Source organism: Budorcas taxicolor, chromosome 11 (genome assembly GCF_023091745.1).
Source record: "Budorcas taxicolor isolate Tak-1 chromosome 11, Takin1.1, whole genome shotgun sequence".
NCBI lineage: Eukaryota > Metazoa > Chordata > Mammalia > Artiodactyla > Bovidae > Budorcas > Budorcas taxicolor.
The window spans coordinates 11,160,791-11,289,336 of NC_068920.1; the positions used below are offsets into that span (position 1 = coordinate 11,160,791).

At 51.7% G+C, this 128,546-nt stretch overlaps 2 protein-coding genes across 2 annotated transcripts; one reads left to right on the forward strand and one right to left on the reverse strand.

Annotated features, from left to right (window-relative positions):
* Positions 1-12,597: 12,597 nt before the first annotated feature.
* PPP1R3G (protein phosphatase 1 regulatory subunit 3G) lies at positions 12,598-19,333 on the forward strand. The gene has a single exon (XM_052648042.1). It carries the CDS (start codon positions 12,598-12,600, stop codon positions 13,633-13,635), a length of 1,038 nt encoding a protein of 345 aa, XP_052504002.1. The 3' UTR covers positions 13,636-19,333.
* A 5,140-nt stretch (positions 19,334-24,473) lies between these two features.
* Positions 24,474-112,077, reverse strand: LYRM4 (LYR motif containing 4). The gene is made up of 3 exons (XM_052647993.1): positions 111,909-112,077; positions 89,202-89,322; positions 24,474-26,035 (listed from the first exon to the last, which is right to left on the reverse strand). The coding sequence occupies exons 1-3, from the start codon at positions 111,992-111,994 to the stop codon at positions 25,967-25,969; spliced, it is 276 nt and encodes a 91-aa protein (XP_052503953.1). The 5' UTR covers positions 111,995-112,077; the 3' UTR covers positions 24,474-25,966.
* Between the last annotated feature and the right edge of the window lie 16,469 nt (positions 112,078-128,546).

A 128,546-nucleotide genomic window follows, 5' to 3' on the forward strand; every position in this document is an offset into this window, starting at 1 on the left:
ACAGCACACCAGGCCTCCCTGTCCATCACCAACTCCCGGAGTTCACTCAGACTCATGTCCATCGAGTTGGTGATGCCATCCAGCCATCTCATCCTCTGTCGTCCCCTTCTCCTCCTGCCCCCAATCCCTCCTAGCATCAGGGTCTTTTCCAATGAGTCAGTTCTTCGAATCAGGTGGCCAAAGTTTATTGGAGTTTCAGTTTCAGCATCAGTCCTTCCAATGAATATTCAAGACTGATTTCCTTTAGGATGGACTAGTTGGATCTCCTTGCAGCCCAAAGGACTCTCAAGAGTCTTCTCCAACACCACAGTTCAAAAGCATCAATTCTTCGGCACTCAGCTTTCTTCACAGTCCAACTCTCATATCCATACATGACCACTGGAAAAACCATAGCCTTGACTAGATGGACCTTTGTTGGCAAAGTAATATCTCTGCTTTTCAATATACTATCTAGGTTGGTCATAACTTTCCTTCCAAGGAGCAAGCGTCTTCCAACTTCATGGCTGCAGTCACCATCTGCAGTGATTTTGGAGACCAAAAAAAGAAAGTCCGACACTGTTTCCATTGTTTCCCCATCTATTTCCCAGGAAGTGATGGGACCAGATGCCATGATCTTAGTTTTCTGAATGTTGAGCTTTAAGCCAACTTTTTGACTCTCCTCTTTCACTTTCATCAAGAGGCTTTTAAATTCCTCTTCACTTTCTGCCATAAGGGTGGTGTCATCTGCATATCTGAGGTTATTGATATTTCTCCCAGAAATCTTGATTCCAGCTTGTACTTCTTCCAGCCCAGTGTTTCTCATGATGTACTCTGCATGGAAGTTAAATAAGCAGGGTGACAATATACAGCACTCTATCAGATCTAGTCCCTTAAATCTATTTGCTCACTTCCACTGTATAATCATAAGGGATCTGAAAGTATCTCCTGCCATATCAATCAACAAGAAATGCCACAGCCGTCAGGGATTTCTGGCCTCCAGCTGTGAATGAGGGCCCCCAAACTGCGATCCAGCAGCTGCTGCTGCCCCCACCCCCACTGTCAGGAGATTCCTGAGGAGCACGAAGGCGCAGGAGGCCACATCTGCCCATCCTTAAGGTGGACAGGAAGCAGGATTTGGCCCCAGGTAGCCGAGGTGCATGAGGTTCTGTGAGCCCAGAGGCTTGCATCATCCCATACACAGGACACTAAATTCCTTAATTTGATACCTGATCATTGATGTTCAGACTGCCTGCTCCTTTTGTTGCAAGCTTGTATACTCCCCCGACTCCCCCTCCCGCCTCCTTGGAGCAGTTTTCTCAGAGATATTGAGATGCCCTCTCTTGGGCTTGGAGTCCTCAACAGTCCCACCAACTAACTCTCTCCTTTTGGGTTGTGACTATATTTTTTTAGTCAACCAGTTTGAATAAAACCATGGAAAGAAAACCGGAATTTGAGGACAAATTGACTGAATCCAACTCTTTTCATGGGCAGAAGGGGAAACGGAGGCCAAGGCAACTCAAGCCCTCGCTGCTCCCAGCGGGAGCCAGGAAGCTGCTCCCACCCATGTGGGGGCCCAGTGCACCCCAGCATCCCAGGACGGACGCCTGGGGCCAGGCTGGGCAGTCAGCCCAGTGAGGAACTCTGAGGCCGGAGAAAGAAAGATAATTCTAGGTCGTGTCCGACTCTTGCCACCCCACGGACTGTGGCCCGCCAGGCTCCTCTGTCCATGGGATTCTCCAGGCAAGAATACTGCAGTGGGTTGCCATTCCCTTCTCCCAGGGATCTTCCCGACCCAGGTATCAAACCCAAGTCTCCAGCATGGCAGGCAGATTCTTTACCAACTGAGCCACCCAGAAAGCCCACGGGAAGCCGCCAGAGGCAGGAGACGGAGCAGTTAAAAGACAATGGACAAACGCTCTAGAGACAGGCCGGCGCAAGCGTCCTGTCCGAGGCGGTAACAGACGGGGCTGCCCGGCGGGGCCCCGGGGGGCACAGGGACCGAGACGACGCTCTCGCTGAGGACTGGCCCGCAGGCGCGGGCAGGAAGTGCCACCCCCGGACCGGAAGTGCCGCCCCGGACCGGAAGTGCCGCCCCGGACCGGAAGTGCCGCCCCGGACCGGAAGTGCCGCCCCGGACCGGAAGTGCCGCCCCGGACCGGAAGTGCCGCCCCGGACCGTGAGCGCGCAGCGGCCACGTGACCGGGCTCTCAGGGAAGCTGGGGGCGGGGTCCCAGGAGTGAAGTCGACGGAGAAGGAACAGAGGCGAGCCGCAGGACAGAGCGCCCGGAGGGGCTCCGCGGCCCGGCCGGGGAGCAGCAGCGCTGCCGGGTCGGCTGCCACTTTTCAAGCCAGTTAAGGAGCTGCGCTGCCGCCGGGAGGGAGCCTGTCTGTCTCTGCTGAGTCCGGGCTCAGACCGGAACCTCTGGGGACAGGACTGAAGGCTCTGATCCATGCCCTGAGAGTTAAAAACAAAAAGTAGCAGGCTGCTACAACTGCGATTTTGGACCAGCGCGGGGTGTGGGTGCGGGGAGCCGCGCTGTTTCCGCGGCAGCACGCTCTTCTTTCCCTTTGCGTTGCCTCCCGCACGAGGCCCCCTGTCCCGAAGTTATCCATCGGCCCACCCGTCTGCCAGAAGTAAGTGACACTGGGCGTGACGTTGCTGCTTTCCAAAACAGAGAAGCCCAGATCCCTCTGGCTGAGGGCCCTGGTTCCCCTTCGTAAGCCTGAAACGGTCTTTTGACAGTTAAGTCTTAAGTCTGTAGGATAAAGCAGAGAACTGAGCCACGCCACCCCTGCTGGTGCTTCTGCCATCCAGAGACCAAACCGCGGTCTGCTAGCTGTTGACTTTCCGTCCAGTTTGTTTGGCATCATGAAGATGTTTGCTCAGAAAACAGAACCCACTTTCCTTGGAGCCTGAGATCGGACAGGAGGTCAGGAAGGAGAGGAAATCTGAGCATTCCATGCCAGCCTTCTCTCCTCCCGCAACTTGAAAGCCAGGGATACTTTGTCCGCTTTTCTGTACAAACTGGGTAGCAGCCAGTTTGTCGCTGGATAGAGTTTATGAAAACACACATCTCAATTCAATGTAGTCTTTATAAACATGGGTCCCCAGGTGGCCTGGCATGGTGTCCCCTTCCAAGAAGTAAGAGCCCAACATTAAAGTACTTAAAACTCAACATCCAGAAAACTAAGATCCTGGCATCCGGTCCCATCACCTTGTGGCAAGAGATGGAGAAAAAGTGGAAACTGGCAGATTTTATTTTCTTGGGCTCCAAAATCAATGCGGACAGTGGCTACAGCCACAAAAGTAAAAGACGCTTACTCCTCGGAAGAAAAGCTACAACAAAGCTAGACAGAATATTAAAAAGCAGAGACGTCATTCTGCTGACAAAGGTCCGTCTCGTCAAGGCTGTGGTTTTTCCAGTAGTCATATATGGATGTGAGTGTTGGACCATAAAGAAGGCTGAGCACCGAAGAATGGATGCTTTTGAGCTGTGGTATTGAAGAAGACTCTTGAGAGTCCCTTGGACAGCAAGGAGATCCAACCAGTCAATCCTAAAGGAAAATAACCCTGAATATTCACTGGAAGCACTGATGCTGAAGCTCCAATACTTTGGCCACCTGATGTGAACAGCCAGCTCATTGGAAAAGACTCTGATGCTGGGAAAGATTGAAGACAGGAGGAGAAGGGGGTGACAGAAGACGAGATGGTTGGGTGGCATCACTGACTCAGTGGACATGAGTTTGAGCAAACTCTGGGAGTTACTGAGGACCAGGGAAGTGTAGAATGCTGCGGTCCAGGGGCTGCAGAGTCAGACACGACTGGGCGACTGAACACCACCACCGTAAAAGCAGGATTGAAAGCAGTCCAAACTGGGAGGAAAATTTAAAGGGGATTTTTTTTCCTTAAAACCCAGGAAGACATCTATGAGAAGCTGTATTTCTTCATCTCTCTCGCCCTGCAGCCGCCACAGCCTGTATCACAGCCTGCAGAGTGGCGGTCCCGGTGGCACTCGGTCAGTGAACCCCACGCTCTGACACAGGCGTGCACTGCTCTGCTTCAGCAACCGTCATCCCCCAGTGATTTCAGCGGTGAGGTCTAACCTCGGCTCAAGGAACCCGTTGTCTACCTGCCTCTTGTGTCCATCAGAGGATACGCAGATAAACTGTGGCATAAACACACATTGGAATATTACGCAGCCTTTAAAAGGAAGGATATTCTGACATGGCTACAGCGTGGATGAACGTTGAAGATGTTATGCTGAGTGAAATAAGCCCGTCATAGCATGACTCCACTTACATGAAGCGCCTAGATTCATCGGATTCATGGACGCAGAAAGTAGAATGGCTGTTGTCAGGGGCTGGGGAGCGGGCAGAAAGAGGAGTGACTTTTCGTGAATGAAGAGTTTCAGTTTGGGAAGATGGAAGGAGTCCAGCTGGTGACGGTGCCCGACACTGTGGGTGTTCTTGATGCCACTGAGCTGCAGGCTTTAAAGAGGCTAAGATGGCAAGTTCATCCATAGAAGTATTCTTTTACCATCAATTTCTTAAAGAAAAAAATTTGGACATGTATAAGATATCCAGTATTCTTGGGCTTCCCTGGTAGCTCAGCTGGTAAAGAATCTGCCTGTAGTGCGGGAGACCTGGGTTTGATCCCTGCGTTGGGAAGATCCCCTGGAGAAAGGAGAGGCAACCCACTCCAGTATTCTGGCCTGGGGAATTCCATGGACTGTATAGTCCATGGGGTCACAAAGAGTTGGACATGACTGAGTGCCTTTCACTTTCAAAATGTTGTAAACCATTGCTCTCTCAATACAATTTTTTTAAACAACAACAACAAAGTAATAAAATTATAAAGGAAGAAACTGGTGGCTGAAAACCACACTTTATGACCATTTCTTATACCTGTCAAGTTTGGTTGATTTCAGCTCCTATCACAGCAGCGTTCCCTACCGCCCCAGCACTTGGCCCCCAGCACTGCCCCCGGGCAGGCAGGCTCTGAGAACTGGCTACAGGCAGCCTGCAGGAGCCAGGGGCCAGGGGAGGCAAGAAGGACCCCGCCCTCCATGAACAGGGCTCTGTGCTCTGATCAGCAGACCCAGAGAAAGCGAAAGCGAAACTCAATCATGTCCGACTCTTTGCGACCCCATGGACCATACAGTCCATGGAATTCTGCAGTCCAGAATATGGCACAGGTAGCCTTTCCCTTTTCCAGGGGATCTTCCCAACCCAGGGATTGAACCCAGGTCTCCCTCATTACAGGCAGATTCTTTACCAGCTGAGCCATAGGGAAGCCCGCAGACCCAGAGACAGTCAGCATTTTTGCAACCTTCACCACCCTTGTTACATACCCTGCCTCTTCCAGCAGAAACAACTTCCGGAAAATTTAACGAGCTGGTGCCTGGGACTGCCTTCGTGGTCCAGTGCCTAAGACTCAATGCAAGGAGCCAGGGTTTGATCCCTGGTTAGGGAACTAGGTTATACTTTACCTACCTGATGCGAATAGCTGACTTGTTGGAAAAGACCCTGATAACTGGGAAAGAGTGAAGGCAGGAGAAAAAGAGGGTGACAGAGGATGAGATGGTTGGATGGCATCACCAACTCAGTGGACACGAACTTGGGCAAACTCCGGGAGATGGTGAAAGACGGGAAGCCTGGTGTGTTGCAGTCCACGGGGTCTCGAAGAGTCAGACAAAACTTGGCGGCTGAACAACTATAACCAAAGATTAACAACTGAAGAGTCTGCATGCAGCTACTGAAGGTCCCAGCTGCGCCAGTGAAGACGGGAGATCTTGAGTGTAGCAGCTACGACCCGGTGCACCCAAATACATTTTTAAAAAATCTTAAGAAAAAGAACTGGTGCTTGTTTTTAGATTCTGTTTTTTTCCCTCCTTTAAGTTTTTCTTTTTCCCCTTTTGAGAGTCAGACATTATAGGAGTAAAACATTCAAAAGAAACCATATATATAAAGAAATCAGAAAGTCACATACCTTGGCAAGGGTGCAGGCTCAGAAGAGGCCTGAGTAGACCTTAAGTTTACCCCTCTGGTTGACTTCCAGCACAGAAATGCCCTACAGGGATAATTAAAAAGATTTTTTTAAACCATTGTTAATAATTGAAGTACAGTTGATTTACAATGCTGTATTAGTTTCAGATGTACAGCAAAATGACTCAGATCTATCTATTCTTTTTCAGACTCTTTTCCGTTATAGATTATTTCTGTTGAATGTAGTTCCCTGAGCTATTGTTCATCTGTTTTATACCCAGTGGCCCCCACATGTGACATCAGACATGGGCTGTTTGGGAAATTTGGATTTACTGAGAAATGCAGATCCCCCAAACCTGGCCTGGCCGTCTGTCATCAGCCGCTACCGAAAGTCCCGTCTACTGCACCGCTGGTCCCGTCAGAGAAGCCTGGCAGTGCTGGGGAGCTGTTGGTCCCACGGCAGACGCAGGCATTTCAAATCATCATTTTTCCTTCAAAGTTCAGATTTCAGGATTGGCAGTGCATTCTTCCAGTTGCTTCCCTTGAAGTCGGAGATTTGCTTCAGTAATTTTAAAGAAAATGTCTATTCCGCACCCGAATGTGAATGTCCGTGGTTTATTCATCATTCCTTTAAGTAGAAATGATGTTTCATAAAAAAAAAAAAAAAAAAGCTTCTGGCTCAGCTCACAACAATCTCCTGGGTGCCCTTCCCCAGAGCAGTAATCGCACGTCAGGAGTAGAAGGCCTTTCTGTGTGTGGCCCATTTTGTCACATAGGATATTAAGGTCAGGGACTCAGTGTTGAGACTTAATAGTATAATTTTTAATGGTTTATCCAGGATATGCTTAAATGACGTGGGCACGGTTTCACTCACCACTGCTTCTGTACAGTGCAGATGTCTGCAAAGTGGAAAAGGCAAGTGATGTCTTAATTTTGCTCTGAAGATAGTTTTGACATAATATCCCAGGAGCCGAACGCTCAGTGACCCTGCTGTCCAGCCCGCGGTAACTGAGAGCCTGGCATGTGCTTTAACCCAAAGGGGCAGCTCCAGCCTCCCTGTTTACCCTCTGTCCCAACCTTGGCACCAAAGAGGTCGGTGGGGGAGACCCAGGAGTGTTGCCTGACGCCCTCCTTGTCTCCGTTCAGAGGTTTTGGGGGACTCGCGCCCCTACATCAGGCTCCTGCCTGACGCCCTCCTTGTCTCCGTTCAGAGGTTCCGGGGGACTCGCGCCCCCACATCAGGCTCCAATGCAGTCATGACTCCTTTCCGAAAACTAGTCATTTACTTACTTGGCTGCACCACGTCTTAGCTGCAGCACGAGGGATCTAGTTCCCTGACCCGGGGTCAAGCACGGGATCCCTGCACTGGAGCGTGGAGTCTTAGCCGCTGGGCCACCAGGGAAGCCCCACGACTCCTCTACTGTCGTTCCGGGTCTGCCCCGGAGTTCATGCCCCTGAAGAGTCCGACCAGGCTCTATGCTTGGAGAGCGGATGAGGCTGGAATCCAGGGAGAAGGCTGGAGTCCAGGGAGAAGCCTGGAGCCACACTTTTCTTGGCTCTGAGGGGTCACCACTGGAAACAGGTCCTGCATGAATGGCCTCGGATGCTGCCAGCTCTCTGCCCAGACCCACAGCTCGCAACCCTCTGTGGGGATGCAGTCTAAGGACCCCGCCTTTAGTTTACACCCTACACTCAGCGCTGTTCCCCCAGCCCAGCCCCGGGGCCAGGGAGAGCTGGCCTGGGCAAGGTCCTGCTCCCAGCCTGGCCTCCCTCTGGTCTCGCCTTTTTCTGTTTCTGGGCCTTGCCGGGGCTCTGAGTAGCTCAGCTTCCAGGAATCCCTGGGTGGGGGACTCATGGGCACCCCAGGTCCAAGTTGTGACCCTGAGCTGTCTGCCTCCAGCTGTTACCTCTTCTTCTCTCTATCTCAGTCTGTTACTGTTATCATTCTTTTCTTAAAAAATATATATATTTATTTATTAACTGTGCTGGGTCTTCTATGCTCAGTTCAGTTCAGTCGCATCCGACTCTTTGCGACCCCATGGACTGCAGTACGCCAGGCCTCCCTGTCCATCACCAGCTCCTGGAGTTTACTCAAACTCATGTCCATTGAATCAGTGACGCCATCCGATCATCTCATCCTCTGTTGTCCCCTTCTCCTCCTGCCCTCAATCTTTCCCAGCATCAGGGTCTTTTCCAATGAGTCAGTGCTTCTCAACAGATGACCAAAGTGTTGGAGTCTCAGCTTCAGCATCAGTTCTTCCAGTGAATACTCAGGACTGATTTCCAGCCCACAGTTCAAAAGCATCGGTGCTTCTATGCTGCAGGGCCTTTTTCTCGTTGTGGCCAGTGGTGGTTACTCTCTAGTTGCCGCGTGCAGGCTTCTCATTCCAGCGGCTTCTCTTGCTGTGGAGCATGGGCTCTAGGGCTGGGGGGCTGCAGCCGTTGTGGCCCGAGAGCACAGGCTCAGTAGTTGGGGCACACGAGATTAGCTGCTCCGCGGCACATGGGATCTTCCCAGATCGGGGATCACACCCATGTCTCTTCCATCAGCAGGCGAATTCCTTACTGCCTGAGCGACCCGGGAAGCCGCCGGGGAGGTCCTGTGATTACTCTCGTTTGATCGTGTTATGCTTAGATTTACAGTTCCGTGTCTCCGCACTATTTGAATGTATCAAATTGCTTCAATGTCTGCTGTCTGTTTTCCCTTTTTTCTACTTTAATTTCTTTTAGGTTTATTCACAGTAAAAATTCCTGCTCCCGCCTTGTTTTCCTTGACTTTCCATTAACTGTTTTTCACTGGGAAAGTAACAACACCCCGTGACAGAGGTAGGACCCGACAAGAGGGGAGGGCTTCCCTTGTGGCTCAGTTGGTAAAGAATCTGTCTGCAGTGCAGGAGACCCGGGTTTGATCCCTGGGTCGGGAAGATCCCCTGGAGAAGGAAATGGCAACACACTCTGATATGAAGGTTTAAAATTTGTGTGAACTAATATGTTCATGCTTGGCTATGGGAATGTCACAGGAATGAATTGACTTTCACACATTTAACATCTCAGTAGAAGTCTACATTGATCACAGTGTAAGCAGATGCCCTAAGCCTCATTCTTCCCTTTGAAAAAGATCCCAGTCCCCATCTTCCGCTTTGCTCTGGGCGTGGGCGCCTACCTCCCAACCCCGGACCTTTGGTCTTCCTCTGTTGACAAGCAGGTGTTTGCCCTGTGGTGCTGCTGTCTCTTGGCCCACACATGGGGGAGGTCCACACCGGACTCCGGGACGTCAGAGTCCGGAGGGAGGAGAGGAAAGGTAAACAGCTTCTGCAGCAGAAACATGAGGCCAGGCCACGTGGCTGGAGGCCCGCGCCTGGGCTCAGAAACTCAGGCCAGCCCATGCCTCCCAGCCCCTCACCCCACACGGCCCGGTCCACTGTTGACTGTCCTGACTTCACAGGGCAGCGAGCATCGATCCCCAAGGAATGCAAACTTGGGAGTACAACAGTCTGCTCCCGGGAGGAAGACGCACCTCAAACCACCCGTGGGTGTCTCCCCAGGTCACCGGCAGGATGTTGTGTGGGCTCCCTTCTCCGGTGCTGCCGCCTTTTCCAGGCCTGTGCCCGGGGCCGATGCATGATGTCTACACTGCCTGTCTCCAGAGTTTGGGCCCCACATTATACAATCTCATTGGAGACGGGATGTTGGGACTGAGAGAAAGTGGGGGGTGGGAGGGAGAGGAGAGAACTAAACAGTCAACTTGTCTAAGGAGCCTCTCCTACGTGCTGCTGCTGCCGCCAAGTCGCTTCAGCTGTGTCCGACTCTGCGTGACCCCACAGACGGCAGCCACCAGGCTCCCCCGTCCCTGGGACTCTCCAGGCAAGAGCACTATGTGCAGAGCTTTGTATCTCCTATCGTTTAGTCAGTCTGCTGCTGCTAAGTCGCTTCAGTCGTGTCCGACTCTGTGCGACCCCATAGACGGCAGCCCGCCAGGCTCCCCCATCCCTGGGATTCTCCAGGCAAGAACACTGGAGTGGGTTGCCATTTCCTTCTCCAATGCAGGAAAGTGAAAAGTGAAAGTGAAGTCGCTCAGTCGTGTCCAACTCTTAGTGACCCCATGGACTGCAGCCCACCAGGCTCCGCCATCCATGGGATTTTCCAGGCAAGAGTACTGGAGTGGGGTGCCATTGCATTTGGGATTTCCCAGGCAAGAATATTGGAGTGGATTGCCATTTCCTTCTCCAGGGGATCTTCCTGGCCCAGGGATTGAACTTGCGTCTCCTGTGCTGGCAGGTAGATTCTTTGCCACTGAGCCACCAGGGAAGCCCATACTTCCCACAGGCATCATTACAGGGACGCTGCACACTTTATTCACGTGTGTGTTGTTTCTCTCCCATCCTGACGCTAGAATGTGAGCTCCCAGGAGGCAGAGACTTGCATTTTGTTGACTGCTGTGTTCCAGGTACCTAGGAGTGTCTGGCACGGAGCAGGCATGCAATGAACGTACGGTGAATGAATGAAGGAACACATTGTGTAACAGAAAGCAGTTGCTGTGCGCCGAGGCCGGGGGCGTCCTGCACGGTGTGCCGCAGGGCCCGCCTCTTCACGCGGGTGGGCACCTGGTGCCGAGGCCGTGGGCTTCCTGCAAAGCATGCCGCAGGGTTTGCCTCTTCAAGTGGGTGGGCACATGGCACACTTTACAGGTGAGACCACAGCCCAGAGAGGCCACAGGACCTGCAGAGAAGGCGGCACTGAAATTCAAACTCGGCGATCTTGTCTCCTCAGTCTTCAGTTCAGACCACGCCTCCGATTCTACACCCGGGAAAGTAAGAAAGACCAATTAGACCCAGTCCCTGCTCTGCAAGCAGAGATGTGCTAACTGGAGATAAAACTTGGAAACAAGTCAGAACGATGCGGCTGAAACGTTCCTCCCAGCGGCCCTCCTGTTAACCCCACTCCCCTCCCTCACGGGGGGTCCCTGGCCTTCCTAATGGGGTTGGAGCCGCCTTCTTCTATATCTACTTCCTGGACTTTTTGGTTAACCCTGGCCTCCCATATACCAGAGCATCCCACGTTCCCACCAAAGAGTGGGACAGGACAGCTGGACCAGCCCACAGGCCCTGACAGCCAGGCCTCCTTCAGTTCCACCTTCCTCCAGTCCCACCCTGGGAGGGGGTGGGGTGCTAGTGGGGGTGGGAGGTGGTCGGGGCGTCGGGGGGAAAGGGCTGATGAAGCAGGAGCCCAGGAGGGTCTCCACAGCCTCAAAGTCTCTGAGAAGTCTATCTGATCTTTAAGACAGTTTGCAGATTTCATATTTCACTCCCTCGCATGTCAGCGTTTAGTGGTGGTGGTGGTGAAGTCGCTAAGTCATGTCCAACTGTTGAGATCCGTGGACTGTAGCCCGCCAGGCTCCTCTGTCCATGGGATTCTCCAGGCAAGAATACTGGAGTGGGTTGCCATTTCCTTCTCCAGGGGGAATCTTCCTGACCGAGAATTCAAACCCGTCTCCTGGATTGCAGACAGATGATTTACCAACTGAGCTATGAGGGAAGCCCTATGTCAGCGTTTAGGTAAAGGTAAAAACAATGATCTTCCCCAAATCTTGTCTTTGTTCCAACAGGTAGACGCGCCAGGTATGTCTGGGGCCTCTTGTAAGTCCCCAGGTTGACAGGCAATCAAGGCGTTCCACGCTAGCGTGGGAGGCCACGAAGGAGCTCGCGCATGTTCCTGCGAGAAATACTTTGCGGCCCCACCCCGGGCCTACAGACTGAACCCTAGGGTGGGGCCCAGTCCTGAGCTTGCACACCCGGGCCAGGTGACAGACGCGAGCGACGCTCGAGAAACTCCGACCTGCAGGCAGCCAACGTCAGCCTTAAAAAGGAAACAAAGCGAAACCAACCAGAAGCCGCTTTGGGCAGCGCCCCCAGCACCCCTCCCCGCGGCGGGCCCCGCTCCAGGAGGCCGGGCCGCGACCCAGGTCCCCCCGCTCCGGCCCGAGCGCGGCGGGCGGGCAGAGGGGCGGGGCGGGACGTGCGCCCGGGCCCCGGGCGAATGGCCTCCGGAGGCGCTCGGAAGCGGCCCCCGCCCGGGCCCCGGCCCCGCGCAGTCTCCGGCCCGGACCTGGTCCGGGTCCGCCGGCGCCCGTGGGGCGGTCGCACCGGGCCGGGCCCGCTTCCGAGCGCCTGGAACTTGGGGAGGAAGGAGAAGCCGATCCGCGAGGCCCGCCGCCGCCCCGCTGCGAGTTTTCCGCAGTTTTGCGCCTCCTCGGCGGGCGCGACGGCGCACGGGAGACCGCGCCGCGACCCTCGGGAGGGCGGACCCGTCCAGACCCGCGGGGTCGACCTCGCGGTGAGAAGGACGACCGAGCTGAGCGCGCGCTCACTCCCGAGCTCGGGGGGGCAGGACTGGGTGAGCCGGGGAGCCCCGGGACCCCGCCCGCCCGGACTCCGCGGCCCGCCGGCCGGCCCCAGTCCCTGCGGCCGCGCCCGGCCCGCGCCCTGCTCCCACCCCGCCCCGGGCAGCGCGGCCAAACCCCCGAGCCTCCCGACTGGAACTGCCTTTTCCTCCCGGACCGAGGCGGGCGCTGCGCTCTCTGTGCACCTCCCCAGGCGTCAAGCGTCCCGAGGACAAGTCCCGGGCCAGGGCGTCATGGAGCCCCGGGGGGTGCTGCTAGGTGCGGAGGCGCCGGGACCCGCGCCCTCGGAAGAGCCCCGGGCCGCCGGGGAGCCGCCCGCCGCGGGAGCGCCCCTCACGGAGGGCGGCTGCGTGGCGGCGGCCCCGGACCCCGACGCCGAGCGCGGGTCCTCGCAGGAGCCGGCCACCCCGCGGGAGCAGGAGGCGCGGCTGGAGGGCCGCCGCCGCGCGCGCTCCTTCTCGCTGCCCACCGACACGATCCTGCAGGCGGCCCAGTTCCTGCGGCAGCGCCAGCCGCCTGCCCCGGGGCCGGAGGGCGGCGAGGCGGCCGAGGACGCGCCGCTAGGTCAGGGCGACTGCTGCGCCAAGTGCAAGAAGCGGGTGCAGTTCGCGGACGCGCTGGGGCTGAGCCTGGCCCGCGTGAAGCACTTCAGCGGGGCCGAGGAGCCGCAGGTGCCCCCCGCCGTGCTCTCCCGCCTGCGCAGCTTCCCGGCGCGCGCCGAGGACCTGGAGGGGCTCCCCGGCCTGCTGGCCGCGGTGGTGGCCGCGGGCCCCCGCGCGCCGCCGCCGCCCCGGCTGCAGCCCCTCTTCGAGCTGCCGGGGCCGAGCGCCGCGGCCGCGCGCCTGCGGAGACAGCGCGTGTGCTTGGAACGCGTGCAGTGCGCGGCGCCCGGCGGCGCGGAGGTGACCGGCTCGGGCCGGGTGCTGGGCTGCCCCGGGCCGCGCACCGTGGCCGTGCGCTACACTTTCACCGAGTGGCGCTCCTTCCTGGACGTGCCGGCCGAGCTGCGGCCCGAGCCGGGGAAGCCCCTGCCGCCGGACGCGCCGTCGGGGGAGCCCGGGGACGGCGAGGAGGAGCCCGACGCCGAGCGCTTCCACTTCGCGCTGTCCCTGCCCCCGGGCCTGCTGCCCACGGAGGGGGAGGACGCGGATGCGCCGGGCCTCGCCGTCCACTTCGCCATCTGCTACCGCTGCGCCCAGGGCGAGTACTGGGACAACAATGCGGGGGCCAACTACACGCTGCGCTCGGGGCGCCCGGCAGACGCGCTCTGAGCCCGCGGGGCTGCGCTGAAGGCGCGTGACGCCCAGGCAGCCGGGCACCGTCCCCCCGGGGAGAGGGAGGCCCTCAGTGAAAGCTCCTTGGCACCCAGACAGATCCTGCCAGCAAGCACTGAGCCCGGGCCAACCGCCCTGCCTTCCCAGCCTCTTTGGCGTTTGGAATTCTAGCCCCGCATCGAATGGGAAGAAGTCCTGAAGATTCCGAGCAGGGACATTCCTCCACGAATAAGACTCTTGAGCGAGGCTGCAAACCCTTGGAATCTGTTTTTAACTGTGGACGCCCCTTCAGCTCTCAGGGAGAGGTGGAAGCATCGCGCCAAGGGCTGGCATGGATAGCGGGTCCCCAGGAGCCTCCGCGTCGTTGCTGCCTTTTCTCTTAATCGGGATCTGGGGAGTGTTTGCGCTTGCATACAGATATCCTTTTGAAAATTTAAGGCCTCATGCATGGCTGCTCCCTGATATTTCAGCTCCCGGCAGTTTGGGAGGCCTTGGCAGTCGGGCCATCTTCAGCGGATGCTGCTGCACTTTAAGCAAACCGCAGTGTTTTAAATTTTCCTTGTTCCATCCCTCCTCTCTGATGTGGTAAGGGCCTAGATTTTCCATAGTGGGTTAGAGTGTTCTTAAAAACGTTTTGTATAAGTCGTTCTTTCCTCAGGCAGAAGAAGATGCTTGGTGAGTTGAAATGCCAGAGTGATCCTCAGGCCTTGGCTGTGAGCCGTCAGAGCCGGTCCCTGGCCTCCAGCTCCAGCAGGCAAAACACATGGTTGCTGCTGGACTTCTGGGCCATCAGCAGTCAGAGGAGCTGGACTCTCGATGGCCGGACTCCGCAGCAGGAGATGAGGGAAGGAAAGAGTCTTCTGTGCCTCTTGGAGCCACAGTGTGGAGTGGTGACTTGAAGGATGAAGCCTGCCCACCAAGAAGATCCTGCTCTGAACCCACTGGGCACCTTGCACAGGCTACGACTATGGGCACCAGTCTGGTTGGTGGTCTTCATTCACTGCTGATGGCCGTGGATGCCAGGATAAGGTGGCCATGCACGACCAGGGCCGGTGAGCCTCCTGAGGACTCGACTTCTTCAGATATCCGTCATCCCTTGGTAATCGGTCTGTCTTTGGTTTTCACAAGTTCGGGCACCTGGCTGGTATGGTCAGCTCCGTTTTGCAATGTTAATCTTCAGGGAGCGGCGGTTTCACTGCCACTTTCTAAGAACCAGGGTAGGCAACCTACAGCCCATGGGCCAGATGCAGCCTGAAGGTTGTTCTTGTAGGTCCTGAGAGCTAAGAATGTCTTTTCCATTTTTAAACAGTTGGAAGAATTCAAAAGAAGAATACTGTTTTTGTGACACATAAGAAGCGTACAGAATTCAAATGTCAGTGCCTGTCAGTACAGGTTTGTAGGAACACAGCCATGCATGTTCATGTACATGTTACCCGCTTCATCTTCCTGCCACAAGTGCAGAGATGAGTAGCTGCAAGAGACCTCATGGCAAGCTCTGCAATAGTTACTGTCTGGCCCTTTAGAGAAAGTCTGCCAACCCCTGCTCTAGAGAAGTAGTTTTTTTTTTTGTTTGTTTGTTTTTTTTTAAACTATATGTTGAGAGTTACACTTAACAAAGCAGTTAAAATTTTAGTAAAAATTTGTCGCTTGACATAAACCTCCTTTGGGTAAAGGCAAAACTGGTCGCATTACTCTGGGTAATCTTGATTACAATAAACGCTAAGACACTGAATAAGTATCTTAGTGCACTGATAGGAATGAGCACAATTATTCCTGTACTGGGGAGGGGACTCCATATGCTGCTTCTAAGAAATAGCAGAGGGACTTCCCTCCCTGGTGGCCCAGTGATTAAGAATGTAGGGAATGAGGGTTTGATCCCTGGCTGAGGAACTAAGATCCCCTATGCTGCAGGGAAAAAAAAAAGGAGAAAAAAAGAAATAATAGAAAGTCAAGACAGCTAAACTATGGCACTTCTCAGAATTAACATCAAGCTACAAAAACCTGCCAGATATTTTCATGCCTCAAAATGGGATGTCTCAAGCTATAGAAATATTTAGTTTGAAGTCTGGTTTGTAAAATATCCTTTTTGACTATGGCCGTGTTTGCCAAAGGTAACTGACCATGGAAAAAAAATTTAAATACTGATTTATGAGTGGAAAGCCATCAGAAGTTAATGAACTACGATTTACAGCTGGAGTAAAGCGGACCTAAAAAAATGGTCATGTGGATGACCTCATTCACATGTGCTTATAAAAAAAACTTCATAATGATAAAGTGGCCCAGCGGGTGTGGCTGGGGACACCGGGCAGCTCTGTGAGGGCGGCGGACCATGGCTCGGGGGCCGTCCTGCAGCAGGGGCGGTGGCAGTGGCCACCCAGCATCCAGCTGCAGGGCTGGGGGGCCTTCTCCCGACAGGTGTGCCGTGCGTTCCCCACCTGGCCATGCCCCCGCCTGCCGCACCCCTCCTGCCCTGACCAGGCGAGGGCTTCCTGGGAGATGCTGTGGGTTTGAGCCACGCAGAGCTGGCTGCTTGTCTAATTTCGGGAGGCTTGTTTTGGAGTCCTGGCGTATCATTTTATGAGTTCCCACGTTTCTGCTCTCTGGCACAGCGGTGTTTATGTGTTTCAGTCTGCTCGGCTTCCTCATTCCCTCACTCAGCTGCTTGTTTCTGAGGAGCGTGTGGCTTGGAGCCACGTAGGGTATTGTGACCTGAGTCGTGTGTACTTTGTCAGGAGTGCAAGGAACAGCCTTCGGGAAGAAATGGGAGGTTCTGCTCTTGTGCGACATCACGGTACTGGTGTGCGTTTCTGGCTCACGTCATGGGACACGGGTTTGTAGGTTAAAAGGGGTCACCGTGCGTGCTGTAGCTTAGCAGGCAGCCCTGACAAACAGTGGGCTGTTTGCAGTCCAGCTTTGCCCGGCCAGCCCCTGTGACGCCAGGCCTGGACGGTCTGCCAGCATGGGGGAGGAGGTGTGCTTTGCGCAGTCACAGAGGCAAGGGGCTGAGCAGAATCTGGGTCCAGCCCAGTGACCCTCCTTTCCTCCTGCAGGGCCATCCTGGCCTTACTGTCAGTAAGCGGGCCGGTGCCTGAAGCCCCTTCGGGAGAGGCCGACCCTGCTTCTCCTCGGGATTCGTGATGGATGGACACACTCCCCCAGGTGGCCTGCTGTGTCTCCTCCTCGTCCAGGCTCCCTTCTGCTGATCAGCGGACTGTCAGGACGCAGCACTTTGTGGTCCTTTCAGCCTCCCAGGCTGGTGGCTGGACAGCTAAACAGTGTAACTTTAGGCTCGCCAGGACTGAAAGCCCTTTGACTCTGATGTAGTATTTGCATCCTGGAGAGTTAGTTCTTTGGCTTCACCCTCTGTGAACAGACACATTTTTGGTAAAGAAAGAAATGAGTCACCTTTTGGCTGCAGGGAGATTTCTGAGATGGCGAAGATCAAGGACTCGCTGTTAAGGTGTGACAGTGAGACGTACTTGGTGAATCTAACAGAGGAGCGGAAGTCTACGAAGTCAGGAGTTCAGAGCCATTTCAACCTGGAAATCTTTAGATACACAAACATCTCTGGGAAAGCAAAGATGCTGTAGAGACACTGCCAGACATTTTGGAGAAATCAGACTTGTTAATTACCCATCCCACTGGTATTGTTGGCACTGCTCAGGTTCTCTGAAACGTGTTAAGCCATTGCTCAAGGAGAACCAGCAGCCTCCTAATGTGTCCAGAAATGGGAAACTCAGTCTGAAACTCTGAATGGAGTAAAGAGTGAAAGCAGGTGTTTGGTGAACTGAGCTTGAAACGTTTAACCTCCAGGTGGAAGAATACCTGCGCAGTCCTGCAGAAGGCCTTTCTAGAAACAGCTACACATGTTCTGTTGAGAAAACACCCACCTGAGCATGTGAGAAGTTCATGGTGGGGGGAAATTCATGGTCCTTAAAGGGGCCGCCTGGAAGGGCTCTAAGATGTTTGTGGGTACAGCGCCTCCAGGGACAGCTCTGGGAGAACGCCTGACATCAGGAGGCTGTTTGGATGCAGCTGAATCGGCGTTTTTCATACCCGAAGTGGGAGAAACAGGTGACTGTCTCTTGTAGGACGTTAGGTTTTGTCTGATTTTTACATTACATAAAAAGAAATGTGCATTTACATTCAGAACCACTTTAAATGGCTTAGAGAATTCCATTTTGTATGTCCTTTTCAGCCTGGTTGAGGAGAATATGTTCTTTCGGAAAAAACAAAACCAGCCCACATTTAGATCTGGGATTCCCTTGCTTATTTTCCCATCCCAGAACGTCTGAACCAGAGGTGCTTCTGTTAATGGCATTTGAGGCTTTGCTGGGTTTTTTTGTCATCTTTAATGACTTTCTGGGAACGTCCCTGGTGGTCCAGCTGCTCAGACCCTGCGCTCCCAATGTAGGGCTAGGGTTTGATCCCTGGCCGGGGAACTAGAGCTCACGTGCCACGACTAAGGATCCTGAGTCTCTCAGCTAAGACGTGGCCAAATCCATAAATAAATAAAAGATTAACAACAACAAGAAAACGGAATTTCTGCACTGATGCAACTGCCCTGAAAGACTAGTTTTTCTTGCCGGGGAAACACCTTCAGAATGGGCTGCGACGTCTTGGGTTCTGAGGCTGGGGGCTGCCCAGCCCTGCATGGCCCGCCGACCTGGAGCCAGGAGCCGGTGCCAGGGAGAGGATGTGCCACGTGGGGCCTGGGCCCGAGGGTGGCGGGACCTCCCTGCCCCGAGACCCTGGGCTGGGCAGGGTGGGCCGCAGGCTGCCGTGAAGACCAGGGCAGGGCTCTGGGGGCCCTGACCCGACAGCGTGCAGGCGGCTCAGGAGACCCCAGGGATGAGTCTGTTAAGCCAAGGGTTTCTAAAGCCATCGGCGCCAATCTCTGTAGGACAGACACCTGTGACCCGTTACTTGTACGTGACCGCGGAGGCCGGGGATGGTCCGGTAGCACGACCCGGCTCCAGCGCGGGGGCTCCCTTGTGTGAGCGATGGTCTGACTTCAGCCCAGTGTGGTTGAATCCGTGGCCACCTCAATGTCACCAAATACCCATATCGTTCCTTCAGGGTCTGAAAATGCAACACGGCTCACCCCAGGGTGTCTGGAAGCCCTGAGCTCTCGAGGGAGGCTGCTCCGGACAGCTCTGGCTCACAGAGGGGTGGGGGCAGGTCTCAGGGTCCAAGACGACCGTGGCCGCGTGTGTGTGGGGGGCACACAGAGCCTGCCCTCCCAAGTCAGAACTGTGGGGGCCCGAGCGGTCCGTGTCGCCCACCCTCCCAGACAGGATATTTTAACGTGCTTGTGAGGAATTCTGCACAGTCCCTGCTAATAATGTGAGAGAAAGTAACCTCATTAACCTTCCTTTTGACATGTGCCTGAGAAATGTGCCTGGTGGGATATCTGGCTGGAGAAACAGGTTTCTGTGAATGTGATTCTGACACTGTTTAAACTCAGAACTACTGTAGTCCGAACCCAGCCCCTGTGTTTCTCCTCGATTTTTAAAAGGATGATTATATCTTTGTGGTTTGAAAATTCTTTTCAGTTCTAAGGAATTTGGAGGAAGTGTTCTGGGAGCTTCTCTGCTGTTATGGTGATATTTCTGTATGTGCTACACTGGAAAAAAGTGCTGAACCCAAAGTCCTAATTTGAATAAAGAATGTGAAGTGATTTGGGACCGTGAAAGCTGTCACTGAGTCTGAACGTTTTCGGGGCTCACCACTGCGGCGGGGGGCTCTGGACTGAGTGGGTCGAGGCCGCGGATGCCGTGGACATCCTGCAGAACACACACAGGCCCCCAGCGCGGGGGCCCGAGACCTCAGCGCGAGGCTGGGGAACCCGAGTCAGTAGTAGTGTCCGAGCATCCATTCCCCGGTTCTGCCAGTGAGCCAGGGTTACAGGAGATACTATCGCTGGGGCAGGTTATGAGACGTGAACCCGGGAATTCTCTGCTTTTTCTGCAAATACTTGTGAGTTTCAAACCATTTCAGATAAAAAGTTAATAACAATGCTGAACTTTTTTTTTTTAAAGAAAGAAAACCTGCTCCTGAGCAGCGTGTGAAGCATTGCCAGGCGCAGTGCTAGCAGAGAGGTGCGCCGGGCTGCCTGTAGGTGGCCTGACGTGGGAACGACACACCCGCTCCAGGTGAGCCTGGCCGGCCGTGGACACAGCTCGGCCTCACCGTCCCTGTGCTCTTGAACATGTCCCTTCCCTAGAGAGCGTGAGTTTTCACATCTGCCAAGCAGGGGCAGGATTCTTGCCTAACTACACGGTTGTGAGCTTGAAGGGAGGCTCTCTGTGGCGTGTCAAGCATGCACTATTTTTTTAAAAAACCTTTCGGCCACTCTGCATGTGGGATCTTAGTTCTCCGACCAGGGACTGATCTCACGCCCCCTGCAGTGGAAACGTGGAGTCTTGACCCCTGGACCGCCAGTAAGTCGTGTCTGACTCTTTGTGACCCCATGGACTGTAGCCCCCAGGCTCCTCTGTCCGTGGGATTCTCCAGGTAGCAACACTGGAGCAGGGTGCCATTTCCTGCTCCAGGGGGGTCTTCCTGACCCAGGCATCGAACCGGGGTCTCTCATGTCTCCTGCACTGGCAGGTGGGTTCTTTGCCAATGAGCCCCTTGTGAAGCCCAGGAAGTTGCTGAAGAGCCAGGACATCCTGCCCCGTCTCCGCTCCCACTCACGGGGTGCCTGCCTTCCGATACGCCCTCCACCTCCTGACCTGAGTCTTCAACCCCCCCAGGCTATTCCAGCCCCAGGATCTCTGCGCGCTCCCGCTGCCCAGCCCGCTTTCTTGCTCGCGCCCCGGCCAGCACTGGCTGGTTTTCTGATTGTTCTCCAGGTGTCTAGCGGGGCTCCCCAGCCGTGAAGCCAGACTCTCGGGGACGGGGACCCCTGGCTGGTGTCAGCCCCCGCGTGCCTCAACCCCAAACTGAGCGCTCTGCCGAGTACATTCAGAACTTTCTTTTGAACCTGCTGCAAAGATGTGTGAGGGGACAGTTACTGCTGGTGAGCAAGAGGCTCACCTTTTCTTTCTCAGCTGGGTTCACATTCTCCTTGAGGAATCACAGAAGAGCAGAAGCCAGGGAGGAAAAGTGCTCAGCTTGGAAGAAGCCGGAAACACACTGGTTGGCTCAGACTCTGAACTGCTGGCTGGGAGGAATCCGAGGGGCCACGGCCTCCCCCATGGGTTACTTCTCTGTGCCTCTGCAGGAGCCCAGCTGGCTTCACTGCCCAGTCCACCCCAAATCCATATTCTTGTGGGCCACGGGCTGGGCTGAGTGCTCTGGCTGGCCCCAAACAGCACCAGAGTTCCACACGAAGCTGGGGATGGATGCTGAAGATTTCTGGCTGATTGTGCCAAAAACTAGCGTTCAGGGAATTCCTGGTGGTCCAGCGGTTGGGACTCAGTGTTCTCCTGCCAGGGCGCGGGTTCAGCCCTGGTTGGGAAACTAGGACGCTGCAAGCCACGAGGTATAGCCAAAGAAGCGAAAGCGAGACTAGCGAATGGCCGGCCTGCAGGATGGTTTCTTTCCTTTTGATTTAGCTGGGATTGCAGGCTTTTAAAGCTAGAAAGGTCACTAGGAGTCTGGTCAGCCCTGGGACCCTGGAACATGAAGGTGACATTCATGAGCTGAACATGAAATTAGACCCGAGTCTTTAGCTGTCCGCCTCAGGGGCTGGACTTTTCCCCACCATTTGCATTCCTCCCACCACACCATAGTCCTGTCTTCCAATTTTTTTTTTTTTTTTTTTAAGAAATGCTTTATTTATTTCTGAGATCTGGGCTATTGATACATCATTTTCCCTCTCTGAACAAGTCTCTGTCTTTAGAGTCCCACGAGGAAGTGAAAGGCTGTGTTTTTAGAAGTAAAAATACATGCTAAAATCTGCCAAGTTAATAATCCCAAATAAGCTCCATGGTTGAAGTGTGAGTGGAAGATGAGGCTCTTAGCATTAATGGTGGATCCTCGATCGTGTGTCCCACACGTGCTTCATAATCACAAAGCTGCACCTAAATGGAAAGTACTCCTTCCATGGAATGACAAATTCATTTTTCTAAGACCCTGTACAAATCTAAAAAAAAAGAAATAGAGTCACCATCCTATACACTTGAAACCAACACAACATTTAAAGTCCACAGTACTTCAATAAATAAATTTTTTTAATGCAAAAAAAAAATTTACTCCTTTAAAAACTTAGAACCAGTTATGTTGTTATTAAACTGTCTCCATGTTCAAGATAGACGTAGTCACCCTGAGTTCACTCAGTAACTGAAGGGAAGTTCTACTGAAATACTTTCACAATGTTTAACTTGACATTTAGGAGGGGCTCCCAGTAACTCTCTGGCTGATGAGAGGAAAAGGTTTCTCCTCTTTCCTGCTGAGCCATGACCCCCGGAAGTGCAGCTCCTCAGGGAGGGGCTGCCCGCACGTCGATGCCTGACGCGGCCCTCGGGCGGGCGCAGGGACGCTGGGTCAGAGAGCAAGTGTGATCCCAGCTCCACTGGAGTCAACCGTTGCTCGTGGTCCAACTTCAAGACGAGACACCAGCTTTGTCTGCTGGCGGTGTTAGCATCAGCGGTCCTCCCAGAGTCATCTCGGAGGGCTCTGCTCTGGGTTCTCGGAGGGTCTTTGGACTTAAAGCTTTGCCTTTGAGCATCTCCTGAGCAAGAATATCTGTCTTACTCCCCATGTGGATCTCGACAGGAGAAGCCATTTTCATGAAAGCTTCCCTGCAGGTCCAAGGGCTGCAGACAGACTGAGAAGCGAGATCCTCTGTTCTCAGGGGTGAGGTGAGCCCTGCCCGTAGACTCAGGGCAAACGGCCAGAGAAAAAGCCTGCCTTCTTTACCAACGTCGAGTTTGCCCAGATCTGCTGTAACAGAGATGCACCCCGGGGTCTGCGGCGCGCACGCCCTCCCGGGCTGCTCCCTTGTTCCTAGGACCAGGCACCAGCGAGGGACCTGCCTTCGTCCACTGATCTCCCCGGCTGTGTCCCTGCCCACGACCCACGCGCTGCTTCTTGTGGCTTCTGCGTCTCGCAGGGGCCACTATCGCGGGGCTGCTGCAGATTAACAGGCGGAACGGTTAAAACGTGGTCCCTGCGGCTGTCTTCGGTCGAGTTTGGATTCTGGGTTCTGACCGTGTTCATCAAGGCGCGTCGTGTCTGCGGCTGGGGGTGTCCAGGAGACGCCCCTCCCAGCGCAGCCCAGGGAACCTGCTCCCTGGTGTGGGGACTGCATGCTTGTCGTCCCCCTGGAGGGCGGGGGGCACGCCAGTCCCCTTGGTGAGGCTGCGGGTGGAGGGAGATGGAGGGGACTCGCTTGGTGGCAGAGTCTCTGTGGACAGGGCTCACCTCACCCGAGAACAAACAGGATCTTCTCGTTTCAGTTGCTAAGTGAATTCAGCAGGAGGGGAAGGGCGGGGCGAGGCTCTGGAGGTTTCCTTAATGGAGTGGAGTGACGTCCGAGCTGACATCTGTTGGCCGGCACCCTGGTCCTACGCAGTTGTTTCTGAGTGATCAAATCCCTGCCCGGGCAGAGGGGAGCGGGCCCTGGCGCCACACATCCAGGCTGACGCTGCCCCGGGACAGCCAGCTGGGGCGGTGGGGAGGTTTGCCTCCCACCACGCCACCATCTGCAGAGTGGTGCTCTCACACTGTGGACCTACGACATGCAAAGATCTGGGTTTACAGGGGGAACAGACCCGGGGCTGGGCAGGGATGGGTCTCATGGGCACACAGGGGCCAGAGCATCCTGGAACAGTCAGTCAGGGCCAGAGGCACAAACGCATGTCGGGACCATCTGAACGCAGGGTCACACACCATCTACCATCCGCAGACGAGGCAGGCAGACACGGTCTTCCCCAGGGTGGGAGAACTCCCGTGACTGTGAGAATTAAAGTACGCGGGGAGTGGTGCGGCGGCACGTCAGCGACAGTCACCACCTGTGGCTACTTATACGAGCCTGCTGTAAACCCAAACCTGTGAGTGATAAAATCACTTAGTACTGCAGATGGAGGGGGGTGATAAGCAAGAAAAAAACCGGTGTCCGGGTCCCTCAGAAACTTCCGAAGAAGTAGGTTAGTAATTCCTTCTTTTCCTGTTTTGAACTGATGTGTTTTCAAGGATAAATGCACATGAATATTGTTTCTACCTTCAGCGAACTCAAAGGGCAGTTTCCTGAACTGGCTAAACATTAAAAAGACCAGAAGAAATTTAAAATTTATAAATTATTGTTGGTGATTTGAACTATGGTTCCTCTGATTTAGAAAAGGCAGAGGAGCCAGAGATCAAATTGTCAACATCTGCTGGATTATAGAAAATGCAAGGGAATTCCAAAAAGCCATCTACTTCTGCTTCATTGACTACACTAAAGCCTTTGACTGTGTGGATCACAACAAACTGGAAAATTCTTATAGAGATGGGAATACCAGACCACCTCACCTGTCTCCTGAGAAGAATATATGCAGGTCAAGAAGCAACAGTTAGAACTGGACATGGAACAACAGACTGGTTCCGAATAGGAAAAGGAGTACGTTAAGGCTGTATATTGTCACCCTGCTTATTTAACTTCTATGCAGAGTACATCATGAGAAATGCTGGGCTGGATGAAGCACGAGCTGGAATCAAGATTGCCGGGAGAAATATCAATAACCTCAGATATGCAGATGACACCACCCTTATGGCAGAAAGTGAAGAGGAACTAAAAAGCCTCTTGATGAAAGTGAAAGAGGAGAGTGAAAAAGCTGGCTTAAAACTCTTCAAAAAACAAACATCACGGCATCAGGTCCCATCACTTCATGGCAAACAGATGGGGAAACAGTGGAAACAGTGTCAGACTTTATTTTCTTGGGCTCCAAAATGACTGCAGATGGTGACTGCAGCCATGAAATTAAAAGACGCTTGCTCCTTGAAGAAAAGCTATGACCAAACTAGACAGCATATTAAAAAGCAGAGACATTACTTTGCTGACAAAAGTCAGTTCACTCAAAGCTATGGTTTTTCCAGTGGTCACGTACGGATGTGAGAGCTGGACAATATCGAAGGCTGAGTGCCAGAGAACTGATGCTTCTCAACTGTGGTGCTGGAGAAGGCTCTTGAGAGTTCCTTGAACAGCAGGGAGATCAAACCAGTCAGTCCTAAAGGAAATCCACCCTGAATATTCACTGCAAGAACTGATGCTGAAGCTGGAACTCCAATACTTTGGCCACCTGATGTGAAGGACTGACTCACTGGAAAAGACCCTGATGCTGGGAAAGACTGAAGGCAGGAGAAGGGGATGACAGAGGATGAGATGGTTGGATGGCATCACCGACTCAATGGACTTGAGTTTGGGTAAACTACAGGAGCTGGTGATGGACAGGGAGCCTGGCGGGCTGCAGTCCACGGGCTGCAGAGTTGGACACGACAGCGACTGAACAAATAAGTAACTATGCCTCATCTGTCACTTATCAAGTCAGAATATGAAGTGCTGAGAAACTTCTTTTCAAAAACTCCCAGTCTCTCCAAGTGACTCTGACTCAGTGAGTGAGCTTTGGGACGCACGTTTCAGTGTACACTGGGGTCCCCTGGGGTGTGTCAGACTGAAGATTCTGATTCAAATCAGGTTGGGGTGTGGCTTGAGATTCCGTGTTTCTAGCAAGCTCCCTAGTGGGGCAGATGACAGTCATCCTGAGGCCACCCTGGGCAGCGGGTTGTAGGACCGTCCCCAGGTGAGCAGCCACACACAGGGAACCTCTGTTGTCACGCTGGGCCTGGGTCTCAGTGGTAGGATGCACCCTGCTCCCCTCCGTCCCTGCATCTCTCCCAGTGTGTGGACTTGCCTTTGCAAAGGGGACACTCAGCTCAGGGCTGGACCCTCCCTGCCAGGCCCCCCACCGCCCTCTGCAGGCCCATCACCAGCAGGAACCAAAAGCGCGTTAGCCACGAAGACACGCGAGTCTGGTAGAGGGCCAGGGAGACGCTTTCGTTTACTGTCAAGGACCCAGAAGCGCGTCTGGAAATGCTCTGTACAGGCGCGGCGGAGCCGCAGGCGGGGCGGGGCGGGGCGGGGCGGGACACGGCCTTCCCTCGAGGCACTCTAGCTCTTCCTGCTGGCGCTTGAACCGGGGACAGCCAGCGCCAGCCGGTCTCTGTCACCAAAGCTGTGCAAGAGGGGACACTCCGCTCAGTTCATCAGTTCCTGGAGGGCGGGCAGAGTGAGGCTATTTGAAGCTGACGCGGAGGCCCCTCGAGGCCTGCTGGGGGCCCCACGGCAAGCAGGACGGTGCTGCCGGTGGTCCACGCTGCTGCTGGAGGCCGGTCCCGGCTCCTAGGCCCGGGGCTTCTCTCGATTCTCAATGACAAGCTTGTCGGTCGAATACATTTGGCCAATGTGCACCTGGAGGCAAAGAGAAGACAAAGATCAGGAACTCGGGCTCTGTCAGCTGTGAAAACTCAGGAAGAGCGTCTCCAGGGTGTCGGTGCAGGCGTGCGTCGTTCTGGAGACCGTGCTGCGGGCAGAGTGCCGTCATGGCTTTGCTTCGGCTGCGTCCTGGCACCGTACCCCGCCCCACCAGTTCCCCCGCTTTGGGGACAGTGCGAAGTTCCCATTCACGCCTGCTCGCCCCTGGACAGCCCCAGAGGCGGGCTATCCTGAGCCAGTGAGACCCGGGCCGCCTCACGCACGGTGACTCTGCACCCACAGGACTTCCGGCCCTTAGGACCGGTTCTTCTGTCAGGATGGAGTTTTACCGTAAAGCGTGCGTGAGCCTTGTCCACACCGGCAAAGCCTGGCTCTGCACGCACCTGTCTCACTGTCCACCTCCATCCTCTGGTCTCAGCACCCTCATCTGCAAGAGAGCCCTGGCGGCTCCCAGCAGACCTTCACAGTCCTCTGCTTTGGACCCACAGCACCGTTGGTGCCTACAGGGTGTGAGTGCCCTGGGCCAGTCACACGTGTGCTGCAGTGTGGGCAGGGTAACGGGCTTCCTGCCACCTCCCGAGGGGCCAGCTCTGCCTCCTAACGTGCCCCCGGCCGGCAGCAGCCAGAGGGATGCTGGGAAGCCTGCTGTCCCACCCAGTAGCCCACCTGGGCCACCTTCAAGGGCATGTGTCCATCCAGGTCTCCCTGGGAGCCCCTCAAAGGCAGGGCATGTGACCCAGGCATGCTGTGGCCCTGGGGCCCTCAGTCCTTCGACCACTGACGAGAGGATGAGTGCAGGAAGCGGAGATCAGAGGGCTTAGCCGCAGAGATGATTTAGGGGCGTTTGTTGAGGGAAAGCCCCCACGAGCCCTGGAGGAGGTGTGAAGGGCAACCCAGTCCCAGCCAAGACACAGATGAGCAGCAGGCACCTCCTGTACCAGGACTGTGCTCAGGGGAGACTGAGACTGATCCTGCTCTCAGGAAGCTCAGAGTCCGGGAGGGGAGATAGACAAGGAGGGAGGTAACTGCGACCTGATGGCTGGAGCATCTGCAGTCATTCTGGCACTAGGAGGTAAGTCTGCTTCATCACACTGAAGATGAGAGCCAGGAAGCAGAAGCCTGGGGTTTTCATGACTGTGGAGCCACCAGCCAACTTAACTAGCTTACTGCCAACTTTTCTTTTACGTGAGAGAAAAATAAATCTCTATATTTTTAAATGTGTTATTTGGGTTTCTTGTTATACACAACTAAACCAAATCCTAACTGATACGAATGCGTATTGTGACTTTTAAATTGTAGACTATATGATGACTGATAAAAAAAGGTCACTGCAAAGAAGAAGGTGTGCCTAGCATAAGTGGAAACAATATTACTACCCCCCGGGGAAGTGCCGTTAATGGGCAGTCTGAAATTTTCTGAAGTCTAAAGGAAGCCACAGGGAGGCTTAGAGAGATCTCCTTCTGTCCCACAATACTAGCTTCAGAGAATGCGGCTGTTCATATTCTAGCATTTTCTGTCTATTCTTTTTATTCACTTAGACATTTAAAATGTATGCATATATATTCAAACAGAATATTTAAATTTGGAATAACAGCTTTTTAAAACTTAACTTTATATCCTTATGTCATGAAATAGTCTTGAAAGGATATTTTAATACTGGACAAAGCTGCATTGTGAAGAGGCATAAATTATTTAATCATTCTCATATGATGAATGTTTGTGGAGTTTTTGCACAGTCTTGGGGTTACCATTCTCATGTATAAACCTTTTATAGTATCTCTGATTTTTCTTGTAAAAGGTTTCTAAAAGTGGGATTATTGCGTAAACAGGTATGAATATTTTTATGGCTCTTGATGGAGCCTGCAGAAAAGTGCACATCTGCTTGAGAACTGACCCCATGGACGGTCTAACAGTTTAGCAGAACAAACTCGTCCTTCCAGCTGGCTCACGGTGGACAGTGTGTGTGCCCACGGCCCCTTTCCCCAGCCTGGCCCTCCTAACAGACGCCCCATCAGACAGTTCATGCAGTTCTTGTTTCTCAGAGCCAGCATCCACAGGGCTAGGTGCTGTCGCAAGAAATGCAGCCATGTGAGGTGACCTGGTCCCGCTCAGGGCCAAGAAGGGCTCCAGAGAAGAGGGCAGAGCCAGGAACCAGGGGGCGCTCCAGAGTTCAGACTTGAGGAATGCTGCTCGGGTGAAGCAGGGGACGTGCTGGCCGGCGCCCACTGCACTCCCCATCCTTCGGCCCCAGGGGGACACTGGAGGCAGACCGTCTGCCAGCCAGCGGCCCCGAGTCCCCGGGGTGCGTGGGGAAGCTCTGCAAGGCGAAAGCCACCCGGTGGCGGGTCGGCACCCGCAGCTGCTGGAAGTGCTGCCGGAGGGGCTTCACCAAGCTCTCTTGGAAGCGGGCAGAACCCAGGATTCTGTCAGCGTGAGAGCTGGCCCCTCCCCAGGGTGGTGACCGCAGGAGCCAGGCAAACCGCCAGAGAGAAGCCCCTCAGTGGTCACGCTGCCGCCCCTCGGGCCTGCATGCAGGCCCCAGGCCAGGCCAGGCCAGGCCGAGACAGCGCAAGAATCAGCCACGAGGTGAGGTGACCTGCGGCTGAAGCCCCAGGGCCGTGCTGGGGCCAGCAGGTTCCGGGCTGCACCTTTGCCCCCACCCTGGGGAACGCTGTCCACACGCGTTCTTTACAGTCAGGCTGCTCTGTGCTCTGCCATCCCTGCTGCTGCTGCTGAGTCGCTTCAGCCGTGTCCGACTCTGCGCCCCCATAGACGGCGGCCCGCCAGGCTCCCCCGTCCCTGGGATTCTCCAGGCAAGAGCACTGGAGTGGGTTTCCATTGCCTTCTCCAATGCATGAAAGTGAAAAGTGAAAGTGAAGTCGCTCAGTTGGGTCCGACTCTTCGCAACCCCATGGACTGCAGCCCACCAGGCTCCTCCATCCATGGGATTTTCCAGGCAGGAGTACTGGAGTGGGGGTGCCATTGCCTTTTCCGAAAGAGCTGCTTTAGACAAACATAAAAAGGTCAGAGAAAAAGACAAGTACTGAGTTAGGTGACGGCTGGCTTCTGGAGGCCTGCTGCCGGGCTGTGCTCTGCAGGGTGCTGCTCTGAGCCTCACTGGACAAGGACCGCACAGGGCGCGGTCACGCGCTGCTCCGCTTGGTTGCGAGTCCCTGACTGTGGGTTTGGGGTGCGGGGTGGCGACACCTGAGATGGCCACACTAACAGACTCACAACGTCCAGAGTGACAAACACAGTGGATCCAGAGCGTAACCCAGAGGGGTGCCCGGCACGGCGGAAGGCTTGGGCTGTGAGGGTGCCCACCTCCTGGCTGGCCGGCCCAGTGTGGGTGTGATTGGCTGGGTGCTGAGAAGGCGGGAGTGAGCAGGTGCCCCCAGAGAAAAGGATGAGCACCCACCCTCTCCACCCCCCACCCCGGGCACTGCCCCCGAGACCCAGCACCCCGGGACAGTCTCTCCAACCCCCCCCAACACCCAGCAGCTCCTGAGTGGATGCCATGCCTGGGGGCAGGTGCCCACCTTGCTTCACGTGAGAAATGGTGGCCGCAGCAGACACAGAAGGAGGAGAAATGAGCATGCCCACGTCCCTACAGTCCGCCTCTCACACTCAGCACCCCTGGTTCAGGACACACATCCCTCTGTCCTTCTTTTCAGCAGCGGCCTGTGCCCCTTAGAGCCCGCCAGCACTGCTGTGTGAGACACAGGGACGTGGGGACCGGCCGTCAGCCACGGCTGCAACTTCCCAGGGCCAGGACCCTCCTGAAAAACCCTGGGGTGGATGTACCCTGGCACACCTGATTAATGGGGCTCCCTTCTCTCTTCCCCACCCCGAAGCCAGGCTGAAAAGAACACAGCAGTGGACACCGGGAGACCACCTGACTGATGGCACAGACCTTTGAACCCCCCGCGAGGGGGGTGCTGCCGAACACTCTGCTGTTTGGGGGCGCCGGCATCAGGAAGCCCTACCTGTGCCTACGCCACCGCGAAGAGCACCCAGCTGCTGGACCACAAGCTGCAGATGCCCACTGGCGCTGAGCAAGGCCGGGACACCGGCTCTCCTCCCCGGGGCTGGCCTGCACTTGCCCCAGAGCAGGACAGCTGCAGCAGCGGGTGACGCGGTGCCCAGGCCAGATCGCCTGGCTCAGCCTGCACTGGAGGACAGGCAGCTGCTGGCAGCTCTGTCGCATGACCCTGAGGGGAGGGACCCTGCCCCTCTGTCACCTCCGGAACTACAGCCATGCAGGGCAGACTAATGACCAGACCCGAACCCCAGAAAGACGACAGAGAAAACAACAACACAGCTAAGGAGTCAATCCAGGGATCATGTGTGGATGCGAGAGCCAGACCACAAAGAAGCTGAGCACTGAAGAACTGATGCTTTTGAACTGTGGTGCTGGAGAAGACTCTTGGGAGTCCCTTGGACTGCAAGGGGATCCAACCAGTCCATCCTAAAGGAGATCAGTCCTGAATATTCACTGGAAGGACTGATGTTGAAGCTGAAACTCCAATACTTTGGCCACCTGATGCAAAGAGCTGACTCACTGGAAAAGACTCTGATGCTGGGAAAGACTGAAGGCGGGAGGAGAAGGGGACAAAAGAGGATGAGATGGCTGGATGGCAACAGCAACTCGAGGGACATGAGTTTGAGTAAACTCCGGGAGTTGGTGATGGACAGGGTAGCCTGGTGTACAGCAGTCCACGGGGTCACAAAGAGTCAGATACGACTGAGCGACTGAAAGGAACTGAACTGAAAGGAACCTAGGAGCCAGACAGAAGGAACCTGACCCGAACGTCTGCCTGTAACAACGCTGCTGGCAGCAGCCAATGGCAGGCAGTGCGGTCGGAGCGCTTAGACTCGGGGAAACAGGGATGTACTCATGAAATGTGCGCATGCGTGGGGACGGGGTCCATCCCCGGGTCGGGAAGGTCCCCTGGAGCAGAAAATGGCAACCCACTCCAGTATTCTTGCCTAGGAAATCCCATGGACAGAGGAGCCTGGCGGGCTACAGTCCACGGGATTGCAAACAATCAGACATGACTGAGTGACTGAACACACAGGGAGATGGGATGTCCTGATGGAGATCCAGACATCCTTTTTCAAATAACAGTGAAAAGTGTAAGCATCTAAGTTTCTGCATCCGGCCACAGAAGACAGTCACCAAAGATACGGAAGAGTAGAACAGAGTTCCCAGACCAACAAAGATGGAGAGGTGAAGGAGAGAAAGCAAACTGTGATAAGTAACAGGAGGAGACGACAGGAACAAAGCCAGCCATGCCATCCCCTGTATGAAACGTGGCAGGACCACCAGGGGCAGATAACAAGACTCCGAAAGCATAAGTGTCTGATAAAGACTGGAAATCGGGGGATGAATTAGGACACATAAGGCACACTGGGTGGGGGAGGTGTGGAATACCAGTTTATATTAACCTTAGACCAGGTAAAGTTGAGTCTGAAAAACACTATATTGAATAGTGAGCAACATGTACGAAAAAGCTGTAGCAGGCGTAAACCTGCAGGCACTGGATAAAGACCACGGCTGAGCACATAAAGCGGAAACTATTAGAAATGAAAGGAGAAATGCATAAAAGCAAGGTTACAGTGGGAAATTCTGATATCATTCCTCCAAGACAAAATAGAGCCAGACATGCAAGGACTTGGCCAAAGAAAATCTTGAAGTCTCCCATTTTTCAGGTTAATTTACTCTTGATTAGACTTTTGATTTAGTTGCTAGAGTTGCCCTTCACTTTCTCTTAAAGCATATCCTCAATGTGCAGTCATTAAAGATGACATTGTAGAAGAATATTTAATGGCCTGGAGAATACAATTTAGGTGGAAAAAAAACAGCACAATACAAATCATAACTGAGAGGCGACCATCACATGTCCTGGCTTCACAACTCTTGCCCGAACTCACAGCTTTTTTTTCACACAGTCCTGGGCCTCCAGGGGGCAGGCCAGGAATGACCAGCAGGTGGGGGATTCTGACCTGGTTTCACCCCAAGGTTTCCATAACTGTGGCTTTCAGGATACCCCCAGGGTGAGGACAGGGCCGTTTCTGCATCTCACCCCGACCCTCCTCTGTGACCTCCGGCCCCTGCTTCACCTGCTGAGCAATCCATAACTAGGAAAGTCACATTTACTGGGCAGGTACCAGGCTGAGTGGCTTAATTGCTTAGCTTCTCCCTTTTGTTGTTACTGTTCAGTCATTCAGTTGTGTCCGACTCTTTGCGACCCCATGGACTGCAGTATGCCAGGTCTCCCTGTCCTTCACTATCTCCTGGAGTTTGTTCAAACTCACGTCCATTCAGTCAGTGATGCCATCCAACCATCTCATCCTCTGTTGTCCCCTTCTCCTCCTGCCTTCAATCTTTCCCAGCATCAGGGTCTTTTCCAGTGAGTCAGCTCTTCGCATCAGGTAGCCAAATTATTGGAGCTTCAGCTTCACCATCAGTCCTTACAATGAATATTCAGGTCTGATCTCCTTTAGGATAGACTGGTTGGATCTCCTTGCAGTCCAAGGGAGTCTCAAGAGTCTTCTCCAACACCAGTTCAAAAGTATCAATTCTTTGGCGCTCAACCTTCTTTATAGTCCAACTCTCACATCTATACATGACTACTGGAAGAACCATAGCTCTGGCTAGATGGACCCTTGTTGGCAACGTGACGTCTCTGCTTTTTAATATGCTGTCGAGGGTTTTCATAGCTTTCCTTCCAAGGATAAACCATCTTTTACATTTCATTAAAAATGTCTTTTTAGTTTCTCCTTTAATTTTTACAAATATCCTATCACTACATGATACATACATCTTATGGATGAATAAAAGGAATCAGAAGAATTTAGTGACCTGCCTACACTTTCACAACTGGTACACGAATTATGGAGCTGACATAGGCCAACCCAGCCAGGTCTTCTGACTCCAAACCTATGGCCTTTCCAAATATATATATATCCATAACAGCACCTCGCTACTTTATCAGAGCTAAGTAAGCCTCTCCAGGGTCAGGGAATGGAGGGAGGAGACGGCCAGCTCCTGGCCTGGAAAGGTGAGGAGAGGGGATCTGGGAAGACCAAACTCCATCATCTTTGTACTCCAGCACAAATCCTCTGAAAGTGCTTCTGTCCCTTGTAATTAGCATTTTAAGCAGAAGCCCCATGTTATTCAAACAGAAGCGCCTTTGGCCCCTCAGGCCAGGCTGCAGAGGCTGGGGCAGGTGGGGAGAGCTCACCGCTGGCATTGGTGACAGTCACGTGCTGTACCCAACACTGGCACCATCCAGCCCGGGACCTGGTCACCCCCTCAACCCCCATCAAAGGAGACCTCTCACCCCCAACAATCCGCCCCCGGCCCACCCCCAGCCCCACGCATTTACTCCTGTCTCTCCAGGCCTCCTATCTTGAATTATCTCCTAAAGACGGAACCGTACAGCGTGTGGCTCTTTCACCGGCTCTTTCACCGGCGTGATGTTCTCAAGGCACGGTCAGGAACTCGCAGATCTCAAGGCTGATTTCTGCTGCACGCACACGTCCTAGTGTGTCCAGCCCTTTGCTTCACTTCTAAGGATACTTGGGCTGTCTGGACCTCTGGCTGTTGTGAACAGTGCTGCTATGAACATTTTTGCACAAGCTTCTGTTTAAATAACTGCTTCAGTTCTTCTGGAGTGGAAGTGCTGGGGGATGAGGTGACTTTTTGTATAACTTCATCTAGAAACCACCCGACTATCTCTGCACATGCCAGAGTTTCTTTTAAATTTCCCAGGTGAGTCTAGCGTCTAGCCAAGCCTAAGTACTCGGCTGGTTAAGATCCAACTATCAACTTTTATATACGATAAATGACAAAATAAAGAGGCAACCAGCAAAACCCAAGACATGAGAACTTACTTCTTTAGCAAATGACGAGGAAAAACAAGAGTGTGCGGGGGAAGATATGGGCAAACCCACAGTTAAAAGACATATCATCCAAAACCTTATTTGGATCCTAAGTCAAACATACAGAGTTAGGAAAATTATATTTGTGAGATAATCTGAAAATTTAAACACTGTGTATTTGATAGAGAAGGAAATGGTAACCCACTGCAGTATTCTTACCTGGAGAATCCCAGGGACAGAGGAGCCTGGTGGGCTACAGTCCATGGGGTCACACAGAGTTGGACATGACTGAGCAACTGAACACACATACTTGATGATATTAAGAAATTATTGTTGCTGCTGCTGCTGCTGCTAAGTTGCTTCAGTCGAGTCCGACTCTGTGCGACCCCATAGACAAAAGCCCACGAGGCTCCTCTGTCTCTGGGATTCTCCAGGCAAGAACACTGGAGTGGGTTGCCATTTCCTTCTCCAATGCATGAAAGTGAAAAGTGAAAGTGAAGTCGCTCAGCCGTGTCCGACTCTTAGCGACCCCATGGACTGCAGCCCACCAGGCTTCTCCGTCCATGGGATTTTCCAGGCAAGAGTGCTGGAGTGGGGGGCCATGGCCTTCTCTGGAAATTATTGTTAGTATGTTCATTATAATAATGGTATTGTAGTTATGTTTCACAAAATAGTCTATATTCCCAAGTGCGTACTAAAATAGTTTCACATAAAGCATACATTCTCTCAAGTCACCGAGGTGGGCATATGCGCAGAGTGCCGCTGGCCCCGAACGTGCAGGTGCGAGGGGCGGGGGCGGGCGACGGGCACTTGGAGCTCGCTGTGCTGCTCTCTCTGCTGCTTGTGCTTGCCCCTACTTCCCACAAGACAGAGTGAATAATAAGTTGGTGTAGGTTTCATACTCACGAACGTCAGTATGGAGGTTCAAAAAAAATTAGGACTTCTATCTGATCCAGCATTCCCATTTCTGGGTTTATGCCCAAGGGAAATGAGACCAGTCCCTTGAAAGATTGCTGCACGCCCACAGTCAGTGCCAGGATATAGAAGCAACCAGTGTCTGCTGAAAGACGAATGGGCAAAAGAGAATACTGTGTGTGCGCGCGCATGCATGTACCTACAAAGCAATATTGCTCATCCATAAAAAGAAGAAAATCCCTCCATCTGTGAAAACGTGAGTGGACCCGCAGGACACTGGGCTGGGCCGGACGTGAAAGCCAACACTGAGGATCTCACGTGTGTGTGGAGATAAAAAGAAAGAAGCCAAACTCAGAGCGTGCTAGGATGAGCGGCGTTTACCAGATTGGGAGGGGACACGGATACTGATCAAAAGGCACAGACTCCAACTGATAAGATTAGGCCGGTGTGGAGACCTAAGGGTGGCCATCTAATGGCGACTTCAGTTCATGAGGATGCTCTGCACACCTGCAATCTGCTAAGAGCAAATTGCAGTGTTCTCACCACACACACAGAAGGGGACTGTTTGCGGGTGGGATTTTAGTCAGGTCGGCTGTGAAAATCATCTCAGAGTGCATGTGGGTATGAAAACATCATGCCATACACTTAAATATACACCACTTTTATTTGCAAATCAAACCGTAATAAGGCTAAAGGGACACAAGGAACAAAAAAATCGCAGCCATTGCGAAGTAACACTGGTTGCAGATGGAAGCAGATGTCTGTCTGTTCAAGGATCCTCTTCTCTGCTCCTCACTGCCCTCTCCGAGCTAACTGCCTCCCGGGACTGTGAGCTGCGTGCCCGTCAACCACGTGTGCTTTCCAGGCATCGGAATCACCTCTCTAGGTGGGGTCCACTCGTCAAAGACAGGACTTGCTGTTAAGTTTTCCTGCTGACTCCATTCAAAAAAGCTTCCCGGCTCTAGAATTTGAAACAAACCCAATACTTTCTTTTTTTTACAGTGGTAAAATATGCACAAAATAAATATGCCATTTGAGCCATTTTTAAACGTAAAGTTCTGCGGCATTAAATACGTTCACATTTTTGTGTAGCCATCGCCATCATCCATCTTAACTTTTTCAAATTCCGTGGTTGCTAGAGATAAAGCCTGAGAATTTAACCCCCAAAGAAGAGTAGTATTAACGTTCATCGAATGCCTTACTAAGCTCCAGGCACTTACACTGGGCACTTAATACCCAGAACTGGACCTCCCACCTTGTTAACACTCCTGGGCAACAGGTGTGAAAGTCTCTGCTACTGCAGGGTGAGAGGACAGAGGTCTGGGGTGGCGGGAGCTGGGGGGAGGCCGCTCTTAATGGTGCAGCTGCCGAGCTGAGAGCTCTGACTCATCCGGGCTCCTGGCCCCAGCCCGAGGTCTGGGGAGAAGCAAAGTCCAACCCACCCCATCAGCAAGACTCTATAAACAGGGCTACCGCATCACAGCTACAGCTTGGATCAACGAGACACTTCCAAGTAAGGCTACAGAAACCAAGTTCAATTCACAGCACAGGTCACGCTGTATTTACAGAAACCACAGCCAGAGCTGGCGGCTGAGGAGTGTTATGTAAAAGTGAACGTTTGATTTTAAAACTGTACCTCTTTAGCGGTTTTTTCATACTTTTGATGTAATGATGTTTAATATTACACATTTTAAAAAAATAAAGTTTAAAATTTGACAAAATTTTAAAAATTTGTGGGGGGAGGGGAATTTATAAACATATGACATGTACGTCCAAACCACACAAGCTTCAGTCTTGCAGGACACCTGCCTGAAGTTTCCTGAGCTCAGCACCCCAGGGCAGCAAGGCTCCAGGCTGTTCCGGGTATTCAGAGCTGGTGGCTGAGGCCCTTCGTGGACCGTGGACTTGGCTCTAGAACAGCCCCTGGTGTGTCAACTGGCTTTGTACCTGTGGGCACGTGAGGCCTGGGGCTTCCTTGCTTCTTAGGTTCTTATTCAGCCAATAAGAGCCTGTAAAAATCTAACATGGTGTACTTAAAAACAGTTTAGATGGTAAGCTTTGTAATGTGTATCTTACCCGAGTTTTATTTCCAACGTCCCAGTTTTTGCATCGAGTTTTCATATCTGAAAAATCTATACTGTATATAAAGTAACTGACCATTTTCCACATTTGTGGGATTGAAAACAAGACTGCCCAGGGCCCAGGCCCTTTGCAGGAACCGGAGAGACGGGGGATAGGGGGCTGCGACCCAGGGTCCACGCGGCTCCACATTTTCTATTAATGTTCTACCCAACGCGCCACTCTCCCTTCCACAGGTTAACGGTTAAAGGGAAACCCCCCTGCCCATGTGAAACATGGCTTTCCCTCCATGACCTCACCGTTCTTCAAAGAGATAATGTTAACCGACAGCATCTTTCGGGGCTCACAGTCACGCCCGACGTCAAGAGCCAGGGACGCCGCAGCGACTCAGCCTGGAAAAAGTACGCGGTCACGGCCCTGTGCCTTCGCGCCTCACTGCCGTGCATCCCGCGTCCAACAGCTGCTGTATCCCTGCCCAAGACCTAATCACCGCACGGCTGCCCGTATCCCTGCCCGAGCCTGGATCACCGCGCAGCTGCCCGTATCCCTGCCCCAGCCTGGATCACCGCGTGGCTGCCCCGGCGGTCTTCGCCATCCAGCGCTCCGGGAGGCTTCGAGGAGCTGAGACGCCCCGTGTACTGTCTCAGGGCACGGGAGACCTCGCCGGTGCCCCTGCAGGTCCAGAAGGCCCGCGGGGAGGCTGAGGCAGCACATGAGACCGTCAAGCGCTCCGAGACCCCAGGGCCGTGCTGCAGCTCTCCTGCGCGGTGCTGGCTGCTGCGCGTCACTCAGGACGCAGGGGCCATCCTGGACTGCGGTCCAACACCGACCCGGTAACCTTCACCTCTGACTTAGGGGAGGAAGCGACTCCTGCGGGGCGAGGGGCCTCCGCCCGGGGTCACGGGAGTCCGTGACTTGTGGGCGGGTGTCACTGCTGAGACACTGACCCTTCCTGTTTCTTGGCGGTAATATGCTGGTGAGCGTGATGGGCGGTGAGACAGACCGCAGCGGTCACAGGACGCTGTGCTTCCAGGGACTCCTGAGCACTGAGGCCTCGGCCCGGTGCAAAGCCAAGCGAAGACACAGGCTCTGTCGTCTCTGCTCCGTCCCCACAGAGGTCTAAAGGTGCTGCAGTCCCTCCTGCAACTCTCAAACACGTGTCACCCCAGGAAACCCCGTGCCCGAGGGTGTGAGTACGGAGGCCCAGGAGAAGCAGCGAGACCCGGCAGTGTAATAACACGTTTCGGCAGCAGATGGCGACAGAGGACTTCGCGAGTGCTCGGGCAGCCGTTCTGAAAGGCTGGGAGGCAGCTTTTAACGGCTATTGTTTAAGTGATTTATGTGTTTGCATTCTGCTCAACCTTATATATGCATTGCTGAATAAAACATTCACAGTGTATTTTCCACCGGCAGCTGAGCTCCAATTCCAAGCTTCTGAATCCAAATTCCCAAGCCCCTGACAGCAGATTGTTTTCTCCAGAAGAACCATTCCAGTCCCACAAGAAGAAACGCTTGGGCCGGGGGGCAGAGGTCTGGTGTGACAGCCTCACCGGAGTGGCTGACCACGTGTGTGCTGGGGGCTCCCCGTCCAGGCCCCCTGCCCTCCGCTGGGTCCCCTGCCTCCCCCATCCCTTGGTGTCCGCTTAGGCGCATGAACCGATGTGTGGGGAGGAGACGGCGGTCTTGGCCCGCCTCGGGCAAGGAGGGCAGAGCAGCTTGTGTGTAAGAAATGTGTCAGGTTTACAAGAAGGAAGAAATTCTCACACAGGGAATCAGATTTCCCCCCTGTCCTTCCCAGAGACCCCCTGCCCCAGCCCAGGCATCAGCAGCCTGGCGGGGAGGCCCAGGGGCGGAAGCGGCCCTCGTGAGGTGGGCGGCGGGCAGTGCCACCTGCCGGGTCGAGCCCAGGTGGGGCTGTCTGGGCCGCGGTGGTCGCCAGCCCAGCACGGCAGCTGCCCTGTGAGGCAGGCCCTTCCCGCCCAGCCTCAAGCCGCAGCCCCCACCAGCCTTTGCCTCTATTTGAAGAGTAAAGGACATCCACTCGTGATAAGTGGAAACAAGATGATTCTTTTTCTAGGAGAGGAGAAGGAAGCTCGTAGAGATTAGGCGGGGAGCTCAGCCGCCCGCGGCCAGTCTGTCCTGGGCTCTGCGCTGTGACGGCGAGGGCTCGGGCAGGGCTCCTCTGCCACAGACGGGCCCTCCTGCCCGCAGAGGAACAGGCTCAGGAGAGCGGTACGACCCGCGTCACCGTGGGGCGCGGGGCACAGGCGAGGTGGCTGCCGAGGAGCAGAAACGCACGAACACTCCCCCCCTCACCCCTCTTGGTGCACGCTGGTGGGAAACGGCATCAGATCTCGGGAGGCGCGCAGCTGGCACCAGCCTGGCGCGCGGCCGCGGCGAGGGCTTCGTCACCGAGGCTGCGAGTCCCTCCTGGGCCCCCGAGCCGCGTGCTGGCTCCTTAAATGCCCTCCGGCTCTCCCGGCTCCTCCCATTCCTGCCACCACCACCCCCAGCCCTGTGTGGACCAGGCCTCCGACCCGGACACGACGCCGCCCCCGTCAGCGCTCGCACACAAGCGCCTCGGCCCTCGGCAGACGGCGCCGCGTGCGCCCTTCCCGACGCGCACGTTCCCGGTGCGCCTGCGCGCACGCGCGCCTCGCCACCCGCTGCCCACGCTGGCCTCCTGCAGAGGGTTCGGGGCTCGCGCCGGGGGAGCGCCGCACCTGTCTGCCGCCAGCCCGAGGGCCCCGCCGTCTGTGAGCAGCGTCCGAGGAGGAGCGCGACTGCGCGGAGTGCTGAGGGCCCTGCTCAAGCCCATCCCTGCGGGGACTCGACCTTGCGGGGAACCAAGATCAGGCCTGTGTGTTTTCCTGCAGCTCAGGTCCTCCCCCTGAGACAGGCACCACCACCCTCATTCAGCCGTGAGGAAGAAGCAGAGCTGTGAGATGCCGTGATTATCTGAGGCCGCCGAGCTGGTAAAAGCGGCAAGGAGGAGTAAGTAAGTGATCACTTAGCATGACCGATGGGTAGCACCTGGAACACAAGATAAACGCAGGGTCCTGGACGCAGGTACACACCCCCTTGGGCTGAAAAACCAGGAAGACTAATTGGTTATGGAAAGAGAACGTCTCACATTCGCCAAAAGGGGCTTTCCTCGTGGCCCAGTGGTAAAGAATCTGCCTGCAACGCAGGAGACTTGGGTTCGATCCCTGGATTGGGAAGATCCCCTGGAGGAGGGCATGGCTACCCACTCCAGTATTCTTGCCCGAAGAATCCCATGGACAGAGGAGCCTGGTGGGCTCCAGTCCATGGGGTCACACACAGTCGGACACGACCGAACGGTTGAGGAAAACAAGAAGCTTTACCCAGTGAGGAGACAGATACACATGAACTCATGTGCACACAGGTGTGTACACACACACACTCTTTACAGCAAACAAATCAACTTTCCCAACAATAATTATTGAAAATGACAGCCTCTTACTTAAAATCATTTTCCATTTATATGGAAGATATAATTAAATCTAATTAAATCTGCTAATTAAATCTGTAAGTGTAAAGATGACCTCATCTATATTGTATTTCCAACTTTAAAATATGAGTCTTGGATTTTTTTTTTCTGGAGCTTAAGTTTAATTTTTAAATCATCTAGAAAAGATCCTTTAACAAAATTTCATTTTTTTGACATGATGCTTATTTGGTACAACAAAACTCTGCTTTAAACTTGAAACTTTGTATTAACTGTTACACTTTTAAGGGTGGCAGGATGACACAATATTTCAGATAAGCCATTTGTTCAGTTGCTAAGTCCTGTGCGGACATTACTGTGACCCCTATGGTCTCCAGCCCTCCAGGCTCCTCTGTCCATGGAATTTTCCAGGCAAGAGTACTGGAGTGGGCTGCCATTTCCTTCTCCAGGGGATCTTCCTGACCCAGATAAACCACTGGGTGAGCAGTGGTTTGCCAGTTTAGCTTCCTGTTAGATGTACAGTCCTGAGTGCTTCGTAACAACTCAGTGAAATTTCATTAATATGTACAATATCAGGGAAACAGGTACTAATGTGCTTATATGAAGCAATATTATGGGCATGTATTAAGCAAGGATAATAAAGTGAGGACCTGAAAGAAACCACACTCACAAAGACACACTTGACCACGAGCTTTCCTACGAGAGGCCCTGCAGTCCAAGACCCGGACGAGCAGCAGCTGACCGCCCGGCTCGCTAGTCCTCCCAGGTCCCTGGATGCAGGCACCAGGGGTGGTGTGGGGTTCATTACCGCAGACGCGGAGACAGAGGCCAGGGAGGGACGGTGTGGTTGAGCGAGGCCACACAGCCAGTCACAGCAGCTCTCTTAGATGCTGGGTTTCAGAGCCGCAGCTGGGTCCTTACTGCTTTTCTGGACATTCTCCAAGTGCCCTTCATCGGAGCAGGGAGGAGAGAACCAGAAACTGCAAGGCTCACCTCAGCTGCCGGATTTGCCTGATCTCTTTGGGTACTGGCTATCTCAGGGATCAGCAGGTGCGCTGAGGGTGGTGGGAAAAGCAATCTAAAAATCTTGGTATGTCTCATGGGAATAAACACAGCCCCGAAGGCTTCCACTGCTGTGGAGATCAGGGCATCAGAGGGCTTCCTGGATCTCAGAATACAACTGGTGAGTGGTCAGAGCTCAAATAAGCTCCCTCCTGTCCCCTAAGCTATGACTAGATGAGTGAGACTACGAGATGAGCGAAAATTTGGAGTCAATGTTCCCCTAAAATTAAACACAAACATTTGTAAATGTAAAAACCTGATAAATCATATATGTGCAATGTGAGTGTCTGCAGGTGTGCAAACACACACACGCACACGTGCCATATGAGCCATTTCAAGGATAGGTCATCTTATGAGCTCATCACGGTACTAAGTTGGTCGTTCCTGTAAATGATTTCCTACAAGTAAAACATCCATCACTTAAAAGCATGTCAATAACTCTAGGATACCTGTGAACAAGCCAGCCAGCCTTCATGCACAGAAGCCTCCCCGAGCCCTTGCTGACTCTCAGCCGCTAGCCCTTCTCGTGGCTGGGGCAGGCCGGGCACTGAGAGCCAGGCCTGGGCCACAGCTGTCTGCCCCACCGTGTGTGTGGACACGCCAGCACCTCTGGAGAAGACTCCCAGTTGTGGGTGACTCGAAAGCTGTGTGTGATGTCAACAGACATTGGAAAAGCACGGACTTTGAAATCACAAAAAGTTGTTTCTAAATCCTGGCTCGGGACTGCAGCTGCACAACCTCTGAGCCCTTATTTATAAAATGGGACATGAATGCTGACCTCACAGGGTGAGTCCCTAGGGCACACTCAGAGACCAATTAAATACAAGTTTATCTTCCCTTGTCCTTCTTAATTCCGCTGTCCCGTTCACTTCCTCTGAGAATTACCTGTGCGCTATTTCCGCCTCCTGGATGGAGGGCTGCTGCAGGAGGGCAGGCCTTTGGGTAGCACGTGGCTGGGGTCCCTGTGGCGGCTAGACCAGCCCTGCACACAGAGGGTGACAGACACATGCTGACTGAGTGAATGACCATATGACTTTAATGCTCTTGCCAATGAAATAAGTCACGAACTCAACCTCACTTTATAGACGAGGCCGCCAAAAGCCAGAGAAAGTGAGTGACTTGCCTGAGGTCAACATGCAAGTCAACAGACCTACACACTCAGCTCTGAGCTCCTCCGGAGACGCCAGAAGTATTTCTTCGGATGTCAGCCACCCAAATAACTAATGCTGCTCGGGGAATCATCCACAGGAAATGAACAACTTGTAATCTGACGATGCATCTGTAGTGAGCATTGCTGTGCCAGGTGTGACTGACTAAACAAGGGAGTGGGGCTGGTTTTTAACATCCTTCATCCTTCTAATCTATTACAGAAAAAAAGTACATCCCACGGGATCTTCTTTGGTTAAAAAGAAATACAAAAAGGCACAAAAGGAAAACCCTGTTAACTCCAAAAGAGAAAACAGAGAGCTTGCCCTTCAGAAGATCCCTGATGGAAACACTTAACTGTACCAATTAACCCTGAAAACACCCTCTATACAGCCACAGGAAACACTCTGATTCTAAATCACTGGCTCTTCCTTCAATTCTGCACAGATTGCCTGATAAATCTGATCATAGATGGTGTGCTGAATTTTTGCCTGAGTCATAGAATAATCAGGGGGAAAAAATCCCAGAAGTCTTTGAGCCACAATTTGAACCGCTGTCCGTCTGGAAGTTCTGCTGAATGTCCACACCCCCATCAAGTATCAGAAATCCTCATCACACTCCATATGTTCAATCTAACAAGTTCATAAAACATTAGCCTATTAAGTTAACACAGAAGTGCAACTGAGCAGTTAGACGGCAGAAGGAATGTCATACAACGCCTGCAGACGGCGGGTAGGTAAGGGAGGATTTTAATACATTCCAACACCTGCCTCCCTAGTCCCCAAGCCCTGGCTGGGATGGGAAGGGAGGTTACAAAGGGCGTGGGTTAGAGAGAGTCGAGTGGAGGACCTGAGACCACGCGGCATGTACAGGAAACGTCAGGAAACAACTCCAGCGCCTCACTCTACAGGCTGAAAAATCTCATTCACAACTGCAGTAACAACCCGAACTGCATACTGAGTGTCCGGCAAGGGGGCTTCACAGTGCAGGTCCCGTCACTCCAGGGCTGGGAACCTTTACAATGTCACTCTCAGAGGATGGCTGGAAGCAAGAAGAGGGATCCAGAAAGCCTTTTCCGATCAGAATCAGAGGACCCTGCATTGCCGGCCGCTAGACCGATTGCTGATAACGCTGGAGGAACACATGACAGGTTTTCGGACTCTGTCTTCACGAGGCTTTTAATTTCTCAGCTACCAGGAACACACACACGGAACAAATGATCGATGCTGATAAATCCTGTCATTTTTCAACAGCTGAGTCTACAGAGGTGTGTCTGTGTTTGGGGCGGGGGGCGGGGGAGGTGGGAAGACACGCACACATCTATCACATAGTGAGCTTACACCAGGATGTCTTACAACCTTCCAGGAAACGGGGATTCTAATGCTGGCTCTGCCATTACCTGCTGTTCAGTGTTAGGTCTGTTTTCTCAGCAGCGAAGGGTGAGTAAGCCTCTCCTAGCCACTCCGACGTTAAGATGATAGTACCTGCATTGTTCAGTCGCTCAGTTGTGTCTTTGACTCTTTGCAACCCCGTGGACTGCAGCAAGCAAGGCTTCCCTGTCCTTCACTATCTCCTGGAGTTTGCTCAAACTCATGTCCATTGAGTTAGTGATGCCATCCAACCATCTCATTCTCTGTTGCCCACTTCTCCTTCTGCCCTCAATCTTTCCCAGCATCAGGGTCTTGTCCAGTGAGTTGGCTCTTCGCATCAGGTGGCCAAAGTATTGGAACTTCAGCATCAGTCCTTCCAGTGAATATTCAGGGTTGACTTACCTTTAAGATCGACTGGTTTGTTCTTGCTGTCTGAGGGACTCTCAAGAGTCTTCTCCCGCACTACAGCTTGAAAGCATTAATTTTTGGCGCTCAGCCTTCTTTATAGTTCAATTCTCATATCCATACAGGTCTACTGGAAAAACCACAGCTCGGACTATACAGACCTTGCTGGCGAAGTGATGCCACTGGTTTTTAATATGCCGTCGAGGTTTGCGTGAGGTGGGGGCAGCTGGAAGGCTGGAGGGCAGTAAGCAGGGGCCCTGGGTCTGGTGCGGCCCTCCAGCTGGCTGCACTCCAGGCCCCTCACACGCCCCCTGAGGAACAAGCCCCAGTGGGCCCTGTGGCTGAGAGGATGGGGCCGAGGGCAAGGTCTCAGAGGCCTCTGGAAGCAGGCTAGGCAGGTCAGACGCTCTCCGCAGGCGAACGTGGGGGTTACAGCCTCGGTCCCTCAACACTGAGCTCTGCAGAACTATCATCTGTCTTGGGCAGTGTCTGCCAAAACCGGAGGCGAAGGCAGACAACGAATAACCCTTCTCGTGCCCACAAAAACAGGTGCGCAGCCACTGGCCCTGAAGGCGAAGGCTGTCCTCTCAGGACGAGGCCCCGACCTGGTTTCTGGCAAGGCTGGCGAGGCCCTGGAGCAGGGGGAGGCCGGGGGAGCAGCCGGGACCCCACGCCTCTGTGGGGCAAGCGGCAGGGACTCTGCCCGTAAGGATGGGATGTCCGAATGGAAGAGATCCAGCGACTGTTTGAATAGGGACTCCAGTGAGCCTCAGGGAGGCAGAAAAATCACGCGGCGGGCAGTGAGGAGGTCGGGAGGGGACCGGCGGGTGCTCGTGGCCCAGAGATGTCGTCTCCCCAGGTGTCCTCAGGATAAACCTCCACCGCCCCCGTCCACTCCATGCCATGGCACCTCGTCCCATCTGTTTTCTGCAGACAGGAAGGGCTCCACGTAGGAGACATCTGGGTCCCCTCAGGAAGAGCACTCAGGCCTGCTGGGGGTGCCTGCGCGTCCCCACACAGCCAGCTCAGTGGCAGGGGCCTCCCGCACAGGACGCACCACGGAGCTGTTACAGCCGGCACCTCCCGCCCAGCCTGATTCCACCTTTTCCAGAGAAAGAAAAAAAAGCACCTTTTCTGCATTTTGAATTCTACCTGATGAGTAACTGCTAAAGGAATGCCCAATCCACCTTCTAGAGCTCTCCCCTTATACTCAGATAAATAGCACAGAGTTGTAGGTTCAGAGGTTTCCAACCCTTACAAAACAGAGAACGCATTCCTGCGTGCTCTTAAAATCATATGGATATTCCCTCACTTATATACCGATATTGAATGAAAGCCTGCAATATGGGAAAGCACCTTCCCATGAATCTTCAAGAATAAACTAGTATGGCAAAAGTTACCATTTTATTTTATGACTGATAATTTCCCTTTAAAAACATTTAGGGGAATAAGGACTTGGGTATCTGCTGAGGACTAAGACGCAGAGCTCTGATAATCGGTGCGTTATTACCAGGCTCAGGCTGCCGCTTCCTTCACTCGCCAAAGTACAGACACAGCAACAATTTCTCACACGATTAGACACTCACAGCCAGTTAACATGATTAAGTGTTCTTGGTGGGAGCTCTGCAAACAGGAAGCAAGTAAATGGTGTCTATAGTGTTTTTTTTTAAGAATACTGAGATTTTATATTTACAAGAGTCTGCTTTAACTAAAGAAGAAATCCTGCAGGTTCCTGTAAAATAGAAATAACACAGCTAAATTCCCAGAGGTGGTGTTTAGCAGTGAGATTTGCTTTTCATTTCACCTGGCTTAATCATGAAACCGTGAGGGAGAGCTCCTGTTCACCCCAAGATCAACATATTAATCCATTTAAAGAAATGCCACAGGAGGTTGTTCCCACTTTTCTTCAGGCGACAAGATTTCGTTTGTTCTTATTTAAAACTGAAGGCCTCTCTCCAGCTTAACGGTGCCTGAGCAGAGTAGGGTCACGGCTGGATTTAAATCAGGCTCGTAAGCAAAGCCACTGGTGAGAGGGGCCGCCGCTGCCGTGGCTCCTGGTGGAAAGCGGTGCGGGTCCCTGAAGAGGGGAGCCGCCCTGAACCCCAAGTAAGCAGCAACACGGAGCATGCCCCACTCCGTTTATTCCTGGGGAAGACTCAGAGAAGGAAGGAAAAGCAGTCCCTAGTCCCCCAAAGCTTTTACTTGATATCTGTTTATCCATCCATCCATCCATCTGTAGGTACACATGTATGCACACGTGTGTCTTTGTGTGTGTGTGAGCTCAGGAGTGTCTGACTCTCCTCCCCCGGCACTAACAACCTCCAAGAGCTTGCTGTGCTCAGCCCCTCCAGTCGTGTCCGACTCATGTGACCCCACGGTCTGTGGCCCCGCCAGGCTCCTCTGTCCATGGGGATTTTCCAGACAAGAATCCTGGAGTGGGTTGCCATTTCCTTCTCCAGGGGGTCTTCCCGACTCAGGAGCTGAACCCACGTCTCCTGTGTTTCCTGCACTGCAGGCGGATTCTTTACCCACTGAACCATCCTGGTGGCTCAGACAGTAAAGAATCCTCCTGCAATGCAGGAGACTCCAGTTTGATCCCTGGGTCAGGAAGACCCCCTGGAGAAGGAAATGGCAACCCCACTCCAGTATTCTTGCCTGGAGAATCCCCATCGACAGAGGAGCCTGGCGGGCCACAGTCCGTGGGGTTGAACTGTGCAGAGTCGCACACGACTGTGAAGGACTGTCATTTCCAAACAGCTTAGTGGATAAGTATAAAAATATCCTTAGTGGCCAGCATTTGGAATAACTTTTGAAATCAGTTAAAGCAGTGTAATATAAAATATTAGAATATAGCACATCAATTATTTTTGGTTACTGAAGAGGAAAGCAAATAAGATATTAATCACTGAGAGGAGCAGTTACAAAAGCTGCATGAATTATGTAAAAATTCTAGTGATGCATTTCCATTAGAGGATGGGTAGTATTCACAGCGGAATTTTAAAAATAAACATCAGCACAGCCACCACCAGCGGTGTCTCACAGGGAGATGCTGAGGGGTCAGCGCTGACCCGCCTGGGTAATGGTCACAACTCCATCCGCGTGATGGGGGTGGGCAGGACAGAGGACAGAGGGATGCGCAGACTCAGGAGACATCGCGGCCCGGAGCAGCTCTGCCGGGCCAGCCCTTTGGAAGGGAGAGAATCCTGCTGGACAGGAAGTCTGCAAGCACCCGTCATTCCCTGGGCCATGTCCTCCCTGGAGAGGAGCTGCCGGAAGAACAAGGCCCCCACCCCACCCCGCCACTGCTCCCAGTCAAGCCCAAACAGAGTCCAGAAGCTTTAGGCTAAGTGTGCCCTGACTCAGGGCTGCAGGGACCCCAGGCTGGGGGGCACATCAGTGCACCCAGAGGGGTCCTGGGCCTCCTGGGGGCCAGGCTGCCCGGGACCCAGGGGTCATGAGTCCATAGTTTCTACCTCAGCAGTGTGAATCAGAGCAGAAAGTCCTGTGTCAAGGTCACACCCTACTGCGTCTACCTAAGAAAACAACCATTAAATTGTAACTTCAAACATTTCCAAGCAGAGCACACGGCACGCCGCCTCACTCCGTCTCTCCTGCACTGATGTGTCCTTCCCTTATTTCCCTACAGATGACGCCAGTGCCCGGCAGCAGAGAGCCCGGCGTGTGTGCGCGCGCACGTGTGTGTGCGTGCATGTGCAGTGGGGTGAGTGAGAGCTGGGGAGCAGGCGGCAGGGGGCATCTGTTTGCTCACATTTCATACTAATGGAAAAGATAATTTTTCTTTAGGGTTATAAGTGAGTGTGGAGCCATCTGGTGTCTCCTGCTGTCCCATCCTTAGGTCCTGCCTGTCTACATGCCCGTGGCATCGAAACACCACGCGCCTGAAGCAGTAATGGTCAGAGGGCGGCGGGGGTGCTATAACCGCCCACCGCACTGGGCTCCAGAGGTGAGCTACCGCGGGCTGTCAGCACTGAAGAGGGGTCTGAATGTGAGTGACATACACACTCTCATTAAAAGTAGAGAGAACCCCCCTCCCAAAGGGGAACCCCTCCACATCAACCTGCCCTGGATCCCACCTGTTGTGAAGTGAACGCTCACATTCTGCACCCGTTTTTAAACGCTGGCTCCAGTCCTTCAGGTATTCTCTTTTCAGGCATTTTCTCCCGTTCTGCCTTTCATTCTCTTACTGCTGCTCTGGATGCCACGCTTTTAGCACAGCGCAATGTCTCTTTTCTTTCCTGGCTCATGTTTTCTGTGTCTGGTTTAAGGGGTCTCTGCCTGTTTCGGAGGAATGCGGACGTTCTGTTTTGCTCTCCTCTGCTGAAAACCAGGCGACAGGCCCCGTATGGAGCTGGCTGCACCAAGCCACAGGCCACCTAACTGAGACTTGATCGCAGTTTCTGCTTCTCCCAGAAATGGAACCTTGAACCAGCCCGTCAGGAATCACCTGATCAGCGGTCATTAGCTCACGGGCCAGACAAGCCCGTGGCCCCTGAAGGAGAGGGACCCTGCGACCACGTTTCTGCCCCCAGGCCCCACCCCTGCCTGGCCCAGCCTTTCATTCTGCACAGCTCCTCAGAGCACTTCCTCTGGTCTACACGGAATGCTGATTCAGGAGTTGTTCAAAAAAGCCAGGACGATCTCCAAAATTTACTCAGTTGAATCTTGTTCTTTAACGGCTCTAAAAATTGTTTTTTCCTTTCCCACTTACATCTACAATCCACTTTTATGCAAGACACTAGGCCCTCCAAACAGCTATGCACAGACTGAACACCGCTGGCTGAAAAGGCCAGGGCTCTGCAGCTACACATCTCTGCTGAAGCCTGGTGACTGTTGGTGGGTCTCTGCTCTGCTCCACTGATCAGTTAGCCTAGCCGTGTACCAATGCCAAGCCATCTCAACTAACAGCTTCAGAAAAGGTTTTACGTGGGTAGTGGAAATATCCCCGCTCTTTTTCTTTATGTATGCGTTAGCTTTCTCTGGTCTTTTGGATTTCCATGTTAAATTTTAAATGACTATCTCAGTTTCTACAAAAAAAAAAAATACTGCTAGTAATATGATTGGGAATGTATCACTTCTATATATGAATTTGAAGAACATCGACAGCTTTATAATATTGGGTATTCCAATCTGTAAACATGAAATGTCCCTCAAGGACAAATACACATGAAGGTACTCATCTTCACGAGTCATTAGAGAAATTAAAATGAAAGTTTCTGTAGCCACTAGAATGGTTAAAATGAAAAAACACAAAAATACCAAGTGCTGTAGAGAGAACCCACTGGAATATACATTGCTGACAGATGGAATGCAATTTGGTGCAACCACTGTGGGGTGCTTGGCAGTACCTTCTGCAGCTGAACACACTCAAGCCAATCAGCGGGCAATTCCAGCCCCGGAGTGACCATGTGCCTAGACACGTGCCTCACAACAGCCCTGGAAATGGCCCAATGTTCATCAGCGGTACAAATGACAAAACACATTTTGTGGTGCCTTCACAACTGATTTAAAACAAAAAAAAAAACAATAAAAAAACAGCCTGGAGGAGGAGCCATCCACACCGGAATGCAATAGTATGAACAGCTCTCAAGCAATACTGGGCAAGACTAGCTGGATTCCATTACGGAAGGTGAAGAAGCAGGAAAGCCACTCCACATGACGAGGCGGGGTACTGGTGATCCTGGTGGGGCAGGGTGACGGCAGGGGGCACAAAGGGCCTCTGCTAAGATTCCTGTTATTGACCTGGGCTCTGAGTTAAGACATCTTCAGGAGATAAACCGGGGCCTTCCCAGGTGGCGCAGTGGTAAGAGAGTCTGTCTGCCAGTGCAGGAGATGCAGGAGACCTGGGTTTGATCCCTGGGTTGGGAAGATCTCCTGGAGGAGGGCATGGCAACCCACTCCAGTGTTCCTGCCTGGAGAGTCCCACGGACAGAGGAGCCTGGCGGGCTACAGTCCACGGGGTACCACAGAGTTGGACACGGCTGAGCACGCACACAGAGTGGATAAAAACACACCGAGCTGCACTCTCACGATACGGCACTGTCCACATACATACATGTGTGACATTTCCCCTCCCCACTCCCAGAGCATGCGCGTGAACAATCTGAAGGGAGTCCCTTCTTGGCGCGGAGGCTCAGCTGACCCGCAGCACTGTTAGTTCCAGGGGTCCTACAGTGCTCTGCTCTACAGAAGCTTTCAGATGTGGAAGTCGGTCTAAATGCAGTTCTTTGGGGGCATTTTTATCTTTCTTCGTTTTTTTTTATGGCCGTGTTGTGTTGTGAATCTTGATTGAACCCAGGCCACGTCAGTGAAAGCCTGGAATCCTAACCGCTAGGCCACCAGGGAACTCCCTGAGCATTTAATCATGCCGAACTTTGTAAGCATCCAGTTAGAAGCACTTTCTTTACCTTTATTTTGGATGTAAAAATGGAGAAACCACCACCTCCCGTTCACGTGACCACCGACTCTTCCGACCACTCCAGTGATTCGGCACTAGCTCTGCTAGGACCACAAGTGTACGTCCGTGTTTGTTTTACGAAGAGACGAGGTCACGTCACAGAGTGAACAGCATCGGCGAGGAGCCCTTGAGCTGTCATGCTGCAGGTCAGCTGTGCTAACGTCTGGTTGCCCTAATTTGTGTTCGTTTAGTTTTGTGTCAATACTAATCGGTGGATCCAAGTACTGAATCCCGGGACATTCATTTTTAGATATGACGTAAGAAAATTTCCCCCAAACTGGCAACAAATGCTAGCTTGGTTCCTTTTTATCTATTACACCCAGAAAATACGCTACTAAATATGCCACTGTGATGGAGGCTCACATTTCTATAATCCACTAAGTGAAAATTTAAAATGAAACAGAATTACGGAAAAAGCTGAAATTGTTAACAAAGGCAGTGAGCTGAAAGGCTAGATCGACAAATTCGAGTTAAATTATAAAATGATAATACAATTATAATTCAAGTTTCAATAAAAATAACATCATGGAAGAAAACAAATTCTCATATGCTGTAATATCAAGTGCTTTGTAAGAGCAACCTAAAGGATAGTTTGTTCAGTTTTGGTAACATACTAAGGAAACAAACAAACAAACAAGGGTTCTAAAAGAAAACACAACCCCATCACTGCACAGAGGTTTGTGACGGTGCTGAAAGCTGTCTGTGGAAGAACTTCTCAAACCGCATTAAATGCTTGAAGGCTTCACTGAAAAGCATGGAAGTTACCCAGGGGAATCGCCTTGTGACTCAACCATGTGGCACTGAGGTTGTTTCAAAAGCCATGTCGTGGTTTTCTGGGCCAGTTTTCAAGCTGCACCCTGTTCAGTTTCAGAACAATCACGTAGCTGCTCCTCATTTCCCTCCAAGGGGCTCTCTCACCTCTGCTGACCTGGGGCGGCGGAGCAAGTGGGGTTTCCCGCTTGCCTGCTGTGTTCCAGGTTATACGCCAGACCGAGGAAGGAAGAGAAAAAGTTCTCTTCCCCCAGAAATGGCCTGTCAGGATGCACGCCGGCATCATCAACCCCAGACCAGACTGAGGCGCGGGTGAGGCAAGTCCTGGCCTGACCTTCAGAGCTTCTTGAATTTCCTCCTCACTTGTCCCCCTGCACCACCCCCCCACCCCCTGAGACAACCAGATCGCTGTGTTAGGAGGGTCTGCGCCAGGCTTGCAGCAACACACACACACATACACAGCTGTCGGTGCGAAGCTCGCCTCACCCTGCGCTCCCCTCCTCCCTGTTCATTCCTCTGACGCTAGAAGGACATTGCCCAGTACTGGCTTGATTCTCCTTTCTAGCGCATCTCCTGTCCTCTGATATCTACCCGCACGGCGCTGGGCACGCAGTGGATCTTATCAGAGCATCACCTGTGAGCGTCCTGTATCCCGAGTTACATATACACCTCACCCGCCTTTCTCTGCTGTCCTGGAAGATGCGTGTCACATGCTAGCAATGCCGAGTCAGAGGTTTCTTAATGGCCTACTCTTCCCGAGAGGAAGGGCCTGTTTATTTGGGTTATTAGCTGTTGGGCTTTGATCCAGACGTCCATTGCTGGAGAAATGCATTGCGTTTTGTATTTTCAGCTATGAATGGAACATATACTTTTTGTTTGCTTTTCAGAAATAGCTGGCCCTCCTGATAAGACAGAGCCATGGATAACAGGTGTTAATAATTGCACCATGTTCCCATGTCAGAGAGCAAGGCCGTGCCGAGAGCAGCGGGGGCCCATCACTGGGGGGAGCGCCTGGCCAGAGAGGGCTCCCGCCAACAGGGACGGGGCCCTGTGAGCGCCCAGGACGCAGTGGTCATGCCGCGGTGCCGTGAGTGTGAAAGGATCAGAGTCTGCGGTGCTTAGAAAGTGAGGGGAGGAGAGGGAGGGCCAGGTCATCCGGAGAGCGCCTGAGCGACCGGTGACGCAGGCGACCTCAGGCAGGGTCCTTGGGATCAAAATGGGCTGCAGGGCAGGAAGCCACCTCCTGAGGCTCAGAAACCACTGCCTCACTACAGGACCCTGAGAGAGGCCCACGGTGTGGGCCCAGCCCCGGGGGTGGGGAGGCGAGCAGCACACGGCCTTCCTGACGGAGATGCTTCCCTGGACCTCAGACTGCAGGACACCGTCCAGGACGGCCGGCTCGGCCTCATGAAGACCGCAGGAAGCTGGGGAGGGGCGGAGGGCACCAGGGTCCCAGCGGGAGGGGAGGGAGGGGCTGGTGCAGCGTGGCGCTGGGCTGTGTCGCGCCAGCGGGCATCGTCGCTGCGTCCTCGGTAACTGTCTCAGGTGTGAGGCTGGCACTGTGCCTAGGGCGGAGAACGTGCGCGTTCTTAGGAAAGTGAAGTCGCTCAGTCGTGTCCGACTCTTTGCGACCCCATGGGCTATAGCCTATCAGGCTCCTCCGTCCACGGGATTTTCCAGGCAAGCATACTGGAGTGGGGTGCCATTCCCTTCTCCAGGGCATCTTCCCGACCCAGGGATTGAACCCCAGTCTCCCACACTGCAGGCAGACTCTTTACCATCTGAGCCACCTGGGAAGCCCAGGTGTTCTTAGGAGACATTCTGAGAAGTTTAGGGGCAAAGTGTTGTTGTGATTGTACTGGTGGAGGTTTCGACTGCTGGGTTGAAAAGAACGGTGTGACTGGGCACCCTTGACTTGCTCCTGATCTTAAAGGAAAAGATTTCAAACTTTCTCCACTGAGTGTGATGTTCACAGTGGGCTTATCACACATGTCTTATCATGCTGACATATGTTCCTTCTATGCCTAATTTGTTAAATTTTTGTCAACAACAGATGCTGAGTTTTGTTAAATGCTTTTTCTGTTTCTTGACATGATTTTGTTTTTTCTTTCTTTCTGTTAATAGTGAGGTATCACATTGATTGGCTTGTATATGGTGAACCATCCTTGCATCCTTGAAAAAGATTCCACTTGATCACGGTGAATGATCCTTTTAATGTGCTGCTGAATTTGGTTTGCTAGCATTTTAATGAGAATTTTCACTTTGACGTTCACCGGGATATTGGTCTGATGAACCAATATCCTCATCTGGCTTTGGTGTCAGAGAAACATTGGTCTTGTAAAATGGACTTGGGAGTGTCTGTCTTCTTCAAATTTTAGGAAGAGTTTGAGAAGGACTGGCATTAATTCTTCTTTTAATTCCCTTCTTTTAAAGAGGAGGGTAAAATTCACCAGAGAAGCCATCTGGTTCTGGGCGTGTCTTTGTTGGGGTATTTTTTGTTTGTTTTTGATAACTGAATATATTTGACTTCTGGACTCAATCTCACATATATTTGCATAAGTAATTAAAGTTATCTCAAATGAGTAAATGTTCACAGCTGCTTGTTGAGTCCAGCGGATCCCGCTTTCATTCTTCATTTATAATCCCACCCTCACTCCGCTGTGTCACCAGAAAGGAGAGGTCCTTTCCTTACAGGACCAAGGGGGGAAACTTACTGAGACGTGATCGGCCTTGAGTCCAGGACACACAAAGCACCACGCCCCCGGGACGGAGCCCACGGATGTCCTGTGAGGACCCCCAGCCAGGACCTCTGCCAGCACCAGCAGCGCCAGGTTGCATCCTACAGGAAAGTCACACTGCCCACTCCCCGAGGGGCTCTGGCGACCCACCGACTGTGTGAGTGCAGGCCCACCTGGAAGCCACAGGTTGGCAGTGGCTGGAAAAGGTGACAGGTGAAAACGTGCTACACCCTCAGGGGCCTCCACGTCTGGAAAAGCAGGCTGGGCTGGCCCTGTGGGGAGCAGCGGTCTGAAGGGCCGCAAGCTCAGAGCGCACAGAGAAAGGAAGCGCCAAGGGAGGGCATGGGCAGACAAGCAGAGCCAGAGGAGGCCCGGACCCCCAGAGCGGGGATCCCAGCCCTGCCCACCCCTCCAGTCCTTTGCTCTGAGGCAGGATCCATTCCACGGCCTCCTCCTGTTGCTCTGTAGGGTGCCCTAGGGAAGCCTCGCTCCCCAAGCACTGATCACCCTGGGATGCTGACATTTGGATCCGCAGGGCTGCGCGTCCCACTCTGCAGGGTGGGGATCACACCCTGGGGCCACACCTGGCCTAAAAGGCTCCCTGTCTTCTCACAGAGTCCAAACGCTGACGTCTGTGTTAATTCTCAAGGATATGCTGAGGCCTGCACAAGGCTCAAATTACTTATTCATAGTTCACAAATTGGTTAGTTATTGATTTTTTTTTTTTTTTTTTTTAAAAAGGGCTTTTGAGGGCCTTCAGAAATACGACGTGGCCGTCTTGCCCATCTCCCCGGAATGTATGGCTAACACACCGTGCACTGCTGCTGGGAGCTCCGTGGCTGCGGCCCCGTCCCCCCTCCTCGGTGTCGGATCACGCGATTACCTCCCAGGTGACTGCAGCCGCCCGCACATCAGCGCCTGCACTGTCCATAAATCTGCTTTCTAATTACACGGGAAGACATGTTTGTCTTCGGCCCTGATTACATTAAAAACACCAGAAGCATCATTGTTTTAATGTGCATTAGACACATGACTCCCCAAGTGAGTCTGACCCATTAATAACACCTCTAACTACTGTCTAATGGTGTGCACAGACATGTAATGGAATATTTTATGGCTGTTTTCAACCATCTGTCCTTTCTTTCAGTATGAATTTGCCAGAGACGTGATGAAATTTCCGGTGATTTGTGCTGCTACATGTTATTTTAATACGGCACAGCGGTTAGAAGTACCAACACTGCCACACGCTCTTTGTGGAGCTACGGTCTCCTAGGCTTGCTCAGAGAGATGGAACCTTCTGCAAAGGCCTCTGAGATGCCCCCTGAGCCGGCCCAGGGTTCCCACCTCTGCGGCAGCACCATTGGCTAAGCAGCCGGGGAGGGCTGAGGCACCACAGGTCTGAATCAGTCAACACGAACAGCCAGCCGCATGGCGGACGCTGCACTTGAGAGTCACAAGTGACCTTAATAACTATACCCCTTCCCTTCAATTATATATCATATTTTGTTGTTGTTTAGTTGCTAAGTCACGTCCAATTCTTCGTGACCCCATGGAGTGCAGCACGCCAGGCTTGCTTGTCCTTCACCATCTCCTGGAATTTGCTCAAACTCATGTCCATCGAGTCGGTGATGCCATCCAACCATCTCATCCTCTGTCCCCTTCCTCCTCCTCCCTTCAATCTTTCTCAGCATCAGGGTCTTTTCCAGGGAGTTGGCTCTTCACATCAGGTGGTCAAAGTATTGGAGCTTCAGCTTCAGCATCAGTCCTGCCAGTGAATATTCAGGGTTGATTTTCTTTAGGATTGGCTTGTTGGATCTCCTTGCAGTCCAAGGGACTCTCAAGAGCCTTCTCCAGCACCTTGATTTGAAAGCATCAATTCTTTGGCGCTCAGCCTTTTTTGTGGTCCAACTCTCACGTCTGTACATGACTACTGGAAAACCTACAGCTATTGTAAGCTTTTCTGATTTATAAATTTACTTTTTACTGAGTGCTTACTGTGGGCTAGTCACCTTCCACGGTCAGCTTTTCTGAGTGCAGGGCTCACATTTAAGCACACACGCCAAAGAGCAGCTCATCTGGTGAAGAGGTAGATCGCAGAGCAAGGAACCAGCTCCCGAAACCCGGCCGTCTGCTTCCAGGGCTGCTGTCAGCAGGCATCTGTCCCAGGGGTGGCGGGCAGATCCCGGCAGGCCCGGGTTCCCTGGAGTAAGGAGGCCAGCCAACTGATACAGAAACTACAGATGGAAGGGCCCGAGCCGAGGCGGGGGCGCGTGGGGGTCTGAAGAGGAAGCCGCATGACCACCGCCGGGGTCTGTAAGGGGAGAACTAGGACCCAGGATGCCCGACGCCCTGCTCCTCAAGAGCTCTACTGTCAGACCCGAGGTTTTCCAGAGGAGAGTCGCTCTGATTTCTATGCTTTTCTTTCTCTCTTTTGTAAAAGGGAGGCCAAAGGAGAAATAAAGAGTATCCCACAAGCAGCTGCCTGTGTTTAGACCTCACCATCTTTATGGGGAAGAAGGAAAGCTCTACAGCATATTGAAACCAATCATTAAAATTTTACCATCACCAAGAGGACAACAACCAATCTCACCTGCTCCAGGGCCCGGCCAAGGTACTAAGGGCAGTGTCCCCTTTAAAATCAATTACTGTCGTTAACAGGAGGCGGATATCCGTCTCTACCCACGCCTGGCTCCCCCAGAGGGGATAACTGATAGAACCCGAGAGGCTTAGCCTGCCCAGGACAGCTGCCACAGACCCAAGTTACAACAACGAAAAAGAAGGCGATCTCTGTGGTTCACACTGTGTGGCCAGTACCCCAGGCCACCTCTTCTTGGGGGCAGGCGGTCAGCTAGAAACTCAGACAATGATATTGCTTCAAGGACGGCGGGAAGAGAGACAAACCTTCAGCTTGAGAGTCCTGAAACCTTTTCCTGGTCTCTTTTCCTACACTTTAAACATTCAGTTCAGTTCAGTCGCTCAGTCGTGTCCGACTCTTTGCGACCCCATGAATCGCAGCACGCCAGGCCTCCCTGTCCATCACCAACTCCCGGGGTTCACTCAGATTCACGTCCTTCGAGTCAGTGATGCCATCCAGCCATCTCATCCTCTGTCGTCCCCTTCTCCTATTATAAGGTCCCAAATACTAACCTGAAGTATATACATAAACATACATGTATTTCTCCTACCCCTATTTCAAACAGATATGGTAGGACAAGTTTAAATTCTAACACATATTGAGAAGAGCTGAGAATATGAAACACAAGCCAACCCTCCCCCTTCAGTTTCACCCAGCACGGTGTGCTCCTCAGCCGACTGGGTCACGAACATCGCATGCTGAGCTCCTGCCCTGGGTGCGGCCGTGCACCGCTGACCAAGGCGGAGGAAGGCGAGATGATTCCTTTAAAGTACCAACCATCTGTGTGGCACGTGAGATCCCCAAACAGGGATCAAACCCGTGCCGCCCCTGCACTGGGAGCCTGGAGCCTTCACCAGTGGGCCACCAGGGAAGTCCCCCATCCGCCTCTTTAAGAGAACAGTTCAGGGACACACAAGCTCTCTGGTGCCAACACGGTTACAGTCCGAGTGAAGGACGCTTGCCAAGCTTAGCATGCTGTTCCGGCCCTACTGTTCTGACTCAAGGAATATTTTACTACGTCTTTTCTTCCGTCATTTTAGCCACAGCTGTCGAACAGGTCCTTATGGCACCTGGTTATTTAAATGACTAACAAAAATATGAAATCCAGCTAGAGCTCTAAGATGCTGTAATGCATCTTCTGTGATCAGTCTGTGGGGCTCAAGGCCAGGTCATCACACGAGAGATCATCGCAAATATCCCAGGTCAGATGGGGCTTCCCAGGTGGCGCGGGGGTGAAGAACCCACTTGCAATGCAGGAGATGTGGGCTCGATCCCTGGGCTGGGAAGATCCCCTGGAGGAGGAAAGGGCAACCCACTCCAGTGTTCTTGCCTGGAGAATCCCACGGATAGAGGAGCCTGGCGGGCTACAGCCCATGGGGTTGCAAAGTGCCAGAGGTGACCGAGGACGCGTGCATTTGTAAAGAGATGGTAAGTGCCTGTCAGGAAGTGGAGCCTTCTCACACCTTCCTTAGGGCTGTCATTCGGGGAGAGGATGATACATTCTGGGCCGAGGTCTCTATTCAAAACCCTTCTGAGAGCCACTCCTCTCCTGGGCCCCTGCTCGACCACACCCGCCACCGCCATTCAGTGTGTAGTTAATCATTTGTGAGAGCGTCTGTCTTCCGCTAAGATGGTCAGCAGCTTGACAGCGGGGATGGGCAGCTTCTCATCGCCTGTCCCGGGCCTCCAGCAGGACATTTGGCAACAACAGGCACTCAGTGTTTACTGAATGAGTTAGCTCAGGGCTCTTCTGTATAACGTCTTTGTCGGCAGAGAGCCATCCTCTGAGGGTAGATTTACCTTTTGGAAACAGTTAAGTGATTCAGAGTCAAGGATGAAGAAAGAAGCTGACTTCTTCTCAATGTTCTCAGGAGCCCTGGAAACTGGAACTGAAGGCAGTTCTGCAGAAGGAAGCTTTGTGGAGCGAGCAGGCCCAGAGGGATTTCAGAGCAACGCTTGGATGGAGAGCTCCACACGTGATTCTTCAAGACCACCCTTCAGGATTCCTCTGTGGAACTTCCTCAAAAGGCAGAGCTTCCAACAGCAGGCATGGCCAGCTCTGAGGGTGCGGCCGGGCGATACTCCGCCCAGGGGCTGCGGGGGGATCACCAGCGTGACTGAAAAGTGATGGCTGAAGTGGTGGTTTCCTTTTCAGAGTGTTTTCCCAGCAGAAGGAAGGGTGAGGTCGCTGCCTCTGCCCTTGGCCCTGCCGGGCCTGTCTGGGGGCATCAGACCTCAACCCTGCTCTGGATCGGGGGCCTGTGGCCTGCCAGCTGTGTACTTATATGGCGTCCTGGCTTTAAGAGGCTTTCTGCACAGTTACCTTTTCTGACCCAGAGAGAAGAGAAGAAATGAATAAAGTGGGTGGAGCTGAAAGAGCTTCCTCTGGTTGTACCTCCCTGCTGCAAAGGGTTAAAACAGAATTCCTTTTCCTCAAGGGAGTCGGTTACTGGCAGCTCACATGTGCTGCTGGAGAAGGAAATGGCAACCCACTCCAGTATTCTTGCCTAGCGAATCCTGTGGACAGAGGAGCCTGGTGGGCTGCTGTCCTTGGAGTCGCACAGAGTCGGACACGACTGAAGCAGCTTAGCACGCACGCACGCACACGTGGTGCGCAGAAGCGGAATAAAGCATGTATGTGCATCTGTGGACACAAACACGCATGCGTCCATGGTTATACACTCGTGATTTAAAAATGATACACAGATCTCCCTCTTGGCTTTTCTCACCGAGAATTAAATGCTTAATTGAAAATAAAAAGGAGTGAAAAGCCCTTAGTAACTCAAAGTCAGGGTCTAAGTTGGTTTTCCCTTTATTATGATAGAACGTATGTAAAATCTACCGTTTATACCATTTATTTAGAAGAATTTACCCTATTTTATAAAATTGTGGTATTTTTATAAAATACCTAAAATTTACCATTTAAACTTTCCACCTTTCGGCTGCTGCAAAGGCTGGTGCCGTGAACACGGGCCTGAACGGCTCTTCCAGTCTCTGCTCTCAAGCCTTCTGGGCACAGAACCACAAGTGGAATGGCTGGACTGTAAGGTATTTCTAGACTTACATTTTTGGAAAAACAGCCGTGCAAGCTGAATTTTATAACACCGTGCTGCATCGTACTTGCGGCACGCTGCTGGCTATGGCTCTGCTGACCATTAATTTCTTACGGCGCTTAATCACAGGACATGTGACTACGCCAGATGAAGTCTTACCATGCCAGCCACTCAGGCTCATTGGTTTCCTTTACTACCAGCCTCACAGCACAGGTTCTTAGGTAGAAACACATGAGCTAAGTCTCAACACAAAGCCACAAATGGCAATTCAGCTACGTAAGCAGAGCTGCTTACTGGGTTAAGCTGAGAAGGTCAGGGTCTCCCAGCAGACGGCTACTCATGGCTCCAAGAGCCTGTGGGCTCAGGGCCCTGGAAGCTCTGCATCGTGAGGTTTACGGGGCCCGCTCACCCCACTTCCCAGTGGCACCGCGGGGCAGGAGTATACGGGGACAGTCCTGACTCCCTCCCAGAGCTGTCCCTGCGTCCTGACTGCCCGCTGCCACTGTCCGGGGGCCCGCGTGGCTCCCCTGTGCCCTCGCCCCCTGCGGGCATCTGCAGGCCTGGCAGAGCCTGTGGTGGCACCCTGGCTCACACACACCCCACGCTCACCTGTCTCCCTAACGTCCTCTGCCCTCAGCCTCACCGGCAGCTCCAGCCCCAGACCCGACGCAGCTCCACCCTTCTGCTGCTCTCCACTGTCACCCCGAGACTGCCCTCCGTCTTCAGCGCAGCCTCCTGCTGATCGGCCCCTTCTGTTCCCACAGCCCAGCTGTGCTCCCACCTCAGGGCTGCTCTGCCCCGACGGAGCCTGGTGACCAGTCTCCATGGTGATGCCAGTGTGGGTACCCCCACTTCACCCGCCATCTGCACTGCCTTCTTGCCGAGCCCAGCCTGGGGAAGACGGCACCGACCTCTTCCCTTTCTGATCCTGAAGTGTGCTATTCGATGTTAAACTTGTCATCTCTGCAGTTATCCTCGTACCTATTTTCAACGCACCCCTCGTATTCTCTCAGTCTACGGTAACAGAGCCTTCCCAACTTTTCTTGTCACAGTCCTACAATCCAAACTGCACAGAGAGATCTGCTTTTTAAATTTTTTGAAAGAACCGAGACCACGTAAGATTAATGAATTTTCATGCTAAGGAAAACAAAAGTATAAAAGAAACTGTGGATGTCATTACATTGTTGTTCAGTTGCTCAGTCATCTCCGACTCTTTGCTACCCCACGAACAGCAGTGCACCAGGTTTCCCTGTCCTTCACTACCTCCCAGAGTTTGCTCAAACTCATGTCCATTGAGTTGGCAATGCCATCAACCATCTCGTCCTCTGTCACCCCCTTTTTCTCCTGCCCTTGACCTTTCCCAGTATCAGGGTCTTTTCCAATGAGTTGGCTCTTCGTTATCAGGTGGCCAACTGGAGCTTTACCTTCAGCATCACTCCTTCCAATGAATATTCACGGTTGATTTCCTTCAGGATTAACTGGTTTGATCTTCTTGCTGTCCAAGGGACTCTCAAGAGTCTCTCCAGCCCCACGGTTTGAAGGCATTAATTCTTTGGCACTCAGCCTTTTTTATTGTCCTGCTCTCACATCCATACATGACTACTGGAAAAACCACAGCTTTCATTAAATGGACCTTTGCAGGTGGCAAAGTAATGTCTCTGCTTTTTAATACACTGTCTAGATTTGTCATTGCTTTTCATCCAAGGAGCAAGTGTCTTTTAATTTCATGGCTACAGTCACCATCTGCAGTGATTTTGGAGCCCAAGATGATAAAGTCTGTCACTGTTTCCTTTGTTTCCCCATCTATTTGCCATGAAGTGATAGGACGGGACACCATAATCTTAGTTTTCTGAATGTTGAGTTTCAAGCCAGCTTCTTCACTCTCCTCTTTCACCTTCATCAAGAGGCTCTTTAGTTCCTCTTTGCTTTCTGCCATAAGGGTGGTGTTCTCTGCATCTCTGAGGTTGCTGACGTTTCTCCCCACAATTTCCAGCTTGCGCTTCGTCCAGACTGGCATTGTGCATGGTGTACTCTGCTGCTACGCTGCGCTTAGTCGCTCAGTTGTGCCCGACTCTTCGCGACCCCAGGGCTGTAGCTTGCCAGGCTCCTCCGTTCACAAGGATTCTCCAGAATACTGGAGTGGGCTGCCATGCCCTCCTCCAGGGGATCTTCCCAACCCAGGGGTCGAACCCAGATCTCCCACATTGCAGGAGGATTCTTTACTGTCTGAGCACCTCTGCATATAAATTAAATAAGCAAAGTGACCTTGACATACTCCTTCCCCAAAGCTGAACCAGTCCATTGTTCCACGTCCAGTTTTAACTGTTGCTTCTTGACCTGCACACAGGTTTCTCAGGAGACGGGTAAGGTGGTCTGGTATTCCCATCTAAGAATTTTCCACAGTTTATTGTGATCCACGTAGTCAAAGGCTTCAGTGTAGTCAATGAAACAGAAGTAGATGTCTTTCTGAAATTCTCTAGTGTTTTCGATGATCCAATCGATGTTGGCAATTTGATCTCTGGTTCCTCCGCCTTTTCTAAATCCAGCTTGAAATCTGGAATTTCTTGGTTCATGTGCTGTTGAAGCCTGGCTTGAAGAATTTTGAGCATTACTTTGCTAGTGTGTGAGATGAGTGCAACTGTGCGGTAGTTTGAACATTCTTTGGTATTGCCCACATAATTACGCTTTTTTTTTTTGAAGACGAATGATGAAGTAGGAAAAAGAACATGTGAGCCTCAGCTTCTTCTCTGCCTCGGAACTGTCCTGCACGCCTCTCAGTCTACCCTAGCCTCCCGCTCTCCAGCAGCACGGGAGGCTCCTTCAGGAGAGCAGGCTCCCCCTGCTGCTCCAGGACCCCCTCCACTCAGCCCCTCCTCCTCTGTGTGCAGGCGGCGCGTCCTCCGATACTGGCTCCCTCCTCCTTGTCAGCAAACACAGTAAGACCCTTGCACCCTCTCAGAAACCCCAGAGGGACCCGGCTCCTGCTCCCAGGCCCCTTCTGCCCTCACCGCCCGCCTTCTCCTCCGACTTGGTGCCTCTGCCTCTGGCCCTCGCTGGCCCTGCCCATCCCATCCCCTCCCGCAAAGCTGTTCCTGCAGTGCCCAGTGACCTCCCGCCGCCGCCTCCCGGAGGCCTCTTGCTGCTCTGAGTACGGGACACGGGCACACTCTCCCCCAGGATCCGCCTGCTCCCCTGAGGCAACACGGCCCAGTCCGGGTTTCACCTCTTATTAGACGCCTTCCAAACTCAGGCCTTCCGCCCCAAGAGGCCTTGGAGCTCTAGGCCTGCGTTTTCACCTGTTTGCTGAATGAACCTAGACAATACCAAGCTGGCCAGCATCTCCCAGAGGACAATCCTTGTTTCACGTGGGTCCTCTTGGCTCCCTGTTGCTAACAGCATTCCCACTGAGCAAAGCAACACACACACACTCACACTCACACAGCTGCACTGAAGCAACGAGTGAACTTCACCCACAACAAGGCAGCTCAGATGGGTGACCAGCACCCTAAACGGGCATCAGGGTGTTCTTTTTATGGATAAAACTGAGAAAGGTATTAGTTAACGTCACACTTGGAAACCCTAGGATGTTGTGTAGAAATAATGACGATTTGAGTTAAACCAAACCTGTTGCTATATTGTAACAAGTTTAGTAACTGTAGTAAGCATAGTAACTGCTTCTGTAAGACCTATTTTCTGTGTTGTTTGCTACTTTTTAAGGTGTTTGGAGAATTTGAGAGAAGCCCCTATATGAGATTTAAAAGTGGTTTTTAATTTGGTTGAGGAAATATAATTTAGCTTTTAATCAATGTGCAAATGTTTGGCAAAAATCCATTTTCAAGTTTCAATTACTGGATGTGTAAGATTAATGAAGAGATGACTAAACTGAGAATAAGCTTGTCCGTGGCCGTAAGCCCTGGATATTAAAGGCTCCCTCCTTCATGGGCGTGCCGTGCACGTCTCTTCTGTCGGAAGGAAGGCTGGAGCCACAGGTCTGTCCAGGATGTCTTGCTCAGAGCTACAGCCTGAGCACGTGTGCCGGGGGTGTGAGCCCGCTGAGGAATCTCGGTTCAGGTTCTTCTGGTCGTGCGCAGGGCACGGTAACCACTGTGGCCGAGTAACCCCTTAAATTACCAGTCAGATCGCCCTTTGCCCCCCATCGATGGACCGTCTCTATTATTTAGTTAAAATGCATCGGTTTTCAAGGAGGCCATAACCCGACAGTGGGGAATATTCTATGTTATAGAGATTTTTATTGTAGGAAGATTTCGTCTGCACGTTATGTTTTATTTTTATAATCTAGTATTTGCCACACACAGTTGTACAAACTATAATGAAAGTGTAAATCTTAGACCTGAAGCGCGAGTGCCTGGGACACGTGTTGGTTCAGTACTGAAGGGTTCTCCTCCCTCCCTCCCTCCCTGGCTCGGTCTACATGTGTACTGATTCAGGAAGGCGTCTGTGAACCGGGCCTCTAGCTGGAAATCCTGGGCCTAAGGGCTAATGGCTGCAGCCAAGAGAGCATCCAACGTGCTGCTCTGTAGGCCCCCTTCCCCAGGACGCACGGATGAGGGCTCCCTGTGCGTCCCCCCAGACCACGCTTTCACTGCCGCGGGGTTGGGGGCTTGATGCTCAGCTGTGGGTGGCGTGCACGGCTCCTGTTCAGTCTTAGTGAAAACAGGCTACACAGCTTTGTAAGAAGCAGAACAAAAGGTAGCAATTATTATTACTAGTTATTATTACTATACTTGGAATTATTATATAGTAAAGAAAAGCTTTCTATTCAAAGATCAACAGGGATGTCCAGATGGTCCAGTGGTTAAGTCTCTACGTTTCCAGTTTAAGGGGCGCAGGTTCAATTCTTGCTTGGGGAACTAAGATCCCACATGCTGCTTGGTGCAGCCAAAAGAAAAAAGAAAAAAGGGCTCAGCGTGTACCACTATGATGCCACTGAGAGATCCTGGGTGCTGCAGTGACCCTGCTCGGCCCGTAGAGTCTTCTGTCCTGAGCTGCATGCCAGAGCTCACGTCCCCCCCCATCCCCCAACTCCCCTTCTCCTTCTTCAGAGCTGCTAAATCAAGTGTGTGGTTAGAAGCGATCATTTCTCATCTTCTGACTGTGAGAGGAGAAATAAACAGGAGACAGGAAAACAAATCTGGTGACTAAGAAAGCCTGGATCTTGTTTACAGCTCTGCTTGAGTTGTTAAGAATAATAATCAAAAGTCTTATTTACTTATGTATCAAAAGTGTTTACAGAAGGGACTAACGGGGTAATTGCATCCATTTTTCTTGTCCTCAGACTGGCTTGCATTGAAGACTAACGCCTTTTCATGTGTAGCCTTTTTTTTTTTTTTAATTTGAGTACTTCATTTATTTGGCTGCGTGGTATGAGGGATCTTAGCCCCGCTGACCAGGGATCGAACCTGTGCCCCTGTGTGGGGAGTGAGACGTCTGAACCCCTGGACCACCAGGGAAATCCTTGCATATATGCTCTTAAATGTCCACACTGTAGAGGCAGCAAATTAAAATTAGCAAATGTCGAGGACTAAAGCAGGATGTGAGTGGCTTTTTACCATAAAGGGGTCAAAGTTATAACTGGATAGTCTCTCCTCTTTCCTTTCTTTCTTGAAAGGAAAAAAAGCTTTATTTTTTTTTCCCCTCTTAAAAGCCAACAGATATTAGACAGCCTGGGATTCCTGCTTCTATTAAGGCTTGATTTTACTCTGTGGAGCTGCTATAAAAATCCTGCAAAAACAAAAGGACTTGCTTATATTTTCTAAGGATCAACCTTATTACTATTTTAAGAAATTCATTTAAGCCATCTGGTATTTGGAAAATGGGTCTGATTCTGTAAAGAAAATAAACAAGGTATAATTAGTTCTTGAGTTCATGCTTTTTTTTTTTAAGGAAAAGGAGACCCTTGGATCATATCCCCTGCATTCTATTAATACACACTTGTTTGCCCACCAGCACCACTGGGTGTGTCCGTGGACCAGGCGCTCACGTTCTTGTGGTAAAGAGACAGCTTCTGTTCCCAGGTGCTTCCAGAGGGTGGCAGGGAGCTGCCCGGGTGCCAGCAAACAACCACAGTCCTGTCCCAGCTCAGCTGGGCCTCAGGGCCTGCCCTCAGGACAAAGCCCATGCATAGAAGGCGGGCTCCTGGGAGCCCCTGGCTCATCTCTGAGCCCTGCCCTGCACTGGCACCCGGGTCCTCAGCCGGCAGCACCCACGTGCTCCTTGGCTGGCGCTTCTGGGAGCCCTGTCGCCCGTATCTGCCTCCTGCCCTGTGCCCCTCATTGTAACAGTCCCCCCACCAGCTGCTGGAGGCAGAGTCTGTCTGACCACCTTGAGTTCCTAGGGCCCGGGAGAATCTGCCATGAGGGGACTGACTGAGCCGGATAGCTGGCGTGGTGGAGGGCAAGGGGCCTGGCAGGGAGAACAGCCTCAAAGAGGACTTCCCGAGGACACAGCCTCCTTTTAGAGAGTTCTGGAGACATACCAACAGATACTGGGAAGGGGTGGGTTTTGGCTCAGATTGCTCTGGGTTGAAATAAAAAGTGAATCCAAACACATAACTCCTTTGTGAGAGACGAGCCATGTAAAGTCCTCAGTCTAACACTTGACACAGAGAGAGCCCTCGGTAAGGCAAACTCTAGTCTAATATAAAATATGCTGTATCCAGTCTCCAGCGTGGAAACCCAAGGTCCAGCAGGAGAGGCAGAGCCATGAGGAGGCCGGGAGACAAGCAGCAGCTCCCAAGGCCCCAGGCTGGAGAGCAGCGGCTCATGGCTCACAGCAGGGCCCTCACTGCCTGTGTGTGCGCGCAGGAGGGTGTGACCACTGAAGACACAGCTGGGAGTCGTCCTCAGGGGTCAGGGGTCAGGGGCGGCGGTGATCCCAGGGAAGAGCAGGGCTGCAGGAAGGAGGAGGGGCAGGGGCTCGAAGGAGGAGCGCCCTCAAGCACGTCACGGGGTTAGAGGCACTGAGGCGCTCAGATGAGGGCGGGAGGACGGGGGCTCCGGCAGTGAAGAACCCGGGCCTCTGGAGGAGCTGCTCCAGACAGCTGGGGTCCAGGCTGGGGGACGGGTGGAGGCAGGGCGTCCAGGGTGTTCTGGAGAGGGCAGGATGGACTGTCTGGCACGGCGAGGCCTGAGGCAGCAGGCTCCCGCGGAGGACGCGAGGCCTGAGCCAAGGCAGAGCTGTGACTGCTCTCCACCAGGTACAGGGAGGCTTGGAGACCTTCTCGCCTGACCAGCTCCACGAAGACAGAGACGGCTCCTTCTTCAATAAACAGTACCAGGATAAGGGGTTATCATTTTGGAAAAAGTCCATTCCTAGGCCAAGATAAATTCTTAGTACATCGAAAGTTAAAAATAAAAAAGCATCTATAGAAGCGCCAGAAAAAAAGTACAAGAGAACTTTTATAATCCTGGGTTGGGAATTTAGCATGACATAAACGCAGGGGCGATGAGACAGAATGTAACTACACAGAAATTAACATCTTCTGTATAAAGAAGTGGTGAACAAAGTGAAAAACAAATGGCAAATGGGAAACACATATTTGTGACAAACACAAAAATAAACAGTAAGACTCATTAATGTAGAAGAAAGAGAAATGGTTAACACACATAAAACATCCTTCACTTGACCCATAGCTAAAGAGATACTGTCTTTCACAAACTGGATTGATAAAGATGAAAACACTTGATGTTCTCAGGGCTGAAGGGGGAGGTGAGGACAGGCTTCTGGAACGGTGAGCTGCTGGGCAGCGCGTGGATGGGGGGTCTTTGTTTTCAAGGCTTGCTCCCTCGGACTTTGTCCTAAATAAAGACGTAGGCGCTAGGATGTCTACTCTGGCCCTGCTCATAATGGCAAAAGCTGAAACCAATGTCACGCAAGCAGTAGGGGGCCAGATACATGACAACACGGTCAGGCTGCGGAACACCATCAGTAGTTAAAAAGAGCGCATACACCCGTGACACACGACCTCGAGCGCACAGGGAATTCTGGAAGGCGGCGCCGGAATCATACGTGCAAAGTCAGAGATAGAGCCAGGAGAGCAGAATGAGGAGAGCAACTTTCTTCCTGCCTATGCGTGTCTCATCCGGAAAATGCACCGCTTTGATTGAAACAATGGAAAGTAGGGGCTTCCCTGGTGGTCCAGGGGCAAAGACTCGGCGTTCCCAACGCAGGGGGACTGTGTTTGACCCCTGGTCAGAGAACTAGATCCCACACGTCGCGGCTAAGGCACGGCACAGCCAAACACACAAATAAAAAAGAAAAGTAAATGAACATAAATTTCAAAAAAGAAAAAAAATTGAAACCCGCTCCAAGTTATCTAGCCATTAAGTCACAAGATGCTTCTTGTTGCCCTTTTTTAACACATGGTCATGAAAATCCTACCTACAGTGCTTGAAAGGCAGGCCCTCTGCCTCCCAGACTTAGGAGGGCAGGGCCACAGTGGGTATGTTAATGAACTGCCCTAAAGGCAGTTTCCTCACATCACAGTACTGGCTGGAAGGCTAACTGAAACGGTGCAGGTAAATCATTCAGCACAGAGCCTGGTACAAAGTAAGTGCTCAAAAAATGTGATTTATTATCAGTATTAGAGCGCTTCCACATTACAGTCTCCCAGTGCCCTGTTACATGCGGTCACCACCTGACTCTGGGCTTCTAGACTATACACCACCATTATCCTATCCCCATCTCAACAGCCTCCTTTTTACTGAGTCTCGAGAAATTAAGTAGAGAGCCTAAGATCACACCCGAGGATTGGAAAGCAGATGTCTAACTTGAACAGTCTTTCCTTCTCAATCACGGCCATGGGAGGATCAATGAGCCCCTATATTGTTACATGAATTTATGTCAACTGTGAAGTTCCCGGCGTTGTGCTCTGATGGTACCTTGGACAGAGCCAACCAAAGTGCTGCTAGTAACTCAGTTCTGTTGATGATCGAATTTCTTAAAAAGATATTAAATTTTTCTATGACGGTTAGTGGTGAAAGCACAGAGAGCTCAAAAAGCACAAAAAGGAAAAAAAAAAAACGCACAGAGGTGGCTAAATCCCCTAAGAAATCAATATGTGCTTTATTTAATCTATGAATCTAATCACTGTTGTCCCTAGAACGAGGCATTTTCATTAGAGTGCTACTGTGTTCAATAATTCTTTACACAACAGAAGCTGCTCTGACGCAAAGAACGTTTTTCCTGGGCTAGAAATGCAGACTGATGCTGACATCGCTGCTGACGAGACAGAGGCAGAGAGGTGACGTCCTCTCTCCAAGGTTCTCAGCGAGTTATGGCAGAACCAGACCCAAGTCCAGGCCCCTGTGTGGTAATCTGCCTCAGATTCTACACAGAGGGAGCCCACTCTTCCTCGCTTTAATTTTTTCATAGGGTTTTCTGGAATCAGTTCTGAGTTTATCTTGGAATTATGAAGCATTATGCTAAGCACATGGAATAAGTATGTTGGAGTTGCAATAAATTCCTGAGTTGATGCAAAATAATGATTTCCTTGAGTTTTTTTTTAAAAACAGTTTGGCTCAAACTACAAATCCTCAACACTTTTCAATAGCCTTGACGTTAAATGCTTTCCTTATATATAGATGAACTTTACTGCAATGTAACACTAGGAAAAGTCCATTTAGAAGAAAATTCATTTGGTATCTGTAGTGAAGTCCCTGTTCTGAACTATCTTGATGAGCAATGACCAGCTGAATATGAAGGCTCTGACAGTCTCTGACACTTAAAATTTAATTGAATGCTATTTAATTAAAGTTGTCATTCAGTCCCTAAGTCGTGTCCGACTCTTTGCAACCCCACTGCCTGCAGCATGCCAGGATCCTCTGTCCTCCACTATTTTCCAGAGTTTGCTCACACTCGTGTCCACTGAATCGGTGATGCCATCTAACCATCTCACCCTCTACTGCCCCCTTCTCCTCCTGCCCTCAATCCTTCCCAGCATCAGGGTCTTTTCCAATGAGTCAGCTCTTTGCATCAGCTGGCCTAGTATTGGAGTTTCAGTTTCAGCATCAGTTCTTCCAATGAATATTCAGGGTTGAGTTCCTTTAGGATTGACTGGTTTTGATCTCCTTGCAGTCCAAGGGACTCTTAAGAATCTTTTCCAGCACCACAATTTGAAAACATCAATTCTTTGGTGCTCAGCCTTCTTAACAGCCCAACCCTCACATTCGTACGTGACTAGTGGGAAAACAGCTTTGACTATAGACCTTTGTCAGCCAAGAGATGTCTCTGCTTTTTCATATGCCACCTAGGTTTGTCATAGCTTTTCTTCCAAGGAGCAAGTGTCTTTTAACTTCATGGCTACAGTCACTGCCTGAAGTGATTTTGGAGCCCAGCAAAATAAAATCTGTCACAGTCTCCACTTTCCCCCTTCTGTTTGCCATGAAGTGAAGGGGTAGGTTGCCAAGGATGCATGATCTTCATTTTTTTAATGTTGAGATTCAAGCCAGCTTTTTCACTCTCCTCTTTCACCTTCATCAAGAGGCTTTTTAGTTCCTCTTTGTTTTCTGCAATCAGAATCGTATCATCTGCATATCTGAGGTTGTTGGTATTTCTCCTGGCAATCTTGATTCCAGCTTGTGATTCATTCAGCTCAGCATTTTGCAGGATGTATGGTTTGTTGTTCTTGTTTAGTTACTAAGTCGTGTCCAACTCTTTCGTGACCCCATGGACGGTGGCCCGCCAGGCTCCTCTGTCCGTGGGAATTCCCAGGCAAGAATACTGGAGTGGGCTGCCATTTCCTTCTCCAGGGGATCTTTCCGACCCAGAGATCGAACCCATGTCTCCTGCACTGGCAGGCTGGTTCTTTACCACTGGGCCACCCGGAAAGCCTCTGCATATAAGTTAAATAAGCAGGCTGACAACATACAGCCTTGTTGTACTCCTTCCCCAATTTTGAACCAGTCCATTGTTCCATGACTGGTTCTGACTGTTGCTTCTTGACACGCATAAAGGTTTCTAGGAGAGAGGCGAGGTGGTCTGGGACTCCTGTGTCTTGAAGAATTTCCCACAGTTTGCTGTGACCTACACAGTCAAAGGCTTTAGCGTAATTGATGAAGCAGAAGTAGATTTTTTAAAATTACCCCCCTCCCAGCTGAATATATACACGTAAACACACATATGCACGTACCCACAGCATGATAACCTGACCACCATTCACGTGACTGAAAACATCAGATGCCAGAAAACATCATTTTGAAATTAGTCCCCTTCCTCTGGCACCTTTGGAAGCATTTTGGGTCAGACTCTTTCCTGGGACATAATTCAGTTAAAAAAAAAAAAAAATCTCTGAGCCACATATCAGCTGCCCAGCAGTGAGTACTTACTTGGAATAAATGGAGCAGACAGTGTCAGTTGCTGTCTTAGCAGCAAGGCAGACGCACAGCTGTGGGTTTCAGTGACCTCAAAATCCCCATCTTTTCCTCAATAAAAAGAATTTACTGGCAAATATGTTCTACCCCAGCTGAAAGAAAGATTAAAAGAAAACTGTCTGGGCTGCCATCCCTGCTGGAGGAGGTTCCTGGGCTGGAGTCCCAAGAGCAACGTCCAGGGCCCCATGTCACGCTGACCTCCAGGCCCATGTGACGAAGCCGGCTCAGAGCTGCGGCTTGGTCAGTCACAGGCCTACAAATACGTTACATCACAACAACTGGGCCGATGTCCTCTGAGAAGGGAGAATTCAGACCCCAAGTGCAGTTCTACAACCGCCGGCACCTCCGGTCGCTCCTGTCCTGCTTCCGGGAGTACAAACGTGTGAACGACTGACTGCGGGGGGTGGGCTCCCCGTGTGCTGAGGCAGCAGAAGAGCTGCAGGAACCGGTTATGAACCCTGCCCCTGAAAAATGGACCTCCACGATGAGACCACACACATTTTGATCGACAAATAATGGAAAAACCCCTCGTTGTCTCACAGGTGCTCATCCGGATTAAAGCTGCGCCTGAAACCGCAGACTGAAGGGGCCAGAGGGGCCTCAGAGAGCCGCGTGGGGAGGCGTCCTGCAGAAGCGCCAGGCTTCGGCCGTGCGGACTGAAGCTTCTGAGCCCCAGCAACCCAGAGACTGCCGTCTGCCTAAGGTGGGCACATTCCTGGGGGTGATACCAGATATAAGGCACTATGCTTATACCCTAAAAACACAGGCACATTTTGACCCGATCATCTTAATTTTAGAAGTCTGTCTTAAGAAAACAGCCAGGAATGTATGTGGAGGTTTTTACAGCCACAATGTCTCTAACAGGAGAGGGAGAAAAAGGAAACCGAATAATTGTCAACATCCGGGAGATAAAATAAACACATCGTAGTAAGCTCTAACATAAAATACTGGGGGGGATAAAAAGAAATCACGAGGCAAGAGACCCGAGTCACGTGAGATGCTTACCAGACCTCAGGTGAAGAGGCCGGAAGCCCCGGGTGCGGCTGTGATCCCCAGGGAGCTATACAGGCGAGCCCGCGTCTCTGCTGCCTTCACGTCCGAGTTCCAGGCAGGCTGAACAGCTGCCGACGGGCAGTTCATGGAAGCCACCTGAGGTCCTTCCGACGTCAGGCCAACCCCCAGGCCTCCGGGAGAAATGGTAGAGCCATGTGAGACCCGGGGTGGAACGTGACTCCAAGATAAACCCCCAGAGTGGGTCAGGAGGGAGCCGTCTGAGTCCTGGGCTAAGATCATGCGTTTGCTAAGCTGGGAGAACCAAGACAGATGAGTGAGAAACATACCTGACGGTAATTGAGGCTTGTGGTCATTAAAAAGGGTCCCCCAAGTGATATGGAGAAGCCGAGGAGGTTATAGAGAATTAGACAACTCACCATTTTGCAACCACGAGGTAATAATTGATTCAGGCAAGGTGCGTTAATGGGTCTGGAAACCACTGGGTAAAAGGCTGATGGGGAACCGTTTATTTATTAATCACGAAGAGAAATGGGATGTTTGTCATGGAAATATCTTGCCTCCACTTTAACAAAGGATCAAACTGAGCACAAACCAATAACAGTTCCACCGGCATTGTGGGCTGCTGATGGCTGGAAAGGGAGAAGCCTTATCACCCACTCAGGGTTCCTGCCGAAGGGTTTGTCCCAAGTGTAATAGCAGAGACACACCGACTGATTCAGACAGGGACTAGTCTAGACTAAACATGCCAATATCATGAAAGTTGGAATAAAAAAGGCAGAGGGTCTCTTCCTCATCAAAGGAGACTTGAGAGATGTGACTACACCTCTTCAGTGAATGCACCTCTTGAGGCCTGAATGGGTTCTGGCTCAGAAGCAGTTATGAAGGTGGGGCGGCTGGAGGTGTGAAAACGGACTGTGAGTCAGCCAGCACTCACTGATGCTCAGATCTGGGGAGTGAATATAGTACCCTGAGTCGGCAGACGCATGTCCTTGTCCTAAGAAGACACCGCTGACATCCACAGAGGTAGGGCTGCATCTGCAACCTAATGTCAACGTGGGTGAAATTAAGAAAAGGGCAAAATATTCATTCTTTTACATAAGCTGCTCAAGTGGACGTAAAATAATCTTTTAAAGGAGAAAACCATCCAGAGAAGAGTGATGCGCTACTTGTCATTCAGAAAAAACATGCCTGAGGGACGAGTTTTAGCGTCAGCCCGGGAGCTGTCTTAGGCGCCTACCCTGGCAGCTGAGTGGAGCGCGCACTCGGAAGGCGCACAGTGGGCCTCTTCAGAGTTACATCTGCAAACCTCGTCCACACTGCCAGCAAGTACCACAGGGGTTATGAGATTAGAGCGAGGATTTTAACACTCAGGAAAGTGCTGATTCCCATCCCCCAGCCCAACACTAATAAACCAAGAAGCACTTCAGTCAAAACGAGACCTCATGGAAGCCTGAGACGTCACAGGCCAGGAGCGATATGTCCACCTCTCAGACATGGTCTGTTTCTTTTGCTGAGTGAGCAGGAGTTCGCTTCCCACGGGCCTTTACATGAACATCTAAAGGGCATCACTGCCACCTGAATAGGACGGGTCAGGGGCCGGGGAGGTGGGTGGGACAGCTCCAGGGGCGGGGAGCAAGGCCCAGGGGCGGGGCCTGGCCTTCAGGTGTAACGGCCTTGGGTGTTTGGGTACAGCTTCTGGTGGGAGACCTTAAGCTTTTAAGTTGTTAATGTCACTAGCAAAAGACGTTCATGCATGCAGCCTTAATGTCTCTTTGTTTTTAAATTACCGACACGAGCTCCTGCGTTACCATGAGGCATGTTCAGTTAACCTTTTGCAGAGGGACGTGAGGAACACCATGAAAGCCCCCAAGAGGAGCCCCTGCTCACAAGGGCCTCGGCCGGGAGGTCTCCCACGGTCTCAAGGGAAGGGCTGGGGGCTCACCTCTCAACGTGGCTTGTTCATGTGCTGAGCGGGTGTTTCACTGATTCACACGGTAACTTCCTTTCTCTCTAACACGGAATGCGAGCTTTGCGGTGGAAGGGGCAGGGACAGAATGTGAGCTTCATGGGGGAAGGGGCAGGGACGGGGTCTGTCTTACTTATTATCATTTATTGCTGTATCCTAGTGTCTGGAAGCGGGTCTAGTACATAAAGAGCTGCAGGAACAATGGACAGAGACTGACTGGCTTTCAGGGCCCTCTTCTGCACACCTAGTCTGGCTTCACACCGAAACAGCAGCACACCCTGTGGCACACACCCCCCACGCCCAACACCACCGCAAGCACTGTTCTGCGTTACCGCAATGAGCCCTCCACAGCCTTCCTAAGCAGGTATGGCTGTCATTCCTGTCGTGACTGAGGACACGGGCACAAACGGCGGCCTAGTGACCTGCCCAAGGGCAGCGGCTGGTGGCCGACCCAGGACTTGCTGGGGACGGCGTGGCTGCGGGTCACAGTGGTGCTTCCCACCAGGTCAGGGGACTGGCCTCACTGCTGCGGCTGGTGGCCGACCCGGGACTTGCTGGGGACGGCGTGGCTGCGGGTCACAGTGGTGCCTCCCGCCAGGTCAGGGGACTGGCCTCGCTGCTGGATGCACAGACCCCAGGGCTAACCCTCCCGCAGGTGACAAGGGACAGACTTCCGGAGCCTCCACATGCATCTTCTCCCAAGCCAGACATCCCGGAGCCTCCAGCTGCGTAACAGGCACCGTGGGGTTGGTGGGCGCTCTGACACTGGGTCTCCCTCTTTGGATTTGGTCGAGCTGGTCCCCAAAAGGCCAAGAGTCCAGCCGTGGATGCCACCAGCCCTGGGGGTGAGACCCAGCCTCGCAAAGTCACCACTTGACTTGAGCAAGCTTCCTCTTCGGAAAAACGAGCTGACAACACGTCCTCCTTCCTGGGAATACCGGCCAGTCCAACTCCCTTCCTCGGGCAGGGCCCTGGCACGCATGTCGCCCTCGGGGACTCATCAGAGCTCACGGGCACGGCGACTGAGCAGCTCTCCCGGAGTGCGCCGCGCTGGCCCGGCTGCCAGCCTTCCTGTGCTTTCCCCGGAGTGCACCGCAAGGGCCCGGCCGCCAGCCTTCCTGTGCTCTCCCTGGAGTGCGCCACGCTGGCCCGGCCGCCAGCCTTCCTGTGCTCTCCCCGGAGTGCGCCGCACGGGCCCGGCCGCCAGCCTTCCTGTGCTTTCCCCGGAGTGCGCCACGCTGGCCCGGCCGCCAGCCTTCCTGTGCTTTCCCCGGAGTGCGCCGCGCTGGCCCGGCCACCAGCCTTCCTGTGCTTTCCCCGGAGTGCGCCACGCTGGCCCGGCCGCCAGCCTTCCTGTGCTCTCCCCGGAGTGCGCCGCAAGGGCCCGGCCGCCAGCCTTCCTGTGCTTTCCCTGGAGTGCGCCGCACGGGCCCGGGCGCCAGCCTTCCTGTGCTCTCTCCGGAGTGCGCCGCACGGGCCCGGCCGCCAGCCTTCCTGTGCTCTCCCCGGAGTGCGCTGCGCTGGCCCGGCCGCCAGCCTTCCTGTGCTTTCCCCGGAGTGCGCCGCGCTGGCCCGGCCGCCAGCCTTCCTGTGCTCTCGCTGGAGCGCTCTGCCTCTGCAGCCAGATCTCAGTGGCGACACTGACTCACGTCTGTCTCCCGCGGCACAGCTCCCCTTTCCTCATGAGAGAGAAAAATTCTCATGGAAACAATTTATAGCACACCAAAATATTGACAGGAGCCTTAAGCGCTAATGCCTGAAGACAGCTGTGGGCATGACTTATCACAGAAGCTCCATGGTGTATAACCTGGCAATTAGGGAGTATTGACGGATGCAAACGCATTATTGATGTCAATTAGAGATGCTCGAGACTGATGAGGTTCCCGAAGAGCTCTGACTCGGGCAGTTAGAGCAGCGCCCATCAACACACCTCGAAGCCCTGGAGGACCGAGGAAGGCGGGCGGCCAGGAAACAGAGGCCCTTCCACACACAGAGGCCACGTCAACTGAGACACACTCGGGAGGGTCCGACCGCATGACATCGAGGCTGTGTGCACAAATGAAGGCTTGGGCGTGCACGCGGAGAAGGTGTGCACACGTGGACCCGCAGCCGCGCCTCCTGCAGGGCCAGGATCTGAAACTAAACCGGGACGCAGCACCGTGGGGCACCGTGCCGCTGCTCTGGCACTTGCTGGATCTTCCTGTCCTGGCAGCGGGGGTCGCTTCCGCCTATCCGACAGGGCAGTCCGTCAACAGGGGGCCCGCCGGCCACCAGGGAGCGGGACCCCTGCCAGTGGCCACGTCGCCGCCTAACGGCTCTCTAAACTGCCCAGCAGAGAACAAGCACGGTCGCTGGCCGAGAGAGAAACATTTTCAGTAAGAAAAGCACTTAATTACTAAGAAAAGCAGGGATGGCCGCACACAACGCAGAGCACCAACAGCTACACGATCATGGCGAGAAAAACGCGGACAGCCACAGGGGCAGCTGCAAACTCCACACAACAGCTAGGAGTCGCTGAAAACGTGCGTGCTCAGCCTGCACCAACCGCTACACGATCATGGCGAGAAAATCGTGGACAGCCACAAGGGCAGCTGCAAACTCCACACAACAGCTGGGAGTCGCTGAAAACGCGCGTGCTGAGCCTGCTCGGCTGAGACAGATCAGGATCGGAGCCAGAGGCAGGATCTGTGCTCTCTTCCAGTCTCCCCTCCTCATCTCACTCCTCCGGGGAGGCCTGTCCCGTCCAGTAAAGGATGTCTCCCTGGTGACAAGGTGTCCGCAGTCTGTCATCTGTGTGAAGAGCGGCTTCTGTCACAGCTCACGGGGCCCCAAAAGCCGCCGTGATCCCTGCCACGTCCCTGCCATCGCTGGGTGTTAAAAGCTTCTGCGAAGTGTAGCCGAGGGCTTTTCTGGACTTGGCCCCGAAGCCGCAGCTGACAGTGGGAACCACCGTTACATAACTCAGCCAGGCTGCCAGCCACAGCCCACATCAATGTGACAGGCTGCCTGTGACACCTGGCAGCCAAGCTGTTTCAAGTCAGTTCAGTAAATGCAGAGGGTCAGTGGCAAACGTCACCTTGGTCAAAATCCAGCATTCACAGGTATCCTTCTGGGCTCTAACTATCACCATCAATTACTTTCAGAATCAGAGAACATCAGCCATGGAAGGGGGCCTTGTACCCTTGCACGCCTGCCGGCCATCTGCAGTGGGCAGGGTCAGGAGCAGGCTGGCCCACATGCAGTGACGGGCGTGCACTGAGCTCTGAGGGCACATCCACGTCTGTGCAGGAGACCCTGGGACACACTCGGCTGAGAGTGCAGATTAACACCATGAAGGAAGCTCCACTCCAACCCCAACAGGGTGTGTTATAGAGAGCAGAGTCATAGAGGAAACTCCCGTGCTGCCAGGGTCTTGGAAAGCAAGGCACCCAATTCCTCACCTCTTCCAGACGAAGCCCACCGGCTCGTGAACTTGCTGGTGGTGCTGCCTCAGGTTTTGACAGACTAAAAAGGCAACGCCCAAGAATGCTCAAACTACCGCACAACTGCACTCATCTCACACGCTAGTAAAGTAATGCTCAAAATGCTCCAAGCCAGGCTTCAATAGTATGTGAACCGCGAACTTCCAGATGTTTGAGCTGGTTTTAGAAAAGGCAGAGGAACCAGTGATCAAACTGCCAACATCTGTTGGATTATCAAAAAAGCAGGAGAGTTCCAGAAAAACATTTACTTCTGCTTTATTGACTATGCCAAAGCCTTTGTGTGGATAACAACAAACTCTGGACAATTCTGAAAGAGATGGAAATACCAGACCATCTGACCTGCCTCTTGAGAAATCTGTATGCAGGTCAGAAAGCAAAAGTTTGAACAGGACATGGAACAACAGACTGGTTCCAAATTGGGAAGGAAGTACGTCAAGGCTGTATATTGTCACCCTGCTTATTTACCTTATATGCAGAGTACATCATAAGAAACACGGGGCTGGATGAAGCACAAGCCAGAGTCAAGATTGTCGGGAGAAATATCAATAACCTCAGACATGCAGATGACACCACTCTTAGAAAGCGAAGAACTACAGAGCTGTAAGGCCGGACCCCGGGGCCATGATGGGTCCCCCCCTTCTCTCCCCTGCCGGTGGGTAAGTCCCTAACGGAAGGAGCCTCCCAGATCCTGGGGACCAATGACAGCACAGTTCGCCAGCTAAAGCCGCCCCACCCCAGCCACGCAGAAGGACCTATCAGCCTGCAACGCCTCGGCCTGGCGACCTATCCGAACCCCCGTCCATTAACCTGACCATCCCTTGCAATGAACGTATATAAGCCGCTTCTAACACGGTCTGGGAGCGGACTTCCTCGACCTGCCTCGCTGGGGTCCGAGAACCCCGCCCAGTAGCGCTTCGCCATTAAAAAGCCTGTTAGACACTTTTTTGGTGTCCTGGTCATCTTTTTACCTAACAAGAGCCTCTTGACGAAAGTGAATGAGGAGAGTGAAAAAGTTGGCTTGAAACTCAACATTCAGAAAACGAAGATCATGGCATCTGGTCCCATCACTTCATGGCAAATAGATGGGGAAACAGTGGAACCAGTGACAGACTTTGTTTTCTGGGGCTCCGAAATCACTGCAGACGGTGACTGCAGCCATGAAATTAAAAGATGCTTGCTCCTTGGAAGAAAAGTTATGACCAACCTAGACAGTATATTAAAAAGCAGAGACATTACTTTGTCAGCAAAGGCCTGTCTAGTCAAAGCTATGGTTTTTCCAGTAGTCATGTATGGATGTGAGAGTTGGATTATAAAGAAAGCTGAGCACCAAAGAACTGATGTTTTCGAACTGTAGTGTTGGAGAAGACTCTTGAGAGTCCCTTGGACTGCAAGGAGATCCAACTGGTCCATCCTAAAGGAAATCAGTCCTGAATATTCATTGGAAGGACTGATGTTGAAGCTGAAACTCCAATACTTTGGCCATCTGATGTGAAGAACTGACTCACTGGAAATGACCTTGAGCTGGGAAAGGCTGAAGGTGGGAGAAGGGGACAAAAGAGGATGAGATGGTTGGATGGCATCACCGACTCGATGGATGTGATTTTGAATAAACTCCAGGAGTTGGTGATGGACAGGGAGGCCTGGCGTGCTGCAGTCCATGGGGTCACAGTCGGACACGACTGAGTGACTGAACTGAACTGAAGGGGATTCTATGTGACTTCGGGCTGGTGGTTTTTACAACATTAAGGAGGCAAGATGGGGGCAAGGGAGAGAGAAGCACTTGTTAGGCTCTGTGAAGTGGGTGCTTGAAGAAAAGGAATCTGCGTAAAAGACTGATTTAAACTGCACATCAGCATTATTGAATAAAGCTAAGATTATTATAGGGCCCCATTTCAGAGACTTTTATTTATAACTGACCAATCTATGAAACAACAGCTTAACTACCAGGCTTGGGGAGGAGAGAGCATGTGTGACACGCCCCTCAGTTCTGCATCTCAGACACGCAGCAGGGACAAGCCTCGCTTTCACTTACGAGCAGTGTTCCCTGGGCTTCAGAGGAGACTCTGAGTGACGGTCAAATCCTAAGAGTGATTCAACACCCTGACCCAGGAGAGTGCGGGTTGACGAGGGTCAGGGTCTGAAATCAGGTGCAGCTCTCTCGAAGCCTCTCCTCTTCCCTGCGACTCCTAGTTACGTCTCTGAGTGAAGCAACAGACACGTGACTGCGTGTGATCACTGGTGAAACCGCCCTTCACTTACACGCAGGTAAAACCCACCAAAGGCAGATAAATACCCAGCGCTGAGAAACGAGGCCCGGTTCTCACACGCTGGGCCGGGCCTTTGGGTCCTCTGCCACCGCCCAGAGGACCTGGGACAGAAACAGAGTGACGTAAGCGGCCCCTTTGTCCCTTGCTCAGCAAGGGGGCACTGTGCCCTGTGGGCTTGGGGGGGAGCCTCGGTGCGAGCACGGCGCGGACGGACGATGAAGGCGGCAAGGACCGCGGGCAGGAGGGTGACATGCGGGCTCTGCAGGGGGCCGGCAGGGCAGCCGCTCGGGAAGCCCGATGGGGCTGTGGGCCCAGACCCGAGAGAGGGGCTCTCAGACAAGGCGGCGATGGGGCTGTGGGCCCAGACCCGAGAGAGGGGCTCTCACACAGGCGGCCGACTTCAATCCTGCCCGATGGGGGCTCCGTGCTGCTCTTTCCCTTCGAAGGCAGACGGGGGAGAGTTTTCTGAGAAGAGAGCAAGGAGACCAGCCTGAGGGATAAGCTGTTCGCGAGCCTACAGGGGAGCTGCTGCCTTCCAGGGAGAGTGCTGAGAGCCAAGGGAGGAGGAACACACACCCGGCCGCCTCCTCCCCCCTCGGAGGAGATAAGGCCGGCCTGCACGACCCCTCTTCTGAGAACTGCCCAACAGCTACGGGCCGTCCTCCTCCTAACTCTGTGTCCCTGGGAGAACTACCCACACACGCCCCATCTGAACTTCCGCATCGAACACAGGATACCTCACAAGGCTGCTGGTGGGCATTCTCAGTGCTTGGGTGAGACATGGCACCAGTGTCCAGAGAGGCGTGAGGAACCCATGCTGGTGACGAGCACCCACCACCGCCACCTTCACCGATAAAGCCGACCCCCGACAGACGCAGGACCCAAGGCAGCCCTCTCCGCCCGCCCAGGCCCCACAGTCGGTGACTGTCAGAGCGGAGATGAGCCTGTCCGCCTCCTGCCTGTGAGGTCAGCGTCCTTTCTGTTCCAGAGCTGTTAGTATCTGCTTCCACTTAAGGTGCTTCACAACGAAACAGCTTCTCGTGGAATTTAAGAGTGAGCAGGTTTGGCCGACTAGACTAGGAGACTCATCGGCTAGACCAGACGGGAGAAAGACAGACACCAAGATAAAAATTCCAAAAGGAGACTCATGCCGAAGTTTTCTCCAAACAGCACTGTTGTGTGAGCTCTTGTGAGGTCACACACGCGTGGGTGCAGAAAAGTCATTACTGTACATAAAGAAGTCAGGGTGAGACAGGCTTCCTCTAAAAGCACGCGGAGTCTTGTTCTGTGCGTGTCAACCCTGGAGGAGGGAAGCAAGTTTAATGAGTGATCTCCAACTGAGAGGCATTTGTTCTAGAAGAATGGCAACTGTGGGGAAACACGATGGGCCCAGACTGGAGGCATTTCTAGAAAAAGCAGAGAAGACACTGGTTTAAATTCTTGCACGAAGAAGTCCTTTTTTTTTTTAAGCTGCTGCTGCTAAGTCACCTCAGTCGTGTCCAACCCCATAGATGGCAGCCCACCAGGCTCCCCCGTCCCTGGGATTCTCCAGGCAAGAACACTGGAGTGGGTTGCCATTTCCTTCTCCAATGCGTGAAAGTGAAAAGTGAAAGTGAAGTCACTCAGTCGTGTCCAACTCCCAGCGACCCCATGGACTGCAGCCTGCCAGACTCCTCCATCCATGGGATTTTCCAGGCAAGAGTACTGGAGGGGGTTGCTATTGCCTTCTCCTTTTAAGCTACAGAGGAACTAAACAGTGAACAGGCTGAAAAAACTATAAAACCAAACAAGCCTCTCACTGCTCTGCTTTCTGAAAACTTCTCAGAACGCTGGGGAACCTTTTATCCCTATAGAAACATCTCACCTATCCAAAGACACAGGGTCCACTTAGGGGGCAATTCTGGTCATTGTTTATAAGTTCCTGTAGACTTCCGGAGGACTTTATTCAAGTCCAAGACAGAGCATATAAATCTCCGTTGCCTCTGACTGTTCCATTGTTATTATTATTTTTAATATGTAGATTGAGCTTTTGATCTAATCTTAGTTTATCTACAGAAGCACAGGGTAAAGTACCCCTGGGCTACGCCTCTGTTCTAAACTCCACGTTCTGTTCCACGAAATGAGTGAACAGATTGTATCTAGAACAGAGAGGCTTGGCTTCCCCCCAAGAAGGGTCAAAGTCAGAAAGAGCTTCTGTGAGGCTCTGACGGACCTTTTAATTCCATCCCAACTCTGCCTCTAAAAAACTTACAAAGTCAACTCATAATTCTATGGCATAGAATGGGCGCTTGATAAATAGGGAAAGAGACGATGGGCCTGGAACTAAGTACGTGTGTATGTGATTTGTCTGGCAGAGTGGGATCAAAGTCCCTGAGACGCTGGCCAGGGAGCAGGGAGCAGTCGATCAAGCGCCCCTGGGGGAGCGCTCCCATCCTTCTCCAGCCTGCGCGTGACTGCGCTACTGCTTTTCACGTGCTGCTGCCATCTTTGTTGCAGGAAAACATTCTCCTCAAAAGGATGCTCAGCGCCAGTGACACGTCTTAACCGGAAAGGAAGGTTAGCAGCAGAGGCGCAAGCAACACTCATAAAACAATCCAATTTTTTTTTTTTTTTTACTTTCTCTGTAGCAGAAAGTTCAGACCAGGATAAGTTTTTGGAATTTATGATGGCACAAATGCTTGGCTGGGTTTCAACTTTGCTCACCTGGAACCTAAACTCTGGAGAGTTAAGATCTTGGTTAAAAATGGTCAAGGAAAGCTGAGCAAATACTCAAGAAGGGGACAGATACTTCTGCAAATACTCAAGAAGGGGACAGATACTGATGTGAAATGTTGAACCACAGCATTTCAGAACTGGAAGGAGCCTTGGAGCTATAGTATGAGCCTTTGATTTTATAGACAAGAGACTGGAGGCTTGAAGTTCAAGCTCCAAAGGACCCTCAAATATCAGTCAGTGTCTAAAACACTTCATTTTATTTTTCTCAATTAAGAAAAACTGATGATTGGTTATAAAATTCTTCTTTAGGAGAAGAGAGAATTTCTTATTGTGATAAAAATTAAGAAGTTACCATCTTGACTAATTTTAAGCGTATATCAGTAATTCAATAGTGTTAAGTACATTCACATTGTTGTAAAACACATCTCTAGACCTTTTCTACCCTGAAAACCTGAGATGACACCCATTTAGACACTTAACTCCCCTTTCCACGCCCCAGGCCCTGGCTGCTGCCACCACCCTCCTCCCCACCTCTGTGCCTGGCCCCGTGAGGACTCTCACTCGGGGGGAATCAGCAGTGCCGGTCCTTCTGCGTCTCGCTTAGCGCACTGAGCGCAGGCTTGCAGGTCCATACACGCCGCAGCCTGTGTCAGTCTCCTTCTTTTTAAGACTGAATAATATTCCCCTGCACGTAAACGCTACGTTTTGTTGTTTATCCATCCGTTAGTGGGAATTTGGGTCACTTCTACCTTTTGGATACTGTGAATGATGTGTAACTCTTTCCGTGTATTTTAAATGCCCCTCATCTACAGATTGGAGAAGGCAATGGCAGCCCACTCCAGTATTCTTGCCTGGAAAATCCCAGGGGCGGAGGAGCCTGGTGGGCTGCAGTCCATGGGGTCACTAAGAGTCGGACACGACTGAGCGACTTCACTTTCACTTCTCCTTTCATGCATTGGAGAAGGCAATGGCAACCCACTCCAGTGTTCTTGCCTGGAGAATCCCAGGGACGGGGGAGCCTGGGGGGCTTCCGTCTATGGGGTCGCACAGAGTCGGACACGAATGAAGCGACTTAGCAGCAGCAGTAGCAGCATCTACAGATGACTTTCCTCTCCTCCATCAAAATGACTGCCAAATGAACTTTAGAGATTCGTCTGAGCCTACCAGCACAGTGCTTCAGCTAAGAGTGAACCAGAGGCCCGGGAGCACGCAGCACTGCCCTTCCCACAAGACCTGTGGGCAAAACATCCGCCCTCTCAGGCCGTCTGCAGGATGACATTCGGGTTAGCAAGCAGGCTGCCACCCATGTCATCAACCCCCTTCCCAGTGTCTTCAATGGCTGTGCAGAGCGTCCGCCCGGAAGTGTGCATGGCAGCAGGTTCACGGTTCTGGGTCTGATACAGCCACTATCTGAATTGTTTCCTTAAAGAACGTGAACAGCTAACATGGTATGGAATCTTGTCATCACTAAACAGCTGCTGACAATAACGGTATAACTCCAACATCTTGTTATCCAGAGTTAGAAGACACGATATCCAGCTCACCTTCTCAGGGTGTAACTACAGCCTACAGTTAACAATATACGTCCTCATCTCAATACTTAAGTTACACAAACCCTGCTGAGCTGGACACATGAATGCTGCGCCACTGGCTCAGTAAGCAAACATCCTTCGGAAGTAAGTCCAGTGTTCCATCGCCAGCCTGCACGCGCGAGTGCGGGGCTGGGAACCTGTCAGCCTGCTCGGCTCAGAGCCCGGCAGAGCTGAAGGGGCGCTGTCCCAGGGGGCACACTGGCGGACGCTGAGAGCGGCACACAGCTGAGCGCACCCCCAGGCTTGGCACAGACATTTTAGTTTCCACCAGGTTTGAACAAAAAGGTGCTACACGCTAAAGATTCAGCTGGATTCTCCTGAGGCCATAATCGTGACTCACGCACTCCAAGGACATTGCGGCTGAGTGCAGGAATGCGGGCGCGGGGCCTGCTCAGCAAGCGCTGCGGGAGGGGCTCCTGCTGCCGCTTCTCCCACAGGTAAGGGCTATCAAGCCAGGGATGCAACCCTGCTTCAGAATGCTGGGGAAATGCTTTCTCTGTGAAGGTGAAGTCGCTCAGTCATGTCCAACTCTTTGCGACCCCGTGGACGGTAACCTACTAGGCTTCTCCATCCATGGGATTCTCTAGGCAAGAATATTGGAGTGGATTGCCATTTCCTTCTCCAGGGGATCTTCCCAACCCAGGGATCGAACCCAGGTCTCCCGCATTGGAGGCAAACACTTTAACCTCTGAGCCACATTTCTCACAATCTCTGTGAGCTACCCAGGCTGGGCACTGCCCTCCCTGCAGGCTACGGAGTACAGCAAACAGCCATACAAAAGAAGGCTGGTTACAATCCTAAAGGCGTGGCATATCCTAAGGGCTTACAATCCTTAGAGTGTGGAGCTCTAACTCGAGGGTGACCACAGTCTAATGAACAACTTATACAGAAGGATCAGAAGGAATACACACTCCGAACAGCAAAATGGAGAAAGGAACAAAGGTGAAAGCAGAGTCTGGTTGACGCTCTTGCTTCTCTGTCTGGCGTGAGCCACCCAGATCTCTGCAGACGTCTCGGGCAGAACGTCCCCTGTGACTTCTCCACAGCCCAGACGGTGGGAGCCGCGTGCCTGGGCCCCTCACTCGGCTGGCTTCCACGCACCATCCCGGTGCCACTGGCACCCACGCGAAGGGCCTCTCCTGCTTTTCTGACCTCACCTGGGAAGCGGACAGGGAAGCCAAGTTTAGCAGGGGCTAGTCCGGGACCTGCTTTCAGCAGAGGAAGAACTCACACGAGCTGCCAGGCTCAAGCTGTGTTTATGAAACCATTTTATCTGGAAACAGAGTTTAAACAAAAGTGGGCGAATGTCTCTGCTGTACAGGATGCGAGGACACAGGCAGCTGGAGAGAGAGGGGCCTGGGGTTAGGGGAGAGGTGGTGGAGAGACAGGCCCAGGGTTAGGGGGAGAGGTGGTGGAGAGAGGGGGCCTGGGTTTAGGGGGAGAGTTGGTGGAGAGAGAAGGGAGCCTGGGGTTAGGGGAGAGGTGGTGGAGAGAGAGGCCTGGGGTTAGGGGAGAGGTGGTCCACAACAGCGTGTCCACAACAAAGAAGCGGCATCCGGCCGGCTTGCAGTCCGTGGGCCACAGCTGCGGACAGTGAGGGAACGGAGCCCGAGGTGCTCATGCAGGGGAACTCACTCTGCACATGTGAGAGTCACGCCTAGGGGCCGTGGGGAAGGAGAGTCATGCCTAGGAGCCATGGGGAAGGCTGGTGTGAGCTGCTGATGCTGCTGGAATCCCTGGGGTGGCCACGTGAAGACTAAACATCTCGGCACATGAAGGAAGGATGGCCTCTGAGGACAGGATGGGCTAGGATGACATGGTCCTTAAATGTCTGGGAAACAACACTGGGAAAGGGCTTGAATCTTGATCCTTCCATTCCTCCTGATGCAGGAGCTCTTGTCCTGGACCTACTGAGTCTGCCCTCAGGAATGGAAGCCTGAGTGTGTGTCTGGCCAGGCGCCCCGAGACAGGGCATCCAGCCTTCTCGCACCTCAGATTCTCTGTGCCTAGACAACCAGAAGAAATCTTTCCCCGGAGACGTCTGTAAACACTGCAGAATCTCACCCTGCGACAGGGGCATCATCAGTGTCAGAGCCAGGACCCTCTGCGAGAACGGTGGCAGGAGGCGGGCCGCGGCGGGAGGCCGCTCCCGGTCTCAGGGTCACCCACCGAGGCGCGCGCCTGGTGGCTGGCAAGGGGCCACGGGCTCTCTCCAGGGAGACGCTGCTGGGACGCACGAGCATGGGCTGGTCTCCCAGTGGAGCGCCCCGTGGAGGTGGACGTGACGTGGGGGTCGCTGTGGCTCTGGGGTGACGCCACAGGTCACTGGGTCCCCTCCCTCCTCCCACGGACCACGTGACGGCCCTCGCGGGTTCGGGGCAGCCGGCGAGACAGCAGGCTTCCGGCGGCACACGCCCTGGACCGAGGGCCACGGGCTCAGGAACCAACAGCGTGTGTTCATTCAGTCCCGGAACAGTGAGGAGCCGCCGCCACGCAGAGCCGGGCTGGCGCTCCTGAGCACCGCGGCGAGCCGGCGGCTGTCCGAGGGCATCTCGCGCGATCACCAACTGACTGACCCCCTGCGGCTCAGGCCATCGGAGTGAAGCCCGCGTGGCAAGGGAAGCCCAGCTCGGGGGCCCGCTCCACATGAGGGCGACCGGGGCCTCAAGAGGGCCAGGCTGCGGGAGGGGGCGGCGGCCGGGGCGGCAAGGGTGCCACCTGGATGCTGCGGCGGGGCCCCTGGAGGGTCTCGGGCAGGCAGGTCACCTGCTCTGACTTCCCTTTCAGAGGCTCACTGGCGGCCTGTGGAGAACAGCGTGCCGGGGGCAGGGAGGGTGGCAGGCCCAGTGGAGACCCACAGATGCGGCTTTCTTGACGGCCTCGAGGCCAAGGCCAGCCCGACCGGCTCAGCACCAGGCGGCTCAGGGAGGTAACTCCAGTGAGCGTGACGCTGGGATTTGGCACAGTCTTGACACGACAGGGAGACCCCCGCTGCTCTGTCGGTTAACACAGAAGACTTGCGCCCAGAAGCGGCTGCTCGCCCCCGCCCGCCCCCCATCGAGAACGGTCGCCTGGCAGCTGTCCTGGGGACGGCCCGGCCCGTGGCCCCAAGGTTTGAAACTGGTTTGTGCAGATTCACTGGGCATGTCTGGTGAGAGCCAGTCTATCCATTTTTTTTTAAATAAAGCATTTCAAACTGAGAAGTGACACAGACAATTATATAAGAGAAGAAATGGTGGTGTACAGGTCCCTTTTCTCAGCAGTTCCTACTCTGAGCAACTTTACAGTAAAAGAGAAAAGCAGTCTGTTTTGGAGGCGCTTGCCAACCTCTGTGTGGGAAAATGCCAAAAACTGCATCTTCCTGAATTTATGCAAAATAAGGATGCAGGCTGCTTGTTTTTCCAAGTTCTGGTGCCAAAGGATCCCATAAAACTCCCCCATTGATGCCTCAGGAAGGCCATCCTTCTAGAGTTTTCAAAAGGGCAACTCACTTCTCTGCCACTATCTGCAACCTTGCAAATCTGCAGACAGCTTCTTTCTCTGACGATCCTATTATCTCTTCATGCCTTTATATTTAAAGATCATTTCTTTAAAACGGCCGAGTTACTCTACTCCTAGATAAGTGCAGAACTCAGAGAGAGCTGTCCGAATCTGAAAGGTTAGGATAGAAGGGACTGTTCTATGACGCAGGTAAGATAACAAGACTATTAACTTTGCCGTAAGATGAGAACCAGCTCCTGATACTGCTTCCGTCATGAACGGTTTAGAGTCGAGCATGAAGAAGGGTCAGAGATGTAAATATATATCCCGATACACGTCACAAGTCACGACACGACTTAACGTCAGCCGCGCCAGGATCTCCTGACGATGCGAAAGGAGCGCCTTCTAACACACTCACGGGTCTCAGGAGAATGTTAAGGGTGTCCTTCCACAGCTAAACAAACTCACTGTGAGGAAGAGCGGAAAGCAAACGGAAGCAGAAACGGACCTTACGGTGGGACTAGTGCTGAACTAGAGAAAAACAGTGGAAAGGACGGCTTTTCAGAGGGTGAGAAACCCAGCAGACAGCAGGCCGCTCCGCCTCTGGTGCCCTGACCGATTCTGCCGAGACAAGGACACGTCGCTGCACCCGGAGGCCCGGCTGCGGCCCCGTCCTCCTTGCAAGGAAGAGCAGAGCGAGAGGCCAAGGCGACCGCCGGCTCTCCCGCAAGAGGAAACAAATCCCTCGCCGGGGCCTTGGGGGTTGGGGCCTACGTAGCTATGCTTCACACCCGCAGACACGCTGCCACGTGGCAACAAAACAGCTTCATCGCCAGTAACACTGTCCTCAGGAAAAGGGCAGCACGGTCTTGAGTTATGATCTTTAAAACACTAGGAAAAGTAGAATATATTTATACTCTTTGACATACGTCCAGGTATCAACGTGTAATGCATCCAACAAAGAGATGAAATTTTAAAGAATTCTCCCATACTTAGAGCACCATCGTCTAGTAAAGTGTGGGGACCCAGCTCCCCAGAGGCCGTGTGCTCTGGGAACTCGGAGAGCTGGCACTTCCTTCACGCACCCCTTGATTCAGTGACAGAACAGCTCGTCTCTGGCCACACGAGCAAGAAGAGAGTCTCTCAATCCCGGGTGGGACTCACAAGCCCCAGAGCTGCGACTCCCGATCACGGGGGATGTGTGAGAGCTCCAAGCTCTTGGCCACCTCACCTGCCGACGGATTATGCCCAGGTCTCTTCTGGCTTTATTCACCAGGGCTTGAATTTCTGCAGGATCCTTCACATTCTTGTTTTCTCTGAAGGCGTCTCTTATCCTCCGGATGGCATAAGTTCTAAATGAATTCAGGGAAAAAGAGGAAAATGTGTCAGTGTGTCTGAAACAATGCTTTTAAATGAATTCACAAGAGTTTCCCTAGGAATCAGCTGTCTGCGGGGCCCCTGGGGAGAATCATCTTTGCTTGCTGCTTTGGGCACAGGCCCATCCATTCCTATGCTGGGATGACTGAGCAAACAGATTTAGGGAGGTGAATCGACTCTGGACAAGTCACACGGAACTCCAGAAAATGCTCCTCAGGTTACGGGCTCCTCAGAGCTGTTGGCCTCTGGCTTCCCTCCATTGACACGGACGACTGGTCCTCAACGTGCAGAGACAAGCGAGGACTGCGGTGGGGCCAGGCACTGTACGAGCGGGCACCGAGACGGCGATGGGTGCCGCCCTGGGGTCAGCTCTCCAACCTCACCCTGCCCTCCGGCTGTTGCCTCCTCCTGTGGACTGCGACACACGTGGTCCATACTGGGGCCCCGCCACAGCTGGGAGTGGAGAGGACACCAAGAGGCTTTAGAGTCCATGAAGAGCAAGCATGGACAAACTGGACTGAGTAGGTAATTTAAGTTGCGATGGAAGAAAATGTCTCAGAAGTGATAACAATAAATTAACAGGGTTCATGGAGGTTTAATAACCAGACAACTATGCCAAGATATTTACTTATAAAACCCTGAACTCCAAGGTCAGAGGAAAAATACTTCCAGAAAAGATAAAAAGATAACTTTAAGCTGGTAATAATGAATGCGACATAGCTAAGTACAACCTCAGATTTTTATGTTCAGAAATCTGCAAAGAAAACAGCTGTTTTCCAGTCATTTGCTGAACTGCATTGAGGGTCCAAAGGGACAAGAAATGACATCTATGGATCTAGGATGCACGGCCCAGGGACCAGGCACAGGAGACTGTGCTCAGAATGGGATATGCATTACCCGATTTAATACGCACAAACTACAACTCAGAGGTAATAATAATAAAAATGGCCAAGATCAAATGCCCAGTAAGTGGTAGAACTAGGTTCTGCAAACAGCTGAACAGAATCTGTGATTTTCAACTGTACCTGCTATAAGCCAAGTTGCTATCCATTCGCCAAGGCATTAAAAGAACAAAAACTGACTGGCCTCACGAACAGCAGAAAGATCATCTCGTCCCAACGGTACTTCAAGTCTTGCTACAAATAGTTCAGGTGCCAAGCAAGTCTTAGGAAAGTGGCTGAGAGCATTATGAGGCAAAGAGCTACTGACATAAGCAGTAAGCCTAAGTGGAACAGCTGAGCTTCATTATTTCAAGGAGGAGGACACTGACCAGTGAGGAGGGTATGGAGTGAGGAGGTAAAGTCTCCATCAGAAGAGCCACCCTGGAGACCAAAGGCTCTCAGTCTTGGGGGGAAGCTGCCAGTAAACCCGACAGGCTTCCCCCGCTGGTTTACTGTTACCATAAGGGGCAAGTGCATGAGCGCGGACGGGGCGCCGCTGTTCCTTGATCCCACCCCGCCAAGCACCGCGTCCAGGAGGAGCCACAGACTCCCGCCTCACGGGAAGACCCGGAGTTTCCTGACGGCCGGCCTGCTGTTTCTCCACACAGGGAGTGTCCTTCTCCAGCCTGATTTCTTGGCTAACTCTTCCATGTCCTTAAAGACCTAACCAAGTTAGTAACAAATAAGACAAAAGATTAATATCCTGAGTACATGTAAACCAAGTAGAAGGAGAGAAGGACCACAGTCAACGAGCGAGAGGTATGCACCAACAGTTCACAAGGGAACCTAGAGTGACTAAGCTTGGAGAGAAGCGTGACATAAATATACGGATCCTCAGTCTCAGCGATGATCAAAGAAGCGAACATGTAATCAGGGCAGAATCTCCTGTCTATCAAATTAGCAGGTTTTTTTTTTTAAAGGGCATGTACAGCTTGATGGTGGGATATGAACTACACTTCCTGTGGGGAAACGGGCATCATAATCTGTAGTAACGTTCATAATCGTTAATCCACTAACTCTACTCTTAGTGATCCTGTAGCAACAGCCTGTAGAAATAACAAAGCTGTATACAGAAAGATATTCACTACAGAACTGTCTATAAACGTTAAAAGTTGAAACAACCATAAATGTTCAACAGAGAAGCGGCTACATAAATTATGACATCATGCAGCTTTTAAAAGAGATGGTTCCAAACCGTTAAAGTCACAGGTACCAAAGTCAGAGGCACAGAAAGGTGTGAGGAGGGTATTCAGTCTCCCGGCCCCCGACACTCTGCTCCATCAGATGCAGGTTCCCGTGAAGCCTCCTGAAGACACTGGGTTCATAGTACACCCTCCACGTGTATATTTCTCTTCACAACAGTGGAGCTCTAAACACACTGTGCACCTTTAATTCCTGAACCAAAATACAAAATACATCATTTCCTATCAGTACAAATGAGCTGACCCATTAGTGGGCCCCTTACTTCCCTAGTGGCTCAGTGGGTAAAGAGTTCGCCTGCAACGCAGGAGACCTGGGTTTGATCCCTGGGTTGGGTAGATCCCCTGGAGACGGGAAAGGCTACCCGCTCCAACACTCTGGCCTGTAGAGTCCTCGGAGGCACAGAGAGTCGGACACAGCTGAGCGACTTGCACTTACTAACGAATGGGTGCTTCGATTGTTTCCAATCTTGCTGTGACAATCAACACCCTTGTTTCCTGTAGCATCACGTGCATGTGTGTGTGGTCAACTCACAGATACGGAAGTGGTAAGGCAAAGGACGAGTATATCTGCGGTTTTAATAAAATATCGCCCAAGTTCTCTCTGCAGAGGGACGAGCCCACGCTTCCCCCAGCAACATGTACACTGCTTGTTTCCAGCACCACTGCCAACGTGTGCTGTCAAACTTTCTGATCTTTGCTGACCAAACAGATGAAAGACGGTCTCTCATTTCACTTTACATTTTGCTTGTTATGAGTGCTGCCGACCAGTTTTTCACAAGCCTAAAGCCATTCGTGTCTCTGTTAATGCTCTCTGCCTTTTCCTAACTGAGGGATCTTTCCGACTGATTTTAAGATGGTGCTAAGGAAACCACCCCTTTGGGATGAGTCGTGAAGTTCTCCCTGGACCGCCACCTGACTTTATGTTTGTGCGCTTTGTCATGGACAAGTGTCCTGTTCCGCCAAGTGGCCACTTTTTACATTATGACTTCTGGTTATACATCACAGGTACAAGTCTTCTCTACTGTGAGATCACAACAAATGCGCACCCATGTATTCCTGAGAACTTTTCTGGTCCATATTTTTATGTTTGACTCTTTGATTTTTGGAATTAATTTTGGTGGAAGCTGTTGAATATGGAATCTAACTTTACCCTCTAATGTTAAGTTTTCTGAAATGAAAGATACTAAGTCTATACTCAGGATGATCTCATTTATGTTAAATACAGAAAAAATACAAAGAGATAGCATGTTTTAAATTACTTTTGATTACTGGAGTTTATGCTTTCTAAATTTTAAAAATATTTTTAAAATTTATTTTGGCTGTGTTGGGTTTTCGTTCCTGTGTGAGCTCTTCTCTGGTTGCAGCGAGCAGGGCCTACTGCCAAGTTGCGGTGTGTGGGTTTCTCACTGCGATGGTTTCTCTATCGCAGGAAGCAGGCTCTAGGGCACAGGCTCAGCAGCTGCGGCTCCCGGGCGCCACGGCGCAGTCTCAGCGGCTGTGGTGCACGGGCTTAGTTGCCCTGTGACATGTGGGATGTTCCCGGATCAGGGATGGAACCCATGTCTCCTGCGTTGGCAAGTGGATTTTTTTTCACTAAGCCACCAGGGAAGCCCCACTCTCTAAATTATTATAATAATTCTTATTTATTAATAATTTAAAGTGCTGGTAATTTACCATAACAAAGAAAAATCAGAGAAGGTTCAACCTGTGAGAGAAGAGATTAGGAAGGAAATATACTTAGACAAATACATATAGCCAGGAGACATGTACCACTGAGGATTAAATTAAAGCAGTGCCCTGGGGAAAAGAGGAAGGCAGATGACAACAAAAGGTTCTACGAGGATTTTTTAAGGCAATGCAGGGACAACAAGGCAGATGTGTCCAGCAGGCTACCAGAAACGTGGTTTTGGATCTCTGATGAGAAGGTCCAAGCTGGTAATAAACCTGAAAGTCCCCGACAAAGAAGAACGAGGCACGACGGTGGGGCAGTTACGTCTGCTCTGACGGCAGCTGCAGCACCGGAAGAGCAGCTGGCCTGGGGCGCAGCCCGGGGGCGATGGCGCCAATGTTTAAAGCCAGGCAAGGTGCCGAGGCAGGAAAGACGGAGACAAGGAGGCCCAGTTCATAAGCAGGGAGGACACAGGAACGCCACTAGTCCCAGAAAAGACACGACAAAGCCTGGGCAGAGCCCCACTGGGAGCGAGCAGTTAGGAGGCAGTTAGTACCTGCAGCAAGAACACGGCGGCATGTGCTCAGTGACGACAGCGCAGTACACACAGGAAGAAACACCCTGGATTTTTGGAAACGCTTACGCTTGTGAATAACAACTAGGAGAAGGAAAAAAACTTTGCCACATAATAAGAAAATATTTTTAAAATAATGAAAAAGTTAATGCACAGAATCTTTGGAGTGTAGTCAAAGCCATACTCAGATGAAAATTAATGGCTTACCCAGCTTGATTATTAATAAAGTAAAATCACAGTTTAATAAATTAGAAATATTTCCTAACATTTTAGAAAAGCAGTAATATCCCATAGGAAAATGAGACAAATTATTTTAAAAATGTGCCAAATCAATGAAAAGTGAAAAAAAAAACCCCAGTGAAACTAGCTAAGACAATTGAGTTTGTTCTTTTATGTTATGACTTCTGAAGTGTACATCAGAAAGCAAAATTATAAGGAAAAAAAAGAGTTAGGAGGATTGGAAGCTTGAGCAGAGGGGTTTCAAACAATTATTTCAGAAACAGAGCCGGGGCAGGCTGGCGAGAAGGCCCGTGGAGCTGGGCAGCACCCAGTACAGTGGGCCAGTCTGGCAAAGTGGGTGACTTTTCTCCAGCTGAGTTCAGTTGCCCAGGAGTGGTTGCGGAAAAGACAGATGTGTTAGTAAACCCACGGCTGCAGTTCTGACAGGTGAGTATAACAGGAGGGCAAAGAGAGAGAAAAACCTTCTAGGGTGCAAAAGAGACAGTGCTGGGAATTCCCTCCCCCATGGTCATAGAATTCTGAAAGCCCAGTTCTAAGAACTCCGGCCAACCTCATACTTAGTCCCCTTTGTGGAATTCAAACCCTGATCTAAATATCCAATAATAAACAATCAAAGAAATTATGGTAAATTTATGGCTTATAAGCATTAAATATTAAATATGAAAAATACGTACATCCAAGAAAAAGTGTACTCAAAATGTTATGACCTAAAAACCATTTTTACATAACTGCAGATTTTAGGTCCAGTTCTATGGAGATTTTTTTTTAAAGTAACATTCTCTTAAAAAAAAAAAGAAAAAAAAAAAGGAACTTCCCTGGTGGCCCAGTGGTTAAGACGCCATGCTTTCAATACAGGGGAACTAAGATCCCACAGGCCTCGCAGGGGCATGCCAAAAAACATCCAGAAAAAACACAGAAACAAAACAAACAAAAAGCCCTCAACAAACAATGGAAAGAAAGAACAGCACCCTCTTCCTGCAGCAGATGTCCTCTCGGGCCCTCGAGGAAAAGTTTAGGAGCATTTCTGTCCAGGCTTTCTTTCTGATGCTTAAAAACATTTAGGATCTTTAACCGACAATTCATCAAAATTAAACTTCCAGTTACCACTTGGATCCATCCTCATTGCCACTGACATTTTGTTGCAAACAAGATTTTTCAGAATGTAAACCAATCTATCAAAGTAAAGGCCACCTCTACAGTGCTGTCTGGCGCCACGGCAGAGAGGTGCACCTCCCTGCTCCTGGGGTTTAGACACGGCCGTGTGGGAAGTGCGGGGCCCTGTAGGCTGAAATCAGAGAGCTCGGACTCATAGTGCCTTTCTCCCCTGATCCTGGACCAAGAGGGGTGAGGGACCAACTGTCCTTCATCCGTGATTCCTGCAAACACTCCTGTGGGGGGCAACCAAGGCGCCACTCAAGCACTAACTGTCCTCACGGAACTGGCCACCTTCCTTTAAAAGCCCCACCATGACATCAGTGCGCCACGGGCAGGGACGGGATTTTCTGCCTTCTTCCTCCATGACCCCCTCATCTACCAGACATGAGCCTGACCTTGTACCAAAAAGGCAAACTCAAGCTTTCACTGTGTAATAAGAGCTAAAAGTTGGAAAACTACAGAATACCATTTTTAAAATTTTACTTTAAAATTATACTGTGAACCGTGCCAGTGTAAGACAGGGCCTTTAAATGATTTAAATTTAAAGAAGAATAACTATCTATGGTAGATTATTCAATTACTTCTGGATTTTCCACTTTATGGGAGAAAATAAAGCATGAACAATAGAAATTCCTCTAGTAAACAACAGAAACAGAACAATTCCTTGTGGCCTAAACTCAAACGTCTTCATTAAAATGTTCTGACAGTGCTGCTAAAATGAAGCCAAATAAAGTGACTTCTGTTTATGTTATCCTTCCTCCTGCCATTACTCACCAGCAAGGATAAGTGAGCCAGGAAGAAAAGAGGACGGGGACATAGCTAAGTCACCAAGCTTGTGCTCAGCTCGCCATTAAGGACAGTTTACAGAGCAGAGAAGTGCACAGTGGTACTCGTTCCCCCTTCCTAGAATGTGTGTAGTAGCAGAACACCGGCTGGGTTATTCAGAAGGAAAAAAAATAAAAAAAAACTACCTAAGAATATTCCAGAGATACAGTAATCATCTGTAAAACCAAAAACCAGGAGGTAAATATGGATGTTCTCGGGACTCAGAATTCTTGGCTGGGAAGGAAGGTCAATATCGTGGCGAGCATCCTAGGAGCATCCTGGCTTTGAAAGCACCTTGAGGGACCAGCTGGGCCTGGCTTCCCTCCATCCCTGAATAAGGAGTGAGTCCAGCACCGCGAGGCCATGAGCTACCTTTACTTTACCTACTCGGCATTAAAGGACTCTGACCTCTATATGTAAGTTTATGCAAAGAGGCACAAAAACCACATCCCTCCCTGGCTTTACTCAGAAAATCCAGAAGCACTTTCACCCTTCGGTGAGCTTTAATTTTGCTGTTCACAGAGAAGACACATCTCTAACATTCTGTCTGGTCTAACATTCTATGAATTTAAAGATGCAGTTAACCTCTGTGTCTCCCGGGATGTCACTGGCTGCGTGGGCATGGAAGACCCTGTGCTGTCACAGGGGGATGGTTATCCCGACCTGAGTGCGCTTCCGCCTTGAGATGTTTGCTGGCTTGGCCGTTTAGAGTACAAATAACCTGTAACCGGCTTCCCTGGTGGCTCAGATGGTAAAGAATCTGTTTGCAAGGCAGGAGACCTCCTATTGCATCTTTCTTTCAAGTAGGTCAAAATACTTTCATGCATTACATAATTTATCTCCATGACACCTCTGTGAATCATCTAGTAGGTGTTTGGGTATTTCTGTGTTAAGATTTAATTTTATTTACAAAACTGCAAGACTGAAGAAAACTGAGCAAACATCTGCATTTACAAGTTACTACTGTTTATTTCACTATTTATATTAATACCAACTGAATAACAGTAGAATGACACTTGGCACGTACCTGCCAAAACAAAAAAAGGATACATAATTGGTCAAACCCACACGCAGCTGAAAACCCAGCCCTGATGATGAACATAAACCCCTCTCTCCTCACTCTGCCCCAACTGGCCCTGGGAGTCTCCACCTGTGGGCAAACTCCTCCTCTCCGTTTGGGCCACGGTGTGGCTGAAGGATCCTGGCCACAGGCTGTCCCTGTAACCAACCATGTCACGGTCACTGCTTAGAGCTCCTGGGCCATTCTCAGAGGTGCTGCCTCTTCCTGGCCAAGTAAGCGCATCCTCAGTCATGTAAGAGCATCCTTGGTTAGAAGACACGGAAGCGACAGAGGTGCACAGCAGTGCCGGAGAGCATCTCCGGAGAGCATCCCCCTCGGCTCCTGACATTCTTCTGCTAACTGCGTAGGTCCAAGGTCCAGCTCCCCGCTCTCTGGATGTGAACCACAGCTGTGCAGCCACCGGGTCTAACTGGTCAAGTCAGAAGGGCTTACTCCCTACCTCTTACATTTCAGCGGCAGTAACCTCAGAAACAGAAATCCGTAACACGCTTTCACTTTGAGGTGCACGAAGCTTTTATTACTTGGCTTAAATCCAAGGCCAACTTTTCAATACGCTTAAGTGCTCAGAGCGAGGTGGTTTGTGGCCTCATTACTGTAATTCCTCCATCCAACAACCCCGTCCAGAATCAACAAAGGGCACATTCTCAGTGGGTATGCAACAGTCATTTTAATGTGGGCCAGACTAACTCAAAGCTTCTTTACCTACTAAAATATTCAAAATGTCCACCTTGCATCAAAAGCCACACAAGTGTGATAAACTGCATTTACCAAAAAACTTGAAGAATTTTCAATGGATGAACACAGAGGGAGAAGCCCATGGTTGATACACGGAGGCACAGAGGAGGAGCTCGGCTCATTGCATTCTTCTGCAAAATGCAGGTTTCCTGGAAGTAAGGTGGTCTCGTGTATGATGGACAATGCAGGCAGAGAAGGGTGACTCGGCAGATCTGGGGAGCCCTCCCGCGCCTGTGTGCTTTCCAGAGCCTCAGGTGAGTGGGAATCGGATGCGACACGTGGACGCCCGCCTCCCGGCACGCACTGTGTGGCTGGGAAAGCCGCGCGGAGTGTCTGCATTTTAAAGCAGAGACGAGACCTGGAGGCGCGAGAAAGCAGAGGCAGGCACCTGGGCTCCATCAGTCTCCCTGCTCCACTAACACCCGTTACGTTTTGGGAAACGCTGACCGAGACGAAACTTCTCCCCGGGCAGCCCCATCAGGGCTCAGAGGGGTCCCAGGCGCTGCGCTGACAGTTTCCACGGGCAAGTCCTGCTCATTCATCACAGGCTCTTTACAGACCCTCCCCTCACAGCAGCTCAGGGACCCAGGACACCTGCTGCGCTTGTACCTCCTCCAGCCCTCCAGCAACGCGGCCTCCGAGGCGCCAAGTTCCATCAGCTACAGCCGAGACGGTCAGTACACTCCCCACCTCTTCTTCCAGAAGGTCCCGACCATACAAACCCCACAGCCAAGTCCAAAGTCAGGTCGTGACGACGGGGAGCAGGACGTTCCACCCACAGATACACCACCCTAGCACTGGGTTATCTTGAGCTGAAGGCAATGGAGAAACAATAGATGCGGGAAGCACTCTGTCCTGTACATTCTGCCAGAAGCAGGGCATAAGCTTCCCACGAGAAAGGTGTCCTTCTGGTACCAGGAAGGAAAGAACATTCTTATCAGCAGACATGGGGAGCTGAGGCTGAGATGAGTCTGCACAAACCACACCCAAATAATCCTTGCCTCCTGTCAGTTTCCTGATGTATTTCCTAGCCAATTTCCCATAACATCCTGTCCTTAGATGCCCAAATCCTTTCTCTGGTCACTGTACCACAACTTATGGCCCTTTGTAAAAATGGTACATAAACCTTAAGTCCAAGGGCTTTTCTGGGGTTGTCACTCTTCTCTGAGGTGCCCTTCACGTTATACAAAAATATTAACATGAAATAAAATGTGTGCATGTTCCCTCTTATTAGGTCTTTTTTGGACAGTTTAATTTGCAGGCTCCAGACACAGAGCAGAAGACAGTAAGGCTTCCCTCCCCTAGAGTGGTCTGAGCCGTATCCCTCAGGACTGGCTCTGAGATGCTGACCCAGACGTGGAACCTGGTCTTGGCTGATTGGAAGAATTCTGGGGCCTGCCGTGGCAGAGCCCTTGCGTGACGCCCCTGCCAGGAGGCTGTCTGACCGGGTCTGCTCTCGCTGAGTTACATGCCCACTGGGGCTTTCCTTCCTTCGGGCGCTCAAGTCTGGTGCTAAAGCGTCAAGTTGCCGCTAAAAGCATGATCGCCACTTCAGTGTCTCCCCAGCTTAGAGACCACCTGTACCGAAGGCCGAGCTTGCTCAGTCTGGGAGGGAAGGACCCAGAACTCTGAACTCACGCACAGGGCAGTGGGGCCTCCAGACTTGTCCAATCAATGCACGAGACACAGTTAAACCAAGACAGAGGGTCAGTGGCTTTTTCCGGCTCCAGTTTGGCTGTAAGGAACTCTTTTCTCATTTAATTTACCATTTTGCTTCTTAATAAAGAGGAAAAGGGATTTTAAGAGCTGCTTGCATCTGTGTAAGTGATTTTTGGTGAAAACACCACCACTTCTAGGGATTAGATGTAGGGGAGGGATAATTATACGGGAAAAATATTCGTATTTATCCTTAAAACATGGGTAGACAAAAAGAAATACATGAGAGCACTAAATAACTGTGCTACAGAGTAATATTTATCATTATAATGAATTGATCATATAAGTAACTTTGAATAAATAAGACCAAATGGAGGGGATATTAAATCTACTCAAAAAATTACCCCAGGAACAAAAGAATAAATGTAAGGCTATAGATACATTAATAACATCCAGTGAGGATAACAGCCAAGTAGTGAGGAAAACAAATAATTACTCTGAAAAAAGAGAGAGTCAACTAATTGAACACCAAGGACTGATTAACTGGCAAATTAGCAACATTAGTACGTAAAGGTACATAACTAGAGAAGAAAAGTGAGATGAACACGTAGATTAACACCTACGACCAAAGAGATGCTTTAAAACTGAGCCTGAACCACGCAGACGAGCTTCTGAGGCGACGGCCCTACACCAGAGACGCTCCCTTCCCTCCCTGAGATGTGATGTCTCGTTTCCAACAGCTTCTTCTTCCAGTTACATTCTCGTGACCGAAGGTCAAGTCGTTCTAACCCAGCGTGTTCAACCAGCCAGTGAGTCTGGCTAATGCTCAGTGTGTCTCAAGACCACCCTCCCCTCCTCTGCCCTCACCTGGTTGCAGCCAGCCCTCACCATCACTCACTGCGTAACCCACCTCCAACTGGCCTCCGCGTCTGTAGCCTCCTTCCGCTTCGGGTGGTCCAGCTGGAAGGTGTTGTCTGTGGTCTGTTCAGACGCCTGTGTGGCTGTCCACTGCCGAGGCTGGCGTCCAGCATCTCGGCGGGGCCCCCAAGGCTCTGCGTCCTTCCCCCTCACCTGCTCCCACCGCACCCCCAGGGGGGACACCACACTGCTGGTAGCTCAAAGCACTCAGCACAGCTACACTGGCCTGTGGGTCCATCCCCACTGCTTCAGCCTCCCTCCTCCAGCGAAGCCCTGCAGAACCCTGACAGCCCAGGGCAGCCACCATTCCTTTCCTAACCTCTGGCCCTTCTGGGGCAGGCTGTGTTGCCCCTCCTATCTGCCCCCACAACCCGCTGTTCATTCTCTATCGTGGCACCGCCTCTTGTCTTCACAGAACCCTCAGTGAGAGAATTCCATGGACAGAGGAGCCTGGAGGGCTGTAGTCCGCGGGGTCGCATAGAGTCAGAGACGACTGAGCGACTACAGCTTCTTTTTCTTTCAGTGAGTGCATTGCTCTGTGCACTGAACAAGCCCCTCCTGGGAAAAGGTCACGCTGATTATCTCTGCATTTCTGCAGGGGCTGGCACATGGTGGGTCCCCAGCCAATGTCTGCTGAAGACTCAAGCCGACCTCATCAAAGACCGCACGCTACAGTGACGGAGGTCTCTGGATGGCGAGGAAGCACCTTGGTGTGGAGTGTGGCGCAACAATTTAACTGATTTCATTAAATGACTGCTAGCTACTATGAACTGAAAAGATTTGGCAGCTGGTCTACCAGTTAACAGGTGATTGCAGTAATGCTGGAGGGCACGGCACCCAACTCCAGTGCTCTTGCCCGGAAAATCCCATGGACAGAGGAACCTGGTAGGCTGCAGTCCATGAGGTCGCTAAGAGTTGGACACGACTGAGCGACTTCACTTTCACTTTTCACTTTCACACATTGGAGAAGGAAATGGCAACCCACTCCAGTGTTCTTGCCTGGAGAATCCCAGAGACGGGGGAGCCTGGTGGGCTGCCGTCTATGGGGTCGCACAGAGTTGGATACAACTGAAGCGACTTAGCAGCAGCAGGGTGAAGTCAGATAATCAAAATGTCACAGTGATAATATTATTATGTCTCAACTTTGGCAATTTTAAATCTGCTTCTTAAAATAAGGGTGGTAGAGATCAGCTGAAGGAACCCTATTCAGGGTACTCCTATTATTAACCCAGACAAAATCCAGGAGGACACACAGTAATTTAGCTGACACCTGCTAAATCTAGAAATTCACAGGTTGGTTCATGTAATTTATCTAATTTTATCACTTCATTTGGTTTCTAAAGGTTAGAATTTTCCTAAATTGGCTAGGTATCAGTTAGCTGAGAAAATAAATGCTAGTTCAGTTCAGTTCAGTCGCTCAGTCGTGTCCGACTCTTCGCGACCGCAGGAATCGCAGCACGCCAGGCCTCCCTGTCCATCACCATCTCCCAGAGTCCACTCAAACTCACGTCCATCGAGTCGGTGATGCCATCCAGCCATCTCATCCTCGGTCGTCCCCTTCTCCTCCTGCCCCCAATCCCTCCCAGCGTCAGAGTCTTTTCCAATGAGTCAACTCTTTGCATGAGGTGGCCAAAGTACTGGAGTTTCAGCTTTAGCATCATTCCTTCCAAAGAAATCCCAGGGCTGATCTCCTTCAGAATGGACTGGTTGGATCTCCTTGCAGTCCAAGGGACCCTCAAGAGTCTTCTCCAACACCACAGTTCAAAAGCATCAATTCTTTGGCGATCAGCCTTCTTCACAGTCCAACTCTCACATCCAGGAAAAACCATAGCCTTGACTAGACAGACCTTAGTTGGCAAACTAATGTCTCTGCTTTTGAATATGCTATCTAGGTTGGTCATAACTTTTCTTCCAAGGAGTAAGGGTCTTTTAATTTCATGGCTGCAGTCACCATCAGCAGTGATTTTGGAGCCCCCCCCAAAAAAGTCTGACACTGTTTCCCCATCTATTTCCCGTGAAGTGATGCTATAAATGCTAAGACATATACAAACGTCTCCCAGCTGATGAAGTGGGATTCAGGCAGTCAGGAAGGAGGCCACAGAGAAGTACTAGGACAAGGAGTATCTTGCATCCACAACAAGGAGACACACAGCTACTGATGCGAGGCTGTGAAACGCAACGTCCTATAATGTCCATTACAGCAATTTCCTGACAGAACGTCTTGTAAGTACACTTTGCGTTAGAAAAGTATTACCCTACTGCGACACATCAATTCAGAGAGGCTGTAAGGACATCCAACTGACTGAGAACCGCATCCTGTGGTCCAGCTTTACATCTCGCTCTGTTACATTCTCCACCTTTACTTCCCTTGGCCCCGATTCTCTCCTTTATTATTTTAAAATAATAACAATTATTTCATGCTACTGCATTTTATGCATTCTTAACATTTTTAAAAATGGTTTTAGGGGCCATTTGCGGAGAAGGCAATGGCACCCCACTCCAGTACTCTTGCCTGGAAAATCCCATGGAAGGAGGAGCCTGGTGGGCTGCAGTCATGGGGTCGCTAAGAGTCGGACACGACTGAGCGACTTCACTTTCACTTTTCCTTTCATGCATTAGAGAAGGAAATGGCAACCCACTCCAGTGTTCTTGCCTGGAGAGTCCCAGGGATGGGGGAGCCTGGTGGTCTGCTGTCTATGGGATCGCTCAGAGTCAGACACGACTGAAGCGACTTAGCAGCAGCAGTGCTTATTTGCTTGGTCATGTCCACCTCTTTGCGATCCCATGGACTGTAGCCCGCCAGGCTCACCTGTTCATGGGGATTCTGCAAGAGTGGACTGCCATGCCCTCCCCGAGGGGATCTTCCCAACCCAGGGATCTAACCCAGGTCTCCCGCATTGCAGGTGGATTCTTAACCAGCTGAGCCACAAGGGAAGCCCCTTTGGTTAAGTATAAATAGAGGAAGTACAACTTGGAAACTGATAAATCAACGACATTGATCTAATGATTCTTTTTAACATTTCCCTCCAAATTTAGGCTGCTGAATATCTTAAATGTATTCTTCCCTAAGTTAACTAGACAATTTTTTCTTACTTTTCAAAACCATCATGGCAGAATTTAGCAGCCATAAGAGAAAAAGAATTGTACATGGGGAGGATTCCAAGTGTAATGAATGATAGTGAACCCATCTTTCAAAAGTCCATGAAATTGCTTTTCTTGGGCACAAGTAAACTGGCTGGAGTTTTATGGGGTCTGTGGGAGGGAGGGGTCAGCTGACAGTTCCATCAAAGGGCCCATCGGTATTAGCTCAGAACACAGTGAAGGCTTAATTTGGGAAGAAGTTAGAAAATTTAATAGTAGTCTTTTTTTCCTTGTATTTCTCCCTACCTTCTCTGTGTTCTTGCATAGCCTGTAATAAACACAAGTAAAGCTGTTTTCATAGAGACATATGGCTTGTTCCACATTTTATCGTAGGCAAAACTAATTTTTTGTATGATTTTTTTTATGTATCAAAAATCTTATACAGTAGAACAGAGTTCCACTGTATCTCTGAATCCTCACAATATAAACCGGCATTTCATGACTTAAAAAGAGGGAAAACTTTGTACCAGGGGGAAAAATCCTAATAATCTTGTTGTTGAGAATGCCAGCAAGCAAAATACAACATTTCATGGCTTCCCAGCCTGAGAGCCATCCCACGTGACATCTGGTCTGTGTGGCTCTAAACTGAGTTAAGGGATAAAAGGTGAAAAAGAACAAGAGGATGGAATTTCTCACATATCAGCAACTTCTGGTTAAAGGTATGTTTTAGTCTGAGGATAAAACAAAGATTTTCCTGGTGGCGAGGCTGGAGTCACACTTACTGAAATGAAGAACATATTTAAGGGCTTTAAGTTTCTAAAGGAGAAGAGACGTATACAGGTAAAGCTGGCCTGGCAGTCAAGCCGAGCGGGCTACGGGGACGTCCAGTGCCGTCTGCACAGTGTCTGTGTGGTATTCTAACGTCACAAATCCGCAGCCAGGGCATTATTCCAACTTGTATGTTTCCTCCGTGAGTTTCCTGAGCTGCGCCCTGTGTCCCCATCACGAGAATATCCTGTAACAGCAGGGCCGCCCGGAGTTGGTCTTCCGTCTCCCCCAGGCCCCGGGGCAGTCATGTCCGTGCTCTGGGCTCTCAGGGAATACCCCTTCTGTTCTGGGGTGAAGGGACACTTGGCCCTACGTTCTCTAGCGTGGCTGGTCCATCGCAGAAGGGGAAAGGTGCTTGGGGTTGACAGCCCACACTAGACTGGCGCTATTCACCCCAGCCTTCTCTATCAGTCAGCGACCAGGGACACACGCAGCAGAAGAGGCCACCAGCGCAAAACGAGCTGCAACAACGAACACGGAAACGGGCGCGGAACCCCCTGCTGGGGTCCTGCCTCCTCGACAAGGTCACGGTTCCCGGTGCCCAGCTCCCACTTCAAAGAGAAACCAGACTCCTAAATGGGGGTCACTACCTAGTCCCCTCACCAGACTGCAAAGACTTCCACCATGCTGCAATTGGTTGCGCGGTAGTAACTCAGCGTGGCATTATCACCCGTTAGTAGTTTAGCTGTCAGGAAACCAGAGAGCCTGTTTAGCTGCTGCAGTTCTAAGAAGAAACTGTGAAAGAAAGTGTCTGCGGGTTGAGGTTTCTAAGACTTCTGGAGGCCGCATCAGAGGACGCCCAGGTTATAGGGAGTTGGAACCGAAGAGTGCGGAGTTGTGGAAAAGCAGAGACCTGGAACTTCCCAGTCCCCATTCTGTCCTGAGCAGCCGCGACCTCACCCGCTGCCCACCCTTCCTGGCCTCACCTTTCTCTCAGACCCCTTCTACTGCTCGCCGGCTAGTCCTCTCAGCTCTTTAGCATGAGCCCATCTGGGATGGAGCCCCGGCTGGGGCTTGCCAGCACCACCTGCGCCTGGCTTCCAGTGCCCCGGGCACGCTGCCTCCCGCGCCTTGCTGTGCGCACCTGGAGAGCGGGCTGCTCCCATCCATGCGCCCCATCCACGCAGATGCCGGCCGCGGGCTGAGCCAGCAGCCACTCTGGTGCTTTTCTCTGTTACTTTCCGCTGCAGAGGCTAGATGAGCTGCAGCCTAGTTCCCCGGTCCCTGCTCAGCTAGTGTAGGAATGGAACTGAGTTCTGGTCAATAAGACCGAACCAGAAGTCTGCTGGAAAGCTTCCGGGAAAGTTGACCCTTTCCTCATGGAAGGGAAAGCCCATCCATGCCCCGCTGGCGCTGCTCCTCTGTCTCACCTTGAATAAGGATGGCTCTGGAGCTTTAACAGTTGTTTGCAACCATCAGGCATAAGCATGAGAGGAAACCTGAGACTCAAGACACCTTGCTATCACCTAGCTGCTGAATCAGCTTGAGCAGCCTCATGCTCTGAACCCTTTCCCGTGTGAGAAGGAAAACTGACTTAAGCACCTTGTGAAGGCTTCCTGTTCAGTTCAGTCGCGTCTGACTCTCTGCGACCCCATGGACTGCAGCACGCCAGGCCTCCCTGTCCATCACCACTCCCGGAGCTTAATCAAACTCATGTCCATCGAGTCAGTGATGTGATGCAGCCATCTCATCCTCTGTTGTTCCCTTCTCCTCCTGCCTTCAATCATTCCCAGCAACAAGGTCTTTTCCAATATGTCAGTTCTTCACATCAGGTGGCCAAAGTACTGGAGTTTCAGCTTCAGCATCAGTCCTTCCAATAAATATTCAAGACTGATTTCCTTTAGGGTGGACTGGTCGGATCTCCTTGCAGTCCAAGGGACTCTCAAGAGTCTTCTTCAACACCACAGTTCAAAAGCATCAATTCTTTGGAGCTCAGCTTTCTTTACAGTCCAACTCTCACATCCATACATGACGACTGGAAAAACCATAGCTTTGACTAGATGGACCTTTGTTGGCAAAGTAATGTTTCTGCTTTTTAATAAGCTGTCTAGCTTGGTCAAAGCTTTTCTTCCAAGGAGCAAAGTGTCTTTTCATTCATGGCTGCAGTCACCATCTGCGGTGATTTTGGAGCCCAAGGAAATAAAGTCTGTCACTGTTTCCATTGTTTCCCCATCTATTTGCCATGAAGTGATGGGACCAAATGCCATGATCTTAGTTTTCTGAATGTTGTTTTAAGTCAAATTTTTCACTCTCCTCTTTCACTATCATCAAGAGGCTCTTTAGTTGTTGTTCGTCACTTTCTGCCGTAAGGGTGGTATCATCTGCATATCTGAGGTTATTGATATTTCTCCTGACAATCTTGACTCCAGCTTGTGCTTCATCCAGCCTGGCATTTCTCATAATGGACTCTACATATAAGTTAAATAAGCAGAGTGACAAGATGTACTCCTTTCCCGATTTGGAACCAGTCTGTTGTTCCATGTCTGGTACTAACTGTTGCTTCTTGACTTGCATACAGATTTCTCTGGCAAAGCATTCCTGATGAGAGCTATTTTCAAGGTGGCTCACACTTCTGACACCACTCACCACTCTACCCATAATGCAAGGCTCATTCTGATTTGCAGGTCCCAACACAACACTCAGCGTACAACAAGTATAATAGAGACTCAACCACTTAGTGAGAAGTAAGGAATTCTGACACTTAGCTGGGATTTGAGCATTACTCTTGCCTTCTCTCACATTTACAGCAATATACATTTAATCAGTAGGGCTGAATGGCTGATGAAAATTACCTCTGATTACAATTCCCCCCAGCTTTTCAACAACTATTTATAAGCACTGAGTAGGGAGGTATTGTGCTAAGCACTTGGAGTGCAGAGATAAGATGGAATTTCTAGATTTAAGGGACAAATGGCAGAGACAAGTAGCATGGTGCATGTTATTAATGAGAACACGGCCCCCAAGCACCTTCCCCGTTATCCAGAAACACGCTGCCGCACGGCACCAATCGCCTTAATTTCCAGTCCTCTTATATTCCACCTCCTTCTCTGATGGCAAAGGGAGTGTTCTTCCTCCTCAGTGACCAGGCCGCCACCTGCGCTGGCAGAGGCGGGGTTTGGCACTTGTGTGTGGCCTTTCTCTAGCAGTTCCCACACTCGCATGTCAGCCAGGCTTCCTGGGGGAGGGGGTGCTGGTCTGCACTCATGGCGATGGTTTACGTCCTTCTGGTTCACTTCTCAGCGCCCCTCCTTGGGCTGTGTCCTAACCACTTCATGTGCTGCTCTGGGGAAGGTCCCTGGAGGTCGCTACGCTGGGGACACTTCTCTCTTCATCTACTGGACCTTGCTACAGCAAGTGGCCTGCTGCCCCCAGTCCCTGACTCCGGCAACACTGCTGTCTGCCTGCTTCCTGCTTTTCAGATACTTCAGCGGTCATTCAAGAGCAGCCCAGGGACCGCTGGGGCCTTGGAGATACTTTAGTAGATCCATCAGGAAAAGGAATTTTTATTGTTTCAAGCAGGTATTTGCCTTTTCCAGCCTGATTCTCTGGTAAGTGGACAGAGGAATTTCCCAGAGGCTAGGCTATGAGTGACATAGCGACAGGTCTAGGCGGAAACTAAATACAGAACCCAGATATCTTCCACTAAGCCAAACACGAAAGAGACTTGCAAAATATGTCAAACAGCAAAACTCTCATCACTGTTTTTTTTTTTCTTTTGGTGGGGGGAGAAAAATAGCTATTCTTCAGAAAGATGTTATTTATGTTAGTGTGCAATGGGTTTCCCAGGTGGCTCTGTGGTGAAGAATCCGCCTGCCAATGCAGGATGCAAGAGGCGCAGGTTCAATCCCTGGGTCAGGAAGATCCCCTGGAGGAGGGCACGGCAACCCCCTCCAGGATTCTTGCCTGGAGAATCCCATGGACAGAGGAGCCTGGCGGGCCACAGGCCACTGAGTCACAGAGTAGGAGACGACTGAAGCGACTTGGCACGCTGAGGTTTATCTGTTTACTGAGAAATGGAGGGAATGGCAAACCACTCCAGTATTCTTGCCTCAAGAACCCCATGCACAGTACTCAAAAGTAAATGCTTTAAAATGTTTCAGTTTTACTTTCTAATATGAATAGTGATAACTATGCCCCACATAAGCAAGGCTTTCAAGGCCCTCAGGAACATTTAAGGATGCAAAAGATTCCTGAGACCAATAAGTTGAGAACCATGTTCTTAGACTGCGATTTCTCTGCCTCCTTGCAGGGGAGCCAACACCTCAAATTTTTATGTTCTGTAGAACCATATCCTAAGCCCACTAATTTTCTCACCATAAACTAAGATTCCACAGTCTTGGTACAACTGACATTCAGAGACAGAGAACTCTTTCTGTGGGGCACTGTCCTGAGCTTGGCGGGACCTCTGGTGGCTAACTACTAGAGGCCAGTGGCATCCTTCCGCCCACGTTGTGACAACCGTGTCTCCAGACACGGCTGAATAAAACTGGCCCTGGCTGAGAACCACTGCTCTGAATACCTTCCCTGGAAATGTTATCAAATATCAAGGTTTTTAATCCCACTTATGATAAGAAATAACTGGACAGATTCGGTGCCTCCTCTGCACCAGGCACAATTCTGAGCATTTGATAAGCATTCATTCACTTAAACCTCATCTCCTGTGACAAAGATAAGTCATTACCTCCACCTTCTAGATTAAGAAACTGAAGCACAGAGAGGTGCACTGACTTGCCCAGCATCACACAGCAAACGTGGTGATGGCAATGCCAGGCCTGGTTGCTCCTCTGAGCTTTAGGCTTTGGTGAATAACTGCCTCTGCTGGGGAGCCCCCAGATGACATTTACTCGAGTCCTCAAAACCAACGCGAAAGTCTCTGGTGGTTCAGCTGGTAAAGAATCCGCCTGCAGCGCAGGAGACCCCGGTTCAACTCCTGGGTCGGGAAGATCTGCTGGAGAAGGGAACGGCTACCCATTCCAGTATTCCTGGGCTTCCCTGGTGGCTCAGATGGTAAGGAATCTGTCTCCCATGCGGCAGACCTGGGTTCGATCCCTGGGTTAGGAAGATCCCCTGGAGAAGGGAACGGCTACCCACTCCAGCATTCTGGCCTGGAGAATTTCATGGTCTGTATAGTCCATGGGGTCGCAGAGTTGGACACGACTGAGCAACTTTCACATCCACAAGACCATTTCTGTATTTCTTAAATTAGTTAATGGTACAGCTTTTACACTGACCCTCTGTGCCTCACTTAACTTAGTAACCTGGGTGGTATTTCAGACTCTGCTTGGATTCTCTTCTTTATTCCTGAATCCAATCATTCATCGAGGTCTAACAGTTTTACCTTCTAATTATTAATCAAGTGTATCTTTCCCTGTATCTTCCGCTCCTCAGGGCCTCAGAAGGGCCCTGATCTCTCCTCAGCACTGCTGTAACCAACCCTCCTTTGGGGTCCTTGGGTCCGGCCCTCACAGTCATCCTCCCCCTGGCGCCAGCACGGTCTAGCTAAACAGCACGTCTGGCCGGGACACTTTCCGGCGTGAAGCTCTCTACTGGCTGCCTGGTAGTGGAGAATGAAGCCTGGGTTCCTCAGCACGGCCCTTGCGTGCACCTTTCCGACCCCAGTGCCGCCTCCGTCATCCCAGAAGCTCACTTAACTCTCCAGCAGAATTCTGCTCGGTGGTGTCGCCTGAGCGCACCAGGATGCTTCATGCCTGTGACCCTGAGCTGTCTCCTGGGAAGCGCTTTGAGTCATCACCCCATGCGGGCCTGCCACGGGCGCTCACCAGTTTGTGAGAGTGATTCTACACTGTGTCCTACAGAGACCTGTCAGAGAGCCGCTGACGGTGGGTGCTTTGCTGAGCTTTACTGAGCCCCATGCTCTCATCTTGCTATCTCCAGGGGCTGCAGTACTGGGCAAAGCAGTCTGGGGAGTGCCTGGAAGCCCTGAAGTCCAAGACAGTAGCAACAGGACGTGTGTGGACCTGTGGGGAATGCAGAGTGATGAGAACAAGGAAAGCTTGCCCACAGTTACACTGGCTGAAGCTCAAAGCAAGCAGGGGGACTCAAGGTAGAAGCGATTAAAGGGCCTGCCAGAGAGAGATGTACAGGGGAGGGGTGATCCTCGAAAGCCGCAAAGACACAGCCTTAATATCAATACAAAGCAAGGGCATATTCCATAGCCCATGTATTATATTGACACAATGGTGGGGATCTGAGGACATAGTTACACGATCGCAGGCAGCAGTGTAAACTGATTACCAGATTCCTCTGGACAATGTATTTCCATGTGGATAATATAAGTTTAGCTCAAAAGGATTACTCCAAGTATAATGTGAGCCAATATTCTGTAAGTATGGTTACCATGTAATTTCCACTTTCTGCCTACACAGTACAGCACCAAGTGAATTTCCTGCAGTTCTTATTTAAGTAAATTACAAATTTAAGTAAATTACAAACTCTTCTTCCTGTGGTGAAGAAGGTTCAACTTATTTACAGGAATATTTTGCTGCCTCCTTCAACAGACTTGGTTAAGTTCTTGGTACTAAGCGTGGGCTAACTTTTTGCTTAAAATTCTAACAGTGTATCTACTGTTTACGAACCTTAGCTTCCAAAGCCAGTCATTAAATGAAACTGCATTCTCAGAAATGTTTTGTTTCTTTTAATTAACTAGCTGAGCAGTTGGACATGACCTCATTGGTATGACCTAGACGTTCTCAAATGTATAGGATGAGTACCTTTTCTATGCAGGTGTCTAAAAATTAGGAAGTCGCTGCGTGGGAGGTTTAGTGTCTGTCTGGTAACCAAGCTGCATTGGGTTTACCCCTCCGCGGCCGCCAACTCACCCACCCAGCCTGGGGCAGCTACCCAAGCAGGCCTGCTGCAGGGGTCCCAGATTCTACTGCAAGGAAATCCAGTCCTGCGGCTGCTCAGTCATGGAAGGTGAGACCAGGTGTGAAGAGAAGAGCAGGTCTTATCAAATTCTTGCTTTGGAAATAAGCTGAAACTCAGAGGATCAGGTAGTTAGTAGAAGATACCAAATCCACAAAGATGCAGAGAGAAAATCCATAAAGTACGCACATTCGTGGTGAGTCAGAGGTTATAAGAAAGCAGATGCTCTGAAGTAGACAAAAGACGTCGAAAGAGAAAAAGGAGCTCAGAGCAGAATGAGAATGGGGCAGGCGTGCAAAAGCTGTGCGCTCCAATGAGGATGGAAGAGCTTAGCCTCTCTTTCCCTGGCTGCTGAGATCCTGAAAGCTGGATCCCCATCTGGGTCAACATTTCAGCTCCTGGAAGCCGGGCCCATCTTTCTCGGTTTACCGTTACCTGCGTGTCCTGCCCACAAACCCCGCCCCATGGCCGAGGACACAGCAGAGCGCACCCTGGGGAGCAAAGGGGCTAATGAAGACACCTCGGAGGTGGAGGGAACCGCTAGAGACGGTCTCCGGTTGTGGGCCGTGGCTACCGCGGGGCGCTTCTACGGGCCAGGTTTCCGATACCACGAGGAGTTCTCACAGGTGCACCAAGCTGGCAGGAACCCCCGCCCCTCGGCGTCGGCCCAGGAAGCGGAGGGCGCCCTCCCCGGGGGTCCCCGAGCAGAGGGTCCGACTCCGGGGAAAGGGACGAGCCTCTCCCGCCCCCGAGGGCGCCCCCCCCGCTCACCGGTAGTTGTAGGCGCCGAAGCGCTTGCTCTCCCGCAGCATCGCGCGGTACAGGTCCAGCACCTGCGCGCGGCCGGACGCCGCCATCTTCAGCGCCACACGCAGGGGGTCCTCTCCGCCGAGGCCCCGAGTTTAAACTCGACCCGCGAAACCGCCGCCGCCGCCGCCGCGGGAAGCGCGGGCGGGACGCGGGCGCGGGGCTGCGCGCAGGGCGCGGCCCACGCCCCGCCTCAGGGGGCTCGGGCTCAGGGGCGCCCCGGCTGAGGGGAGGCTCCGGCCGCGCGCCGCGGACGAGGGGCCTCCGCCTCAGGGGGCTCCGGCCGCGCGCCGCGGGTGAGGGGCCTCCGCCTCAGGGGGGCTCCGGCCGCGCGCCGCGGACGAGGGGTCTCGCCTGCAGGGGGCTCCGGCCGCGCGCCGCGGGTGAGGGGCCTCCGCCTCAGGGGGCTCCGGCCGCGCGCCGCGGACGAGGGGTCTCGCCTCAGGGGGCTCCGGCCGCGCGCCGCGGACGAGGGGTCTCGCCTGCAGGGGGCTCCGGCCGCGCGCCGCGGACGAGGGGTCTCGCCTGCAGGGGGCTCCGGCCGCGCGCCGCGGCGCAGGCGGGCTTCGGGCAGCTAAGGGGGCGGCGCCTGCGGGAGGCGTTCCCGGCGGCCGCCGCCGCCCCGGGGTCCCGCGAGGCAGCCGCCCTCGGAGCGCGCGGAGCGCCCGAGGCCGGACGGCGGGCGGCGGGCCGCGCTTCCTCACGGCGGAGGCGGGGGTCAGCGGGCGGCCGGGCGGGCGCGGCCGAAGCGCTCCGCGTCGCCAGGTGGCCGAGCGCCCGCCCCATCCCCGCCCTCCGCCCGGGCTGCCCTCGGCGCCGCCTGAGCCGCCGTGTGGGCTGCGCGGGCGCCGACTCCGCCGGCGCCTGGGTCGGGGGCGGGGGGCGGGACCTGGCCGTGCGGGGACCGGCCGCCGCGGGCGTGCGGGGCCGCGGGGCCACCGCCCGGGGCTCCTCGGCGCTCCGGCTCCGCCGAGGGCGCCCGCCCGGGGGCCTCCGGCGCGAGGCCCGCTTCCTGGGCAAGAGGGCGGCGCCCGGGCGTCTGTGAGCGCCGCGCGGAGGAGCCCCGCGAGGCCCCGAGCCCTGCACCCCGGCGGCCTCGCGTTTCCCGGGAGCGCGGGTGAGTGCGCGCGGGGCGCGGCGGGCGGCCAGCTCTGCGTGCGCCCGCGGACCTCTGTGGTCTGATGGAGAGGCGGCACCGGGCGGCCCGGGCTGGAGCCGGGGGGCTTGGGGGGCTAGGGACTCTGTTGGGACCGTGTCCGCCCTCCAGGCAAGAAGCGGAGCAAGTCTCCTCCTGAAGCTCTTCCTAGCCAAGTCCTCTCCTTTCTCTGAAGAGGCCAACTTTCCCGATTCCCCTTATTATCCGGGTGGATGCGGTTTGCTCTGTTCCTGGAACGTAGAGCCCGACGCGGGGAAGCCTCCGCTGATTCTACTCAGTGTTTGCAAAGCGCTCGTCTCGGTTTCGGAATCTTTGTGTCTCTAGCCAGCGTGGGGGACAGCCAGAGTTCTCTCCTCCAACGCGGTGCGAGGAGTAACTCACACGAGAGAGACAAGTCTCCGTTCACACCTCTCTTTCTCCCACCACGCTGCTTATGACTGTGTTTCCTTTATCTCATTTTGAAGTCACTCTGAGTCAATTTCGAAGTTTCTCCTATTTTTCAGGAACTTTAAGAGCAGACACTTCAGGGTACTTATAACCTAGGGTCCTTGCGTATCTACATATACTTGTTCTATTTGTTATGCTACCTGTTATAATGGCATTTTTCAAACGGCACGGAAGAGAAACCACTTTTATTCAAATCCTCGTACGCTTCCCATTTGATTTTTGTTATGCCTCATATGTCTCTGAGTCGCAAAGCTTTTTACAGAGTAGCCAAGCTCCTGTTTCTCCTGCAGGGTGATCAGTCATTGGGCATGCCTTGCTTTGGGTTAATTGAAAGCAGTTCTGATATTTTGAGTGTATCCTTTCAGTTCAGTTGCTCAGTCGTGTCCGACTCTTCCCGACCCCATGGACTGCAGGGCACCAGTCCATCGCCAACTCCCAGGACCTGCTCAGGCTCCTTTGGCATTACTCAAATGATTCAAGAGGGACTGGTACATTATTATAGAAGAAGATCCAGGGCTGTTTTTCCTTACTGTGATAACACAGTTGAGTGCTGATGATATAAATTAGCAGCGTGGCACCTGGGGAAACCACATGTTAGTGCAAGGTAAGATAGAGAAAGCTATCAAAGTTAGAAGGAAAAACATGAACGTTATTTGGGCTTGTTTAAAAACAGTGGGGATTGCATTCTCTTTATGTATTTTGCTTTCTTGTAGAAAATGAAGTTGGAATAATTATTACGATATGCAGTTATTTTTCTCATAATCATTACCATATACAATTAACATATCTAACTGACTTTAACTGTTTTTAAAGAAAACTTTCCAAATGACGTCTTTGGAAAGTCAAAGAAAACTTTCCAAATAAATATATAAAGTTTAGTTTGTGTGGGTAGTCTAGTCACCTATTAGTACAAGGAGTTAACTGAATTTAGGGAAGTGAGAACTTCCCAATTTCACAAAAAATATTTTATAATTTTATTTTAAATAATCTGCCATTATGTTGAATATCACTGGTTTAAAAGACTAATAAAATCCAAGAGAGTGGCTGTAGATACTTTTTAGTTACAGCAAGCTTTTTTTTTTTTTTTTAATTTGCCGAAAAGGTATTGGGTCAGAAGCAAAAAAGGTGCCGTGAAACTTGCTGAAGTTAAGGACCACCAACTCCCAGATGCTTTAAATGTTCTTAAAGTCAGATGATTTCCCAAATAACCTATCCAGGATGTAAAGGGTGCTGGCAGTACCGAAGCTAAAATCTGTTTTTCTGTAATGACAGATTATCCGAAATCCCATGTTTAGAAGTGAATGTGTTTAAGATTTGAATGATGTTTTTGGACTTCAAAAAATTACATCTTTATATTTCGTAATTTATTCACAATTTGGAAGAGCACTGATATTTTCCCTGTGTGTAGCATTATTTAAATATTTTTTCAATAAAATCCCAATATCACATTGTCAGTTGTCACCCTCACTTTAAGGCTTGTCCTTGTGCCCAGCCCACTGTGGATTGCCCCGCAGAATAAACTAAGGAAGCTGAGCAGAGTAGGTAAGTTGTGTGGTATCTTACATCTTGCTCTGTTTGTTTGTACTAGAAGCCTAACTTCTTAAGAAGACTTTCTCTAAAGTTATACTTCATGTGTAATTAACTTCAAGTAAGCAGCCATTGATTTTTGACCCATTTTCAACTGTGATAGATTCCTGAGGGGATACAGTAATGACCATAACCCTGGAAGGTCAAAGGTTAGCCAGACTGCCCCAGGTGTGTGATCTGTGACCTGATCTTTCCCTGCTTACCTCCTCTCTTCAGTCCACAGCAGAAGGGAGATGAGCTGTATTCTCCCTACCACCAAGGACAGTGCCAAGACCAGGAACGTCTTCTCATGAGTCTGTGCCATAAGCTGAACGGCTGTGAAACTCTGCACCTCACATTGGGACTCTAACCCACGGCCTTTTAATTGTAATCACTCACCTGGTATCTGGACTTACTGATGCTCAGGTTCTTTGTGTCTCAGCACAAAAGGAATTCAGGGGAGGCAAAGTGACAGGCAAGCAGTAGATTTATTAATACAGGTTTCTCGTGAGAGATGCAAGGGGCCGGGCGAGGAGGCTCCGCCCTGAGGGTTGAGTGGGCTGCATTTTTATAATCCAAGGACAGTCGGGGAGGGGAGAAGACCACATGTTGAGTTCCTCCTTCACATCGGGCTGGAGCATTTCTGACTCTATGAGGTCATACTAGGAAGGTCATAGCAGTTATTCAAATCAGCAGAAGGGTGGTAACGTTTTTCCTTTCACTTAATGACCTGGGGCATATGACACGCTCTGTAGTTAAGCAAGCCTGCTTTGTTCTCGATGTTAGGATAGGCTTTCTTGCGCTATCATTAGCTTACAGTGGTCTCCCAAAGTTCCCTTGGTTTCCTGCTCTATAGTCCCCTACTGGGACTTCTGCAGCTCCCTGTATAAGGCTCCGGTTCCATCCCTGTCAGCGGTAGTCCCCCACCCATTCCCCATCGCCCCCCAGCTCCAATAGTATGTTGAGATCCTTACCCCCGTGTGCTGTGTTAGGAGGTGGGCCTTGGGGAGGTGCTTAGGTCATGAGAGCGGAGCCCCCAGGATGAGATGCGTGCCGTTATAAAAGGGACCACAGCGAGCCCCCCCGCCCCACCCGCTGTGTGAGGACACAGTCTGTGATCCAGGAAGTGTGCTCTTACCTGGCTCCAGATCTGCGGGCAGCCCAGTCTCGGGCTTCCCAGCCTGCAGAGCTAAGCAGTGAATGCTTGTAGCTTATCAGCCCCCAGGCCTGCGGTGTCTGAGCTGAGACGCTCTGTTCTGGTTTTCTGGAGAAGTGGTGTGCAGGGGGTTGTGCTCACTGAGAGTGAACCAGGTCTGGCGGTGCACAGGTTTTTCGTTTGCTTCCTTTTTTGTGTTACATTCACATAATATTCTAACATCAGAAGCTTATGCTTTCTGCAAAATAAGGGAAAATGAAGGTTTTTTTTTTTTTAATACCAAGCTTTATCCAAAATGTTAATGGCATACTTTGAAAGAAACCTAATTTTAATTACTGACATATTTTTGGGTAGAAATGTCCCTTCTGGTGGGTGTTAGGGCATGTGTGGGGAAACAGTACCTTCCTTAACACTATCTCCGTAACCGTTCCACCTCACTGGGGTTTTCTGTTTACTTAGTTCTGTTATTGGCCTTTTCTTCATTAAGACAGAAAAATAAAAACCTGACGTGATAAGCATAATGTCCACGTCTGACTCTTAATTTGGTGTGAGAATGCAGCCTCCTCCCCCCGCCCCCGCCCAGTCTCAGTATTTCAGCTCATCCCAGCAGTGGAGGTTCTGAGGTTCTGTTCTGTCCCCAGCATGACTGGTGGGAAGGGGCTTCCTGGTGGGTGGCTCTGGCTGGACCAGAGGAGGCCAGGCGCTGCCCTCCAGATGCTGTGGGCGCCCCAGAGGGCTCTGTGTAGAGGCCCCAGGTGAGCGTCCTGTAGGCCTTGGGAGCCCCTGTGACGATGCCGGGACCGTGAGAGGCACGGCCGCTTGGTTGCGAAGGAAGAGAAGGAAGTGAATCTGGGAGAATGACGCAGTGTGTGATCAGACTACTGAGTTACGGGCAGAGATGTTCAAAGGCCTAGAGGGTGTGTGCAGCCCCCCAGCAGTGAGCTGTCTGGGGGGCAGTGACTGGGCGGAGGTGCCCGCCACCTGGGAAAGGTCACCCACCCAGTGAGGGTCATCCTGGCAGCTGGGTCTTGCAGCTTGACATCAGGGTGAGGGGTCGGCCCCCGGCGGGAATGCTGACACTCCGCCACTCGGAAGCTGCTCAGCCTGAGATGGAGGTGTCTCCAGTGCCCATGTGGACACAGCCTGTTACGGCACAGGGTCGTCAGGAGCCTCACTTAGCCCCTTCCCTCTGCTAAGAAGTAACAAAGTTCATTGCACCTCCTGTGCCTGCCCACTCAGAAGTCTGTCCTTCCAGAAATGAAATGGCAAAAAGGCAGGTGATTTATAGGAAGACTGAGGATTATATATGGACTGCTGTCTAACTCCACCCCCCAGAATAGATTTGGGTGTCAGTTCACTGCTTTGCTTGGTGTTTCAAGTCTGATGAGACAGCTGCAGAAGGCACGAAAATCAGTTTCTGGAATGTACAGACCCCCTCCCAGCTGAGCACATGGGTTTTTCAGCCCCTCTGTTTGGAAACTGTCCTCTTAAATGTCTTATCTTTCTAATCTTGGCTTAAAGGTGACTTCTTCAGCCAGCCCTCCCTGGCTGCTCACCATAACTAAAAATTGTGTCTTCATTTGTATCTTGGGGTTTCTCTTTATCTCCTACTTAAATTGTTAGTTTTACTCACTGCCATGCTGGACAACTGGCCCCGGGCCTGTCACATAGGTGGAGTTGAGCACAAGTGTGTAAGGTGAGTGGACGGAAGCTGCTGTGGGTGCTTCAGGAAACGGCCCTTAGTGCCTAGCGCAGCTCTTGTCCGGGAGACGTTCAGGGAAGATGGAAGTGTTTCTTTCTGCCTTGCCCACTGTGGCGGCCGCCACCCACATGTGACTCTTGAGCACTGGAAATGTGACTCGTGTAACTAAGGAGCTGAATTTTTAACTTTAATGTTACATTAAAGTGTTAGTCGAAGTTGTGTCCGACACTTTGTGACCCCGTGGACTGTGGCCTGCCAGCCTCCTCTGTCCGTGGGATTTCCCAGGTGAGAATTCTGGAGTGCGTTGCCATTTCCTTCTCCAGGGGATCTTCCCAACCCAGCGATTAAACCCGGGTCTCCTGCACTGCAGGGGGATTCTTTACTGCCTGAGCGGGAAGCCGTGGTGTTTACGCAGCCTGGTGTGGTTTAGCTGCTGCGGTATTGGACACCACAGTCTAGAGGATGTGATTCTGTTAGCTTCTAACCTTGAAGAACATAACCACTGACTACAAACCCATCGAGAAGAGGGACTCTCCTCGCCTCTGAAGAGGGCTGCTCGTGGTAGTGCCGCGTGCCGCTGGTTTTACAGTGCACGGCAGGCGTGTTTCACGGTCTGCTTGAGAAGCAGAAGATCCTATGTCCTCAGTGGCCTTCCATGATTTGGGATTATCGTTGCACTTCCCGTCCATTCTTTATTTTTTTTAATTTTTAATATTTTAATTGCATTTTATCAATAGTCCGGAGCCCTTCCGGGCTTTAGTTTGTGGGAGGATCCTTCAGGAACCAGGGCTGAGTTCTCTGCATTCCAGCCTTCTGCGGCTAACCGCCGTCAGCTGGTACTTACGCAAGAATTGCTTTCTGACTACGTGGCATGCACCTGACCTTGAAGGCCAAAAGCTTTTTAAGTGAGGAGTGGGATTAAAAAGAAGGAGAATTAGCGGATTAAATTTTATATGTTAGTACTTTCCAAGTGACTGTAGGGTTAGAAAAAGGATTATCAAGGTAAACTTTTAATAATTACTGTATTGGAGCCATAAGATCTACCCTCTGATGTATTGATTTATTTGTCTGAATTACACTTTTCTCCGTATTGTCTATATCGACACTTTGTCTATATTGTCTTAGGTCTTGATATGAGAAATAAAAAGAATTAGTAGTTGCATCTTTTACTTATTAAAAATAAAATATTTAAAATTCATGTTTCACGGTGGATTTTTAAAAATTGTGTTTCTATGTTGACATAATAAAGTTTAGCATCCTGGCCATTTTAACATGTGCAGCTCAGTGGTGTTACTGCATTTACCATCACTGCCATCCTGTGGCTGGAACTTTGTCATCTTCCCAGACCCCGATGAACCCTGACTGCCTGCTCTCCTCTCCCTCTGGCCCCTGGGAACAACTGTTTTACTTTTTATTTCTATGAATTTGATGAGTTTTAAAATTCTTTTCCATAACTTACTGTCCAAACTGATATGTAATACTAGCATCTACGTGTCTCCAGGAATCACCTCGTTTAAGATGACCTTGGCCTTCCTAACGCGTAATTGCCTTACCTTGGGAAATGGCAGACACTTCTCATTAAGGACCCGGAATTATCCTCTTTGGTCCCTGCTCCCAGCCATCACTAACCTTAACATGCTCACCTCGAGAAAGATCATCTCGCTCATTTAAGAAAACAGTAACTCTAGAAAATGACTTTTTAGTGACAGATGGTAAGATGGACTTCCTTGTATATGTTGTCATGTGCTTGGGATTCCAAACTTTTTACCAGTCTCCACTGAGAAAGGCAAAAAGAACCAAAAACAGTCACTTAGTATTTTTAATACCTCCCACCTTAGTGTATAGGGCTTTCCCGGTGGCTCAGATGGTTAAGCGTCTGCCTACAGTGCGGGAGACCCGGGTTCAATCCCTGGGTCGGGAAGATCCCCTGGAGGAGGGAATGACAACCCACTCCAGTATTCTGGCCTGGAGAGTCCCATGGACAGAGAAGCCTTTGTGTCCACGGGATCCACAGAGAGTTGGACACGACTAACACACCTTAGTATGACATCACTGTGGCCACTGGACACATCTGAATTGACGGGGTCAGGATGGGGTTTAGTCCCCTCGTGAGCACCAGGAATCTGGGGGATTTGAAAGGAAGCGTGTCCCTCACCAGATACTTTTTAGTCGCTCGATCTGACTGTTTGTGACCCTACAGAGCATAACCTACCAGGCTCCTCTGTTCATGGGATCCTCCAGCGAGAGTGCTGGAGTGGGTTGCCATCTCCTTCTCCAAGGGGTCCCCTGACCTGGGGACTGAACCCACGTCTCACGTCTCCTGCCCTAGCAGGCGGGTTCTTTACCACCAGCCCCAGCTGGAGTGCCCAGATCTGGGCACAGTGCATAACGTGAATGAGGGGAGGTGACTGTTCTGAGCGGAAGGCACTAAAGCCTGTTTAATTGCCCTGGGGAGATGCTGAGGGTTGTGTTGCTTGTGAGGGTGGGCAGGAGGGCTGGATGGCGGCGACCTTGCAGAGACAGTTCCGAGGCCCTGCCGATTGACTGAGGGGGCAGGGGAAGGTCGGGAGTGGCCTCAGGTCCCCGGGTTGTAACGCACATCGTGTGCAATCAAGGTCGTTTAGTGAGTATGCTTGTTCGTGCATCACGTTGTACCTGTGCAAGAAGTGAATCTTTAATTCACTGCAGGTGGAATTGTTGACTTAAATATGTGCCTTCTAAATGTCAATATGTTGTCAGACTTTCTTCTATAGATGTTTTACCGTTCATGCCCATTTCTTAGACCCTTGTAATATGGTATCAACATGTTCTTCCCCAATCTGTGGATTGTCAAAAATCTAATTGTCATTTTAATTGACATTTCTTTGAACATTGTTTTATAATTTTCAGAGGTATTTCTGATTCCTCTCAGCGGCACTTTGTATCACTCTCTGATTGCCATGTCTCTCTTCGGAAGTTGGACTTCTTGGCCTTCTTATAGGGTTTCTCACATCACAATCCCAGAGTTTTGGTGGATATATTGGGATCTTATTAAGGCAGTTCGTCTTCATGAAGAGGGAGTGTTTTGTTTCGGCAGGTGCCTTCAGAGCATCTGGGGGCTGGTCATTTGGCTCTTCTCCTCTGAGCCCGGGGTCAGCGAGTGGGTTGGGCCTCCCAGCCTGATTCTGTGCCTGGCAGCCGCCCCTCACCCCCCGTGGCCTCGGTATCCTGTTCCCTCAGCACTTACTGTTTGTGTGCCTTTCATTTGGGATAGCGTTTGCATATCGTTTTAAGTGCATGTCTTACTCATCACTGAAAGCTTCTTGAGGATGGGGAACTCTGTAGTGACTCAGCTTCCTGTCCCCTCATTTGGCCCTCTGCAGTTTAGCTGTGGTGTTTCACAGGCGACCAGTGTTTGCAGTTGCTTCCTTGAAGTGCTGCTCCCCTGGCTTAGCCTCGGTGATGCTCAGAGCTGAGCTCTCCACGCCTCCCCCCCACCCCCTGCCCCGGGCCACCTCCCTTGACCTGCTCCTTCGCCTTGTGACTTCGTCACCGATGTGAACATCACTGACCGTGTCCATCTGTTTGTCCCGCCAGCCCCTCCAATAGCGGGTCTAAAATGATCACATTCTTCACTCCACCCTGAGCCCGCTTCTCCGCTTGCCGTGCCTGCTTCTGTTTGTGGTCACCCCTTGGGTTTCCTTGGTGGTCCCGGCTGCGTCACGGGTGTGCCTCTGCTGCATGCCAGCTGGGGAGCCCGGTGGCCTGGCGGGAGGGTGGGGACAAGGAGGGCAGGGGGCAGACGCGGACACCTCTTCACAGCCGGATGGCGGCCGCCCGTGCAGCTCAGACTGAGTGTGTGCCCGGAGGGGAGGGGGCATCTGGAAGGATTATTGCTTGGTCACTACGTCTCTGCAGAAAGAAAAGTTATTTAACAGCAAAAATGAGCTGTTGAATTTTGTAATGAAGAGACCGGATTTCACCGCGTAAAGACTTGGATGATTTATAAGTCTTTAAACCCCAGTGGAGGAAAAGTTATTACTTAATACTATCTTAGACATTCGCTCTTACGGAAAGAATCTCAGTAGAAGACGAATTAGAAACTTCAGGTGCTGCTTTCGCCTCTGCCGGAGGGTTGGGGCAAATTATCTTCCTGTCATGGGCGATTTGGGGCTTGAGGACAACAGCAGTGTTAGAACAGGAACTTTCAGAGCCAGCTTCGACCACAGCGGAGTGACCGTGAAGGCCGAAGGTCAAGAGTGTGATGGATTGGGTGATTAGGATTCCTTTTAAAACCAATTAGAGGTGGCAGGTTTGCCACTGGCGAAAAGTGCTGCAAGGAATGAATCTCATCAGCATATAAAACTTGTGGGATCATCAAAAAAGGGTTTAATGTTTAAAATATAAGTACACACACAGACACGACCTGCATAGGAATCCTTCTTCGTGCTATTTTGCAGTGTTGTGTCCAGCCTGGTTTTTCTGTTAAATAATATACAGTCACTCGATTGGGCATGTTTTTAAATTTTTAAGTTAGTGGCTAGAGTGCTAAATGCTGCCGTTTCCCAGGTGGTGCAGTGGTAAGGAACCCACCTGCCAGTGCAGGAGCTGTAAGAGATGTGGGTTCGAAAGAGGGTCTGGAAGAGCCCCTGGAGGGGGAAATGGCTACCCACTGCAGTATTCTTGCCCGGGGAATCCCATGGACAGAGGAGCCTGGAGGGCTACTAGGCCACGGGGTTGCAAAGGCTCGGACACGACCGAGAGTCTAAGCACTAATGAACCTCAAGAGGTTCCTGTCGCTGAGCCCCAACCCTAAATGTTAAGTGTGTTTGCCAGCTCCGTTTATCCACTGTCTGGATTTGTCTTTATATTTGGGGCCTTCTAGGTGAGTGGATTTGTGGTCAGGCATTCGTGTTTGGGATCCCTGGCTTGGCAGAGGGGCAGGGGGAGCAAGGACTGGTGTTTCAGAAGGGAGGAGGAGACGGAGAGCAGAGAAGGGGGTGTGTGTGAAGTAAAATTTCTCAGGAGTGTCTCACGTGTCAGACACCAAGAAGGAAAGCAGGTGAGAAGATACCAAACAAGAACTGAGAGTAAAGTAGTAATGATGACGATAAGGGTTGTTAGAAATGAACGTTGCTTCAGTGTGACCATCCTGGTGTTTTTATTCTAGCCTTCTGGGGGAGGATGTTGAGTCTTAGGTAGTCAGAGAGGTTAAAGTTGGCTATTAAGTGGGATACACAGGGCCTAGTTAGGACTCTCCGTGACCCCATGGACTGCAGCCTACCAGGCTCCTCCGCCATGGGATTTTCTCTGGTAGACTGCAGTCCGTGGGGTAGCAAAGAGTCAGACATGACTGAGCGACTTCACTTTCACTTTTGACTTTCATGCATTGGAGAAGGAAATGGCAACCCACTCCAGTGGTCTCGCCTGGAGAATCCCAGGGGTGTCAGAGCCTGGTGGGCTGCTGTCTATGGGGTCTCACAGAGTCGGACACGACTGAAGCGACTTAACAGCAGCAGCAGCAGCAGTTAGGTCTCTACCTTTGTATATGCTTGAAGGTTTTCATAATGAAGTGACTTTTAAATGACTAAGCAAAGTAAGATTGATTAAAGGAGAAAGAATTTTTATGAATATCAGGGTGACTTTTTTTCTCTTCTTCACTATCAGACCTGTGTGGTAGCATTAGCCTGTGAACCTATTTTTGAGGCAAAATTATTCACAAACAATTTTGGAAATAGACAAAACCATTTTTTTTTAAAATGTGGTCTCTCAGCTCTATATGTGAAGACTGCAGAAATTAGGTGGTTTCTTCATCTTCATCCGATGGCAGTGGGTTTGTCCCAATAGCAGAGCATCTGCCCTGGACGGCAGCCCAGGGCTGGAGCTGTCTCACCACACAAGGTGTGCAGCTCTGGGGGCGGGGGAGTCAGAGTCTAGTCACTGAGCATCTGTTTCTGCAGAAACCGAAGTGGGGCCTGAAGGGGGTGCTCCAGAGACAGAAAGGAAGAGATAAGCCCGTGTTTGGAGGAGGAGACGGCAGCCCACTTCAGCGTTCTTGCCTGGAGAATTGCAGGGACAGAGGGGCCTGGTGGGCTGCTGTCTTTGGAGTCACACAGAGTTGGACATGACTGAAGCGACTTAACAGCAGCTCGTATTCACTGCCCTGTGCCCGGCGCTCTAAACGCTTCATGGATGGCCAATCCTCACAGCAGATCTATCAGTTAGCAGCTAGTCTATCTTGTTTATTTTCTTTTTTAAATTATAAAATTTATAAAACAAAAATGACCATCTTAAACATGTTTAAATGTGCAATTCAGTGGCACTAAGTACATTCACATTCTGGGTAAACCTTCACCACCATCCAACTCAGAACTTTTTCATTTCCCCAAACTGAATCTCTCAGTTCAGTTCAATTCAGTTGCTCAGTCACGTCTGACTCTTTGTGACCCCGTGGGCTGCAGAACACCAGGCTTCCCTGTCCATCACCAACTCCGAAGCTTGCTCAAACTCATGCCATCCAGCCATTTCATCCTCTGTTACCCCCTTCTGCCCTCAATCTTTCCCAGCATCAGGGTCCTCTTCAGTGAGTCAGTTCTTCGCATCAGGTGGCCAGAGTATTGGAGTTTTAGCTTCAGCATCTGTCCTTCCAATGAATATTCAGGACTGATTTCCTTTACGATTGACTGGTTGGATCTCCTTGCAGTCCAAGGGACTCTCAAGAGTCTTCTCCAACACCACAGTTCAGAAGCATCAATTTTTTGGTGCTCAGTTTTCTTTACAGTCCGACTCTCACATCCATACATGACCACTGGAAAAACCATAGCCTTGATGAGATGGACCTTTGCCGGCAAAGTAATGTCTCTGCTTTTTAATATGCTGTCTAGGTTGGTCATAACTTTTCTCAAGGAGCAAGCGTCTTTTAATCTCATGGCTGCAGTCACCATCTGCAGTCATTTTGGAGCCAAGAAAATAGTCTGTCACTGTTGCCTTTGTTTCCCCATCTATTTGCCATGAACTGATGGGACCGGATACCATGATCTTAGTGTTTTGAATGTTGAGTTTTAAGCCAGCTTTTTCCCTCTCTTCTTTCATTTTCAACAAGAGGCTCTTTAGTTCCTCTTCACTTTCTGCCATAAGGGTGGTGTCATCTGCATGTCTGAGGTTATTGATATTTCTCCTGGCAATCTTGATTCCAGCTTGTGCTTCATCCATCCTGGCATTTCGCATGATGTACTCTGCATATAAGTTAAATAATGGTGAGAGTATACAGCCTTGACATACTCCTTTTCCAATTTGGAACCAGTCCGTTGTTCCATGTCTGGTTCTAACTGTTGCTTCTTGACTTGCATACAGATTGCTCAGGAGGCAAGTCAGGTGGTCTGGTATTCCCATCCCTTTAAGAATTTTCCACAGTTTGTTGTGATCCACACAGTCAAAGGTTTTAGCGTAATCAATGCAGCAGAAGTAGATGTTTTTCTGGAATTCTCTTACTTTTTCTATGATTCAGCAGATGTTGGTGACGTGTTCTTTGGTTCCTCTGCCTTTTCTAAAACCAGCTTGAGCATCTCGATGTCCTCAGTTCACGTACTGTTGAAGCCTTGCTTTAATAATTTTGAGCATTACTTTGCTAGCATGTGAGATTAGTATAATTGTGCGGTAGTTTGAACACTGTTTGGCATTGCCTTTCTTTGGGATTGGAACGAAGACTGACCTTTTCCAGTCCTGTGGCCACTGCTGAGTTTTCCAGATTTGCTGGCATATTACGTGCAGTGCTAACCTCCGTCCTCACTGAACTCCTAACTCCCCAACCCTCCTCTGCAGCCCGTAGCAACCGCCATTCTGTTTCTGTGCGTCCTCATATACATGTAATCAAACAGTGTCTTGCCTTTTCATAACTGGCTTATTTCTCGTGGCACGGTTATCTTCAAGGTTCACCGTGTCAGAGCGCATCAGAGTTCCCTCCCTTTTCAGGGTGAGTGGCACTTCGCCGGGGGTGTGCACCGCGTTCTGTCCATGGCTGCGCTGGCGGGCCCTTGGGCCGCTGCCCCGTTTTGGCTGTTGTGAACATACTGCTGTGACCACGGGTGTCCAAACATCTGTCCCTCTGTCTGCTCTCAGCTCTTTGGGGCATAGTCCCAGACGTGGAATTGCTGGACCCTGTGGTAATTCTGTGTTTGATATTTTAGGGGCCACCAGACTGTTTGCCACAGCAGCTGCACTGCTGCCCATCCCCAGCAGCTGTGCCCCAGGGCTCTGATTTCTCCAGGTCACGGCGGGGGTCAGGGGGGCACGTGGGGAGGTTACGTGTGCTCACACCGCTCAGGTGCAGACCCGAATCTGAGCCTGATGGTCTGCGTCTAGAACCTCCGACGCAAACACAAGAGGAGGTGCAGAGGCTCGGAGATGCTGTTCAGGGCGTTGTGCACGGGTTCAAACCCAGGCCATCTGTTGGCACAGCTCATGTTGTTAAACATCTTAGATTTAATATCTCTGTATGTTTTTTTCCCTGCCTTTCTAAATTTACGCTGTAGAATGTTCTCTTATTTAAACTATCTTTCAGGATGTATGCAGTATGTTTGATTTTATTTAAATTCTTGGGTCAAATTTTGCCTGTAAATGCTTTGAATAAATGCAAATTGATCCTGCCGAAGTCTTGTATATATCTCTGCTCTACCTACCCCTGCCAGAAGTTTGCTTTCCAATAAAACTAAATAAAACTATCTAAGCTGAATTTAAATGGGGGGAGGGGGACTTGGAATGGATCAGTGGTAAACAGTGAGGACTGAAAAAAAAACTCAGATAAAGTGAATTTTCCATCCTTATCAGTACAGGAGCAGCAGCTTGGAAATGTATCCGTTCCTTTGATCCTTGTGTGTGATTTGCTACGAGCCTCTGCATTGTCCCTCACAGACTAGGTCGTGCAGGGCCTGGTGGCGTCCTGAAACAAGCTCGTTCCCTGGGGGATGCTGGCTCAGTGGGGGCCGAGGGTCAGCTCCTGACGCGGCCTGGGTGCACAGCCCCCCACGGTGCTGCCGGGGAGGTGCCCCCTGCAAACGCCGACCGAGGGATTCTGCACCCCGCTCTTCTGGGCAGGCCCTCTGGGTGGGTGACCTCTCCTGTGCTGCGTTTGAACGGTGAATGTGTGGGGGGGAGCTGTGTGTGCGTGGCCCCGAGCCCCTCCCAGGCCGGGGGTGAGTGGCTGGTCCACCATCGTAGCTGGTGGAGGTGTAGACAGAGGGCCCACAGTCACACTCAGGCTGACTCTGCTCTGGATGGTGTCTGCAGAATCGTCCCGAATCCGGCGGCTCCCAGCCGTGGCCTGCACCGCAGTCCACCTCCAGTGATCCTCCCGTCCCTGGCCTGGCGTGCGCGCTGGTCATGGGGGTCTTTAAAGAGGGTCGCAGATGGTTCCAGATGGTGTGGCCCAGGTACAGAGCTGTTGCTGTCATTTCTTTTGAGCACCTATTCTTTGGGCTGTAATTAAGATTTTTCTCATCCCCAAAGCTACAGAACTGTCTTCCCCAGCGTCCTTGTTAGCAGGGCTCCTCTCACCTGCGGGACTCCCTTCTGTGTTGGAAGGTGGTGTTCACTCCTCACGGAAGCCGTCTCTCTGTTCCTGACTTGGTGCCAGTGGCCGTAGGCGCTCATCTCGCTCCCTCTGCGGAGCCTGGCATTCGGGAACGCAGAGGGAGGGCAGGGCTGGGCTGGCCCAGATTTCTCTGCCGGCTCCGGGTCACTGCATCCGAGGGCGGTTTCACCCCCCAAGCTGAAGGCTCTAGTGGGCTTCGAAGGCACCCGTGTGACCGCACCTGCGGTGTCCCGTTCTCTGCCTCAGCAGAGGTGACAGGTGGTTTCTCCCCCCTCCCACTGTTATGATGATGCGTTTCTGGGCGCAGTCATTTTTCTTTGCTCCAGATGTGAAAATCTGAGCTTGCTTCCTATCTATAAATGATCGAAGAGCCCCATGTGACCCCCTGTAAATCCGGTAAACAGATAACTATGCTGGCAGCGCATGCGGCGTGCCTGGGGAGTCCTCGGCCTCGTGGTGCTCGTAATGCAGGGGATTGACTGGGCTTAGCAGATGGGCGCCGCTCGTATTTTCCTCATCGCTGACAGGTGCGCGGGGGACCAGGGGCGGGGAGGGCGGCTCTCCTGGGCCGCGCTGCGCAGCCCCCGCCCCCGGGACACCGAGCGCCCCGCCCCCTTCCCCGCGGAAGGTGGCAGCGGCTTGCTGATGTGGGCTTGTCCGCTTGTCCTCACGATCAAGGCCTGCGTTCGTTTTTAAAAAGATTATCTTTGAACGATGGAAGCATCAGAGATGGATCACAGAAGCAGAAACAGCCAATAGAAATAGAACAGGAGAAAACACCCCCTTTGCTGTCCTAAAGCGATGTTACCGTTTTCTTCTCCCGTGATTTTTACATGGTTCACCTGTTGGTTCACATCTGCGTTTCCTCTGACTGCTCTGCGGTCTTCATCGTTACCATTTTAATGGTTGCATAATATTCTGTTTTGATTCTGTACCATCAAGTCCTTGACTCTGTAGTTGACAAGTACCTTGCTCCCAGCTCCTCGTGGCTGTTAATAACACCGCAA

Excerpts from the sequence above, each read along its gene's own strand:
- PPP1R3G (XM_052648042.1), top strand. The coding sequence starts at position 12,598 with ATGGAGCCCCGGGGGGTGCTGCTAGGTGCGGAGGCGCCGGGACCCGCG.
- LYRM4 (XM_052647993.1), bottom strand. The coding sequence starts at position 111,994 with ATGGCGGCGTCCGGCCGCGCGCAGGTGCTGGACCTGTACCGCGCGATG. Across the intron at positions 89,323-111,908 it reads TTCGGCGCCTACAACTACCG|AACTTATGCCATCCGGAGGA; the intron begins GTGAGCGGGGGG and ends GAATTCATTTAG. Across the intron at positions 26,036-89,201 it reads TGGGCATAATCCGTCGGCAG|GTGCACATTGGCCAAATGTA; the intron begins GTGAGGTGGCCA and ends CTTTGCCTCCAG.